This window comes from Sinohyriopsis cumingii, unplaced genomic scaffold (genome assembly GCF_028554795.1).
Source record: "Sinohyriopsis cumingii isolate HCF-2022 unplaced genomic scaffold, ASM2855479v2 utg000198l, whole genome shotgun sequence".
NCBI classification, from domain to species: Eukaryota; Metazoa; Mollusca; class Bivalvia; order Unionida; family Unionidae; genus Sinohyriopsis; species Sinohyriopsis cumingii.
This window is the reverse complement of record NW_028315875.1, coordinates 1,780,839-1,915,200: the sequence shown is the minus strand read 5'-3', so window position 1 is coordinate 1,915,200 and position 134,362 is coordinate 1,780,839. Positions and strand designations below refer to the sequence as shown.

The 134,362-nt window shown below is 36.8% G+C and overlaps 2 protein-coding genes across 2 annotated transcripts; one reads left to right on the top strand and one right to left on the bottom strand.

Annotated features, from left to right (window-relative positions):
• Positions 1-13,778: 13,778 nt before the first annotated feature.
• LOC149774570 (C-type mannose receptor 2-like) lies at positions 13,779-73,333 on the top strand. The gene is made up of 14 exons (XM_089945049.1): positions 13,779-13,970; positions 20,051-20,223; positions 22,973-23,115; positions 23,495-23,619; positions 25,503-25,684; positions 27,649-27,770; positions 29,061-29,191; positions 39,043-39,197; positions 63,665-63,789; positions 64,652-64,779; positions 65,748-65,935; positions 67,314-67,444; positions 72,193-72,341; positions 72,920-73,333. Exons 1-14 carry the CDS (start codon positions 13,904-13,906, stop codon positions 72,988-72,990), a joined length of 1,890 nt encoding a protein of 629 aa, XP_089801175.1. The 5' UTR covers positions 13,779-13,903; the 3' UTR covers positions 72,991-73,333.
• Positions 73,334-93,610: 20,277 nt separating this feature from the next.
• Positions 93,611-119,910, bottom strand: LOC149774569 (macrophage mannose receptor 1-like). Its single transcript, XM_089945040.1, has 14 exons — positions 119,755-119,910; positions 118,051-118,199; positions 117,413-117,555; positions 115,396-115,526; positions 110,253-110,419; positions 107,974-108,101; positions 105,405-105,532; positions 104,128-104,291; positions 101,728-101,846; positions 99,354-99,481; positions 98,868-99,034; positions 96,731-96,864; positions 94,622-94,764; positions 93,611-93,903 (listed from the first exon to the last, which is right to left on the bottom strand). The coding sequence occupies exons 1-14, from the start codon at positions 119,804-119,806 to the stop codon at positions 93,809-93,811; spliced, it is 1,848 nt and encodes a 615-aa protein (XP_089801166.1). The 5' UTR covers positions 119,807-119,910; the 3' UTR covers positions 93,611-93,808.
• Positions 119,911-134,362: the final 14,452 nt, after the last annotated feature.

The following is a 134,362-nucleotide window of genomic DNA, read 5'->3' as shown; positions in this document are numbered from 1 at the left end:
ATTAATTAATATGTTATCAAAGAAAAATTATGGCGCGGTTATGGGTCACGTGAACGATCCTTCCTTGTAGATTTAGGTGTGCCTGGAGTTTGCTTCGACACGAGTGCAAATACTGTACACTAAATATATTAAGTAATGTAGCTTTCATGCAATATTTCACACCACAGTCGTGTTTCACCTGGACTGTAGAATAGAAATGCGTTTAACTGATATTATATCGAAGTAAATATTAGGATTATTTGTAAGAGTCAGCACTTCTTTTAAAATCGTGTCCAGTATGACAGTAATCAAAGAACTGGACGAGTTACAGCTTTGGACGAGTTATAGCTTTGGACGAGTTATAGCTTAAATTACAAACAGATGAATCACGCACAAATAAATGATGCAATATAACCTTCCTCGCGAAATTTCGTATCGCCATCTTTTTTACCCTAGCTGTAAATGTAATTCTTTTATAATGTAAAGAAATATATTGTAGTGCTGCAAGTGATATAGATTAAGTGTTTCTTCTGCTAAATTACAGGTGTTGACTTAATTATTAGAATTTACGTCATTTGACAAGAAAAGTCCATTCGTTAGTAGCGATTGGAGTGTATGACTGTTACGCCAGATTGATCCACTCGCACGTGGCGTTGGATAGTGAGACAAACCACGCTCAAGCTGTTGATAAACAGTTACAATCATTTTATTTTATGCTAAGCAGTGAATTACTTGATTTTCTAATTAAAATAATATTGATATTTCACTTTAGTGAAAAAATAACAATATTTTTCACTACAGGAGCAACTTTTTGGGGTCAGAACATGCTTACCTCCCTTTGATTTTCTGTCAGTGAACTACTTTTTCCTTATGAACATGTCAGTGTCATTGTTTTCTTATTAATAACCCCTGTCTGTTATCCTTGAAACTTGTAGTTTGTTATTCTGGAAATATCAGTTAATTTTTATCAATCTGATGTGGAACTAATTTTGTGCGCAGGTACACATGGCTCAGCAGAACATGTACGGTAAACAGCTGACATTACCGTAGGAAATCTGCTAATTCACTGTGTCACAAACTTTAGGTAGCCAACGTATGTGAGCATAAAATAAAAAGAATATTTGCTGAAACGAGTGAATAACGGATACATTTCATCTCGTGGGTGAAAAACTCTAGCATTTTCACTCGTGGTGTCGCCACTCGTGAAAATACTGAGTTTTTCATCCACTCGATGAAATATATCCGTTATTCACTCGTTTCAAGCAAATATCCTCTATATTACACATGTATTTAACGATATTAAAGAAATTGTTGCATGAATGTTATACAAACATTATCGGAATTTTAAACGCTGATTCATTTTAATGACAGAGGAGAAATGGAAAACGAAAGATATCTTAAAACATAACAATGATACAGAGGAACACATAAACTATATCATTATTTAAGTACGAAAGTAGCCTTTTATAAATGTTATTAGATTTTTTCTGCTTACTTACAAAGTGTAATGTCAGCAAACTGCGGCTTAGCTAGTGCGACACTGTGATTTATTACGAAGGATGGTGCCGTTTAAGTAGGAGCAATGCTGTTTTAAAAAAAAATTACAAAAAAATAACCTACGTTTGATGGCTTTATGCTGGGCAATATGTTGACAATAACACGAAATGTAAATGTATTATTTTTTTTCATTTGAATTAATCACGAGTGAGGTCATAAACACTGCATTTTCGCGTCTTGCGAAACCGCAAGCCTCGACAATACAAGATATTTCCGCTTTCTGAGTGAAATATTTGCTTATGTCTGCCCAGTAGATTTTTTGTTGCATATTTTTAAGGTAAAATTCGTCGATTTGTATGGATATTCTCCTCCATTCTGAGCCAGTGCAGTTGTTGATGGTAGCATTGCCACATCAATAAAAAGAAGTTCCTAAATTTTCAGATGTGTTCGGAAGGCGACCTTTTACAAATTCGGCTTGTGTATGTAACGAGATTTTTAAATTTTTAACACATTTGTTAAATGATTTATGCTATGATGAGTGTTCTATAGGAAAATTACAGAGCTATCACAACTAACATATTTCTCTGTGTAACATCTTTATGCAAACTATTTTAATGAGTGTGAGTCTACTTGAATAAATTTTGGTTCTTTGCTTTGCATTTTCTGCATTCAACCATGAATATGTGGCATTGACAAGCTTGTAGTCTAGATTGGATACAGATCCTGCACCCAAATATCGCTTGTCACTTAATTTCTGTTTTCAAGCAATACCCATCAATCCCCGATTTTCCCATCGTTCTCAGTCATGATTATGACGGTGGTGAGAGTTAGAATTACTACTTAAACAATGTTATTACTACATTTAACTTAGAGTGTTTCCTAAAAATGTGCCCGTTTATCTTAGGGTGTAAAAGAAATACGATATCGTATGGCATCCGTTTATCTAAGAGTGTAAAAACAATACGATATCGTATGGTGTCCGTTTATCTAAGAGTGTAAAAACAATACGATATCGTATGGTGTCCGTTTATCTAAGAGTGTAAAAACAATACGATATTGTATGGGTAACAGAACATCAAATATCAAGAGTTCTTGTCGCTTTATTCACTAATAATTTTCGAATTAATGTTGCTACTTGAAACTCACTCTTTGTTGTTTGGAGTTTGCTTTTCAGGCATTTACAATGGCGCATCGTTATTGACTAAAGTAATGTATATTAGAGTTTCCACATTCTTGATACATTTTAGGATCTGTTCATTTTCTGTGTGTGCGTGTGTGAGATAGAGAGAGCAGAGAGAGGGAGATAGAGAGAGAGAAAGAAAGAGAGAGAGATAGAGAGAGAAGAAATATAAAACTACAGGTCTGAAATAACAGACATAAAGGCAGATATATTTCCTAAATGGGACAAACAATAGTTTCAAAAGTGGTATTGCCACTCGCCACTCTGGTGATAAAATTGGTATCGCGACTGTGGCGATATGAATTTTATATCAGCTATACATTTCATTAAATCACTATGAAACATACGATAATAGCAATGCATCTCACATGAAAGAATTATTCGTTGGCTCAGCCTCCAACACCATTTACTCTATTAACTTCAACATCTCTACAGGGGCAGTTTGGATCCCCGTCATTGACACCTCCATATTTGTTGGCTACATACCCCATTCTTTCGAGACTAATGGTAATTATCACACGCTGCCGTGGACATTATGTCTCTACCACCTTAAGTCATGCGGCCAGCCGATGGATTTTTAGGAAGGGTTTTACGGTACCACAGAGGATTTGACGGGAGCAGGCACTCCCCAACCAGCTAGGCAATCTACGTCGCTCTTCTCGATGTTTCCACTCCAGGATTTAAATATGACATTTCAGAAGAATTCGTTCCTCCCAAATTGGGTAATGATAAACGAGTATATACTTGCATTGATAATACAGCAAGGACAATGCAGAAAAACTTTTGGTATATTTGCTAAAATTAGATTACATTTTTACCTGTTATATAAATTGACTTAATAATTAGTCAAACTATCATCATTGTTGTAATTGCGTGATTGTAAGCAAATTAAATTAAGAAGGGACGAGAGCAACTGAAATCGATGTCGTTAAATAGAAAGGGGCCCGTACCCTTTGGAATGTGTTCCATAACAGATCCTATGAATATTCAGGTCTTATACTTTCACTTTTATCTGTTTGAAAAACATATTATTAATATGGCATTATATAAAAGATGGATGATGCAGGAAGTACGTTGATGTAAGAATGGATATTTTCTCTCTTGTTTTGTTTCTAAATACTCAGGACGTCATCACGTGACAATAAATCACATGAGTATCTGCGGTTGAATATTCGTAAATGGTTGCTGGAGCATGAAGAAAACGATGAGACAAATTGTATCTCCCGACTACCCTGGGAAAAGTCGTATTAGCACATGCATCTGAAATGTTTGAGAACAACTAACGTCATAAATGTGCAGTCTCTAAATCACCAGGAACAGGCCTGATCCTATGACAAAACGCGAAATCATGTAGTATTCGTTTTATATTCATATTTGACCCCAAAAAAGCAATGAATTTTGAAAGAGATCCGCTTTGGTTTATATATTTTGTTTATCTAGTTAACACATAGTTGGTGTATTTTCTATACAGTGTTTGCGGTTGATTATTTTTTATATTTCGACATATTAATTTATCATTTCCGTGAATCTGATTTGTAAAAACAATATGAAATTTTTGATTGGCTACGACAGTAAAAAATTTCTTCGCTGCACCTATTCGAACTACTATATTGTACAATTATTCAGTATAAAAATTTAGTCGCTTTATATACAGTAGGTACCAGGGTTGACATGGGCAATACAAATTCTATGGTCATAGCAACAGAAGATGGGATGTGGCTTTCTCCTATCATGTAATGTTTAATAGCAACATCAAAGAAGAGATGATTCCAACAAATCTGTTACATAATGGTTCTTATCTGAGGCTGAGTTACGACAGCAGACGCTGATGACAGAAGCGGGTCTTGTTGTCTGCCTTCCACCAAGCAGTCCAACAGGAATACTTTAAGTAAAACCCTTGTGTGATCCAAAGTTGCTAAATGCGTTCTTTTAAAAACATGAGAAACATGATAATAGGGAGATTCCATCAAATTCACCCAATTGAACTACGAAATATCGTGTACAAGTTTGTTCTTGGTCTAAAAATAGCGAAGGGTCAAGGTACAAACTAATCAGGTCTTTTTGTTCAAATTCTGAAAGGCGACTTCCTAAATGCGATTATCCCACTAGATTGCACTCAGGGCTTGAATTTGTTAAATTGCAAAAGTAAACAAATGCGTCTAAAACGTGAAGGAAAGGAGAATTCGCCTAGAAAAGCGGAGCCAATTTCTGAAAAAGAAATTGAAACTTTATGGAAATCTGGTTTACCTGGAGATGTAACTTATTAACACACTTTGTTTGTTTTTGTTTTTTTCTTCTTCAGATATAACAATTATTTGGTCACACCCTTAAGTAACAGAAAAGAAGCAAAACTAAGAAGTTTTATAAAACTTAACGAACAATTTAGTTATCAGAGTTATAAATGAAAAATGTGAGAAGAACATACATTATTAAGAAGTGAATCCAAACTAGTCCTTATAACAGTCTATGAATGTCATAAATGAAAGAAAAATTCCTTATAAATTCAATACAGAAAATGTACTGGTCCTCTAAGAACTGTGACGCAGTCAAGATAACGTTGTCCAGAATTCCTTTGAATAAGTTCTAGAATAATATTATAGACTAAACAATGAAAATATTCTTTTTCCGCGGAACAGTGCAAACAAATATTTTTCGTCTCGAAAAATATCTAAGTACAACATAAAACACATATGCAAACTTACTATAGGAATATAATAATTGTGAATGACTTAAAAACTCGAAATGAATATGATTTCTTAACATTCTCCTTATATACACCGTATATTGCGACTGTACTTCTCAACAGACTCCACGTGACAGCATAAACTATTGATTTTACATAGAATTATTCACATTGACATAACATAGCACAACGAATGGGAAGTCACATAATTATTCTCGAAACACCGATATTCCATCAGGCAGTAAGAAACTACATCATTGGCGCCATTTTAAATCGTATTATTAAGATCATTATTACTAATTGTCAACACATACGTAAACATCTATTTATAAAACCAATGAAATATTACATTCAAGTCTTTTAGGCCAGACTGAACTAAATATATTCTGTACACATTACAGCCATGAATAAGAATTATTAATATTAGATAAAATCATGTACCAGGAGTTACAAAATATATGGATATACCTAAAAAATACAGTACACATCGGTCTGATAGGGGCGTCAGAACATAGATATATGTGTTGTTGGGTGGGTGGGTGCATGAGGATTTGAGTATGTGTGTGTTTGGTTGTGTCGGCGTGTGTGTGTGTGTGTGTGGGGGGTGTACAACACAAAAAAGACTCAAACCGTCAGACCTACCTTAGATTTTCTGAAAAACAAACTAAAACGAGAGCTGGTCTAAACCTGCGAGATTGGGTTATTAAACCCAAGATATGGTAAAAGAAAGAAAACCCAGCATGGCGCCCTGTAAGGATCTATTGTTTATATAAGGAAAAACGTGCGATGGCCTACCACGATGTAGACTCACTCTTTATATGGCAACTAACACACGATATGGATATTGATATACAGCCCCAGGGCAAGCAAGGTGTTGATATGAATATTGCAACACAGCCCCAGGCCAAGCACGGTTTTAATGACATTCAACGGGAATATGCAAACCCGCCTTGTTCATGAAGAGAATGTCAACAAATACTGGTCTCTCGTCAGACAAGAAATTATCTAACCACAGCCCCGAAAACATTTAATTCGGGAACTGAATGATGATTGCATTCCTGTAATAAAAAAATGCAAATATATAGTCACACAAACGTTAATTCATATAATAACCGCAGCCAAATGAATGCAATTTTGCACCGGCAAATCTCCTCAATTTTCAGCAACATTTCTTCATCCAACACAGTTAATGCATCCTGCAATAATGGCTACAGAGAAATATTGAACAAATTGAATCCTACATCTTTTCTCAAACCCAATAATGCAAATCTTGGTGAATATTCATGGTAGAATCAAGACACTTTCGGCCGAGGGGTTCTAACCAGCCACGTACAAATTTGTGTATATGACCTTGAACTATTCAAGCTATCCAAAACATGTGAACAATGTGACGACACTCAGAAATTTCCAGCATCGGTCCAGTTTCGAAATATTATCCTATTCATGAGTAATGCTCTGTTGATTAGAATGACAGTTGTTTTTTTTCTTCTCATTATTATTTATTAAATAGTATACTTTTCAATAATATTTGTTTTTAGATTGTTCAATACTGCTTCAACTCGCGTATGTCACGTATTTTCACGAGCAAGAATTGAGAGATGCAGAAAATAACTTGTTGATCTATCTTTTTAGTTTTAGTCTGAATAATAATGTGATAAACAGAATCTCAAATGGGTAATGATTTAACACTGAATTTATGAAACTTGTTGAATAATGTCCAGCTTTTATTCGCCACGGCTGGCAAAAGCTAGAAAATATTAACCTGTTTCATACATTCAATATTTAATCATAGTCAATTTGAGATCCTCTATATATTAATTACAACATGGGCCTATAAGTGTTTTATTGTTTAATTTTAAGAATATAGGACAAAACTGTTGGCTTCAAAACTATAGAAGATGCTATTTCTACAGAATGACGAAGTGACTCGAACTGACAGTGCAAAGTCAGTGACTTGAATTGACAGAGTAAAGTCAGTGACTTGAATTGACAGAGTAAAGCCAGTGACTTGAATTGACAGAGTAAAGTCAGTGACTTGAATTGACAGAGTAAAGTTAGTGACTTGAATTGACAGAGTAAAGTCAGTGACTTGAATTGACAGAGTAAAGTCAGTGACTTGAATTGACAGAGTAAAGTTAGTGACGTTTTAAAGATGCCACATTAAATATGGCCGTGTGAAATAAATCAATAACGCATATTGGTGATATTGTGACAGCAAATGAAAAACTGTCTCTCACAGGAATAAAATTTTTATTACAATTGAAATAGTTGAGAGAGAAAAAGAAAAACACTTATGTTGCCTTGGAACCTGCATCTTTCACGCGTTGGTTGTAAACGATAGTCCCAGAAACTAGTTGAATTAACAACGTTCAGTTCTAAAATCGGATAACATTGAAAATTAGATTGTTTTACAAATTATATTTCAAAGAACAACTGTCCTTGCATATCAATTAATATACATTTGACACAGACATGATTTTTTACAATTGTGTTTAGTCTGTGAGTATATCAATGCTACGAGGGTGTCTCTCTGTCTGTCTCTGCCTTTGTCTGTCTCTGTCTCTCTCTCTCTCAGGACCATCGTAGGAAAATACCTGGGAAAATCCGTGGGAAAAAAACGAGCGTGGATAATATATCGGCTGTGTCTTGCGATGATGTCTCTCGACCTATAAATAATGGTAAAATTTACAGTCCGTAGTGAAGGGGGACTATTTACGGACAACGGGAAAATACATGACGACACCCACCCACCCCGGCACGATTACTGACAAGGTTTTAAAAATCACCCTGGGCACGATTACGAACGATGGGAATTTAACATGGAATCTATATATTATGTATATTTGGCCTGTTTACCAACAAGGGAAAGTTGGGTCTGTATAGCGTCTGACGTCACGGTACGGGAGATTGGTAACAATGTTGCAACAATGTAGGAACAGGTGAGGTGATGTCACAGTACTAAAGACTGGTAACAATGTGAGGTGACGTCAATAGGGAGCAAAGAGCGGGTGTACAGGTGTGCACCGGGCTGACCTTAATCGGGAATAAAGAATGGGACTTAGATTTATATAACACATCCAACATACAGTCACAAACACTGATACAACTAACTAAAAAAAAAATTATAGACAAAAACGCAAATCTTTTCGAGGCATATGAGTGGCCCTGAAAAGAGCTTTTGGGTTCTTTTATTTTCTTCATTTGTTCCAACAGCTCCTAACGTTACCAACGATTTCTTTCTTTTTCTTTTCCGTCTCTTGCATCCAGTCAGGATATCCCATAGCTCTAAGTTTTTTCTGTACCTTCATCCAGTTTTGATTCAGTTTGTCAAAGTCCTCTTTCTTCTTTCTGTTGTCTTGTTCCTTTCTCTCCTTTGTCCAGTTATCTTTTATCTTCTTCATCTCTTCTTCCAGCACTTTTCTCATCATTTCCTCTGCATTCTTGAGCTGGTCTAGTCCCCACTTTACATAGGACCACTCTGTCCAATACAATGTGTCTTCTAGAAAGCACCTGACTTTGATTACATTATCAAGTGCCTCCTTCAAGCTTCCCACTCTCACATATTCTGCTATAATCAATTTTCTTAATTTCTTCACTTCCTCCTCTATCATACCTTCTACCAGGTCTTTGGCTACTTTATGGCTGGTCACAAAGTCCAGGCTGCCTGGGAACCTCCATTCCTTATTAAGCTTTCCACCGCATAGGTGACATCCATCATTCAGAAATAACTGTCTCAAATTGTTAAACAAATCTGAGGTTGGTACCATCTTCTTTTTTCGTTATTCAATGTTGAATAGCGCAAATGACGGACGCTTGAGTTTGCATTTGTCAAGCACGTACGTGAAGGAAAACAAACCCAAAATATACTATCCACACAGAGGTGAGAAGGATAAACATTATAACCTATCCACACAGAAAGAAGAAGAAAAAATAACCCAATATACACTATCAACACATAGGGAAGAAGAAGAAAAAACATGATATACTAACCACACAGAGGGAAGAAAAAACCATTATATACTATCAAACAGAGTGAAGAAATAACCCATTATATTAACTATCAACACAGAATGGAGAAGAAAAAGAGTTTTTGAAAGCACTTAAGCCCTCATCTAAAATGACCAACTCTACAAAACACACACACACACACACACACACACACACACACACACACACTCCAAAATCCATTTAACCCATTATTCAATGGCGTCATTTTGTGATTTTAGAACCAATCAAGACACAAAATGATCGATGAACAGACTGATTATATTTTACCCATTTGTTCATGCCTAAAGTGCGTACATGAAAGAAAACACCCCTTCCAGTTTAATTCAAACTAGAAAATGACCCAGAGGGATAGAGAGAGAGGTGAAAGAGCACATATTCATGCAGTGTCAATGAAAAGAAAACATACCATCTTTATTAATAATAGCTCAAGACCATGAGACACGTTTTCTTTCTGGTCCATTCTCTTTTAGAAGTTAGTATGAAATTTCACATCAAGGCCAACGCATCAACTCAAATTGTCAATTTTTCCATTTCCATCTCTTCACTGGTACAAGTTCTTCCTCATCTTCAATTTCTTCTTATTCTGAACCCCTCTTCTCTTTCTCCTCTTGTTTCGGTTTCTTCTCTTTCCTCTTTGGGCACTCTGAAGCCCAGTGTCTTTTCTCCTGACAACGATAACAGGTATCTTGACTTTTGTCTCTTTCTTGAGACAAATACCCATTTACCTTGCAGATATAGCAAACTTCATCAGCACTTAAACACTTTAGAAATGATTCTCAACAAATCAACGACCAGAATTGCAAGTTTTGTTGACACTTTCACCTGTGAATTATGCTTTCTTATGACTCGTAGCAAATCTTTGACCAGCAGGTCGATCTGTGCTGACTCATCCATCAGAGTTGAATGAATACTCTTCTGACTCTAAGATCTCATTCTGTAGGGGATGCAAATGGTTTTGAATATGAGATAATTATATCATCATCAAGATCGCTAGCACAAACCTCTACCAACACATTTTGAAAAGTGGTGTGTGACACTGATCGCCATCGTCGCTAAGTGTCTGCTTACCCCTTGGAAAATATATCGTTTCGTCTTGATTATAAAAATTTAATTTGAATAATTTGTACACTCTACTTGAACTCTTAACATTTCACGTTGTAGGTGTAAGCCGTCATTCTCAATTTTCTGGAAGTTTATTTTTGCGTTTCTCCAATGTGGTAATATTTTTATGGACGGAATGAATTTATTTTGGCGTGAATCAAGACTCTTGGTTTTGTGGCATAAATGGAGAGCGTTGATTCAAGCTCAATTATGTCGTCTTCGAGATCGCTGGCACGGATCTGAGCTAACACTTCAGTTCGTGTGTGAGGCGATACGGCACGTCGTTGCCTCTTATTTTCTCAATGCAATCGTTTCATCTTATTGCAAAATTTCATTTGACTAGGTTTCACACGCAGCAGGTCCCTGTATGTGGGAGAGAGTCTTTGAGTCAGAAGAGTATTCATTCAACTCTCAAAAAAACAACAAGAAGGATAAGTCAGCACAGATCGACCTGCTGGTCAAAGATTTGCTAAGAGTCATAAGAAATCATAATTTGCAGGCGAATGTGGCAACAAAACGTACCTTTCTGGTCGTTAATTTGATGAGAGTCATACGATAGTGTATAAGTGCTGATGAAGTTTGCTATATCTGCAAGGTAAATGGGTATTTGTCTCCAGAATACCTGCTTCGCCCAAGAAAGAGACAAAAGTCAAGATACCTGTTATCGTTGTCAGGAGAAAAGACACTGGGCTTCAGAGTGCCCAAAGAGGAAAGAGAAGAAACCGAAACAAGAGGAGAAAGAGAAGAGGGGTTTTTTCTTCACGTACACACTTTAGGCATGAAAAAAGAAAATGGGTAAAATATAATCAGCCTGTTCATCCATCATTTTGTGTCTTGACTGTTTCTAAAATCACACACTGACGCCATATAATAATGGGTTAAATGGATTTTGGTGTGTGTGTGTGTGTGTGTGTGTGTGTTTGGTAGAGTTAGTTATTGTAGGTGAGGGCTTAAGTGCTTTCAGAAACTCTTTCTCTTCTCCACTCTGTGATGATAGTATATAGTAGGTTATTTTCTTCACTCTGTGTTGACAGTATATATAATGCGTTATTTCTTCACTCTGTGTTGATAGTTTATAATGGTTTTTCTTCCCTCTGTGTGGTTAGTATATTATGTTATATGCTTTCTAGAAGACACATTGTATTGGACAGAGTGGTCCTATGTAAAGTGGGGACTAGACCAGCTCAAGAATGCAGAGGAAATGATGAGAAAAGTGCTGGAAGAAGAGATGAAGAAGATTAAAGATACCTGGACAAAGGAGAGAAAGGAACAAGACAACAGAAAGAAGAAAGAGGACTTTGACAAACTGAATCAAAACTGGATGAAGGTACAGGAAAACTTTAGAATCATGGAATATCCTGACTGGATGCAAGAGACGGAAAAGAAGAAGAAAGAAATCGTTGGGAACGTTAGGAGCTGTTGGAACAAATGGAGAAAATAAAAGAACCCAAAAGCTCTTTTCAGGACCACTCATATGCCTCGAAAAGATTTGCTTTTTTGTCTATAAATTTTTTTTAGTTAGTTGTATCAGTGTTTGTGACTGTATATTGTATGTTGTATATGTTATTTAAATCAAAGGCCCACTCTTTATTCACGACTGAGGTCAGCCCGGTACACACCTGCACACCCACTCTTTGCTCCCTGTTGACGTCACCTCACATCTGTACCAATCTTCAGTACTGTGACGTCACCTCACCTGTTCCTACATTGTTGCAACATTGTTACCAATCTCCCGTACCGTGACGACAGACGCTATACAGACCCAACTTTCCCTTGTCGGTAAACAGGCCCAATATACATAATATATAGATTCCATGTTAAATTCCCATAGTCCGTAATCGTGCCCAGGGTGATTTTTAAAACCTTGTCCGTAATAGGGCCCAGGGGGAGTCCGTAATATATTTTCTCATTTTCCGTAAACAGCCCCCCTTCACTACTAAAGTCACACGGACCAACAGAATGGGAAAAGACGGAAATAGAAGATAGAAAAACCGTACGGTTCGTAGCAATGTTGATTAAATCATAATAATTATTTAGGTCAACTGTAAATACATTTAAATGTTTGAATTACCTCTTGGTCGTTCGTCATTTCGCTTAGTTTATATTTCCCACTTGTTTTAACAGGCTTACCGGTAAGTAAATGGCTGGGCGTTCAGTGTTCAAATAGCTAACCATGTTGTTTTTGTAGTGCTCTATTTTCTTCATTTAAACCATCGCTCATGTTTAAATCATAAAGTGTGTCATATATGTAATTTAATCAATATGAATGAAAATAAAAGTTCAGTAAATAAATGAAAAGCAGCAACTTATAAATTTGGAAGGAGGACTGTGTTTAGCCGCAAAAGGTAAAGAACTACACTTTGTAGCAGACACACTGCTGTATATAATACCTACCTTTAGGAAGTCAGATAACAGATACAGGAAATATTGCTTAATAAGGTTTGATGCAGTATTTCGAGAACAGCAATAAATGGAATCTTTAAAAGTAAAAAAATATTTTCATAATTTCAAACTCTTGCGTTTTCAAAGATTTCTTCTAGTCAACGGTTATCTCGTGTTCACGTTAATAACATTGCTACTTAAGAAGTCGGAAAACTTAAATTGAAGAATTTATTCGTCTTTGATTCACATTGCTACTGTCGTTAATTTGTTGTAAAGAATGTAATTTCTGAAATCTTGTTTTTTGTTCGCTGTTTTACGGATTCATAGTATATATTGTCATCTTGTGGACAGTTTGCATATGTATTAAAGCCACACGATGTGTATTCAAGATCCCAACATAAAAGCCGATACCCCCACCCCCATGTCATATGACCTCATCACCTTTATAATATGTACCCGTCGATATTAAACAACTTCATTATGCAACTTACTGAAGGTGATAATTCAGAACTAGATAATTTCTTTGGTGACGTGTTCATTAAAAAAGAAAATGAATGAATTACTAAGGAAATGCATATGTGATAAAACGTAAATTATCGATCGATTGATCAATCGGTCAATCAATCAATGCATTGGGTAACATGACAATGTTGTATTTGTAATATCATTAGCTATATCTATTTTCTTTCCTTCTTTCATTCTGTTAAGATTAATTATCACAAATTCCAAATTTAATAGTACGTCGAAAGAAATGATGTCTCTATATACATGAAGAGATTGTATCGCAAATTATGTCGGTCAGTCTGCAAGCAAGAAGGATGATACCCTTGTCTTCTGTATCTGCCGACGAGAGCACACGAGCATGTGTACTAGGTTAGTTTAACTAAAGGCTAGCCTAATGCGGTTTTGTAGCTTATCTTCAATCGATAGGAAGATACCCAGTTTATCGTATTGGACGTTGCCTCCCTCACTCAGCTTTACAAATGTACAGAAGATAAATGAAAATACGCCAACCTTTATGTAACAGAGGAAAACAAAACCTAATTAGGTGACTTCTCTTTATAAACACAAAGATGCGAAGCGTTGAAATAGGAATCAGTGTTCAGGTGTGCACGTTAATTTTAATTTTCATCTGTTCAGGTGAGTAACTGTTTGTTTCGCATTTATGAGAGGGGGGAGGGAGGGGGAGGGGCGACGGAAGGAGGTGCTACTGAGTGGCAATAGGAATATACTCATTACAACGTAAAACAGTTATACATGCATACAAGAGATAAATATTTAAATGAATTCAAATCATGTATAAGTAATATTCGCAAATCAGTTTTAACCTTTATCAAGCTCCTAACTAGCAAACCTTCATCCGTATTAAGTATGAAAATGTCCAATGCAGTTAAGTCTCGCAACTGTGCCCATTTATACTATCTTTATTGCAAATACAAATACAGTATGTATATATGCTAAAATAAATACTTTTATGTACCTAAGTTTTAAGTAAATACATTTAGTGACTAAAACGTACAGGGCGTTATGTCCGATATGACAGAAACGAAAATGCCATCTTCTTAACGTTTCCAAATTCATTCGACTTGATTAAGGGGAGACAAACACGGATAGTATTTAATCTTGCACAATATCATGTCCATTAGTCCAAATTTGTCAGATTGGAGACGGCATTAGTAAACAAACAAGGAATTAGGATATCAGTAAAGCTCTAGATTGAAAAGTAAAATAATTATGAAGTAATGTAGTTCTGCTTTTTTTCTGACTCTTAACATGTTATCTTTGAGTCCGAGTTTTAACTTTGGACATGATCTGTTCTGTACTCACTGTACTGCACTCTGTACAGTAGGTCTGTACTCACTGTACTGTACTCTGTACATTAGGTCTCTTCTCACTGTACTGCACTCTGTACATTAGGTCTCTACTGACTGTACTGCACTCTGTACAGTAGGTCTCTACTCACTGTACTGTACTCTGTACAGTAGGTCTCTACTCACTGTACTGCACTCTGTACAGTAGGTCTTTACTCACTGTACTGTACCCTGTACACTACACTAGGTCTGTGCTCACTGCATTAACTATTTTGTATCAATGACCATCTCATATCGTCATTTATTCTCTGCCATCTCATATCGTCATTTATTCTCTACCACCTCGTCTGTGAAAGCCACGTTAGTAGGTTGATCATGATAAAATTTGTATTCCCTGGATAATGTCGTGATCATCTGGCTGCATTACGTCTGATACTCACCCTATTTATGTAATACATTTTAAAACAATTTGTGTCAGCCACTCTGTTTGCATAGTGGTTAGAGCGTCCATCACGGATGCAGGAGTCGTGGGTTCAAACCCCGGCCTAGTTATACCAAAGACTTATAAAACGGTACTAACAGGTCCCTTGCTAGGGTCTCAGTTTTAATAGGTTAGTGTTAGGAGTAGTCGGCTTTGTGCAGGGTAATGTGACGGGGTGGGACATCGTGATACATGTCTGCGGCATGACGCCCCAGTGCTAGACATCACAAGAGACTGCCGCATTGCAGACATCGTAGCGAGATGACTGAAAAAATTGTTAAAACTACGTTAAAAATCCAAATCACACACACATTCTTGTAAAACCTACCAAACGGGGACAAATGACTTTTACCATAAAAAGGGGGACATTTTTATTTCAACAAATTATGAGCAATAAAGATCTATTTTACTACGCATTTGATATATACATGTAATTTCTAACCGATTTGTGGTAGATTTCCAAGAAACACTCTATGAGAATCTTTACCTTCAGAACGGAGATAACATTTCTATACATTTTTGCCAAGATCAGCGAATATTTCCGCACGTACTCAGGTCTGCCGTTGAAGTATATATGCTAAATGTTACAAAATTAGAAATCATTTCGATCAATTTCATACGCTGATGAGAAGACACAGAACAGTTAATTTCCGTATTTCTTACACATAGTTTAGCGACCTTTTCTTAAAAATTGATATCGGTGTAGTATGCACGTTGAACTCTCTAGGATTTATATAAGGAATCAGGTCGTATTACCACCGATAATAAGTCCTGCAAAATTTCAAGGTATACTATTGATAAAAAAACGGATGTACTGAGAAACATGTCTTATCAGGTGCGAAACTTAATTGTAAAATGACATGTCTTATCAGGTGCGAAATTAATTGTAAATGACATGTCTTATCAGGTGCGAAACTTAATTGTAAAATGACAATGTTATTATGGATTTTTGTCCATTTAAAAATCAAGCTTTCTGCCATATACAGTTAGTACATTTTTCGTATTGTGAGTTTAAGCGGTAGAGCTACTGTCTTAACCAAGGTATGCCGGTTAGCTTCGGGTTTTGATATAATTGACGACGTCATACGAGACTGTTTACTCCAATTCAAGAATACAGACTTGTTGCCCTTGTTAAAGTTACATTAAATAATTCTAGCAATAAATTGTCGAAATTTACTCATATATTGACCTTTTTATTGTTAACTGGTGTTTCAGAAAGAAGTACTCGCACAAAATGGATGAAGGAAAGACCTGGTTTGATATGTTAAATATTGCGATTGTTGAACAAAAATAACAATCCCCATAAAACAAAGCCACCAAAATTCGGTAAATTATCACTAGTAGAAATTGACAAATCTGCACTACATAAGGGTGTCTCTAAGAAAAGAATATATACCATACAATTCAAGTTACAAGTAAAAGATTGAAATTAAAACTAGATAGAAATATTATTGGTACAACTGTAGAAAGACGTATCCTTTCAAAACACACATAATATAAAATTGCTATAACTTTTGTATCTCAGTGTTGAAAAGTACAGTAATTTTACAGACAATAGTGCCTTCTGGAGAATGAGTGTTATTCAGATTTTCACACTTCAAATTCTATGAACTGTGTCCGCATTTCGGATTTGTCTCTACTAATAAAAGGATCATACATGATTTTTCTGTATCAACGTTCACCTTGTTGTAAATGCCATAACCTAAAGGGCAATGGTTTCAATACACCCGATGGTTTTTGCGAACCTTGATTAGACAATCAGGCAAACAAAGTAAGAAAGGAACACAAATTAAAACATATCCCCCCCGCAAAAAAAAGAACAAAAACAACAACAACAAACAGACAAGAATGATAGCCCTTCTTACATGCAAAAAATAAATTTTCCGATGCACTTTAAAGATTTCATGGTGTAAATGCCGATCCGGTACGTTGGCCTGTACTTTATTCTCCCGATCAGCTTTTGTGAAACGGTCAATGTATGCTTCCCATTCCTGAATTGGCATTATAGGAGCATCGGACTAGTTCGTACATAAGCTTCCATTGTTGCAGCAGTCAAGTGATTATCAACATGTGTACACGTAAGAGTCTACATATTGTAGTGTTTCCCTGAATTTGACCCCATGCACATGTACATGTATTAGTGTTTGTCTGAATTTGTCTCATGAACGTGTAAATATTGTATTGTTTGTCTGAGTTTGTCTCATGAACGTGTAAATATTGTAATGTTTCTCTGAATGTGTCTCCATGGCACATCGTTAAGAAAATTAAATGCAAATTGTGTACGCTTACTACCTGAAAGCTGTTTCTTTCCCCTTCAATACCCTCTCCACAAATGACCCACATATTTATAACAATAATAGTCCATACATAAAGTATCTCAGCTTTTCTAATCTGCTGCCGGTGCTAAAGTCCAATGTGCTCTGATCACAGGATTCACATACTGATTTGTGAATATGTTAATCTGAACGTACGGGATACATTAAGGGACACCTATTTATTTTCTGTTATTTAATAAGTCAAATATATAGTTTAAAATTTCTATTTTCTATAATATTCATTAATTTGCATCTACCGGACTGTCAGTCTAATAATCAGTTAATTCTATAATGAGGAATTATATTTCTGTCAGTACATCTGTTGTCTCTTTTGTGTAAAAGCGTATGAATCAAATCAATTTTCTTTGATGACATATGGCAGGTAAATTACTGACAATATGCCGCATATAACGTGAAATATAAGTAAATCCTCGATATTTTTTTAAGTTTGACAAAAGTATTCAAAGCTAGGAGAGAGATCTCATTGGATAGTGTAGATACATCCGAAGATGACAAACCATTTTTGTGATAACATTTATTTATAGCGTACTTGTAATAATAATAATAATAATTACTTTTTTTTAAGATGGTAACCCAAATAGCTAAGAACTAATCTACTTGAGGCTCTCATACAAAGGATTTTTTTCTTAATTTAACTGCATATATGAAGCCACTTGATATACCGGGTTTGGAAGAAAGAAATAAAGTGGGCATTTGTGGTTTCAATAGCCTGTAGCACAAAAAAGTGGCGAATATGTTTCGCTGCACAAATTAATACATTTTCTGATATTTGTTGCCTTTCTTTCTGAAAAAAAAAAACATTTAAAAATCATTATTGCTTTTCTTCCTGCTCCCAAAATACAGAGAAGATGGGGTGGTGGTGGGATGGTGGTGAGCACAACCACCTCCAAAAAATAATAATAGGCGGATTACTTTCAACTATCTTCAGTTTTAACGTAGAAAACCGTACAGATTTTGAGCCAGTCTTATAAAGTGTCCGACGTAGTTTTGCCGACGCTCTAAAATCAATGACTGACTAAATAAACAAGGACGCACATGGAGATAAGATAAATCTGTTTGAAGTGAATTATTGTTAGTTTCTTTTTAAAACATGCATTTCGTATTTTAAACTACTCCAATGTCCTCTAATAACTGTCACGTCTCTTAGCAGAATAACTGTAATACGAAGAAGAAAAAAAAAAAACACGTCAAAGAAAAATGAGTTTGAGACGAGGATTACTGATCTAGATTAACTCCTTCTACGCCCATGACTTAGTCAATTGTTCACAGGCTAGTGCATCATGGACGTTTCCCCGTGGATGATAAACGCAGGAAAGCGCGAGTCGGCGGCGAAAGTTTCGTGATCGCCTCTGGCTGAAAGATACACCTTCCAGCCTTGTGTAGAAACCGTCCAGTTTGTGTTGACACCTTTCAGCCTTTTGCAAACACCTTTCAGTATTGTGTATACGCATTTCAGTATTGTATAGACACATTTCAGTATTGTGTAGACACCTTTTAGCCTTGTCAGCAGCAGCACTGGCATTGGTTTAGAACTGTTGTACTGAAAATAATAATTAGAGAAATTCTTTTTCTCTGCGTGACTCAAACTAATTTGGGTGGCTGTACCAATTTAATATTTTTGAGATGTAGAATTGTCATACAAATCTGTGACAATGGGTGCACATGTGCGCACGTATATGATCTCCATAAGTATTTCAAAGAGTCGTTGCTCTCAACACTCTATTGCACTAGATGTAATTACTACACTGGAAAAGTAGCAGATGAGATGATAGTTCTTGTCCGTTGGCCTAATCGCCTTTAGCGCCATACTATTCTTCATTGAGACATTCCAAGTCCGAATTAGGCTCACGGAAAATGATACTTTCCTTTATAATTGAGGATACTTAAATCACAGGTTGAGTTTCACACGAAAATGGAAGTCAAATCTAGGAGGTATGCAAATTTCTTTATTTAGGTGTCCGGTCAGAAACAACATTTGACTGAGCCTTCTAAGATATTGTTTGGCTCACAAGGGGATCACCCATGGCTGCAAATCCAAGCCACCGTAATCGCCATAAATCGATATGTTTCAAAAGTACGAATGGCTCTCCATTTTGCATTCTGCTTCGAAGGATAATTTGCCCCGTCAAACATTGCCTACAGTGCAAAACTTATTCTCTCGCTGTAAAATTTCTCTCCCTATGCCTTTGATGTAAGCGGTGGGAATTTGTTAACTCAAATGGCTATTTTTTCTTCTATTTATGTGCTTTATTGCTGAAATTCTTTTATCAGAATATACAAGAAACAAATAATATATTTAATGTAATGTACAAATGCTGTAGTACATACGAACAATAGTAATCTCTACTAAAAATATAGTATTTGAGTTACAATGAAACAAATTCTAACAATGATAGACGTTATTCAAGGTATACAATTTTGAATCACACGATACAAAAATATAGCAATAATCATCTTTATTAAAATTATACAAGTTTAAACTACAATGCCAAAAATTGTACTTTATGCAAATTCTAAAAAAAATTCATAGTGACATATTTACAAGTGTCACATTTTCAAAGCATTCAATATAGTTTTTATTATCTGTTGCAGACTTCCGTCATGTAGCTGGAGATACAGTTCTGGGATGTGACGTAGGATGGAGCCCGGGCAGTTCATCTTGTTACTATTTTGAGAATATCAAAAGAGTCACGTGGTCTCAGGCGAACGATGAGTGTTCAGTTATGGACGCATATCCCCTTCGATTACGGTCAGGTGATGACTTGGTAAGCAGAGAAAAAATAATTCTGTTTTAATTTGACTCATTTTTGAGAAAAAATTACAAATATTTTAAAACATGAAATATTAAAAAGATTTCGATTAAATTATTTTAAAAACCAGCAATTTAATGTTTTGGGGTAGTGTCAGGACATATTTTTAAAAACAATTTCCTTCGGTCAATAACTGGAAAAATATATTGTTCTGATTTATAGAGAAATAATACCTTATTTTATATTATATCCATTATATTATTTGTATACAAATTACTTACCTTGCGATACAAGAGGATAACATATCTTTACTCAAAAGAAAATCGAAACCCCTTACCACCACCCCACACACACCAAAATTTGAATGCTCAGTAACTTATAGTCGATGAATGGGTGTGTCTATGTTAGTTGTTGCATAATTTGTCCTCTAATAACAGTATCTAAAATGAGCTGTTTTAGCTTACACTATTGTTGAAACCCTGTTAAAGACATTGTTGTGATTTTAGAGGAAGTATTGACACTGAAGTCTACAATTTACTAGTTAATACCATTAGCAGGAAAGCTTGACTGGGATGTCAAAGCCTGGGCAATATATTTTTCAGAGAGGGTCAGTAAACAGTAAGTCCAATATAAAATAGTGGATATTAGGAATTATATATAATTCAAACAAACATAAAATCGTTCTATTGAAAATGTTAGGATGATTAGCAGTCTTACAAAGGAAGGAATAAATGTACTTAACACATTCACATACGCTGGGAAATAACTAAAAAGTGATGTCATTCCCCAAAAGAGGATAAACGAATTTGTCACGAATATCATTCACAGCATTCCATTAGGCCACCACGTTAGTATGAGTGACACATGTCAAACGTGGGATTAAAGGATCATAACTATAATTGAATTAGCATTATTCGAATTAATTTGTGACAAAATACAACAGTTTAATCATGTTGATAAATTCATAACAAAATTAAGGAATTCTTTACTGACGGAAACTACTGATACAGTGAAAAATGACGCACATCCGGAAAACAATATCGCGGTACACAAGATAATGGCAATACCGCGCACTTGTAATGCTAATATAGTTTAAGCAAAGTCTATTCAGTCCTGATGGTTAGATGCTCTGCGCCTTAAGTGTCATCAAAAATCTTCCAGACGAATATAATTGATCGCAATGGACCTATATAACTGTGGCCATGTACTAACTTAGGTGAAGAAAATAGGACATTGGATCTATCATAATCACTAACTGGGTAGTAGAAATATTTTTTAAACACGATGAGCTTTCTTTGTGATAACACAGCGCGACATTCGTTTCAGTTTGAATTGGATCACCCCTTAAGGCTGACATCCTCCTAAAAGTCACACATACTTTAACATCAATCTTGCAGTATGTTTTTTGTCAAGGAGTGTAAATAATGACCTTACAAATAAATATGGATGTATGTGAATATCCAAATAAAGTGAATAATTGCCATTTAAATGTATGTATAATCATATTCTAAAAACTTACACTCAGTACCAAAATAGTATTATCAAACAATTATATGACAATTACATTACATAAATAACATGTACTTTAGAAGTGTACTTATGGCGGTCTTCAATCTTGGGAATTAGCTCTTTCTGTTAGCGTGGCATACTAAACGGTCGTTTTGACGTTTTGACTAAGACAGCCGCCATCTGCACTCTTTTTGTACTTAAGGATTAATAATCTGGCTGAGACACTTGTATACTGATTTGATATATTTTGGACTTATCGTAAATGTAAAAGAAAACATATTTAAATCCACTATAATCCACTTGAAGCTTCAATAATATATAATCAAAATTTAAAACTCATTTGCCTTAAAACTTTGAGCAATGCATTATACTTTCATTTCTTGCTTTCTTCCAAAATTTCACTGTCTCTATTACCATATTATATTAATACCTACCTCCATCGTTGTCAAGCTTGCCAATAAAACCTACCTCCATCATCATCGTTGTCATGCTGGCCAATCACATAACAACTTGCTTTATACTGTGAAATGACTTCAACAATTTCTAAAATTTTGGTCTTTGCAATTATGTGTTTATATTGTGGCAGAGAACATTATCTTGTATGCTACTGTGTTTTATTTGTAGATGATTGTAAGTTTCTGTAAAGACATTTAAAAAATTAATTTCCGATAGTGTACATAGTTTCATTCTAACACTGACTGTAGATTTTTATCAATGAGGATGAAGTCTTATATTCAAAGGTTAGACTTGAAGTACAATCGCAGCTTTCTATGGGATTGTATCTACTCACTTTTCGAAACTTTAAGTTAGATTTACGAAGGTCATGCAAACAGTAATTGATTTACAAGCTTTTCTTTCCCTCTTCTTTCCCGTCTCTCACTAATTTGATACTTTGGGGCAGACGATAACGACCTCAAAGTATGAGTAAAGAAATAGTAGCATTTTACTGTTTACCCAGAGTTCAGAGCGAACATTAATAAAATTAATATTTATTTTTTTGAAAATAGATGTTAACACGAAGAAAACAATATAAAAACTGAATTACATCTTTAGAAAGAAAAATCGTGAAACACTTTTTTTCCAGACAATTAGTTAAACAATCCAACATATTGGACTATGTTGTCGGTGTCAAGAAAACACCATTTTCCGCATACTGCATCCTACCTTAACACACACACACACACACACACACACACACACACACACGTCATGGGTAAATACAAAATTCTTTTTTTTTACTGTTGTTGTTTTTCAGAATTGGTACATCACTTCCACTGACAAACTTCCCTCAGATGGTTATTGGACTGCACTCAATGATCTTCCACAAGCTGGAAGTTCCAAAGTTGGAACAGGTTACTGGAAATATGGGTCCAATGAATTTCCTCCGTCTAACGTGGTGTAAGACCTCTCTCTCTCTGTGTCTCCCTCGTTCTGACTCTCTGTATCTCTCAGACACACACACACACACACACACACATATATATATATCGAATATCGAATCACGTATATACTTACGGATCATGGATGATCATGTGATACTTACGGATCAACTCCAATGTCTTTGAATCTTCCAAATACTACAATCCTGAATACTTTTTTTTAACCACAGTTTACATTCATCCATCGTCCAATTTATATATTTATCTATGCATAGATTTATGGTTTATATGCCACTTTTCAGTACAACACATTGCAAATCTAAAACACGGTATGTATATCCCATGCAACTATTCTGCTTTATTATATAATATATAAACAAACTCTTTGTTTTGATTAGAATTTGGAACAACTCCCCCGACAATGACGGTGTTGCAAATTGCGCTGGACTCACATTACAGGGGACACTGGAGGACGTCAGTTGTAACTCCACACAGAGCTATATATGTGAGACGGCACTGACACGTAAGGAACTTTGTTTTTTCTTCTTTTTTGAGGTCAATTTCACCCCATCCTCCTTTTTCTTCCTGCACAAAGATACTGTAAGCTCAAATATTTTTGATAACAAGAACTGTACAAAATTTAAGTAATGACGTAAATCTGTGTCATTTCTTTTCAGCTTCAACTCGCATTTTTCTTGCCTGCCTTAAATTTCATTATTTCAGCAAGGACTCCATTCTGATTGTACATCAATTACCTATATTGGTATCCATGTTGAGAATCGGAGCGTGTTTGCCACTTCTGCTAATTATGACACGCTGCAGATATATCTAAATATTAGGTTAGGGAAGTTTCTTTTAATATGTCATCATTTTCCGACTCTGATAAATAGTTTGACAAGGTACTTCAGATGGTGTCAAAATTCTTCATTCATTATCACAAGGTCGAGAAAATCCAGCTTGAGTCTGCGAACGATTATCAAATCACATAAAACAAACAGTAACAATTTATTTTCCTTCCTATCCTTTAGTGATTATACCCAATACAAAGTAAAGCTTCTAAATATTTTCTTGATTACCCTCATTATCGATTCGTGTTCAAATCACTGTATGTATCTGTGTAAAATGAGTACTGTATGTATCTGTGTAAAATGAGTACTGCATGTATCTGTGTAAAATGAGTACTGTATGTATCTGTGTAAAATGAGTACTGCATGTATCTGTGTAAAATGAGTACTGCATGTATCTGTGTAAAATGAGTACTGTATGTATCTGTGTAAAATGAGTACTGCATGTATCTGTGTAAAATGAGTATTGTATGTATCTGTGTAAAATGAGTACTGCATGTATCTGTGTAAAATGAGTATTGTATGTATCTGTGTAAAATGAGTACTGCATGTATCTGTGTAAAATGAGTATTGTATGTATCTGTGTAAAATGAGAGCACTGCCAGTAATTTAGAACCAGGTTTGCTGTAGTATAAAACGTCAATGGTATTAGTTCTAAATATGTGTGTGTGTGTGTGTGTGTGTGTGTGTGTGTGTGTGTGTGTGATTTGGATTTTTAACGCAGCTTTAACAACTTTTCAGTCATATATCGCTACGATGTCAACAGTGTGGCAGCTTATAGTTATATCTAGCACTGGAGCATCATGTCGCAGACATGTAGCATGATGTCCCACCCATTCACATTATCCTGACACCAGGCCGACCAATCCTAACACTAATCTCTTAATGCTGAGCGCCTAGTGAGGATGATGTTAGTACCATTTTTGTAAGTCTTTGGTATGACTCGGCTGGGGATCGAACCCACAACCTCCCGCATCCGAAACGTAAATATGATTTCATCTGAATGGTGACGTAAAAGCCATAAGTACGGACACGTATATTTAAATGTTCAGGATGGATCGGACTATGATAAAAATTAAACATATATGTTTCTTTCATCATATTACTTATCATAAGCTACACGATCACCAGTCGAACGACTGTATTGGTTCCAAATATGATTTTATCTACATGGTGACATGCAAGCCATAAGCATGGACACCTGTATCTAAATGCTCCGATTGGATCGGGCTGCAATACAAATTAAAATCATATATTTATATTATATTAATGATCATAAGCTCGACTCTCACCAGTCTAGCAAAGTTTAAGGCTGGAATTTACCAAAACCTCAGTAGTAATTCAGAATATTTTGCAGGAGGTTCTCTTACAAAAGAAATATAACCACGGTCGATTTTTTGCAAGTATCATACATATCTTTAGATATAACTTATCAATATTAGCATTAAACTTTGGAAGCTTCAATACATTATTTTGCATATTATTAGTGTCATATCTTGAGTCTTAGAGCAACCTTGTATGATTAACGACGATTCCATGGACTATATAACGTTTGTTTCAGAAGGTGGATGTAAAATGGGATGGCTGAACGGAGATACGTCCTGTTACTGGATTGGCAACTCTACCGATCCCCAAGAGCTCGTTACCTGGGATCAGGCGAGAAAAAGATGCAATGATCTGGCCTATTCAGCAGGATATACTGCTGTTTCAGACCTTTTGGCTATTGACAATGCCAGTGATACTGTAATTGAATAGTTTAACTTATTTGTGCTACGCATTGACTCCAAGGAAACGTCAATGCAGTTTTAGGCCATATATTGCTAGGTTTCTAAGACTTGCAACATATTAAATCTATTCCGGTCAGATAAAGTTTCCATGATAAAAATCAGTGCTCTACATATCTAATACTTACTCCTGCGAAAAAGTTAAAATTTTGCGATACACGTTGTGCTGGCAAAGTTTTCTAGTCACGGTCTGGCTGCCTCTAAACATCAGAACTCCTTCTGCAATAGTTTCTTTGTCACACACACACACACACACACACACACACACACACACACGACAAAAAAGGTAAACCTTTTTAATGAAACCACAAGCTAAAATAGGCTCATGAAAATAAATAAAAAACAAAACAAAAGCTACAACAACAAAAGTAAACAGTAAAGAATAAACAAGGATACCTCCTTTACACGTTCCTTTTACATTACTTGTAAATTCTTCTTCAGATAAGGGGCAGTCTAAAAACAACATTAGGGCATCCGGTATTGCAAAATATTTTAACTACGTAGTAAATTATAGAACCAGAAAAGATTTTTGATCTGGTGTTCGCCCTCGTTTGTATCCTCAAGGATTTTATATATAATATTACCAAACAAATTGAACCAAATCAACGATCCTGTCAGTTTTGTCCAGATCTCGTAGATTCTGAATAAACAAACATTTTATATTGTCATGCTTTATATATAAACCTCTTAGAAAAGCGCTGTTTAGCGTCTTTGTCTCAAAATGTTTCAATTTATGAATAGATAATGATTTTGCCATTTGTTTGATATTTCTGAGGAATCCTAATCCAGAATTAATGTTGTTCCTTAACTCGTATAGTAATCATTCTGTAAACATTGTTATGTATATCTATAATTTTTGTTCATTTTATTCATGACTGGTGTGATTCTTCAGAGCTACATTTTGTTTACGAGTATTTGGTATTTTAAGACTCTAAGACTGACAAAATTGCGGAGGATCTATGAATAACTAAGTTCAAATTACTGATAATAATATTAGTAGTAAACATGTTGACAAGTTTGGGGTAATTTCCCATTGGCTGATGGGGTCAAATGGCTTCTTATAAGAATTAAGTTATTTCCTATTGGATGCGTTAGGTCTGGAGGGGGGTCTTTTACGATTTGGGATATTTTCAAATTGTCACGTAGCAGTAGTAGCAAAACGTGCATCCACTTCGTATACTTATATAAGTACGTGGAGCTGGACAATTTTAGTCAGTCTTATTTCTTACGTTCTTGTTGAGACATCAGTCTCCATAAATATTTAATGATGCGTTTAAATATTTTTGGAGAGGAAGCATTTGTTTAGAATATTCATTGAACTACAAAGTGCTCATTGGACTTAAATTTTATCCTGAGACTATTGTAAATTATTCAAAGAGCTCTGGACAATGCCATTTTGATACAAAGTCACTATTGGCAGACCAGTACATTCAAAGCTCTGAAATTCATTCGGAAAATTGGGTTATTTTGGACTTGAATACAACTTTTTGCATTATTGTGGAATCAGTTCATACTACTATAAATTTCTCTTACTAATTAATTTTATAACATTTATAATTCAATTTTTTGCTAGGTTTTACAAAACGTGATACTTTTAATTCTTTTTGTTACTTAGTTTTTGACCATAGAATCATGGCGACATATGCCGGCCTGTTCTCTGGATCTATATCTTGTCAATTAAGTATCTGCTTGTCACAATAGTTAAAACATAATAATTACATTGCACCTGTGTATTGTTGATATTTCTATCTCTCTATTATTGATGTTTGTACAATAGACTTAATTAAATTTAATGTTCGTCTGATATTAACAAAATGACAGACAACGTGTGTCAACATTTGTTTTAAAAACACGTAACGCCATGATATGAATAAAAATGGGAATTTAAATGCCACATCGTGTTTTCGATCGGTTTTATTCCAGACATTTATCTCCGGAGAGCTTCCGTTCCTGACACAGAATGCCATTCTTCACTGGACAGGACTCAGTTATAAGCAGGGGAGCTGGCAATGGTCCACTGGCGGGAGCCTTGTCCCAAACTTGTTGTAGGTATTCCTGATTGTATCGATAAAAACGTGCCTTCAAAAAACATAAAAAAGAATATTAGTTTTGTTGTCCCAGTGAATCACCAGCACGTGCAGCTTTGCTTACCAAAACAGTCCACGTTACATTTTAGACACTTGAGTAATATCCTAGCTGTTAAAGAAATTTAAGATATTATTGTGGTTTCAGACACTGAAATGGTTATATCAACATCTGTCGATTTAATTCATTTCTTCTTTCTTTAAAAGGCGATATACCTGGTACATTATTTGCTGAATCTTAACAACAAACCACCGCTCCGGTGGCCTAGTGGTTAGAGCGTCCGCCTCGTATGCGGGAGGTCGTGGGTTCGATCCTAGGCCGAGTCATACCATTGACTTATAGACCCAGATGCATATCAGAAAAAAGGAATACATAATTAATGAGTTATGTCTTGAATTTCACAAGAAATCAGTCAGGCAGTATTAATTCGTATAACATCTTGTCATTTCAATCGAATATCAGGACAAAAACGATGTATTAAGGTAGAAACAAGTACAGGAATCATATATTATTTTCTAATGTTAACATTCGCCTAATCACGAGGAATTCATTTCAACTGCAAGGAGAAGGTTTCATGTATTATTGCTATTTTTAAACGCAAATTAAAAAAATGTTTGAAATTTGAAGAAACAAATTCAAACCTTCATATGTTGATGCACCTAGCCTCTACATTGGGCTTTGCTTAATCATATTTCGGGGAGGTAAGCTGGTTATTGTCTCATTGTACATGGACATTTTGGCACTCGATAGATACACCGTGATGATGCAAATACTGATCCAGGGATGGGGACCGAGCGCAAAATAACAAGAACTTTTTCTATAGCAAGTTTCATTTAAGTTTAGACTATGTCCTAGAAACGCTTAAAATGCAGGAGTTTCTAGTGGCTTCGCCTTTTTGCCTCCACCTACGGTTCATCTCAAAGATCCCTTGCCTACAGGTTTACGCCGAGCTCCTACGTGATACTAATCAATATTTCTAGTTCCGCCTTCGTGGTGTCTCAAGAATAAAGCATTCACCTGATGTCGAACAAGTAATTATGTGTAGCCACCAATATGTTGATACATACTTGAGAAAAGATCATCTCGCAATAGTTCTTGCTTTATTTATGATGGCAGAGCAAACGGTTTCAGATTCTTTTTATTCAGGTTGTGCGGTGTTCCCACCCATTGGTCAAACAGACTGCTGGTGCTGCATACGGAATGCTATTCATAACTGTACTTCCATAAATCTACATTTCTTTTTTATGCAGGCAATGGGCAGTGGAACCAGATAATTCGGGTGGACAACAGAATTGCGCCACTATAAGAATGAACGGAAATTTCAGTGACCAGAACTGCGATTCAAAGCATAACTTCATTTGTATGAGGCCACAAGATGTGGGTGAGTGGGAAACAAAAACTATTTACTTTTGAAGTTCTTGCTGCTGTTTTCTTTTGGGTGAGGGTGTATTATATATATATATATATATATATTCAGCCTGTTCTTCTTTTGGACAAACAGCAAAAACCAAGATTTCCTTTCGTGAACGCTTGTTACCAGTGATTACAGTGAAGATCGTACGAGACTTGTAAAAAAGATCCGTAAATTTCTAGTTCCATTGGAGGGGTGGGGAGTATTCTTAAATTAGAATTCAAATTTAAAAAGCAATGTTATAATTCAGGCTTTACCAGTTTCAATGGGTCGAAGACGAAATATCTACGATTATATATTACACCTTATCGTTAACTTAAAAATCTTAGTTTTAATTTTATAAGAGAAGCATCGCTTGTGACGGGAAAATAATAAATAAATAAAAGCCATGACGATTGCAAGTTAGATTTCTGTAAATTGTTTCTGCGTAAGAATCAGCAACGTTAAATTCATGTAGCACGTTCAAAAATGTTCGTCGGTTCGATGTTATGGGTTTAACGCCACTTTTAGTACATGACAGACTATATATGTAGGACATTATATTTGGTAGACGAAGAACCCAGAAAACCCACCGACCCACTGGAAGCCATTGATTTCCTTATACACCCACGTTAAATTAGCCGAGACTAGAATGCACTTGGATAAAGGTGAGATATCAGTGATCTGTAAAGGCGAGCGTCTTAGACGACTCGGCCGCCAAAGGCTCGAAAAGTTCAAAAATGACTTGCTTGGAAAATCCAGGAGCGAAGTTTGCCAGTTGAAAATAGTTTTCTAGATTTAAGTTCTACAACAGTACCGTTTTGCATAAGTATTCACTTTAATACTCTTTTTTATAGTGGCATTGTGTCACTAATAACTTGTTCGTTTTCTTTATTTTCCACCAGTCTCTTTACGATACGTGTATTGTTGTTTTGGGAGCCGTGGTGGCTCAATGGTTAGCGTACCGTACCAGGGATCAGACGCCCTGTTGTATCTTTATGCATTGCTCATTCCTCCAGTTGCCTTGGCACAATATAACATTTCATGTAATAAGTTGACTTAATACTAATCAATACAAGAAACATGTAATATCAAATGTATAATTTAACTTTACGAACAAGGAAATTTAATTTCTCTTCTTGAAATTAGCATTTATTATAATTTACGCTGTATTTGTCATTGAAAGTTTACCAAGCACTGTTTGAATGTTTTAACGTGTAATTAATTGAAACTCGTCACGGCAAGAACAATTTTTTTTTATCCATTAAAGCAACTATTAGTTACAGTGACTCAGTACAAGAATTGCGTCTCTATTTCTCGCACTAATATATATATATATATATATATATATATATATATATATATATATATATATATATATATATATATATAAAGAATACCAATCATATGTATGGCGGAAAACAATCCTCTCTAATGCACTGGATCCAACGAGGGATCACGGGTGTCAGCGATTGGTTAAAACAAATGTAATAAACTGACAACGAAGAGTGCAAAGCTAGTATCTAACTAGCCTGAGCGCTTTCGACTCTTTAATGAGTCTTTTTCATAGGCAACTACAAAACAACTACAAAACAAAGGCAAAATAAATAAATAGACAAACGGTTATGATTGCAAAACAATACATGGCTGTCTTTACAGGAAAAAAACCTTTAACTTTATTATGTTTCGACTAGTTTATTTCAACTTGTTGCTGATACTGTAAAATAGTTATATTGACCTAGAAATCTGTTATTTTATGTAAATGTATGTAAGCGCTTAATATATCCCGGATATTTCATTGTTATAGTAGTCATTATAGGATATTAAGCAAATTTAGAGAATTATTTAAAAGAGAATGTGTCGGCTGCAAAAGATAATTTTATGTGTGCATTGCTGTCTTTGTCTAGTCTTCTTGGTTTAAATTGCTTGGATTCAATGTTCTAAGGCGGCGTATCCAGTAAGATTCGTTTTCTTTCCTGGTTTGGGAACTCCAGTTGGGTTTGTGGGCAATTGCAATAAGTATTATGTCATTGAAAGAGTGGCCAGGGAAGGAGACGAGCTATGCGGCCTGGCTTCTGTGCAGCTTCTTTATCATCCAATCAGATCTATGAAGGTTGGTCCTTTTGTGTAGCTTTTCAGTTTCCCCGACACTGTGCTAGAAAATGCTTTGGTCTTTATCATATGTTGACAGGTTTTGAAAATGTATGCTGCGACTAACCCATATTCAGAAAGCAAAGGAATTGGACCCGAACCAAAAGTTCAATTCCAAATCTAGAATCCTTTATCAAGTCAGTTGAAAACGACAATTTCAGACACATCAACCATACTAACAGATACTTTAATTCGACAAAGGAAGAAACAGATGCCCCACAGTCACTCAAAAGCAGAACTGACATCATAATTAACCCTACAGATAAGGGTTCCATTATGGTCTTTATGAATAGGGAAGACTACATCAGTGAAGCAAGTAGACAACTAAGTGACGGTAAGTTCTACGAAAAACTAGACCATGATCCAACACTGGAATATGCCAAAACATCACTAATATTATTGACGAGGCGTACCAAATCGGGCACAAAGACAAGCAAACAAGAAACTACTTAAGCCCAGAAAACCCAAGGGCATGTAGATTTTATCTCCTACCTAAAATCCACAAACAAGGAAACCCGGGCAGGCATCTAATCTCCGGTAACGTTCATCCAACAGAAAGGATATCAGAATATTTGGATCATTTTATGAGACCACGTGTCCGAAAATTACCATCATATCTTCAGGACACGACAGATTACCTCATAAAAAGCAAAGCAAGCGAACCATTACTGCCAGATACATTGCTTGTTTCCTTAGACGTCACATCTTTGTATACTAACATACCGCACAACGAAGGGATACAGGCGTGTAGAGAAGCATGGGAAATTAGAACTGTAGACAAACCACCCACACACTTCCTAGTCCAACTCCTGGAGCTTGTCCTAAAACTCAATAACTTTGAATTTAATGAAGAAAACTACCAATAAATTAATAGAACCGCAATAGGTACAAACATGGCCCCTTCGTATGCTAATATTTTTATGGGAAAACTGTAGGGTCAACTTATAGCATCGGTTGAACTTACACAACACCAGTGGGTACGCTTTATCGATGATACAGAAATGAAGTAGCAGCATGGAAGAGAAAGTCATGCTAATTTCATATCAAAGGTAAACAACTTCCATCCATCAATAAAATTCACAGCATAAGTGTCCAACCCAAACCACGTTTTCCTAGACACAGCCACCAGACTAATAGAAAACAGACTCCATACAGACATCTACTCGAAACCTATCGACAAACACATGTATCTCCTCCAAGCAGCAGTCATCCACAACACTGCATTAGGAACATCCTATATAGCCAGGCACTGAGGATACGCAGAATTTGCGATGATCCACTAAAATATGGAAAGAAGGAAAAGGCTGATAGGATATCATTTTATCCTGAGCTACCATCCAGAAAACCCTAAATTAGGTAAAATCATTGAGAAAAACTGGCCCATCGTGGAATCGTCGGGCGCACTAAAGTTAATCCTCCCTAACAACGCTGTGGTAGTCTACCGGAGACCAAAACACCACAAGAATATTCTAGTCAGAGCAAAGCTAACGCCAATCACTAATCAAGACCACCCTAGTCAATCTGGCGCTGTGGCGATAAAGGTGCAGCACCTGTCAACATATGATAGAGACCAAGGCATTCTCTAGCACAGTTACTATGGAAATACTAACCATACATGATCCAAACAAAACGTACAAAACAGAGAATGTCAGTTATCTCATCACATGTAAGATCTGCAGTCTTCATTATGTCGGAGAAACTGAAAAGCTTCACAAAAGGGACAACCTTCATAGATCTGATTGGATGACAAAGAAGCTGTACAGAAGCATGGTCGCAGAACACTTTTCCTCCCCTGGCCACACTTTCAGTGATATAACACTTATTACAATTACTCACAACCCCAACTAGAGTTCTCTAACCAGGAACTAAAACGAGTCCTACTGGATATGCCGCCTTAGAACATTGAAACCAAGCGGTTTAAACCAAGAAGACTAGAAGAAAAAAAACAACCATGCACAAATAAAATTATCTTTTGCAGCCGACTCATTTTCTTTAAAATAATTATCTAAAGTTGCTTAATATCCTATAATAACTACTATAACAATGAAATATCCGGGATATAATTTGCGCTTACATAAATTTATATAAATATGTCGCTATGGCTCATCATTTTCTAGGTCAATACAACTACTTTACAGTATCAGCAACAAGTTGAAATAAACTAGTTGAAACAATAAAGTTAAAGGTTTATTTCCTGTTAAAACAACCATATAACGTATCGTAAACATAACCGTTTTTCCGTTTCATTTTTTTGTCTTGTCTATGTTTTGTATTTGCCTTTGTAAAAGACTCATTAGAGAGTCGAAAGCGCTCAAGCTAGTTTGATACTAGTTTTGCACTGTTCCTTGTCAGTTTATTGCATTTGTCTTAACCAATCCCTAACACACGTGATCCCTTGCTGGATCCAGTGCACTGGAAAAGAGTGTTATTCGCCATTTGATTTGTATATATATATATATATATATATATATATATATATATATATATATATATATATATATATATATATATATATATATATATATATATATATATATGTATGTATGTATGTATGTATGTATGTATTCGGTATACGTAGCAACGCAACAAGCGAGACAAATTATCCTCAACGTGCATCCGTCTATCGAGAGTTGACGTTCTAGTTCAGTTTTTTTTAAGGCATAAGCCCCTATTTGCATACATGGATCACTTCCAGGGATTCTTTAGAGATTTGGCCTAAAAGGTTTAAGGTCAAGATCATAGGAAGTAATTGTTCGGCTTTTAAGTGGTTGATCAACGATGAAACGTTTTTGATTTAGCAACACTATCTACTATTGCCAAAACTAGTCATCACATATCAATGCCGGCTATAGTTAGTAACAGTAGACTGTCCTACCTGTGAACGTTGATCCAGATCGGACAGCTAAATATGACTCTCTTTCTCTGTAAATGCCCGTCTGGTGAATCACGCTGTCTATCATTGGTTCATCCCAACACCACAAACATCAAACTTTGAAGGCAAACGGGAGGAGGTATGTGGACAGCGCAGAGCATCAACTCATTTGCAGTTTTGTCCTGGTGGACAACTCACGAACAGGTCATCACAACATATCTTCACCGGATATCTTCTAGTCCTTTGGCGATGGACGAGAGGCAAAGCATCATGTTTGTATTCACTAGAAGACCTGGACACAGGCGGCTCTGGTCATAAGATCGCTTTTGGCTGAACTAAAGTATCACATGAATTGTACGACAGTCCTACGGGAAACTGAGCAGTCGATCTAGAAGCACAGTGATTACTTGTATAGCACGAAGAGGATGCTTGAACGAGGTGCTATAAACATTGACTTCTTCAACACTCATGATCAGAATACCGCATCTGAAATCCACAACAAGAGACGGTGATGGTACTCATTTTCTCAGCATAGGGTGTGCGAACACTATCGAACAGTACATCAAAAGACATACCAGAGCCAAGCACAATGCAGGTTGGTAGAAAAGTGGACATATTCGTCATGCAGATAGCTGCCCTCTTTGAAACTTGCCTAGCTGAGAAAGGATGTCATTAAAGTAGGAGCATTCATCGTCACCTGTGCAAGCAGAAAGACAACGGACAATGCTGCGACAACCACCGGGGCATATTTTGTGGTGTCAATAACCGGCACAGTCCTTGACAGAAGGATTTTAAATCGCCTTAACACATCGATAAAGACTTACTGTTTGAGAATGGGCGTGGCTTACGGAGAGAATGAGGGATCATACAGTGTTATTTTAACTCGACAACTCCAAGAAATAAGACTAAAACGGAACTGGATCCTATGCACGGCTTGCCAAAGCTTTTGTCACAGTCAGTCGCGGTGATCTTTGGAACATGTTAACAAAATTTGATCACTCGAGAAATTAACTGTAATGGTTCAGCGATTGCATTATGACATGCTCACTCGCGTCGCGGAGGATGGTGAGTCATTTGAATCATTATCATTGACCAATGGAGTTAAGAAGGCTGCATGTTGGCACCAATCCTTTTCAGTATGATTTCGATCTTTAACATAGCTTTAACAATTTGTCAATCATATCGCTACGATATCTGCAGTGTGGCAGTTTATAGTGATGTCTAGCACTGGGGCATCACGTTTCAGACATGTAGCATGATGTCCCACCCAGTCACATTATCCTGGCACCAGGCCGACCAGTCCTAACACTAACCTCTTAGTGCTGAGCGCCAAGCGAGGCACCCGTTAGTACCGTTATTGTAAGTCTTTGTTATGACTTGACCGGGGATCTAACCACTAGGCCACCGGAGCGGTATCTTCAGTACGATGTTCTCTGATAACACTGGTCAACAGTGAAATCATTACTGACTTGAAAAGGCCCTAATCTGTAGTATTTTGGTGTGCCGAACACGAATATAACCGTGAAAAATTTGTATTGGCTCTCGTTTTGAAGATATTCATATACCTCATTTTCTATGTTTCACTGTGTAAATTTCTCCAGTAGGACTGCAGCAACATCCGGAATAATGATGTAACATTGCATAATACCATCATGCTCACATCATCCACAGTTGATTGCATCATTTTCTGATGCAATGCAATACTAATGCCATGCGGCTGCTGAAGTAAGTTGACGTCAGCAGTGTACTATACATGTGTAGGCCTATTATACTAATGCCAGGCGGCTGCTGAAGCTGACGTAAGCAGTGTACTATATAAAGCCCAATCAGATAGGTTCAGCATTTAAAATATTTTAGACGTTGTGCGAGACAGTTCAAGCTACTGTTACATAAAACTTATTATTTTATCCATTTACGTACAATAAAGAACAGTAATGCCTCGAAAGTGTGTTAATACCGCGGACAATTTTTGCTATATTTGTGGGGAAGTGACATTTGCCAACCAGAAGAAAAGTATCAATTCTCAAGTGAAGAAGGCATATCATCTTTACTTCGGATGCAAGGTTGGTGACCAAGACAAGCCTTGGGCTCCGCATATATGCTGTGCTACATGTACAACACAGCTTTCACAGTGGTTGAATTGCAAAAGGTCATCAATGCCGTTTGCAGTCCCAATGGTGTGGAGAGAGCCCAGCAACCACCTAAATGACTGTTACTTCTGCTTGGTTCCTCCTCTTTCCGGCGGAATAACGAAGCGAAAGAAGTCGAGAATAGTCTACCCAAACATTCCGTCTGCATTGAGACCAGTTCCACATGGTGAGGGACTTCCTATTCCAGAACCTCCAGCAGAATATTCTCTTGATTCATCTGACGAAGACAAAGGTGAGTCGACCTGTTCTTCTCCTGGTCCATCAGCATGCAGTGATCCAGATTTTCACTGTGGTGCATCATCAACCCCACACAGAATAACACAGGAAGAACTAAATGACCTGATTCGTGATTTGGACTTATCAAAGAACAAGGCAGAATTGCTAGGATCAAGACTCCAACAATGGAATCTTCTAGAAGAAGATGTCACAATTACTGCATATCGAAAGCGCCACCAGCAATTGGAGCCTTTCTTCAGAAAGGAAAGTAATCTGATATTCTGTTCCGATATTGAGGGCCTCATGAATGCTTTAAAAATCACTCATGACCCACAAGAATGGAGACTATTTGTGGACTCTTCGAAACTGAGTCTCAAGGCTGTGCTTTTGCACAATGGAAACATTCTTCCATCTATTCCAGTAGCGTATGCTGTCCACATGAAAGAGACATACGATAACTTAAGGCAGCTACTGAATTCCATTGAGTATAACAAGTACAGCTGGCACCTCTGTGGTGATTTGAAGGTAGTTGCCCTTTTAATGGGACTGCAGCAAGGATATACAAAATACATGTGTTTCTTATGCGAGTGGGATAGCCGAGCAAGGGAAATGCACTACATGAGGAAGGAATGGACTCACAGGCAGAATGTAGCCATTGGAGAGAAGAATATCCAACACCCAGCTCTGGTTGAGGCTCAGAAAATCTTGCTACCACCCCTTCACATCAAACTAGGTTTGATGAAGAACTTCGTGAAAGCCATGACCGGACTTTGCCAGCATTCCGATACCTGCATGAAAAATTCCCTCGACTCAGCGAAGCAAAGATTAAAGAGGGAGTTTTTGTGGGTCCTCAGATTCGAGAGCTTTTCAAAGATGACCGGTTCAACAACTTGCTGGAAGGTGACGCGAAACAAGCATGGAATGCTTTTCGCCTAGTTTCTACAAACTTCCTCGGAAATGTTAGGGCAGAAAACTATAAGGAACTAGTAGAAGACATGTTGATGAAGTATAAGAAACTTGGCTGCAATATGTCTCTAAAGATTCACTTCCTTCATTCCCATTTGGATTTCTTTCCTAGCAACTGTGGTATTGTTAGTGATGAACACGGCGAACGTTTTCATCAAGATATCGCAACAATGGAACAAAGATACCAGGGAAAATGGTCCACTACAATGCTGGCTGACTACTGCTGGACACTCCTCAGAGATGCTCCCGAACAGCTGTACAAGAGACAGGCGAAGAAATCTAAGATGTAGTCAATGACTTGATTTTTTATAGGTAGGCTATTACAGTTGACCTTTTACTATTGGAATGCATTTCGTTATGTAAACATTAATTTCTTGCAGATTACAAAAAAACTAGAGCCAATTTTGCAATTTGACTGTCATATTCGTGTTCAGCACATAAAAATTGATAAGAATTGACTAATTTTATTTCAGTAACATGACTTTTGTAAAAATTTGTTGTCCAGTGATAATAGATGCCTTCCGTGACTTTGTCATTGGGATCGACATATCGATACCGGACCTTTATCAATCTGAGGAGGCTACGTTGCAGGAAGTGACTATACGTAAACTTCTATTTACTGACAACTGTTCCATTAATGACAAATCTGGGCCTGACATGATGCAAAGGACTGTGCACAATTTCCCTTCAGCTTGTGACAATGTCTCACAATCAGCATCAAGAAGACAGATATGAGGCATAAACCTGCACCAGAAAAGCCTTACGTGTAGCCTACCGTCCCTGTGAACATTCAAAACTTCCACAGAGTTCCCCTACTTTGGCAGTACACTATCACATCTTCCGTCAATCACGTAACCCCAAGCGGCATTTCCTGTCCAATGTGTTACTGACAGTACATTGCACATATTGGTATGATTAGCCACTCTAGTCACCACATAAACCAAACCATCTTTGAACTAAAAGGGCGAGCAATATTGTTGCTATGATACACTGTCGTCATTCATAGTACAAATGTTTACCATAGGATCTATCATGTGAGAAATGATGTTGATATCAAAAGGTCAAGCTCGCATTGTAAATTGTTTGTTGAGCCTTTGGTGTAGCTAACGTTTAAAACCTCCTTAAATGGACTACATGCTTTGTTTCCAAAGCAGTATTATTATCAGATTGAAGCATATTATTGCAGTAATGGAATTAAGTGTTTACACCTTAAGAATTGAAGGTACCAGTTTTTTTTTTTAATTGTGCGTTGCTAATGCCAAGGCTAGAAAATACATGCATATATTTTTGTTTTAATTAATAAGTTTATTAACAGGATGTTTTCACACATGTTCAACTCGCGTAAAAGGATATAATTGCGTGGCAGGCTCTCAAAAATATTATCTGCATCATAAAGCAGTCATTTACGTGATAAATTAGAATGACTTTTTAAAATTGTTTCATCTCAGACATCATTAATATATAGCCTTTTTTAAAACCATACAAAGCAAGCGACATGGGCATGGGCTGTGGTGAATGGGACAGGGCAGGGCATAAATGCTACATGTTTTACACCGGTCCTGTAAGCACATGGGCAGATGCCAGAAAGAAATGCTTGTCGATTGGGGCCGACCTGCTCAAAGTACAGACCAAAGACGAAAAGGTAAGAGAGTCAGTTTTTGGACCATAGTTTAAACTTAGAATAAACAGATATAATATACGAAGGATTACCACAACTGTCTGCAAAGACGTAACCGGTATGTTAAAGCCTCACAGATGATGGCAAATTACCCAAAGGGAGAATGTGGGGGACTTTTGGTGTACATTGTTCATGCAGAAATGTGCATTGCGGCAGGCGTAATAAAAATGTTCATATTCATACATATGCCCCTTAAACCAAATTTATGATGTATACATATTTGTTTCCATTAGAAGTAACAAAAGGCAAATATTAATAGATTTCATTACCAAAACAGTTTATCCATCGCAAATCATGTTGTATCCATTCTTTGAATCTCTCTTTTTTTATCAAAGAGCAGGAATATTTGAAGTAGCCTTAAACTTGTTTTACAAATTTAGGAACTAATGTTTAGCGCATCCTCGCTATGCCTATATAATATTGTACAGTTTACATGCCTATATAATATTGTACAGTTTACATGCCTAAATAATATTGTACAGTTTATATACCTATATAATATTTTATAGGGGACTCATATTGATTTACATGTACTCCCTTTGTTCATGAGATCGAATGGCAGACTTCTTGTTTGTTATCTTGCATGTTTTTGTTCTCATCTTCTAAATATTTGCCATACGGAATTAATGCCGACGATGTATTTTAATTGTTTATTTATTTTCAACCGAGAGCCTCCAAAACATAAGCATAAAAGGTGAAAGGTTGGTGCGCAATATAGATATAATTCAACCCCAGATAAATTTTCCAATTTTATTTCGATCCTAATACTATGCTTGGGACAGTTGACTAAACAGTAAATAATAGTTGTTATATTATATGTGAAGCCGTAGTGTATTCATCGACTACTGTTATGATGCTGTTAACCATTATAGGAAATTCACTTAACCAGGGAGAAACTGCTTGTTTCCGCCATGAAAATGTGTCCCAATATGTTTATAAAGACAGGTGTGTTAAAGAAGTTCAAATCTACGTTTTACACACTATTTTTGGTATTAATTGTTATTTTTGTCACCATGTTTATTATAATAAAACCGTTTAGTCTGAGCAAAAAGTTTAGAACGAGTATACTGTTACAAACCAGGGGTCTTTACTTGATACAGCGGTGTCAAACCCTGGCGCGATTCCCGCTATAAGTCATAAGTTTACCCCGAATTTCCAATGACTTTTATACGAGTTCAGTTGTAAATTAGAAAGCCCGAGGTATCCATTCTATACATACAGTTTACTCTTATCAATGCAAGACCACAGATTTCACAACCTGCCAAGTATCCACCAACCGCACATCTGCAGGGTTTCTCTTCGTTAGGTTTCCGTACCGCCAGCAATTCTCGCCGTAGAAACTAAGCAACTGTCCCTTAACACAGGAAACTATTTTACCTACGCCACCTTAGGTCAATCAAACTATGGTTTCCAGGCTCTTTTCGCCAGTACAGCTGCATCACCTTTGCCACCATGGCGACATAAACGGTATCTGCCGAGTCCCTTCTTATTGATTCCATTGTATAATTTACCGGTTTCCTACCTACATACTGCCACTGCAGTCAGACCACCAATGTACACCACCAGGTTTTAATGGGGACTATGGTAAGACAGGGACATTCATTCGATTTTGACCTGAATTCACTACTAGTGAACCACGTCATGATGGAAACTCACTAACACTTTACTCCGTGACGTTTGCTCCTAATAATTGGCTAATTATTTCGGGCAAAGGAATATTTATATTGCACGCAATTCTAATAATCAAACAAGCAATTTAAAAAATCTAAGAATTCCTTCAAACGGGGCGCTATAACCAAATGCGCATACTCCAGATTTATTACAATACACTGGCAAGTTGCCTAAAAGTATTATTCGATTCCGACAATGGTAAGCCACACTAAAATCGTTCAAGTGAAACTAAGTAAATAAGCTTCCACCAGTCCGCAGCTTCTAGAATAGTCCAAACTGATACTAGTTGGAATAAGAGAGTTATCCGAGTTTAGTAGCTTTCTCTTCAATTTTAAACTTTTTCTTCCCGGTTATTTAATGTCAGTATTATTGAATTGATAATGTGCTTCTTAATCGATTGACGAGACACTTGACCATTTTTGTTTTGGCTGAAGTAAACAGTTTGCGAACTTCTTTATCTGAATTGTTGCATCTAAGGAAAGGTGCAAGTAGTGTATGGGGATACCCTACGTACAATGGGAATTAGCATTAAAAACACCCCTGGGACACTCTACGTACAATGGAAATTTAACATGGCGAAAAATCGTGGGACACTCTACGTACAAGGGGAATTTAACATGGCAATAAATCGTGGGTCACTCTACGTACAAGGGAAATTTAACATGGGGAATAGAGTTTGGGTTTGTCTAGGGACAAGGGAAATTGAATATGGGATTTTTTTTTTTTTTTTAAAAAAAATTTTAAAAAGGGGTAGGCAATTGAAAAGTCATTCTCTTTTCGAGAAATATGCGTGGCCCTGAAAAGGGCCTTTGGGTTTATGTTAATGTATCCATTAACATAAAGGGCACCGCATTGGTCTTCTTCTTGTCCTTAGGCTGCGTCTCACTGTTGGCCCGTAAATCAGCACTCTTTTGAGGCAACCTTGTCTTTCTACGTAGATCCTACGTATCCACAGGCTGGTGTTTGTCCTGTGGACAACGGTCCACTTGGATCGGACATACATGAGCATGTCCGTCCTAAACATCATGGAAGACACAAGGGTGGATGACTCAACTGTGGTCCACATCTTGAAGCGACGAGAACAGGTGAATCAATGCAGTGAACTGCGCTTATTTATAGGTAGAGGTAGGATTGAAACGGATTGAGTTCATTCACCAATCCGAATACGCGTTACAAAATTCAGTCAGCCCGCATCCAATCCGAAGAGAGCAGTCTGTGACGTCACGTAGTCTATATAGATTCGCTAGCGCTTGTGTACAGTCAATCTATGCGACAGTGATTCAACATGACGGAAATTCAGAAAACGATCCATTGGGGTGCACCAGCAGGGGAGACTGCCCAAGGGAACCCGGACTTACTTTCAGAAGAGGTGAATTGGGATTTTGTGGATTTTCTCTCCTCGCAAGAATTTGTTCCGGAACCTTCGTTACCTTCTTCATTACCGCAAGTGGAGAATTTTAGACAGAGACAGAAAGAAGAATTGGAGAAATTTATACAACGACAAAAGGAAGCGGAACAAGCTTTTCTCTTACAGCAACAGCAGCAAGAAGAAGAGGTAAGAAAAAAACAACAGCAACAACAGCAAGTAGCAGCAAAGAAACAAGAGGGTGAAAATCAAACGGTCACGGTACTGTTGGACATTTTAGCGGAGTTAAGAAGTCTGAAACAAATGTATCAGACTTCTTTATCACGACCGAAGAGAATACGACCTTCCCGAGCTAAACACGTCAACCCTGTGACTAAGCCTACCGTACCACCCTTAGTGATTTCAACCCAATCATCATCATCATCATCAACATTACGCAGTCCAGAAGTAGGCCTTGGCCGTGGCAAAGGCTTAAGGCAGTTAAAGTTGATTGCTTAAACTCACCCCTACACCAAAATAAAAAGGCCCTTTTCAGGGCCACCCACGTCTCTCGAAAAGAAATACAATTTCAATTTGCCAATAACTCAAATAAAAAAAACAGCCGATTTTACCCCCTATAGTACGTGCCTGTGTATGAGTGCGTGAGTGTACGTTCTTATTTTAAAATCAAAACTCAAAGACACTTACCTTATATCATTAATTTATTCTTTTATCCATTGTTACAATCCAATTCACAATTCACAACATAACACTTTAATTAAAAGTTCATTGACTTCTTCTCTCCTTGTTTAGTCTCTCTGTTTTTTGAATTTCTTCACCGTCACACTTTTCCTCTTCTTCTTCCTCCTCGCTTTCTTCCCTTCTTCTTTTCTTCTCATGTTTCTTTTTCTTCACCTGTCTTCTTTCTTCCTCAGAAGAATCCCTCTCTTCCTCTGAAGAATCCCTCTCTTCCTCTGAAGAATCCCTCTCTTCTTCTGAAGAATTCCTCTTTTCTTCTGATTCCTCTTGTTTCTTTTTTGGGCAATCTGGAGACCAATGTCCTTTTTCTTTACAATAATAACAGGTATCTTGACTTTTGTCTTTTTTAGCCCCTGTTTTTTTTTCTTTTTTGACGGTCTGGACACTCTGAAGACCAATGCCCTTTCTTCTGACAGATATAGCAAGTATCTTGACTTTATCTCGAAAGGAAGGAGAGTAGTCCGTGGGCTGGTCTGAAGAGAATTTTCTAATGACCCCTCGCAAAGCTCTGACGAAACGTTCGATTTGGTTAGTCTCTTCCATCGTTGTGCTCGGCTTGAGAGTGAAATGAATAGTGAAAGGATAAGACACACACCCTTTTTATATACGCTGGTCTGCCATGACTATAAATTAGTCTATGGTGTTTAAACTTGAGTCATTTGACGTTTTTCACTCAAGATGAAACGATCATATTCATTTGAGAAGAGAGAAGAAGAAAGTAAGAGGCAGAAACGTGATCTATCGCCTCGTACCAGGGCTGAAGTCTTGGCACAAATTCATGCCAGTGATTTTGAAGAGGACATGAGTGAACCAGAATCCAAACCCTCTAAACAAAGTTCACCACCCTTAGACAACCCTGAAAAATACTATTCCTTTCGAGAGACTGAAAAGCGCTCCTCTAGAAAATTTAGAACCACGGCTTACAAATACACAGTGAAGTTTAAAGATTTCAAGGCTGAAGTACCGTTAGAGAAAGCAGAAGTGTTCATCACTGGGGTGTGGGATTCTTTGCTCACTGCACTCAAGCGACAATGTCAACCCAAAGAAGACGATCGCTTGAGACTTTCCATACACCATGACGGTTTGAAATCCCCTGTTTGGATCGAGTTTAGCACCCCTGCAGAATTGACCGCTTCCAAAGTCATGGACAAGATTCAACACGTGCAACAATCTAATGACCAGTTTGACATCACCGATGGAAAAGCCACACTGGACATGACCCACGTCTCTCCTCCTCAAGGGACCGGACGCAAAAATATCTTATTGGTGGACGACCATCGCAACAACAAAACAAGTCTCGTCCGAATTAACAACGCTCAAGACCAGATGTGTTTAGCCCGTGCCATCGTGGTGGGACGAACCTATGCCAACAAGAACGACACGTTAGAATGGAAAAGAACCTGGAACACTATTCAACGATCCGATCGAGCCAAACAACGAAACGAAGCAGAACTCCTGTTACAACAAGCCGGACTGTCCAAAGACACACCCTGTGGCATTCCTGAGATGCAAAAATTGCAAGATGCCCTAGCTCCACGCTACACCTTGAAAGTGCACCCTCAAGAAATGCGTGGGCCTCAGTTGTTTCGAGGCCAAGACTTTAAGGACGGAAAATACATTCACCTTTATTATCACGATGAACATTTCGATACCATTATCAGTATCACTGCATTCCTGGGATACGGTTATTACTGTGAGAAATGTGACTATGGTTATAATAATCGAGAGCAACACAAGCATTGTGGATGGAAATGCCCAGGATGTTTGGCCTCTCCACCCTGTCTGAGCGAAGGACCAGTGCCTTGTTCAACTTGTTTGCGCACGTTTGTCAGCCCTACCTGTTACCAACAACATCTGAAAACACAAGGTTCACAGAAGAAATGTGCTTGTCAACTGCTGAGAATGTGCCCTACCTGTGGACAAGGCATACGTACCAATAGTACCAAGGCACACGTATGTTCAGGAAAGAAAAAATGTCACATTTGTCACCACATCGTGGACTTGGAACACCAATGCTACGTGCAAAAATACCAACCCCCACCAGAGAAAGAGGATGGTCACAAGAAGAAAGGCAATTTCATCTTTTTCGATTTCGAATGCATGCAAGAGACCGGCATTCACATTCCTAATTTCTGCGTGGCTCATCGAGCGTGCGAGAAGTGCATTCAAGAACCTATTTTCAGTCATTGCCCTCACTGCAGCAAGATTCCTGGAGGGCGTGAAAAAATCTTTCGGGGACCGAACACGTTAGCCGATTTTGCCCAATGGGTCTTAGACCCCATCGACAAGACGTGGAGCCAAGAGGACATCGAACGTTACGGAGATTGTCATCGTCATGCCACGGTGATGGCTCACAATTTCTCCGGATACGATGGACAGTTTCTTTTGAGGTATTATACGGAACAAGGCACCGAACGACCTAAAGTGACTTTAAACGGAGCCAAAATTATTTCCATGCAAGTGGGACAAGTACAGTTTAAAGATTCCATGAGTTACTTGGCAATGCCTTTGAGTCGAATGCCCAAAACATTTGGAATGACAGAAATGGCTAAAGGGTACTTTCCACACTTTTTCAATACGGAAGCCAATCAACACGCCGTTCTACCCCATTTACCTGAAGCTCACGATTACGACCTCGACAACATGCGTACCGAACAACGAGAAGCTTTCTACGCTTGGTACCAGGCTCACGCCTCGGACCCTTTCGACTTTCAGGAAGAAATGCTAAAGTATTGTCGTTCCGACGTGGACATATTACGGCGTTGCTGTGGAAAATTTCGAGAACTGTTCATGGAACACGGAGGGGTCGATCCTTTGAAAGAAGCTTGCACCATTGCCAAAGCGTGTTCCTTAGTGTATCGACAACGATTCATGCCTGAAAACACCGTGGCTGTCATCAGCCCTCAAACGACCCACTTTGTCAAACGTCAATACTCGGTCAAAGCCCTACGTTGGTTACATTACTTGTGCGACAAGGAAGACAAGTGGATTCAGCATGCCCGCAACGGAGGAGGCGAAAAGACCATCGGAACGTATTCGGTCGATGGCTGGGACTTAGAAAACCCTAAGATCATGTACGAGTTTAACGGTTGCTTATTTCACGGATGTCCCGTCTGCTACCCTGACCGTGGCACTAAAAATCAGTTTTTGCAACGAACCATGGAAGACTTGTACCAGGACACTTGTCAGCGACGCCTAAAGTTAGAACAGCAAGGATACCAAGTGGTGGAAATGTGGGAACACGAGTACGATCACCGTATGAAAACCGACCCGAGTTTAAACGCCTCGTGGAAAGTTACCAGTTCATGGACCCGCTGAACCCGAGGGATAGTTTGTACGGAGGAAGGACCAATGCCACCTGTTTGCTGTACCAAGCCGACGAAGAGAAAGGAGAAGAAATCAAATACTTGGACGTGTGTTCGTTGTATCCCTACGTGTGCAAATATTGTCCCTTTCCTGTAGGGCACCCGCAATTGTTAACGGAACACATCGACCTGGTCAACATTCGACAATACGAAGGCTTGATCAAGTGCAAAGTTTTGCCTCCCACGAACCTATACCATCCCGTCTTACCTCACCATTGTCAAGGCAAACTGATGTTTCCCTTGTGCCGTACTTGTGCCGAAACGTGCAACCAAGATCAGCCTTGTCAGCACACCCAGGAAGAACGGGCCTTGACGGGAACCTGGGTCAGCGTAGAATTGTTCAAAGCTCTGGACATGGGATACCAACTGTTAGAAGTGTACGAAATTTGCCACTTTCCCAAGACACAACAATACCACAAGGGTAATCCCAGTCAGAAAGGTATTTTCGCCGACTACGTGGATGCCTTTTTGAAACTGAAACAAGAAGCCAGCGGCTATCCTTCCTGGTGTCACACTCCCGAAGACCAAATACAATTCAAAGAGAAATACTATGAACAAGAAGGCATCACTTTAGACCACATCGAGAAAAACGAAGGCAGGCGATCGTTTGCCAAAGTGATGTTAAATTGCTTGTGGGGTAAAATGGCACAACGACCGTGTTTACCCAAGACGGAATATTTGACAGAACCTTCCCGCTACTTCCAGATGATTCACGACAAAATCAAATACATGAAACACGTGGACGTCGTTCGCGAGGATTTGATCTTGGTCAATTACGAAGAAGATCTGGACTTTGTACAAGACGACCCTTTTGGAAATGTCATCATTGCGGCTTACGTGACAGCTCATGCTCGCTTAAAATTGTACGAAGCATTAGAACTGTTAGGGGAACGCGTCCTGTACTTTGACACGGACAGTTGCATTTACATCCATCACCCGAGTCAACAGCACCCTGACATCGAAGGAGACCGTTTAGGAGCCTGGACAGACGAGCATCCCGACGACAAGATTCTAAGTTTCGTCAGTGGCGGTCCCAAAAATTACGGCTACCAATACCGGGACAAACAAGGAGAAGTGCACACGACGTGCAAAGTGAAAGGACTGACTCTGAATTATCGTACCAGTCGAGTGGTCAACTTTGGGGTATTGAAAGAAGCCTTGCAATCGGGAGAGGATGGAAACTTTAAAGTGACCACTTACCAACCGAACAAGATTGTACGTTTACCCACTCATCACATCGTCAGTCGGCCCTTGGAAAAAGTCTTTCAAATCGTGTACCAGAAGCGAGTGCGACTTCCCAATCATTTCACCTTACCGTATGGACACGTTGGTATAAAACATTGGTTGCAAGAGGATAGTCACCTGTTAGAAGGATGACTTCGCCACAGCAAGAATCGAGTGAGAAACCCGATGAGAACTCCAAGTTGAAACCCTACCATTTTCCAGTCTTCTTACCTGACTATTGTGATTGTGCCCGTCGATTGGACACGTTTCAGAAATGGCCTACGGATAGGGAAGGATTACCTTCTTCGCATGTTTTAGCTAGAACAGGATTTGTCTACTTGGGACCTGAGTCAGGATTGGGATACGAGGTACAGTGTTTCGCTTGCGGACTGAAGTTACGAATGGATCTATGTATCTATAAAGATTCAGCTATTCTGGAACATACTCGATGGTCTCCGCACTGCCCTTACCTTTCTATGGCCTTTCCACCCATCACACTACGGTACAATGTTGACGGTACCTTAGAGACGGTACCTTCCAGAACAGGACATAAAAAACGTAAAAAAGGAAAGATGTACAAGCTGGAGACTGCATTGAGACTAGTATAAAAAGGGGGCTATGGTCAAGATCGATAGTTCATTGTGACTACCAAGACCGAGCGAACAAGATGAATACTTTCAGAGAAACACAAAACAAGTTGTTTAGAAAGGCACAATTCAAGTGTGAGGCTTCGGAAGTGGAATGCGATTGTGAGCCTTACGATGGGTACGATGCTGTACGTTGTGACCTGAGCGATGCCGTAAAGCATCATGGGAACTTTGTTCTCACTGCCCCTATCATGAAAAGGGATGCTGTGCGTGTCAAACCTGAGGGATGCGAAAGTGATGCCGCTCGTCCTCTTGGACATTTTACTGGGTTTAAAGGGGAATGTTCACCTTCACGTCTACCCCCCCTACGGATGTCATCCAGCCCTGAGCAAACTCTTGCCCATGTCACTCAACCCTCATCGAAACGAACCTGTGAAAGACGAATATTCGTTCCCTGTGCGTTTGTCGGAATACTGCGACTTTGAAAATCGTCTTCAATCGTTCAAAGGAAAATGGCCTAAGTATCTGGGAGGACCGACCCCCGAAGAATTAGCCAGAGCCGGATTTTTCTATTTGGGCGAAGGAGATAAAGTCAAGTGCTTCAGTTGCGGTGTGTCACTTCACCACTGGGAACCGCAAGATTCGGCCTACGTAGAACATGCTCGATGGTCACCGAATTGTCATTACTTACCCTTAGTGGGACCGAGATATTGAAGTAACTTACCATAATCTGTTCATGGATACTTTACAAGAGAACATTCGTGCTTTGCCTGTGGAGTTGAGAGAACGCATTTACCGAGAGCTGGTCAAAATACAAGTGAAACGTAAAGAACAATTGCATCCGTTACGTCACCGGTGTTTGAACCACTGGTACCTGAAGGCTATACAAGGATTGATTCAATTGAAAGTGTTCTATTGGACAGACATTGATCAACGATCCCCTGGTTTTAAAAAGGATTGGTTTGTTATGGACGATTCTATCTACTACATCATTGTAAACTTGCTGCATCGAATTCCAGAGGAAGAGTTAACGAATTACCAAAATCTTGAACACAATGTCAACTTAGTGAAAGAGGAAACTTCTGAACGAATTGTAATGTGTAGATTAGTGACTAAATGATTTAAATTCGACACTGAAGTAAAACCATGTTTGTGCGAAGAGTACATTTCTTGTGTCAGACCAAAGAGGATTTAGTATGACCTATTCATGGATACTTTGCTAGAGAACATTCGTGCTTTGCCTGTGGAGTTGAGAGAACGCATTTACCGAGAACTGATCAAAATACAAGTGAAACGCAAACTCAAAGTGATTCATCCGTTTTTAAATTATGCTCTGTTCCAAAGTACAAGAAGACTGATTATGAGTGGATATTACATCAGGCACAAAGTTAAACGAGGCTATTGGCCACCACCCAACGATTCCAAAAACAGTGTATATACTTATGGATACTTTACAAGAGAACATTTTGGGCTTGCCTGAGGAGTTGAGAGAAAGGATTTACCGAGAGCTGTATTGCTTCCGAAACAAAGAGACTATAAAATTAGGCTGCCATGCCACGGCTTATGTCACAAGTGATTGAACAGATTCCGTGGAAGGAACTCAATGACCATATTCAAACGGTAGATCATTACCATCGATTATTACAAGAACTGTATCCATTCAATTTGGGACGACAAGTGGTGTGTGTCTTAGTGACTTGTTTTCTGGGATTTCGTTTACCAGCCGATTCTTTGTGGACTCTTTACGATCAGTACTTACCACCTCAATGGCCTTAAATGGTCACGAAAAACTCCTTTTGCTCAAAGCCTTGCGTTTTCTTCTGGATACTTCTCGACCTCTACGGGAAAAAAAGATTCGTCAACTTTTAGCTATCCAAGACGTGTATGACGATGTGTGTGTAGCTTGTGACTTACATCCCCACTGGACAGATGTCCGTGCCTGGAAAGAATGGGATTTTGAGGCTTGGACCCAAGAAGTGGCCCAGTATGCACGAGAGTTGTTCAAGGAAAAAAGTTACTTTTCAACCTGTGTTAGTGACGGTGCCAGAAGAACCCGTCACCCAGGACGGGACTGTCGTGGACAGGACTGAAAGATCCTTTCGGGAGGACACTTGTGTGACCTTACCCCCTACTATAGAACTGGTTAGAACATTACCCAGAACATGTTGTTGTACAGACACTTGTGTTTATTCCACGTTAATGGTTATCATGTGCCTTTTATTCTTGTACTTAAGCGTTTGGCTTTTATGTATTTTTGTTTTTCGTATTCATGTTTGAAAAAAAAACATTCAATAAACGTGTTCTGAAAAAGTATATAAACTCTTGTCTTGTTTGTTTTCGAGTCACAAGTGACATTTCTCACACTATGGCTACCTCTGCTGTCTCTGCACCCTCTTCCTCTACTGTCAAAGTCATCGACGAACACTTAGATCGTGCCAGTTGGGAGGCTTTGTATCTTCGCCATCCCTTTAACATGCTCATTGCTGGACCTAGCGGTTCAGGCAAAACCGAATTCGTCAAACGTTTGATCGAACATAAACATCATTTGATCGATCGGCCACCTCAACGGATCGTGTGGTGTTACAAAGAGTGGCAATCGGCGTACAGCCTCTTGCGAGAAAGTCAAGGCGATTCCATCGTGTTCGTGGAAGGCATTCCTAAAGAAGACGACGGCATCGTCTCTGACTCCCGTCTAACCCATTTGGTCATTTTTGACGACATGTTAGGAGAAGACGAAGAAGAAATTAAACTGTGGTTCACGCGCAAAGGGCATCACCGTAATGCCAGTGTCGTTTACATCACCCAAAATTTGTTTCAACAAAGTAAAGCCCATCGCACCATCAGTCTCAATGCGCATTACGTGGTCTTGTTTAAAAGCCCTCGAGATAAATCGCAAGTGCAAGTCTTAGCCAAACAGTTAGGAACGCCTTGGCTGACTCAAGCGTACGACGATGCCACTCAAACGCCACACGCCTATTTACTCGTCGATTTGAAACCTACCACCCCCGAGGATTTGCGATTTCGTACCCACTTGTTTCACCACTGGTGCCAAGACGGAGGGCCTGTCCTGTACACGTCTCCGTCCTCGACTTAATTTCACTCCACATAAAAAAATCTATAAAAACCTCAGACCTTTTTTCGTCTGTCTCACACAACGTCAACATGACGTCCCTTCAGTCGCATCTTCCCGTCAAATTGATTCGTGCCTTGTATGGCATCAGTCGAGAAAAAAATCCACAAACACGAGCTCGTGTCTTAGAAGCTAGTCTCAAAGAAGTCTTACGATGGTTCACGGTGACGGCACGTCAAATACTTCAAGGAATCATTCAGATTCCTCATCAAACCAAACGCTTTTTCGATCGAAACAAAGTCGCTTTGGTCCAACTGGCCGATCCCCGCATCGACACTCAAACCAAAAAACAAATCATTTTGAAACCTGGAGGGAGCGGTACTCTAGGAGGGGTCATCATTCGCTCTCTCTTAAGATGGGATCCTAATGCCCCCAAAGTTATACCCAAGAAAAAAGTCCAACGAAGCCCCAAGAAGAAAAAGAAAAAGACCAGGTCCCCAAGAAGAACTTCTCCAGTGGCGGGACCCTCCTCTGATCAGACACCACCACCCCGAAAAAAGAAAAGAAGCCCCCAGAAAAAGAAACAGAAAAAAAGTCCCCAGAAAAAGAAAAGCCCACAGAAGAAAACTAGTCGCAAGAGAGGCACGTCGGCCAGGACGCAACCTTACACTCGCAAACCACGATCTGCCACGGCAGTGACTGCGTCTCCGGCATCCTCACGTTCATCCACTTCTCCGCTGATGACACCAAGAACTGAAGAGTACTTGGAGACGTTGATTACACCAAGAACTTCTCCGGTGATGACCCCCAAAAGAACTTCCCCATTGGCAGGACCCTCCAATTTAGTGGCAGTGGCTGCTGCTCACAAAGTACCTTCTCCCAAAATCAAAGTCCAAGAAAGATCGGGCATGTTACAAAGTTTACTGGATTTGTCCAAGCAAGAACTGGCTCGATTTAGTCCGTTACGTACCCCTGCACGACGTGTCATGCCTGTCCTCAAACTAATACGACGTAAAGACAATCAGTGGCGACGCGTTCCAGTATAAAAAAGGCCTGTGACCAAGTCGGGGTATCAGTGTTTTTTGGTGCTCCTGAAGACTCAAAGATGTCACCCTCCAGAAAACCCCAAGGAAAGAAAAGGAAAGGACTACCACCACGTTTAGTCAAACATGGGGACATGTTATCTATCCTGTCCAAAGCTTCTCCACCTCTACGAAAAAAACTCATTCATTCGGCCTCCAAAGAGGTCATCGATACCGTGTGCGAATGTTGTTTAAACGTTTTGAAAGGCACGATCCCTTTGTCCAAACACCAGAAACAATGCTTAGGCAAACATCGTCACGTTCTTCGCCAAATGGTTCGAAAGAAAATTCCCATTCGTCAAAAAAAGATGTTTGTCCAACGTGGAGGTATTTTACCTCTCTTGTTAGGCCCCATACTGAAAGGAGTCTTGGGAACCATGTTGGGAGGACTGGTGGGAGCAAGATAAAAAGGCCCTCTGGAGACCCAAGATCTCAGAATCGACCCCTGACAACCCCATGGAAGGACGAAAACTAGCTTTAGTGCCTTACAAACGATGGATGGAATACCATCGGTGGTAAGAACAACGCACCCCGCATTTACCTCCCAATCCCAATTTGAGCGAGATGTCCCAGTTACAACACGAATTGCAGTCCTTGATGGATCGCCAAGATTTGTCCGAAACAGAAAAATCGCAAAAGTACGGTCAACTCTTGCAACGACTGCAACTCTTTCACCAGAAAGCTTTAGACGAAACAGCTCTACCCACTTTGAAAGATTTTAAGACCTTGATGAAAAGTCCAGTACCATCACCAGTACCAGTACCAGTACCACCACTACCAGTGACCAAGACAGAAAAAAGAGAAGAAGAAGGGTTTCAAACTCCACCAGAAAAAGTACGCAAGTTAACAACACCACCTACCTCCAGAATTGGATGGATTAAAAAGATGATGGCCACCCCTTCTTCATCACAAGAGAAAAAGAAAGTGAAGACAGAAGTGAAACAAGAACCGATATCCCCCGCTCAGACATCCTCCTCTTCGACACCTATTGCCGGTCGCACACGCAAAGCATTGCAATCCAAGAAAATACCCCAAGAGAAAAAGAGTAGCATCCTCCAAGAGTGGGTGTCTTATTAACACACCAACCAACACCAAAAAAAATAAAAAAATGGAAAAAGTCTTAGCAAGCATTTACTACAATCCCTCCCATCCTGCAGGTTACGCAGAAGTTCAAAAATTGTATCGTGCTGCCAAAAGTCGACTGAAAAGTCTCCGTTTACCTCAAGTGCAACGATGGTTACAAGAACAAGCTACCCACACTTTACACAAACCCATTCGACGCAAGTTTGCCAGAAGTTGCACCCGAGTGGAAGGCATCGATCATCAATGGCAAGCCGATTTAGCCGATGTCTCTCATTTGGCCAGCTACAATCGTGGCTACAAATATTTGTTTTGTGTCATCGACGTCTTTTCCAAATTTGCCTGGGTCGTACCCTTGACTTCCAAATCCAGCAGCGAGTTAGTGCGAGCTCTGCAACGGGTGTTGAAACAAAGCGGTCGTCACCCTCTTCGATGGCAAACGGACAAAGGTACCGAATTTCTGAACCAAGCTTTCCAAAAAGAATTAAAGAAACGTGACATTCATTTTTTTACCACCGAGAATCCCGAAACCAAAGCCAGCATCGTGGAACGTTTTCAACGCACTTTGAAAGAACGCATGTGGAAATATTTTACGCATCACCACACTCTGAAGTACATCGACATCTTACTGCACCTGGTGCAAGCGTACAACCAATCTTACCATCGAAGCATCGGACGTGCCCCGCAAGACGTGACTCCCGAGAACGAAGTGTTGGTGTTTGAGCACCTGTTTGGTACGTCCCCGACGAGGGCTGTCCCCAAGAAAAGTGGAGACTTGGTCGTAGGAGATTGGGTGCGCATTGGCAAAACCAAACGCACTTTCGACAAAGGTTACTTACCTAACTGGACAACCGAATTGTTTCGCGTCACTGGACGAGTGCATGGCCGTCATCCTACCGTCTATAAATTGGAAGACATGAACGGAGAAGTTCTCAAAGGAACGTTTTATTTACCCGAGTTACAACGTGTCACCAAAAAAGAAGACGACGTGTACGACATCGAAAGCATTCTCGAACGCAGAACCCGTAAAGTGGGCAAACGACGTGTCAAAGAAGTCAAAGTACGTTGGAAAGGATATCCACCCAGTTTTGATTCTTGGATCGACGCTTCGCAAGTCATCGACTATAAAAAGAAGTGACCATCATGCCCTTTCACACAGCAGACGCAGCTACGTCGACCACTCCTCCTTCACCTAGTTCTTCTGTGCAAGATTTACAAAAACAACCCTTGTGGGTGTGGTGTGGAGAACGTGTGCCTAAAACGCAAATCGTCTTTTTCTGCCAAATCTTCGTGGTGTATTGTGTCATTGGGGCAGCCATCGCCAATTTGAGTTTGCAACAAGGAGACAAACAATTGTGGACCATTTTATTGAGCAGTTGCATCGGTTACCTGCTTCCCAATCCCTCCCTGAAATTCTCCTCGAACGGGAACCTTGTGTCCAGTGCCAGTGTCAGTCACCACTCCAACAACAACAATCAGAACCCCATTTTAGACGGAGACACGCCTCTGACGTCCAGTAACCCCTCGGACAGCCACAGAACTCTGGAATTATGAGTCACCAAAACCAATTTTACTTAATCTTACCCAGTGACAGTTCCATGGAGGTGTTTCCCCACAACACGTTGTGCTGTTAGACAGCCAAATTACCTCAGGCCATCCCCTTAGATCACGAAGCCCATTGGGAAGTGGCTTTAGTAGAAATGATTCACCCGACCCAAGTCCTCAATGTCCTTCCCAATCAAAATTATTTTCATGTGGAAGTTAATGACGAGCAATTGCAACAGGAATTGAATAAGAGAGCCATATCGGACATTAAAACCTATAATGACAAAACTCAAAAGTGGACCTACCACTTGCCCATTCTCCCAGGCTATTATTTCAGTGGTCAACATTTGGTCAACACCATAGCTGCCAAGTTTAATGGTGTGTTTGGGAAAGCTTTGTAGCAAGTCAACAACAAAAGTACCACCATGGAGTACCACAAAGTAGCTCGTCGCTTCTCGATCAAATTTGAGCGGAGTAAAATCGTGTCCATTTTATTTTGTCCTGAATTGTTTGACATGTTGGGCGGAGACATGAACATGAGAACGACCATAATGAACAACAACGAATTACCCATCGTTTACGACAACGAGTCTTTTAGCAAGTTATTTCGTACCCCAGTAGAACTGAACCAGGGACTGAATTTGATGTTCGTGTATTCCGATGTGGTGGAATACAACGTGGTGGGACACACCTCCGTACCGTTACTGCGTGTCATTCCTTTCAAAGTGGATTCTGCCGCGAACGCTGACGAGGAAGGTGGAAACACTTACCACGTCCACCGCGAATTTGTCCATCCTCACTATTTGCCGGTCAGCAAGTCGTATTTGGACACGGTCAACATTACTATAAAAGGAGATTTGGGACAAAATATTCCATTCAGCAATGGAAAAGTCACGGTGAAACTCCATTTTCGAAAACGGTTTTCTCACGATTCGTAAGTAAGTCATGTATCCAGTGTACCGAGGGGTTGCTTGACAGCGAGGACACGGTTTAAGAGATATGCTGAAATCGGCCTTTCGTTCGGTGGCCCCGGTGTTGAAACCGATGGTGACACGCGGATTGCACACCTTGAAAGATGCAGCACTGACGCAAGGCAAAGAATTTCTCGAAAATGTCATCATCGACAAACAAAACCCTAAAGAAGCCTTCATGAGGGCAGGCAAAAATGTCTTGCTACAAACGGGTAAAGACATTTTAGGCCTACGAGACACACCTATAAATGCCCTGCACGCTACCGAGTCAGGCATTCAGCAAGGACAAGGCAGAAAGAGACGACGAAGAAAACACCCTTTCACCAGACTTCAAGCTAGAAAGGCCAAGAAAAGAAGAACCGTTCGAGACTTAGACGTTTTCGATTATTGAGAAAGAACAGAACAAAATGATGCACCGAGAGTCTTGCGCTTGTTCCAAGACGGAACTGGACCTGTTTGCCATGCCCCCTCCATGATGACGATGCAAGAATCCCAATGGGTGGAATTTCACCCCGTCTCCTCATTGACCGATTCCGCACCCATCGAGTTTGAAATCAAAGGACAGCCCGAAGATTACATCGATCTGAATAGCAGTTACTTGTACTTGAAAGTCCAAGTTCTAGATAAGGATAATGATAAAGTAGATGACACTGAGAATATAGCTCCCGTCAACAATTTCATGCATTCCTTGTTCAGCTCAGTGGATTTGTACTTGAATAACAAACTAGTCAGCAGCAGCATGGATACTTACCCTTACCGTGCCTACCTGGAAAATCTCTTGAAGTACGGAATAGATGCCAAGGATACTCATCTCAATGCCTGTGTGCTGTGGGAACCTGACGAAGCGACCAAGTTCGACGCATTGGATGGAACCGCCAATCCCGGCTTTGAGCAAAGAGAAAGCAAAATCTTAAATAAGAAGAGTTTAGAACTGATGGATCGTTTGCATTTGGACATGTGGTTGCAAGAGAAATATTTGCTGAACGGGGTCAATGTCCGCTTGAGACTGAATCGCAGCAGTACCGCTTTCCATTTGTTGGCTGATCCTGCTAAGGCTCCTAAAAGCAAAATCGAAGAGGCCAAACTCTACGTACGACGCGTGGAAGTGCTACCTAAAGTGGGAAACGACATCAGTCAAACGTTGAGCAGAACGACCGCCAAGTATCCCATCCGACGTGTGGAAGTGAAAACGTTCACCATTCCCGCTAACCATCATTCCATGATCGAAGATCATCTGTTTCAAGGACAGTTACCCAAACGTTTAATCCTTGGCATGGTCGAGAATGAAGCCTTCAACGGAGCCTTCGCTAAAAATCCTTTCAAATTTCAACACTTCAACGTGAAGAAAATCGAAGTCAGTCGCGATGGCAAGACCTTGTGTACCCGACCTTTCGAACCTGACTTTACCAACAAAAATTACTTGAGATCGTACTTGTCCCTGTACGAAGCCACCGGCCAGTTAGGAACCAACACCAGTCACGGCATTACGCACGACGATTACGCAGGAGGTTATGCTTTGTGGGCTTTCGATTTCACTCCAGACCAAGGCAGCGACGAGGGACATTTCCACCCTATAAAATCAGGCCAGATTCGTGTGGAACTTTAGTTTGCAAAGCCACTGGATGAGACAGTGAACGTCATCCTGTATGCAGAATTCGATAATACGATAGAAATCAACAGTTTGAGAGAAGTCATTCTAGATTATTAGAAGCCATGGAAGACTGTTATCCCTCTTTACCTAGTGGAGAAGCTTTAAAGATGGAATGTGAGGAGACCGTGGAAAAAGAAGAAGAAGTGATCATGATGAAATCGAGATGGCCAGAACAAGAAGCCCATTTAGTCTCCTGTTTTGCCAAACACTTGGTCGAAAAAATGACGGAATTGATCAAGAAAAATTGTTATGGATGTCAAAACGATCACCCCAGTCAAATTCAACACGATAAATGCCTGATGTTGAGTCAAGAAGAATAATTGGACGAGTATCTGGACGAAGCTTGGAGTCTCATCTCGAACAAAGACGTGTTGCACCAGTGGTATAAAGATTTGCGTGAACATTCTTGTCCACCATTAACCACTCAAGAGATCCATCGTATCGAAGCTCTCCTGAATCAGAGTGAGGAGACGAAACGAAGAAACGGTTATTTGTCAGACATTTTCAAGCAAAAAGTCAGGATCGAATTGACGACTTATTATTATCTGTGAAGAAGAAAACAACACACAAATCAATGGATACCTGGGAACTTTATTACCTTTTGAACCACAGTTCGTATACGTCTTCTTGGAATCCTGTCGTCTGTGCTAAAGATGAACTCCCTCATCGCAAACCTAAAGACCATCTAGCTTACGTGATCAACACGGACGACAGTCATCTCCCAGGAACCCACTGGGTAGCCGTCTACTTTCCTCAAGAAGGATGTGTGGAATATTTCGATTCGTACGGATTGCCCCCTTTGGAAGACGATATCATCGACTTTATGAGAAGAAATGCTCAAACCACCCGATTCAATAATGTGAAATTACAAGGCACAGATTCCTTGGTGTGTGGACAGTACTGTGTGTATTTTCTGCATCATCGCAGCCTGGGCTATTCCTTAGAACATTTAGTGACTCATTTTGATCCTCGTCATTCTTCTAGAAACGATGTGAAAGTAGATCGATGGTTTTGTGACCATTATGCTTATCTTTTGTCTCAAGCTAGGAAACGTAGTGTCCATCAATGGCCTAATGATTTCCAACAGTGGAAATCACAATTTCATTTACAACGTTGTCAGCCCTGTTTAAAGTAGAGTGTGAATTAAGAAAAAATGTTTGATGTTATAATGTTGGATTATTGTTAAAAAATGTTAGAGTTGTTGTTTAGTGTTAAGTGATTATAGAATAAAAAATGTTGTGTTTTGAAAAAAATGCCTTTGTGGTTTGTTTAGCTATAAGAATGTTTGATTGATGCTCTTTTATTTCTTACTATCCCTCTCATGACACTCACTGAACGTTGCGACTCGAAAACCGTGAAGGGGATGTTTTCCTTCACGTCCGCGCTTTGACTTTAAGAACCGGGTTGTTTCCAGTCTAACCATAATCCAACTAAGAAACACGAGTGTGTGGTGTGACTATTCCCACTCATGTCTATTAGCCTTTCAGTCAGGTTGTTAAGGACTAGTTAGTCCTACACCTGAGTGGCTAAATTAAAAAGTACTCTTTGAGTACATAAAAGCCTGGGGGATGAGGCTCCTTTTCCTTCCCCCAGGAGTAATTAAAAATCACGCAGTGCGTGAATAAAAAAGTGGTACATGTTCAAAAGAACGAAAACCACTATAATCCAAATAACTAACTAACTAGTCTAACCATCCATTGTCGACTCATCCTCCTACGAAGATGTGCTCCAAACTAGCTAAGCTCAACGAAGCCTACGTGAATTTGCATAGGGTCAGACACAGTCTGATACCGAAGCCAGAAGAGATAGAGAATGTGAGAATACTAAAAGTCACTGAAGACCTGATAGAAGAGCTCTTCAGAGAAGAGGTGAACAGGGAAAAAGAAGAATGGACAGAGAAATACAGACTTCAGAGACAGCAGCAGCAACAGCAGCAGCAACAACAACAACAACAACAACAACAACAGCAGCAGCAACCTGAACCTGACAGAGGCTTTGTCGATTGTCGTATCGACACCAAAGAGTTCTTCTTCTCTTTCCGAAGAAGCAGACCTATCGCCAGAAAGTCTATCTTCAGAGGACATCGCATTCTTAGAAACTAAAAAGATTGCCATAGCAAACAAAAAAACCCAAAAAAAACAGCCCTTTTAAGGGCTACCCAATACTCTAGAAAAGAAATAACCATCACTTTGCCAATGTGTGTAGGTAGAGTAGTGTGAATATAAACACTAACTCTTTTTTAAAAAAATGTGAGGGTATGTGTTTGTGTGTTTGTGTTTGTAAGTGCTAAAGTAACTTGGTGAGGATAGTAGATTAAAATAATGTTTTTTTGGTGTTTGGGTTAGATTGGATTGCTTTGCGTATGTAAATAGTCTATTGAAGTGATTTATAAAAAATTTTAAAATAGTGATGGGTAGCATTAAAAATTGAGTGAGTGTTTCTTTTAGGTCCGCGCATTGTTTTTTGGTCATGATCTAGGTAAGATCAATTTTATGTTTTTAGGGGGATGTTTTCCTTCACGTCCGCGCTTTCACTATAAATTGAAACTCGTTCGGCAGTCTAACTACCCTTGTTGATTGATCAACACCAAAAATGAACACGAGATTGGCGAAACTGTTGGAACTTCATGTGCATCTGGAATATGCCAGGCGCCTGTTGAACGAACTGGCCGCGGAGGCCATTGTGGAAGAAGGAAGGATGAGAGAGGAGGAGGAAAGAAGAAACAAAGAAGAGGAGGAGAGAAGATATAAAGAAGAGGAGGAAAAAAGATACAAAGAGGAGGAGAGAAGATATAAAGAAGAGGAGGAGGAGGAAAAGGAGAGAAGAAGAAATTTCAGAATCCCAGAAACCGAAAATTGGGATTCTGAAGCCACATATCCGGCCTCTGCTCTCTCCCCCAAAAAAGTAAAAAGTAACTGGGGAACAAGATGTGTATGTGGCGCCAGGCCTGGAAGGTGCCACCATTAACCAGGTGTCCATGAAGTTCCAAAAAAAAAAACAGCCCTTTTCAGGGCTACCCAATACTCAAGAAAAGAAATAACCATCCATTTGCCAATGTGTGTAGGTAGAGTAGTGTGAATATAAACACTAACTCTTTTTTAAATAATGCGAGTGTATGTGTTTGTGTGTTAGTGATTGTGCTTGTAACTGCTCAAGTAAGTTCGTGTGAATAGTAGATTATGGGTTTCTTTATTGTTTCTTAGCGTATGTGGAGAGTATAGTTTGGGTTATATTATATGAAATGAGAAAAGTGGGGGATGTTTTCCTTCACGTCCGCGCGTTGTTTGGTCATGATCTAGGTAAGATCAATTATATGTTTTTAAGGGATGTTTTCCATCACGTCCGCACTTTCACTATAAGAACCCACTACGTTCGTCGTTCGAACCATTCTACGGAATAATAAAAACGAAGATGGTGGTTGCAAGTGACTTGTTCAACAATTTGGTACATATATACAACTGGATAATAGATGGTATCTATGTAGTGGAGAGACTAGAAAAAGAATGGAAGATAGCAGAGTACCTGGACTACGCTAAATGTCTAAACATAGCAAAAGAAATGATAGCAGGAATGATTGAAGAGGAGGAAAAGAGATTGAGAGGTATGATAAATCCCACCTATGTCAGAGTGGGAAGCCTAAAGGAAGCACTTGACAATGCAAGCAAAGGCAGGTGCTTTCTTGAAAAAATGTCACATGGGTCAGAGTGCTCTTATGTGGAGAGAGGTCAGGAAAGACTGAGGAAAGGAGAGGAGTTGATGAGAAAAGTGATGGAGGTAGAGGTAAAGAAGATTAAAGAGAGATGGTATAAAGAAAGAAAAGATCAGGAAAACAAAAAGAAACAGGCTGATTTTGAAAGGCAAAATCAAAATTGGATCAAAGTCCAGGAAAAGTTTAGAGCCTTGGGCCATCCAGACTGGATGCCAGAAAAGGAGAAAAAGAAGACAGGAATAGTGACAAAAGTGAGAAGATGGTTGAAGAAGTGGAAGTGTTAGAAGAAGAAACCCAAAGGCCCTTTTCAGGGCCACGCATATTTCTCGAAAAGAGAATGACTTTTCAATTGCCTACCCCTTTTTAAAAAATTTTTTTTTAAAAAAAAATCCCATATTCAATTTCCCTTGTCCCTAGACAAACCCAAACTCTATTCCCCATGTTAAATTCCCCTTGTACGTAGAGTGACCCACGATTTATTGCCATGTTAAATTCCCCTTGTACGTAGAGTGTCCCACGATTTTTTGCCATGTTAAATTTCCATTGTACGTAGAGTGTCCCAGGGGTGTTTTTAATGCTAATTCCCATTGTACGTAGGGTATCCCCATACAGTACTGGTGCAATTCGTCCAAATAACATGTATCATAGTTTGAATGTTAACAATTTATGTAAAGTGATTCACAGAGGTCTGTCCAAAACAGCTGAACAAACTGGCTGGTCCAACGACCGCCCCATCCGAGCTGGGAAGCATTTGTGGTAACTGTGATTAAATATCGTGCAAGGAAGGAAAAAAAAAACATTGGCCCTTCAGAATGTGAACTTTGATTAATCAAGCATCTCATTCGGAATCGACGAGACAGTTTGCAGTAGCTATCAACGGTTTGTGTCATTGCTAAAATTGCATTTGAATAGGTCTCTAAAACAGACTAGCATTGACCATTAAATCTATGAGCGACATCATAATCTCCAGGTGATTGAAATAATTTCTAGCAGTATTATAATCAATCTATATCTTGTTTATAACATTTTTAAGGTCATGGTCATATCTTGAGTTGGATACTGAATACCATACTCCGATAAAAAATAATCTTGCAATGCATAGTTTAGACTGAACGGACACGAATTTTAGGGATTCCTTTTCTTTGTGATGAAACCTAGCCTAACAAGGAGATATTGTGGTGTTAGTCTATTAGCAAAAATCTATTGTTTTGATTTGCAAGACAGCAAGCTAGACAACTGTTCTAAAGTCTCTACGCATACGAGTTGGCTTAGCACACTTGATGCTGATGTTGGAACGAACAAGGAGCTACAGAATGGTAACATTTATTTTGAGCGCATACAGAGTATATTTCAGGTGCATGATAAAAATTGGAACTTGCAAATATGGCAATAAGCCCTTGCCTAGTCATTCGATTCTAGCAAATATGAGACATATTATATACGTATCGAGTATTCTGTGATGCATTTTATTAATCAGGATTCTGACTCTTTACATTTGATAGCAGTCCAAGGGCTTGGTGTATGCATTAGCCACAACCCCCGTTCATTCAGCTTACCAACCCAAAATACAGATATCTCATGACGGACCGTTAGTAAACGATGCTTTATTTCGTTCAGTGTCGAAAGTCGTAACCAAGATTCCATGCTCAGGTCAATATGTCATTCGTTATTAGAAGCTTCGTCCAAAGCTGGTAATCGTCCTAGATATTTTGCAATGCCAGGTTGAATTTACAATAACAACCTTGAAAGACTCATTGTTTGATTGGCTATAATACGATACTTCCGAGTCCAAAAATTTCGTTTGTCTACCTTTGGTCGAAAACTATAGATATTTTATCATCATCAATGACAGTGGGTGGGTGAGATTGCCACTGGTCTAAATTGGGTGCATTAATATTTCATTACTCGTATTTCATCTGTATTTTCTTTTCTTTACCGTTCACACTTTGCACACATACGGTAGTTGTGGCACGTGTACTGGGAGAGTTAAGTCCGTCATTTTTGTTCATCTCTGATTCTCTGCGAGAGAAACGAAGTGCTGCTTTGGCAATAGTAAATTAAACAAAAATAATATCGAAAAGTGAATATCAAATTGATTTACTTAATTATGAGTGCTGAAATACGCAGTGATGCTGATAAACAAAACTAGAACAAACAAGAGTAGTATTTATGGAAGCTCACCGAAAAGTAATCTATGTGGAGACAGGAGATGTTGCTACTGATATAAATAGTTTACGACATGCTGAAATGTCGTAAAAGATGTGTAACCGAAACATATCCTAAGTGTGATACGCTAGGTAGGTATACTGAATGAAATAAAATTATATAGGTTTCTTTCTATATGTACGATTTACGTTCTCTCTGTCATACAGTGGTGGATAGAGTCGCAGATGATGTCAGGCATACATCCCAAAACTTACTGGACTGGACTAAATGACCAGAGACAGGAGGGTACCTTTGTTTGGGCCGATGGTGCCCAATCCTCACCATCTCTCATGTGAGTGTTTGTAAGATGGATATATTTGTCTTTTGACTATATATGTACCAAATTTACATTAAAGACAGATTTGATCCAATATATTGGTGGACTGGTAAATACAAGGAAGCATGATTACTTTCCATTTTCGATACAGTCGCAAATCTGGAATCTTTCCGCAAGTGGAGACACATCCCAACTGTAAATACGGTAGGACATCGCAGACCTTTGCCATGAACCTATATGTTCCGTGGAGTACAGTGATATTGAAATCATATGCTTTTGACAATTACAATATGGTTATTAATGCATTACATTCGATATGTTTTTCCATTCGCGGAAAGATCCGAAATGTTGTAAATGCTGTTAACTCTTGTTTCTAAATGATAAACTTATTGACCCCTTGCTACTATTTATATCGTATAAATAGTTAAAATTGAAAGAACTCGTATCTATATGGTCACAAAAAATAAAATAGTATCACATGTGCCTAAAGGGTCTCGTGTAACTACTTGTTGGATGTAAGCAAATATGGATAACCCAGCCTAATACAAGCATACATGATTGTCTGAACTGTTGCTTCTACACATGCCCTCATGTTAACAGCATAAATCCTAATGTTCGTCCCTTTATGCGAAGGCAGATCAGAGCCTGCTCTATTTGCACTTGATGTGTTGTTTTTGTTTTCACTTAATGGTACTTTTATCACTATTTGCTATATCATGCCATGTAAATAAGAGCTATGTGCCTTTCACAAGGACACACTAAGGCCACCGACGGGGTAAGCACTCATTATACACAAGAAAATATAGCACATACACATGAATATTGCTTTTCAACCTTTCAGAAAAATGCAATTTTCCCGGGTAAATATTCTTTTCAGTGTATGGAACCAAGAACCAAATAACCAAATGGGTCAGGAAGACTGTGCTGCCATATACAACAATGGAGTTTACAACGACAAATCCTGCATATCCAAGAGCGCAGCCGCATGCGAATTACCCAATCAAAGTATGTGTACCTATTTGTGTACTCCGTCATGAACATGCGCAAAACTAAACTCGCTTGCTTTATATGCGCCAAAAAATCAGAGCCTAAGATGTACACAAATAAAAAGAACAATGTAGTCTCTGCTCTGAAGGTGCATTGTACGACGACTGGTCATGGTCTATGGTTTTTGCATTTGAAATTATTGGACAGAGATCAATGCAGTTAATTATTATATATTTGTATATGAATTTTAGTGCTTGTGTTCGTGACCTCCATTTGAAATACGGAATGGAACCTTAAAGAACAAAAGGTTTTCACCTGAATAATCAAGCTAAATCGAAAAGGCAGCTTCAGTTTCAATGATTCGCCTATTCAGTAGCAACACTTCATTAAGGTATTAAGCAGAAAAGAATATATTTCAACAAAATTAAATTTAATTGCCCAACTATTTTGAAAATATACCATCATACAATTTCATTTATATGCGTTTTGTTTAGAATAATGTTTACCCTAACAAAAAGTCATGCTTACTGATGGGTAGTAATAAAGTCAAAATATGATATGACCATTCGTAACTTGCAAAACGAATTTAGCAGCATCTAATTCAGTTTGTATGCGTAGAAATTAGTACACTATTTAATATTTTCCAAGGGAGACAACTACTACATGAACAAATATGCTGTTTCATTTGTGCTTGTTTGGATCGTTGTGAAGAAGCACTAGATGGTCTAAACCATATTTAATGCACATTTGCAAGCGGTGTCATTTATTAACTTGGATGGAGTGCCTACTTTGTACATGAATATAATTTATTTATCTGAAATGTTTGATGCAAGATAATCTATTAAACATTGCTTACTTTGCACCAACGTTTTCAAGAGGACTTCTGTAGTGTTTGAGCCTGGGATAGTTAAGAATTAATTTCTTAGCTCAGATAACGTTCACGAAATAATCACTCTAAATTGCTAGGCTGCTTTCTCTTACACCAGCTCAATGTCCAAACAGCAACTGGGCGGCTCGTTCGATTGGGAGTTCTGTGACCTGCTACCTACTGACGGACTTTCAACCGGCATCTAAGCTGCTAACGTGGTCTGAAGCAATAGATTACTGCGCTTCTTTGGCTCCAGATAGGAACAATATACCACTTCTCCTTTATGTAAATGATGCAGATGAAAAGGTGTTGTTTAAATTTTAATCACATTCGTATAAATCCATTGTTTAAAAACAAATTTCAACACTCTTTGGCTAGAAAACGTTTGTGACTTTATAATTGTGTCCATGTGATTGTTTTGTCAGATATGATTGATAATTATTCTTCGAGGTGCTAAGCGATCTTAGAATTTCATAGGGTTTATGATGTAGGAACATGGAATTAGGCAAGAAAAGTCTTGTGATGATTCTGTTTTTGCTATAAACTTTAATTTACATTAACGACACGTTTCTCAGATAGTTAGGAAACTATTGATCTTTTATGATGTTCTGAATTTGGATGCTCGCCTTATATTTTAAATCTGACTGACGATCACACACAAAATCAAAGTATCATACATGTCCATTTAACAAATTCAAGCCTTAAAGTCTGCTCTCATTTAATTTTTGGTAGCTTAGTATTATTAAAAATTGGTATGTTTGAACTTAGGGATCTTAAATTTGCTTCCACTACTTCCTATTTGAATTTCAATGATTTAGATTTACTTCACGATGCAAGACTGATTAAAAGGTTTGAGTTTTAGCTCAAGGCTTTTTCTACAAAGTTTCGAACATACAAGGCTGAGTGGTGGGGATTCATACAAGGCTGAGTGGTGGGGATTCAGACAAGGCTGAGTGGTGGGAATGAGAGCTAACATTCTGAGCATAAGAAGCCTATTGTGTGGCTTAGGGCTTTATTTTGAGCTATGCACAGAAACACTTCAAGGAAACGAGGCCTAATTGTGTGGACAAATGTCTAACTTTGTGATCGATGCTAACATGTTAGGAAAATATAAAATCCCCCAAATGTTTCGATTCTTGGAAGCAAATCCAATATCAGGAATTCTCGTTTACCAATTTGCATCCTGGTTTACAGGAGCCTTTGTCCTTTCAAATATCCCATCTGACAGTCTTACATAGCAATGAAGACTAATCAAGGACGCCCACCCACCCCGCACTCCCCATCTGACAATTTTACTTAGCTATGCAGACCAATCAAGGAAAAACACCCACCCTGCACTCCATATCGCACGATTTTAATATAACGTTTTGTATTGCTTACATTGTAAGGGGTGAAAAGTGGATCTTTCTAGGTTTGCGGACGCTTCAAATAATCCTTTTTGCCACCTTCGTTTCTCGCTGGCAATGATTTCGGATTTTAGAGCATACCGATGGTGCTCAGCGCAAACAATCAGATCAAAAGAAAACAGAAATACTGTCTCGGGCGAGTGAAAGTGAAATAATGAGATATCATTCATTATATTTACGTTAAATTCATAAAGTCACGTAATAACTTAAGATTGCATACAACACAAAACCATATTCACGTTTTCACCCTTGCATATTGAAATTTACCTCTTTGTTAGGCCTTCATTGAACACATGCTTGGTGGAATTGGTTTCAATATATTTGGATTCTGGACCGGTTTGACGGACAGAGGACATGAAGGAGTTTGGGCATTTTATAACCAGAACATGGCAGCCGACCCATCGCTTATGTAAGTAGATAATATAATCATATGTATGAGCAAACTGTTCTTTATTAACTCAAGATCTAAATGTCCAATCCCATAATCTGATTATCATCCTAATAGTAGCTAGTAATTTTTCATAATGTTATTTTCATAGCCACCTCATAACAACCCCCGATCCTTCTTGTGTCTGGTTGAATTATTTTTAGTGATATTACCCCTTTGAATAAGATGTTTCATGTGCCTATCGTGTTCTCTCTCTGTGTGTGTGTGTGTGTGTGTGTGTTTTCAGGATGCTACCGCCTCTGGTAATTTTTATGTAGGTGACATAATTGTATATTTACAGGATTCTAAAGCCCCTGGTTAGTTTCGGTAGTGTACTGTTTCAAGTTGCCATGCATTATCATAGTGATGTACTTTCAAAAAAGACATTCATGTAACCCCGCGTTCAAGTTCGAATATAATATGTCCAAATCTGAGACATAAAGCGCTGACAGATCATAATTAAGGTCTAAAGCCAAAATGTTTCCAAAACAAATTTAGTCAAATTTTACTAATTCTGCGTCACGAGAACGAAAATGTTGCTTAAAAGTGTAGACTGGCTCTAGATATGATACTCGGTCAGTATCTACAGTTTTTGACTTGGGGATAGCGGAGTATAAGTCAGTTATAAAATGAAATGATTTCAGTTTAAACCAGAAAAGACTAAAATACATCTTTGACTGGATCTATGAATAAATCTATGACTGTTTTTGGACCATAATTGCTTTATAGCTAAGCCAATGAATGATGCGGTCTGAAGGTGTATTACGTCATACATGATATCAATGTCATCATGTTTTTCCTCTAAGTTATGGATGATGCAATCATAACTATGCTTACATCAATCTGCAAATCAAATTGCCATATATCAGTTCTAGAAATCATAGTGTGTTGTGCTTTCTTATTTGGCAGTGTTTGATTTTGCAAAGGGACGCATTTCTGTTGAACGAAAGTTAGCAGAAATGTCTCCTACTTGTGTGAACAATGCTAATAATTTCTGCTATTTTGGTGGTGAAGTGACCCTTGCATCACAAAAGTGAAGTATAATCACGATGGCTAAGAAAGCCTTTCACCTTTATTTTGGCTACAAAAGTGGAGATCAAGACAAGAGGTGGTTTTCATGTTCCATGACCGGCAAAAGAATATTGTCCCCTTTTTGTCATGTAGCTTGCAACATTGATGGTGTGATGGTAACCTTCAACATCGTTCATGGTCCTGATTAGTAGAGACTTTTCATTGATTCATCAAAGACGAGTCTTACATCTGCTTGCTGCATAATGGCAATTTTTTTACATCAATTCCAGTTGGTGATGCAGTCCATATGAAGGAAACATATGAAAACATGAAACAACTATTCAGGTCCATAAATTATCACTAATATCAAAGGCAGCTTTGTAGCGATTTGAATGTTCTTGCTATCTTGTTTGGTCTGCAGATTGCATACACAAATTACTTCTGTTTTCTCTGCGAATGGGATAGTCGGGCGAGAGAGTCCCACTACATCAAAAGAAATTGACCACTCCAACAGTCACTGGAGCCTGGGAGGAAAAGTGTTTATCATCAACCACTTGTTGAATTAAGGAAGTTTTTGTTACCACCCTTGCACATCAAGCTGGGTCTGATGAACAATTTTATCAAAGCCATGGACAAAACAAAAACAGCTTTCAAGTACCTCCGTGGACAATTTCCAAGATTAAGTGAAGCTAAGATAAAGAAAGGTGTCTTTTTTGGTCCACAGATTCGTGAGCTTCTTCGAGATGATGCATTTGACTGTGCACTGCGTGCAAAGAAAAGACGGCCTGGAAACCATCCAGCTAGTGGCAACAAATTTTCATTGAAACAACAAGGCAGACGACTACAGGGAATTGATGGGAGACCTCCTCAAGGCATACAAAAGCCTTGGTTGCAGCATGTCACTAAATATACGTTTTCACTCGCATATAGATTTGTGTCCGCATAACTGCGCAGAGTGAGCGACGAGCGAGCACGGCGAGCAATTTTACCACGACATTGCAACAATAGAGAAACGCTATCAGGGCAAATGAATGCTTGCAGACTATTGATTGACAGTGACAAGAGATGCTCCATTTAATGAATACAAGAGATGCTCCATTTAATGAATACAAGAGACAAGCCAAGATGCGCCGAGTAGACACTAATTATAATGACTGTGATTTGTCAGTGCTGAAAGGTACAAAGTACTGTCAACAAATCGCAACAAATCTGATACTAAGGGTGTGACTTGCCAGTGTTAAATTGTGCTAATTATCGTCAACAAATCACAACACATATGATACTAAGACTATGATTGATGTATGGTTTATGTCCCCAAAAGAGGCTAAACATCCTGACGTTGGTTTCAACAGACAGATAATGGAATCTCAGACAATAATTAAACTTAGAGTATTTTTGGTGGTGGTGGTGGTGGGGTATTGTTTTATATCCAGACTGCACGTATGATCAGGATAAGTCTCTATATTACGTCTTGACTTAGGACATTTCTGATATCTATTTTAAGTCTGGCAAATGTCAGTCAATCACACCACTGGAATATAGATTTAAATTTAAGTCTAGACTAAGTTTTGTTTGTGAAATCTTGACCAATTTAAGTCTCTGCCTTAAGAAGCTGTCACGTCATTAACAGGATAGCAGGGTTAAATTTACAAAGAATTTTCTTGCAACCTGAAATTCATTTGTGGCTTTCAATAGTCAAATGTGGAGTAAAATGGTTAATTTTGTATTGTGTAATACGTATGTGGGATTCAAGTTTTCGAACGGTTCAGATTTCCTTTGAAGAATTAAAAAACCAATAGTAATATTCATACAGAGCCATTCTATCAGAAGTTGTAGATTTCCATTCAATATTAAAAATCAGTAGTCATACTGGTACAGAGCCACAAGATATTGCAAATAAGCTTCAATCGGTTTGTACAATTAACTTCAGTACTTGGAAAACATTCTTCCATATCACACAATTTTGGACTCCGTATAGATTCTGTAGAGTCGAAAGTCTCATCTCGCATGTAATTCTAGATTCCTTACATGTCTTATGAATGTTTTTAAAAAATGATGGCATCAAAGCAACAGAACTAGACGAAATCTCGCTTAAATACTCCAAACATGAAATTAAGATAGATTGATTAAAACAGATATAAAACAAAACAACAACATATAGGGTAAAACCAATATTTAACTAGCCTAATCTTTTTCTTGTCTTTGTCGAATGCAACTACAACCAAAAACTAAACAAGACAAACATATAACACAGAAAAATGAGTTTAACTTGCAGAAAATTACTTTATTTTATTTTGCATAAATTTGACGTAGTCTTGGTTTATTTTTTGTAATGTCTTCGACAAAATCACAAACGAAACAGTAAACAAAATGCCAAGCAAAACTCCTAACTCCTAACTGTTTGATTGACTGTCAATATACAAAGGATACGAAATAGAAAAAAGACACAATGAAAACTATTGACAAATACTAGTAGTCGGGTAAACCATATATAGTTGTTTTATGCAACCCGTCAGTCCAACAAAATTGCATTAAAAAAATCAAAAATGGTATCATCGTGTCTGTCACGCACAAAACAAACATGTTTTGACCGAATTCAAGGCTTGAGAATTAAAGTCCGCTCTCGTCAACATTCATTTCAAACCGTTTACTTGAGCATCAGTCAGTAACGGCTTTATTCTAATGAGGCTGACCTAAATGTAGGTCAGTAATGGGTTGAATCCAATGATGGCTGACCTGAATGCCGATCAGTAATGACTTTAATCTTAGATGGCTGACGTGCCATTGGAGTTCTGGTGAAGAAAGTTCTTTTTGTATTGTTGGAAAGGTTTGTTTGTTGTCAGGATGAACCCCAGTTCCAGACAAGGCAGATTAGGCCTGGATCCCATACTGCCATCTAAATTTTGAATAGGGATTTATACACAAATTCATGAAACAACTGAAACCAGATGTACTTCGAGATGGTATATGTGCAACGGTAACGAATTTCATGTGAAACGCACATATTTTCAACTCTTGCCTTGCTTAAAAATAAAATAGATAATTATACTAGCGGCAAATATCAGCTTGGAAATATCTAAAGATTATGTATATACGCTATATCTGTTTACAGCAGAGTAGCCTGCAAGAATTTGACAGGGTATTTTGTTCTATGTACGTACCAAAGTTCTCATAACTCTTTGAATTCATATATCTATTTGGTGCATTGGCTCAAAATATGAATTGTCTTATTGTTTCTCCAATGGAGGTTGCTATTGTGTCCATTTTCAACAAGATTGTGAGGAACTAAATGTACTGATAAGAAAAATATGTATGCATAAGGATCGTTTTTCTTACAAGGGCAACAGAAGTAGAGTGACCGTATACATTTTCTTGATCCGTTGATTGATTGCTAGGTAAAAAGGTGGCAAAATAGACCGATAGATAAATATGGTCGTGGGCTGCCCAGTCGTTACCTATATAGACAGTTTACACATGTCAGACACTAATTTAGGTTCCCATTCCACTCTCATAACAGCTGAAGCTGGCCTGATGACCAAGGTAAAGAAAAATAGACAAAAGCAGAGCACTGTAAGGCTGTCTGATACTGTAGATAGATAGATAGATAGATAGATAGATAGATAGATAGATAGATAGATAGATAGATAGATAGATAGAGAGATAGATAGACTAAAAAATTCATATTAGAATTTAATATCATGCAACATTTCCTCTTTAAGCAACTGGGACGGCGAACCAGATTCGAAATTTGGTAATGAGGACTGTGTTGTCATTTCTTGGGGTGGTCGGTACTCGGACTGGAAATGTGAACTTACTACTGGATTCATCTGCGAAAGACCCGCTCCCGGCTATCGCAACAGAGCAGCAGGTAACGAGAAGAACAATGATTGTATTTGTCCATTTTGTTACATTTTAACAATTTTAATCGCAAAATTTTAAAGTTGATTGCATCATCGCTTACAATAACTTCTATGTACCTTCTACAGATGACGTTTTGGCTTTGTTTTTTATATATAATTTTCTTTTAGATTAAGAAGAAGCTTTATCTTTAATTTGAAAAGATTGATTTAATGTTGTTGAAGCGTATATGGAGAAAACCATATGCCATTTATGAATGAATGATAGACCTTTAAATGCGGTTTAGGGGAAGACAACAACGTCCGCGTTTGTCAGGTAAAAGTTTAAATGTATCAGATGACGTTAGTTTGCATTTTTTGCGTCCATTTGCACTTACAAACTCAATTTATTTTAAATACGAGAAGAAATTCGAATGTACGTGTGTAAACAATTAGTCTCTTTTTTGCAAACTATTGCCCTTATAAATATATGAATTTTGATTTGTACAAATTTGCTTTTAAGTGTTATATGTTATTCTTACTCCTTTTATTATTATTATTATTATTATTATTATTATTATTATTATTATTATCATTATTGTTATTACAGGCATGCAATCAGGGATACAGATGAAGGTCTTGGCAGTTGCTCTTAGTCTAATAGCTTTTAGGTTGCATTAATTACTCACGTGACTCAAATGCATATATGCATGATATTAGATGTTAGTACTGAATATATGTATGTATGGTACTTTATGACAGCTAACGTTTAGCATAATAAATATAATGCCGTAAACAGAACCACAGGTCTGTTGAAAACAGAATATAACTCTTTGAATATCATTTTTACAAGTACGCTATAGAAGCAATTAATTTGCTATAATATTAAAAAGGGATTGATGGAAATTGATCCATTGAATACATTTTAATTGCGAAAAGGCATTATGAAATATTGAAAAATGCTATCATTTCGTATGTTCTTCTCGTATGAACATTTGAAATAAAATATATCCAAAGTGTTCAATCGAAAGTATTGTGATTTGAAATATTCCATGTTTCATATGTGTGGTTAAAAGCAGAGACAGTTTAACCTAGATTTTAATGAGAAGAAATTATTATTTAATTCATACAGATAAACATGGCTACCTGTTCATGCTTAATGTTATAAAGCGTACCTTGCTGGCACACTTTTCAATCCTGGAGGAACAATTATGTTTCAAGCGAAAACAAAGCAAGAAATAAAACAAGCATAAAGTAATCCATGGGGATTTTTTGAAATCGATTAGAATTACTAAACCAGTCTCACTGGAGCACTGGAATTAATATATCGTCTGCTAACATTTACATGTAAATAAATATTCCAGAGTTTCCAAGGTTCAGTGCCAGTTACAGCAGGACTTTTTAAGAGTTCGTTATAGTTGGTTATAGAATATTCATAACGCTACTAAATGCATTTTTGATTGTGTTGAAGTAACAATTACAGTTTTATCGGAAAATCCTTTAGTCTTGCCTCTTTGAACATAAAAAAGTAATCGGACTTGTTTCTTACAATTCGTGGATACTAATGGAATCAAAGTATATTATATCAATGCTGTTTGCTAATATATTCTAAGCATTTAGGATTGGATTTCTGAACTATTGTTCGTTCTTACACGAGAAGAAAATTTCATACGCGTAAATTGAGGGCAGTTCTTTTCTCTGGTCGATTAATATGTTTAAAAATTATTACGACACTATGGTCTTAAAAGAAGTGTAACGTTGTCTTCTATGGTATGTTTGTTAATATCGTAGGAGGACGTACAATTTAAAATTAGTAAATAGATGGATATATAGCTTCGAGCCCCCGCTCAGCAATGCCGACGGTCTAGGTGGATAATATGCAAAGCAAAATTTGAGAAACAACAATTTAATAACAGATCTAAATATTCAAACAACACGAGTAAATTTCCACAATTTAATCTGCCAATTGCATCATCTGATGTGCAACGTGAGTGTGTTTCCACATGTCCCTGCTACTTTACTCATCTGTATTATTTCCTTTTTCTTGACTGATACTCCTGTACTCCTTACGTCCCTCGACTACGTCATTCACTCTTCCACTTCCATTCTCCGGTTTGCCTTCAAACATGTGCATCCGTTATTCTATCTGGTCCCAACCCAAGCACTCCAAAACAGCACCGAAAGCTTCACTGTAAGTAGTAAGGGACGTATAGTCTAGTCTCCTTTTCGACCTAGACAATCTCACATCCTCACGCAACCTTTCATCAGTATAATGGCGGTTAAAATCATTAAATCACACATACACTCACATCGAAATATTCCTTACACTTTTGTACGATAAAATAAGGGTAATAATACAACAATGGTATTAACTACTCCTGAGATATACATCAACAACTTCCGTGACGTGAATATACATTTTTAATTCTCAATATAGTAACTACCAATATCATAACAATCAGTCGCATTCCTTAACTTACAAATCATACACACAATGTTCGAATACAAATATACATATACTTCCCAATATATTCACGAGACCAATATGTCTGACTCTGTACAGTTCAAAACTATGTATTCAAATTCAAAATTAAAACAAGTATAAGTTTTAACATAACTCATTATTAAATGCAATAATTCAATACGATGCACGCAGCAACAAATTACACAATTAATTCGGATCACAGGCTAGCAATCTACGTAATTAAATCTTGTACACTATTATTGTCTCTACCGAACGTTACGATAGGTAAGTAACGCAAATACGTAAGTGAAATTAACTCTAATAAAGGTAACTTGTACATGCCAACATAAATTTAGTAATCAATTTATACATACTACAAATAAACCTACAACTCTCATTTAGTAATGTCCAACAAATTCGGGAGAAGAATTCTTACCTTTAAGAAGCTTTTCAAGTCTGAATTCCCGCTCTCAGTTTTACGAATGACGTGCATTCGGAAAACGCCATTTGAATTCAATCCCAAACTTACTAGACATCTGCGATGGTCCAAATCCTAGCGAGTACTGAAGTGATTGCCTGCTTCGGACAGGTGCCCCGCTCATATTTCCCTAACTCAACCCTGATTTGATACTGGGGTCTTATTGAAATGTTTTATGCCTAGTTTCTGGCGCTCATGTCAAAATTCTTTCTCCCGCGGCTAGGTCGTGGCTTGAGTGTGAATACAAAATCTCTTCCGGTTTAACCAGTTACCGGTACTTCGTCCCTTTGAGATCGCTGCCCCTTTGTTCCCCCAAGAGTCGATTCAAGCCGCAGTCTTACGGAACAAAGGTCAGTCGCCAATGTCGCGGAGACATTATCCACCCCAGGTAAGTTGTGTACATGAGGTCTGTCTTCACAACGGGACAACAAGTATTAGAAAAAGAGTGTGAAGCAGCAAGCTTTGCAAAACTCAAGAAATAATTTTAAAAAATTGTAATACCAAGTGAAAATGTAAATCTAATGTACGGTATTGTGAATAATCCTAGAACTAATAACATAATTCGTAATGAATAAAGTTCTGAAAAAACATTACTGGTATTCTAAATAATTTCCAGCACTGAAGGAATTAATGTGACCGAAGCGACTGCTAGTCTTTAATGCACTAATGTACCAATGTTTTAAATTGTAATGATGAGCCAACAGTCTTTTGTTGAATCACGTTAATATAATCATAGGTTTTCTTGTTTGAATTCACTATAATTCCAAGTAAATATCTCTTTCCAAAAAGAGTAGTATCAGATTTGAGTGATCGTCTGCGATACGAATTTCTAAAATATTTCAGAGAAATTAAACTTATTTTGAATTTTAAATTCATATTCTTTCAGAATGTTTTTAGTCCCTGGCCTTTTATTTCACAAAATGAAAAGCAAACTTTTGCTATGTCATATAAAGTGGAGAACTTGATTTCAAATCCTACTAGGAAGGGTTAGAGTCCATAAAAAGACAAGTGGCTTTAGCTTCTAAGATAATACTCTAAGATAATATTCTATTTTGAAGTCAAATCATATGACTAGTAAATCTCTGCCTTGTTCTAAAATAAAATGAAAAGAATTGCAACAAAAAAAAAAACCCAGATGGAAATAGAGTCAAGAAAGCTTCACCTTCAAAATAAATTATATCAATCCAAAGTCAGAAAGAGGAAAGAGAAAGATAAAAGCACAGTAAGAAGGAAGATAGAGAAACATGAATGCAATATAAGAAGCTAGAAAGAGAAGAGGGGCAATGCAAAGCAAAAAGAAAAAGTAAAAGAGAATTGCAAATGCAGATACAACTGAATATAAAGAAAGAAGAGATATAACAAATTCAGAGAGAGAGAGAGAGAGAGAGAGAGAGAGAGAGAGAGAGAGAGAGGGGAGGGAGAGAGGGAGAAAGAGAACGAGAACAATAAGAAAGGGAAATGCAAATTAAATTATCAGTAAGTCGTTCTCTCAGTAGGCTTCGGGCAAACAAACCAAGTCAGCCTCATCCGATTACTTAGAAATCTCAATTTGGCACAACTTTTAGGAATCAAACTTCTGATAAGACTGATATGAAATCCTTACCTCTTCCGATGTGCACTTATTGCAAGACAATAGGGTACCATGTTTCTAAGTTCTATAAACGTATAAATAAACAGCCAAATAAAGACAGAGCTATTAAAAATGCTCTTATTTCTATGAGGTCAATGTCATGATCCTATACTGGAAACATTACATTTGTTGTTTCAAACGAACCCCAGTCCGATTTTATTATGGAGAATTATGAAATATTCATGTCCAAAGATTCAACATCACTTGTTGGTGATTCTGTCAATCATATCCCTATTAAAATATTCAGAGACACATGAGCTTCTAGGAGTCTTTATGATCAAGTAGTTTTACCTTTATCTAATCCCCCTGCGGGTCCGGGGTTGTAGAATTGGCCCGACGTGCCTCGCTACGTGTCGTAAAAGGCGACTAAGTAGAGGCAACCTGTTTGCCGTGGGTTGCGTCCCGTGTCGGAGGAGGAAAGGATCCTGGTAGTTGAGCAGAGACTTTCCCTGCAACACACTACTTTGGCCTCTACTTCTCTTAGACGGGTGGTCGGGATGGGCCCGGTTCCGACAAATCGGCTGGTCACGCCGAGCCCTAGGAGGTCTTTATTTACTCTCTCACCTTCTTTATCTGTCTCCTTGTATCTCTCTTGATACCACCGTTGCCCCTAAATTCTCTTCCTTTATCTTTCCCTTTTCCAAGTCTTAGAAGACTTGCTAGAAGGCGGTGGCTTAACGGGTCAATCGGGGGGGGGGGGGGGTAATTTTACCGACCTTAGAAATTGGCGACTTCAGGGTCATTCAAAGGTAATTTTATCAACTGAGTATGGCATCTGTGTATCCCTGACACTTGAAAAGTGTCCCCTTGTTGGGCTCCTTGGTGGGTGGGGAGCACGGGTGCTGAATTTTTAATCTAGCCAAAATGGATATTTCCAAAAAAAATCAAAATAAACGTACCAAAACTTTATCTGACTCGGACGACGAACCATGTAGTGTGGACACATTTCCACGCTTCATGGTAATACAATCTAAAGATGCCGCAAAATCCCTTGCTTCACTCTCTCCGTTTGTGATCGAGAAAACAATTACAGGTTTGATTGGTACGCCAAAGAGCGTCAAAAAAATGAAATCGGGCTGCCTTCTCGTGGAATGTGAGCGACGAGGTCAGTCAGACAATATCGGGAAAATAAAAACTTTCTTCGATATTCCAGTGACCTCATTCGCTCACACCACACTGAATACGTCCAAAGGCGTGATTCGCTGTCGTGACTTGGCTGGAGTCACCGACGCAGATATCATCGAAGGAATGAAAAGTGAAGGTGTCACTGCAGTCCGTCGAATACGTATCAAACGTAATAATAACCTGCAGGACACCAACACCATTGTACTCACCTTCAACAAGCCAACTGTACCCAAAGTGGTCAAAGTTGGCTTCTTGCAAGTGAAGGTTGACATCTACATTCCAAACCCCCTTCGATGTTACAAATGTCAAAAATACGGCCATCACGAAGACCGCTGCTCTAAAACCCAAATATGTGGCCGATGCGGAGAAAATTCTCATCAGGAAGCTGACTGTAGAGCAACTCCGCATTGTGTCAACTGTGGAAAAGAGCACCACGCAAATTCCAAGGATTGCGATACCTGGAAACAGGAGAAGGAAATTCAGAGGGTAAAATACACAAATAATATTCCCTATCCAAAAGCCAGAAAACTTGTACAGGCGAAAACAGCCCATCCTGGCCCATCCTTCTCCACTGTAGTGAAGAGCAATCCTAAAACAACGAAGGACGCTCAAACACAAACAGAAGCACCCGATTCAACACCAAGCTCAAACACCCCTCATTACCAATCACAGAGAAACACGGCATCTACACAAACTACATTCAGCAATACCCAACAAACTAAATCACCAAAAAACAAAAATAAATCTCATGGAAACAGGCAACAAAAGGGGTCAGATGACCCAATCAAACTTTATAACAGGTTTGGAGACATCGAGAGCATGGATGCAGAAGAATCTGCTCCATGCGCTCAAGGGAACTCCAGACCTACAAACAAAAAATTCACCCCCGTACTTCCTCCAGAGAAATAACAAAACAAATTCCCTCTGCGAAAGGTCTAACCTAGCTCCACAATCTTTAATTTAAATTTATAATGAAAAACACTATCATACAATGGAATTGTCGAGGACTTAAAGCAAATTACAATGATCTTCTCCTGCTTTTAAACGAACATGATTCTGCGGTACTATGCCTTCAAGAAACCTTCTTGAAAGATACGGACAACATCACATTTAAAAACTACTCCCTGTTTAACACCTGCTCTCCAAATGTTGATAGGGCATCAGGAGGAGTTTCTGTTATTGTGAATAACAGAGCTCCTCATAGTTTCATTCCTTTAAACACCAATTTACAAGCCATTGCTGTAAGCGTCACTCTACATCGAGTGATTACATTTTGCTCTATTTATTTACCACCAAACACTAACCTAGTACCAAACGAACTCGATAATCTTGTTCAACAGCTTCCCGCACCCTTTGTTTTACTCGGGGATTTTAATGCCCATAACATTTTATGGGGATCGAATCATGTAAGTGACAGAGGTCACAAAGTTGAAGACTTTATTTCTAGACACGATCTGTGTCTATATAATACCAAAACACCTACATATTTACACCCAGGCACGGGTACATACACATGCATCGATTTGACAATTTGTTCTCCTTCGCTGCTTTTGGACTATGAATGGAAGGTCGCTGATGACCTTCACAGCAGCGATCACTTTCCAATCTCCCTTGTAAATCATAACTCTACAATTGATGAAGTAATTCCACAATGGAATTTAAAGAAGGCCGACTGGGCCAAATTCGAAACACTCTGTAAAACCAGGCTGAATGAGGATACAGTTTTCAATGTTAACGACCCCATTCAGCATTTTACATCTATTTTAACCGACATTGCAGAAGAATCTATCCCCAAGTCCTCAGCAAACTGTAAAAGAACCCTAAAACCTTGGCTCACTAAGGAATGTAAGGAAGCCATACGGCAACGCCGAGAAGCCTTGAAAAAATTTAACAATCATCCGACGCCCGAGAATTTAAGTAAATATCGTATTCTCCGGGCCAAAGCTCGCCGCACAATCAAAGAAAGTAAACGAGCATCATGGATGAAATATGTTTCCTCTTTAAACTCTCGTTCCTCAATTAAGAAAGTTTGGGACACGATCCGAAAAATAAACGGAAAGAGAAAATACAATTCTTTCCGACATCTAAAAGTGAACAATAACAATCTTAGCTCCAAACGTGACATAGCAAATGTTCTTGCTGATACATTCTCTAAAAATTCGTCATCATCTAATTATTCCGAAGCCTTCCAAAAATTGAAAACTCAAAAAGAAAAGTCACGTTTAAAATTCACATCCAACAACTCGGAAAGCTACAACCAGCTGTTTTCACTGTCAGAACTTATGGAGGCTTTAGACAAGGCCCATGATACTTCCGCTGGGCCTGACAAAATACATTACCAGTTTTTAAAACATCTTCCAGAATCATCTTTAACATCTCTTTTAAAACTCTTCAATGATTTATGGATTACTGGTAACCTACCTAAAATATGGAAAGAAGCAACAGTAATACCAGTTCCCAAACCCGGTAAAGATAGTGAAGATCCTACCAACTATCGACCTATTGCACTCACAAGCTGCATGTGCAAAACAATGGAACGAATGATCAATTCTCGGCTTGTATGGTACCTGTAAACTAACAATTTAATATCTCCTTTCCAAAGTGGCTTTCGTTATGGACGGAGCACCAACGATCATCTGGTTAGACTAGAAACATTCATTCGCGATGCATTTATCAAGAAAGAACATTTAGTAGCGGTTTTCTTTGATTTAGAAAAGGCCTATGACACAACCTGGAAGTACGGGATACTAAAAGACCTGCACGATCTAGGTCTAAAAGGCCGTCTGCCCTCTTTCATATCCAACTTCCTCTCCGACAGAGAATTCAAGGTACGAGTGGGCTGTACTCTCTCAGATTTGCACGAGCAAGAGATGGGTGTGCCCCAGGGCAGTATTTTATCTGTGACACTTTTCAATATCAAAATTAATAACATCACCAAGTGTTTGACTCCTGGTGTGGATTGCTCACTATATGTTGATGATTTTCTCATATGTTATCGGTCAAAGCACGTGCATACAATTGAAAGACAACTACAGCAAAATATCAACAAGATTCAAAATTGGGCTAGTACGAACGGTTTCAAATTCTCGAAATCAAAAACGGTATGTATGCATTTCTGTCAATTACGACGACACCACGATGAACCTAAACTCACGCTGGACGGAACACCTATTCCAGTTGTTGAGGAAACAAAATTTTTGGGTATTATCTTTAACAGAAAACTGAATTTTATTCCACACCTAAAAAACTTGAAAGCCAAATGCTTAAAAGCACTTGACCTACTTAAAGTAGTAGCGCACACTGACTGGGGTGCTGATAGAAAAGTCATCCTGAATTTATATAGAACGTTTATTCGCTCCAAACTAGAATATGGTTGCGGTGTGAAGGATTCTGCCAGAAAATCGTATCTTAAAATGCTTGATCCAATTCATCATCAGGGAATAAGACTGGCTCTGGGAGCATTTAAAACATCCCCGTGTGAAAGCCTTCTAGCTGAGGCGAATGAACCACTGTTATCGCATCGTAGAGAAATGCTTTCCGCACAGTATGCTCTCAAATTAAAATCAAACCCTCTGAATCCTGCTTTTTCGGCTGTTTTTCAACCCAAATACAAAACTTTATACGAAAATAAACCAAACGCCATACCTTCCTTTGGCATTAGAATATCATCCAGCCTTGACACTACAAATATATATCTTTCAAAAATTCAGAAAACATCCATCTCCGAAACACCACCCTGGCTAATTAAACAACCAAAAGTACGTTTTACGCTACACGATGGAAAAAAAATCCGAAACAAACCCTTCTATCTTCCACAACTCTTACCATGAACTCCTCACCGAATTTAAAAACTACACCAGAATTTACACTGATGGATCAAAGGATGAGGAAAAGGCTGCTGCAGCCTTTGTTTGTGGAAATCACACAACCCAAGTTCGCTTACCAAATGGAGCATCAATTTTTACAGCCGAAATCAGAGCAATAGACCTTGCTCTGCAACATATAGAAAAGAACCGTATTTTAAACAGTATCATCTTCTCCGACTCGCTATCAGTACTCCAGTCACTACACAATAGAAAACTGGAGAACCCATTATTGAAAAACATACTCGTAAAAAATACCGATCTGAGTGTCTCCCACAATATAATATACTGTTGGTTACCTAGCCACATTGGTATTAAAGGTAACGAAAAAGCAGATCGCGCTGCTAAAATGACCCTTTCTCAAGAACCATCTGATTTTAAAATACCATATACTGATTTTAAACCTTGTATCAGAAAGTTCTTACGTCAGAAGTGGCAGGCATCATGGAATGATGCTGTAAATAACAAACTTCATGCAATCAAACCAGCTCTAGGAGAATGGACTCCTTCCTACAGAACCATTCGTAGGGAGGAGGTAGTCATTGCAAGAATCCGAACTGGTCATACTTATATCACCCATACCCACATACTAAAAGGTGAAGACCCACCAGAGTGCGTTTCTTGCAATGAACCATTCACTGTCAAGCACTTTATGATAGAGTGCTTTGACCTACAACCTACGCGCGATCGTTATTACGTTGTGCATGACCTGAAAGAACTTTTTGATAATATAAACATCACTCGTATTATCGAGTTCTTGAAAGCCGTAAATATTTACTCTAAACTGTGACTTTTATGCTATCACCTTGTGCAGTTTTATGCAATATATATACCGTCCCATTTTAATACCTATTCATCTTTTTTACATCTCCCGTTGATCGGGAAGCTTTATTTTGCACCGTTACCATCTTACCGTTTTTAATTTCAACCATTTGTTCTTTTATATCGCTGGTCGATATAGAACCTTTTATAAGTTTTAAAAGATTATACAAGTAACACTTTGTATGGCGCTAAATAGCCTAAAAGTGCTGATGCGCCGTTAAAAAACAAACAATCAATCAATCAATCAACCTTTATCTAAAAAGGTTACTTCTGAAAGTGTTCTCATTCAGAGAGTAGAGAGCGGCTTTGCTGAAGCTCCACTTCATAGCCATAACGTAAATTTGACATCAGGTTTAATTTAAAGACTAATTAGTATAGGAGCAGCGACGTTTTACCCATTAGGATTGTTCGTTTATTGTTAAGCAATGACTTCACTGGATATAAAATTGTGGCTAATTCAGATGTAACTGAGTTACAAATTTGATCCTATTGAAAGCAAACTCACTAATTTATACAACACTTGTGATTTAGTACATCTATGGCAAAAAAGGGGCTCTCGATGAAGTTGATCAGGAAATTATTCCTTTGTCTGGGACCGTTATTGGTCAGGATTTCGATGAGTTAAATTTTGTTCCTATTATTGAACAGTGATCATGTTTGTGCTACTAAGTCTGTCATTTCATGTCAAGGGACAAAAGACAATCACTCGTTGTTGAACATTAACAAGATCCTAAATTAGATTCAGAGAGCTATTCTGTTATGTGAGTGTGAGTTCTAGTTTTCAGATGTTTCAACACGAAGAAATAAAATCTACAATGATGTTGAAACTGTAGATTCTATACCTGTGAAACAGGACGAATCTTCTCATGCAGGAATGTTTGTACAAGGAAATTCAATATTTGTTGGAGAACAATTTTATATAACCAAGTAAGATTCATTTCCAATACCAAGAATAGAAAACTGTATTGCCAAAACTGGAAATGCAAAATAAGTCATCAAGTTCGACCTGTTGAGATGATTTTAGCAAATTCCATTTACGGATAAAGCAAACGAAATTTCAGCATTTGCAACTCCGAATGGAATTTTAAATGCAAAGTGATGCCATTTGGTCTGTACAATTCTCTCTCAACTTTCGAGAGTTTAATAAACATAGCAACATATGGTATAGATGACGCTATTATATGCAACGACAGATGGAAAGATCTCCTGGAAATCATCTGGAAATTCTTTGATCGACTACGTCAAGAAAATTTGACAATTAACTTATGTAAAAGCGCGATTTGCTATGCATATGCTACATTTTTATGACATATTGTGGGGCATGGTCAAGTTAAACCTGTAGTCGTTAAAGTTGAGGCTATCTTTGAATTTACAGCAGCTATTAGTAAAAGGCAGCTGATGTGCTAATTGGGTATAGCTGAATATTATCGGAAATTGTGTTGAAATGTTTCCAAAACTGCTGAATCTCTGATTGATTTGTTGAGTGAGAAAACCGTTTTATCGGCCAGACAAATGTCATAAGACTTTCGTTAAATTAAAATCCATAATTAAGAGTGCACCAGTTCTATCAGATCCAAATGTCATCCAGTCATTTAAAATGCATGTTGATACAAGTGATATAGGGATGGGTAGAGTATTATTTCAAGAAGACAAACATGAAATTTATTTTAGATTTTGTTTAAGATGAACTGTTTTTTTTAAGCTTTTGGAATTACAAAGTGCTGTTACGACTAAGGAAACATTTTGGGACTATTGTAAATTTATTCCTTGACTTCTAGACTATTCATTGTGAAATATCAAGACTGTTGTATTTCAACATGTTCAAAGCTGTGGGTACTTGTTTAAACGTTTGATTGAACGTTGGCATATTCAAAGATATCGGTACCTCGGCACAATCAGGGCTCCCTATTCTCTTGTCGTAAGACGTTAGTGATTATTTTGGATTTAGTCATAATACTGAAAGTTCCTCCTAAATTTTTATTTTTGTGACTTAGTGATTTAAATTATTTTGATCAGCTGTACTACTTTTATTGGTTTTGTTTTTTCTTATACTTAGTTTAAGACCATAGAGTTCTAGTACTGTTGCGTTACTTAGTTTGAGACCATGGAGTAGTAATACTGTTGCATTGCTATTCTCCATACATTTCAAAACTGTGCATATTCTTTTGCATGGGGGCCCGCACATGGGAGCGGGGGGAACTTGCTCACCCTCGACGGATTTCAGCTCTAAACATTTTTTGACCTACATCCGTAAATCTTAATAGCTAACCACTACATGTTTGCCCATCCCACCCATCCACTCCGAAAATAATTCTGCTTGCGCCAATGCTACTTTGTTTCTAGCATCTTTAAAGTCTCTTTGAATAGTATTTAATCTTATTAATGTACTTCGCGGAGATTAATGCCACAGGTGAATTAAAATCATTGTCTACCAGCATTGTTTAAATATTTTGGACAAGAAGTATTAATTTAATTTCCAGATAAAAGATCTAATATCATGTAATCAATTCTCAAATGACCTCAAATGACCTCAAGAACCTGGAATAATTACGTGTATATTTCTTTTGTTGCCAGTTGTAAGTCTCTATTTTTTTTATACGCGTGCTGTATAATAATATCGACAGAGTTTAATGTTGCGCAGTAATTTTGTCTGACAATGTTTTTTTTATTTTTCAATCAACCTTGGTTTGTAGGTAAAAACAATGCTAATAATTAGCCAAAAAGTTAAAATATTTAGGTAGGCACATCTAATTTTACGTTTGTTTGTACAAATGCACCATTCCTCTGATTAAAGTTCACATGCAATTAATTAGCCGATTGTGAAAGTGAAAATGGAATGATTAGTTTTATTAATTCTCCAATGCCGATGTTTCATAGAATACATATTGAAATCTTAACAGATTTATGAAATTCAGAATGCAAGCATTTTTAAGAGCAGATGCAATGGTTTTGTCTTGGGATAGTTACTTGTGACAAAGAACCAAAGGTTGTCTCACGTGTTGCTGTAAAGGTTTTCTGTCTCGACACGAATGCACGATGAATCAGTATAAGCTACGAGTAGTCTCATTTTTTCAGCGTATTTATTATATATTTCACTGTGCGATATTGAACTATATCAGAGGGAAGAACTACCTTTTCAAATTTAGGAAATAAATCTGCCCATGTGAATCTTTTTCAATCCTGTATTGACATCTGTAGGAACATTTCATTTCACTACTTCCTCTGCTCCTTCTAGATATAGCATGTCTCGGCTGTAGACCCTCTAATGTACATTGATGCATTCACGAAATGCCTAAAACCAAACTCCAAGCATTAAAAAGTAGACTGCAAGTATTAACGTTTTTATAATTAGTTTTCGACACGATACATGGAAACTGTCAGAGGCTGAACTTACATATCATGTTGATATTTGTAACTCATACAGTGTTGTAATACTCTACAACAAACCGTACTGACTTTTATGAAAAGGAAAACAAAACTAAAAACCTCGTGACTAAATATAATAATACTATTTTTTAAATAGCAATTTTAACTCGCATCACAATTGTGTTTGAAAACGGTGGATAGCTCAGGCGTTGAATAGTATTGATTGCAACAATAATCAAGTGACCATCGAAGATTAAATACAGCTCTGCTACGAACCTGACTGCAAGCTTGCCAAAACCACACAAAAAATTTGTTTGAATGTAGAAATAACCAAAACTACAAACGAATATGGTTACAAATAATATTTATAATCATTCAAATAGTTTGTTTATTAAAGATGTTATGCTTAATATTCTGACATATACAACAGCTCTGTTATGTTTCTGGTTACCTACCTCAACAGTATCAATCAGCGCATGAAATAACAAAACTGAAAGTGTGTTCATTTTTCTACGAATACAGTCATTAAATTAACAATAAAATTTAAAATTAAAAATGAAATTAAATTGACAATATATACAATTTGGAGCATGCTATTTATTTTTAAAAAATAACTGATCCAAAAGTATTGTATAATTTAGGAACTTCCTTTTATCGATGTAATAATTAAACTGATAGTAGCGTGAGCTTTTGGCACTTAAAAGGTTAATACTGAAAAGAAAACGTGCAGCTTTTAGTAAAATACGGAATTATTTCACTTGTAAAGGGGAAACCTTTTGCATCGTCACTCGTGACAATACAATGTTTCCACTTCACTTGTGAAATATTTCCGTGTCTACAGAATAATCGGATATCTTATTATTTTTCAACATGCTGTAGTCACAGTAATTTAACAGCCATTTAGATGAATCTAAAACAGTAAACGACACCAGATATGTTTGACTGATTTGTTTTTATAGTTGATGAATAGCACCAGGTCATTGTCAATAAATCTAATGATTGCAAATGATATATATGTTTAACAGCTGCAAATTGTTCTGCGTATATACATCTAATTCAATTTATTCTTTATCTTGATTTTCCACTTGTTCCTGAATACATAGTTGTTCATAAATTTCAAGTAAGTCTTCCTCCATTTTTTTGTTACAGTTGTTCTCAAGTATGTCCTTAATTCAAAATACAAGTCACGTAAATCTATATGTATTGCTTAGTATCATGCAAACTCCACCCCTTAAACAACTCTAGGCTATCACAAACAAGTCGTAGTCCATCAAAACTCCATGCCATATACCATGTGTATGCAAAGAACGATCAAATACTAAACTAATTGCAGTGTAATGGTACGCAGTGGCCAGAAATAACTGATCATATGTGAATTATAAATTCTTCGAACGTTTCATACAACTTAAACGTATATTGTTTCACGTAATGGATGTAAAGTTCGCAAATTTAACTGTTGAGACCATCGCTTGAAGATCAACATGTCTGACTGTCTATGTCATTTATTATTTCAGGCTTAATGTAGTTTCTCACCATACCACCATCTATCCATTCGTATGCAGAATGTACATTTATAAATATGTCAAATTCAGTTTATTTTTTGCATTTGTATCTATTTTCACAAGACATCTATTAAGTCAATAAATTGTATTGCAATGGTCTATATATAAAACCAAAAGGTGTCTGTGTAAGGTGTATGTAACACAAATGAATTTCAGTGTATGTAAGGTGTCTGTGTAAGGTGTCTGTGTAAGGTGTATGTAATACAGATGAATTTCAGTGTATGTAAGATGTCTGTGTAAGGTGTCTGTGTAAGGTGTATGTGTAAGGCGTATGTGTAAGGTGTCTGTGTAAGGTGTCTGTGTAAGATGAATGCATAAGGTGTCTGTGTAAGGTGTCTGTGTAAAGTGTCTGTGCAAGGTGTATGTAACACAGATGAATATCAGTCTTTTAGTCCAGATTTTTTTATACAAAGTATGCTCCTTTATACGTCTCATTTTTTTCGAGTCCGAACATGTATTTAATGGGTCTATCTTTTTAAAATAATGCCTTGAGAAATGCTGCTCTATGATTTAAGTTTTCATTTACTTTTTTGTAACTGACAATCTTTCAATATTTATATTTACTATTGGCTACTAATTGTTAGATAAAAGAAAGAAAAAAAAACAACCAAAAAAAAAAAAGAAAAAAAAAAGGCCTTATTAAGTACTTAGAGCATCTGCCATATCTGTCCATGGGAGCAATTATAATTTATGCCAGAAAGTCACGACTCACCAGTCTCTGAGAAACCTAAGCTTTTTGCTGAAGGATTTGTTCTGCTGCTTTTCCTACGCTGGAAGATCGAATTTTGCTGGTTTTTTGCTTAAAATAACTCCTTTTTCAGAATCCTCTTATTATCTACCCCATCACTACTACTGGATACAACAAGAATCAGCTAAATGTGTTTCGTTCAGCATATAATTTTACTACGCATAGTACATGAAATAAAGCTCACTATTTTTATCCTATTCATATTTAAATTCACAGTAGGCTACGTTATTGTGATGTGTGAATATGATTTTGTTTCTGTAATAACACAACAGTAATTTTTTAACGGCATGTAATCAAAGCGTTCGATGATTTTTACTTATTCAATATCGAGCCATATCCCTTTGTCTATGGAATCACATAGCAGATCAAATTTTACCATAATTTCAACTGGGACTCAGTGGGGGTGGGCAGGAGGCTAACAATTGCTCGTTCACACTCTCGAGTTTTACATTTTTGATTGGATCTGAAGACAATGTATATCGGTCAAATGCGATAACACCACTTGTTGTCAATACTTATCAAATTATTTCCCAAGGTCTTCCTGACGTAAAATGTAAACGTGATCTTGTTAACACTCAGAAGTATACTTTTTTCTGACGTTGTTACGGCTATTGTCATGAATATTAATTGGTGCTTTTTAAATTGCGTATTTTCACCACTAGCATAAAGTAAATGATAGCGACCTACTTTTCACGCTTAATCGTTTACATTAAACCTTTAATTTATTTCATGTCTCTAAGCTTATGAACTCATAAAACCGACTTGATGATTAATTCTAGAGTACTACTCACAGCCGGTAAAATTAGGTTACTTTACCCAGTATGTTATGATCTAATCATTACATCAAGTTATTTCTCTGATACTTTCATTTACAGTCGTGACACTTTATAGGCTGATTGTCAAAAGTACTACTCAGTACTATAAAAAGTAAATCGCCGTAACCTACACTTCCACGATAATGTACGTTAGCTTCATTTCTCAAACGCGGGTTTAGCCGTGAAACTTTATTGGTGTATTCACTTAAAGGAGCTCAAGTCTCTACCGCAAAAGTAGGTTACATTTACTCCTGCATGAATAACAAACCGGGTTTAGATTTGGTCTATTGCATTGCTCTTTGTGCAGTAAGGAAACTTGATAAATACTTTGATTGTAAAGACGTAATAGTCACCCATGAAAATGTTTGGGTTACAGTGAACTGGTATTATTGCTGTAGTAATCATGCTTTACGTTAGGATTATGCACGAGCGAAAAAGAATGGATACAATTTGATGCATTTTGATGGAATAAGCATATATGGAAATATAACGATGAATGTTGTAGATTAAATATGCTTCATGGTAAAAACTCTCTCTTTGAAACTAACATCTTATAAATTACTCCCATTTCTCTCATTCCACTGGAACTCGGGTTTGCATATTTGGTGCCATTAAATAGACAATAAACGTTTATTTAAAATAAACTTGTTGTTTACATATTTGGGAAAAAGCAAAGCTGGGTTAAAACGACTAATAGATTAATAGATGTTCGTGTACTTGCACCAATGCTCGCCTTCTTTAGAAGCATTGTAAACATTTGCGGATCTGGGAGGAGATCCGTTATATATTTGACCCATCACGACTGTGCGGTGTATAAACATGTGGAATTTAAGGTGGCAGGGTCCAGTTTTGTAAATTGGCCCCAGGCAAATTTCGAAACTTACCGCTATGGTGTGACTTTTTCAGCTATTATTTTTAACTATTTAAAGATATGGATATATTTTTGAGCTAGGTGTTTCGGGTTTGTGTTGTTCTTGAAGTTGATGTCAAGCATGAACACCTTCCATAGTTACTCTGCGGTATTCACTGATAGTGAAACACCAATAGTCGGATAGGTAGAAGAGCTAGCCTCCCATAGCAGTAAACACATGGGTTAGAGGCATGTAGAATATCTCAAAAACGGGTTAGATGACAACAATTTTCAGCCTGCTGAGTACACACTGTTTTGCAGAAATGCCATCTAGGAACAGGGCTTGTGTTTTGCACTGCGAGCATAATATGGTGTCAAAAATGACCTTCGGACATGAAAATTGCAGGTAGAAATTTGCGATTGGGGTGCATAAACTTCTGCTATGAACTGCCATTGACTTCTATGGTCAAGTGGATAATATTCTTATGCATTGTTTTAATGTAGGTATCCAAAAATATGGATTTTTTAAACTCACTTGTGTATTTGACTTTTTTTTTTTATTTTTGTTATACTAGGTCGCTGATATGGGCATTATATTTGTACATAAAAACTGGCCACTGACCCCTAAACAGGAGGCGGATGCTCCAATGACTAAACCCCGTTGACGCAGTGCATGAGCCGATCTATCTGACTTCGATTACAATCAATACGTACGTTAATCTGACTCATCGTTATTATTACAGAAACAAAACGAGTTGAACTAGACTAGATATCGTTTTACGACAACTACATGATTTAGCTAAATCCTCACTGCCGCGGTTTATCATAGATTTCACCATTATTCCAATTTAACAAAAGTTTGGAAGGAATTATATGGTTTCTTTAAAATCTATCTGACATAAACCGTTCTTTGAAATAATTATGATCAGTGTCGGGTTACCAAATAGGCAGAGCAGGCACCTGCCTTGGGGCCCCGCGACAGTGGATCAAAATAATATTGATAAAACCTATCAAGATTTAATATGCAAGAGGGGACCCAAGATTTAGAATACCTAAGGACCTCCACAGGGTTTAATCCGGCACTAATTAAAATGAAAGGCTTAGACGATGTTCAAATATTAAGTTTAGAATAAAGACATGCTACACCTTAATTCAGTCAACGAAGTCGCCTGTAATTACTTTCTTTTTCGGAGATGCTACAATAGAAGCGTGTTGATACATTAGACAAAATCCGTTTGTGATTGATCTAATAACAATAACAAATTGATTCGAGAGGGAATAAAGAGAGTCAAGCTTGCTTATTTAAAGCCGATATGCGAAGAAAAAGCTCTCGATTAAAAATAAGACTCAGGTGAAAATAATTCTGGAAGGACGAACTTGGGCTGAAGACATGCCATCCTAGCGTAGTGTTAACTTCGTGTATGTACAACGTGATGTCATTAAATCTTGTGTTCCAGCTTCCGACTGAAATCGGTTGACCAAAGAATATCGGATTAAATTTGACACATGTGATAAATGTCAGGGTTTCTCAGTTCGAGGAAGAAATTGTATGGCTCCCAATGTAATGAAACATCGATGTTATCTGGTTTAATGAAACCCAACGATGTTTAGGTCCAATATATTTTAAGATTCAGTATTTCTCACGTTGTGGGGAAAATTTGCTGATGATTTATGCTTCATGTATACACATATCTTCTTATAGCTAATTATTCATAGTTAAGAGTACCTGGATCATGTCAGTACGTATTATGTAAGATTACGACTATAGACCCGATTATGGACACAAATAAAATGCCTGTATGTTGCTTAACCATTACGCAACGACCCGTCTTTGGTGAATTCAAAGGGAATTCTGCTACCAGGCCGACTAGGTAGAGATTCCTATGTTTGTCTTGCAATCAGTCAGTGATGTCACGACCGGCTAAGAAGCTATTTCGGACTTTGGGGACCGGAAACCCAAGATTGACAAGTGATAATTACCCCAGTGCAGTCTTGAAAGAGACCAGACTGTATCGAATTAAAAGTGAGAGATTCAAATCTAGGGCGGAGTCTCAAAATGCAATCGCTTATGTTCGGACCAAATCCATTTTTCAATCAGTACATGTGTGAACCTCGCCAGGGGAGGATCATACAGAAGTTGAGAGGTATTAAACTGTACTTTGAGAAGGAATTCAAGTGAAATTCTAGGTTTGGATTTGCGGAGAAATGCACATTTAATTTATTAGAAATGGAATCTTCCATGTATAGGTGAATTATCAACATATCGTAACGTAACGTATTGCGAATTATTTACATGCAAGATGTATGTAGATGTTTCGACTAGAATCGAAGTGGAGTTTGTGATTTGCTTCCATGGTGCATGGTAATGCATAACTGAATTTATTAGAGAATTGGTTTAGAACTTGTACTTGCTTTATCAGTATATGTTTATATAGATTGTGAAGTATGCAGAATTTGTCATTTTTGGACTTATACACACATAATTAGGTATTTGTATAGTTGTATGTGTCATTTTTAATTCGTAGGGTAGGAAATGCATATGAGTGCTATTGATGATGATAGTTACTATAACAAAGGGTTAACAATTAGGGATATGTATGCATGTATTAGAACTCGTTGATAATAATATTATTATTATGGCACAAGTATTACAGAACAAAGCGTGTAAGGAATACTTAGATGTGAATGCGTGAATTGACCTGTTATTTTATTCGCCATTATTCTGATGAAATGTCTCTGAGAGTGTTGTTAATTATCCCGCGGTCAGAGCAGGGAAACAAGAATATAGGTCCCTTCTAATTCCACAGGAAGCTTTCCGGGTGGGTGTGAGAATCGACATACAAGGATCGGAGACGAGGGAAAAAACGTGAAGAGCAAGTGGTTGGCGTTTATTGTAACATCAGCAGTTTGTGTGGAGGCGCAGTGCACGTGATAGAGAGTACCAGAAGTGTTGGAAGGATGGATCCGGAAGTGCCAGGAGAGCACGTTGTCATGGGTACCTGAAGTACCAAAGAGAAACAAGAGGCGGACAGGGACTGACAGATGACTAACGGGACAACACTGAGAGGAAACATTCTCACTGATCACCTTTAATTTCATATGATGAAATAGTAAATGGCAACAGTGAATAGGTCATTGACTGTATTCGTTCAAAAGAAAGTGTGTTTGAGATATTTGTCGATGATATTATTGATTGTGTTCTATATATTTTATGAAATTGTTATATCTTTCATCATGAATTATTTCTACACATAGACCGTTTACACTGCTAACTAGGAACTCTGAGCTACTTGAAATTTTAATTGTCCACCTTCTCCGGTATTAGAAATAATACCGTATTATTATCGTTTTCGTCGTCGCCGTGTTACTGCTGTCGCTTTTGGGTAAGTAGATAATCGTTATCGTTCTAATATTTTTGTGAGACCTACAATGTTTGTGCAATACCGTGTCCCTTTGGACACGCTCTGCTCGGTCTCCAACTGATCTTCAGTACGTGTCTTGAGCGTATTCGCGATTTATCCTCTGGTAATTGGTCACTCTTACATCCTGTCATTTAAACACAAAAAGCCACTTAAGAGTTCGGGAAAAATTTTAACACTTTATATTGTTACAAAAAGAAACGTGTGTAGATCAACGCTAGATAAAACATAAAAACTAAATATCTTGTGAATTGCCGGAAGCTAACGTTGGAGCTTCTGACTAATATAAATTAGTTCTGTAAACATGAGCTTGATAAGGGCTATTTCGAAAGAGTGCAAGTCAAGTTGTGTAACAGGTTAATTATTTAGTTGTTTTCCTAAAAATAAAGTTGACAAAAAAGTCACAAGATACGTAAATCCTCCTCTCCTTGACTCCACTGAACTGCTCAACACTGGAATGAGAAACAGTCAAATTATCTTTGATTTTTGTGATTTTATTATTATTATTATTATTATTATTATTATTATTATTTCAAGTTTATTAGCAAATAATATTGCAAGTAGGTCTCCATACTACAATGCACACTTTATCAGTTAGTAAATAAGCATTTTTTTTAAAAGTCTAAGCTACCAACGACGCTAAAATGTAGTTTGTTCGCGATTCCCCTAGATAATTTGTATAATCCTGAAAAGAGGTGTTTTTGTTATCGGTAAACTGCTTTTCAAGTATTTCCTGCATCTTTCATGGATAATATTTTATGGAATCTTAATATTCTCCGCATGTTGCTGTGGTTATCACTGCATAAATGCGTACAAGTTAGTAATTAATTTTCAAATATGATCAGTACGCCATTATAGCAAAAGACGCTTCTCCGTCTGGTATCATCTAGAGACCAGAGTTGTGTGCATATATTTGAGGGGTATATATATATATATATATATATATATATATATATATATATATATATATATATATATTTGATAATTCGGTAACCCCTCAAACCCAAAGAGTTATCTAGGTTGTACAGATTTGTATGGCTATTACATTTGGAATGAAATATGTTGTACAACATAAAATAAACAGAAGCTAATAGACTGGGGCATTCTTTTGCAAAAAATGTGGGGTTTTTTAATTGAAAAATATGCAGACATACACATAACTAGACTTACCATTTTGACTGGTTAGGATGGCTGGTTTTTCACATATATACGGTATTTGTGCATCACAGTCAATGTTAGTGTATCTGCCGCCGTAAAATACAAGAGCACAGTTCTCCCTGCCGTTGATAAACAGTGGCGATCCCTTCCAATGTCTGCAAGCAATATGGATATGCGTTGACTATGATTTGTTATTTTAGGTGAAAATGTGATCTCATGATCATTCACTAATAATACTGTTACAGCAAGGGATCTCACTACCTGATAATACTGTTACAGCAAGGGATCTCACTACCTGATAATACTGTTACAGCAAGAGATCTCACTACCTGTCTAATGAAACAACTCCTGGCTTTTTCATATTCCATGATTTCACTATTTCAGGGACCTCATGACAACAGCCTTTGTCAACTGAAAGGTTCTTAAACGCGCACACACTACCAATATTCTTTATCTCTAAACACTTAATGACCGTACGTCACAAAACTCTAATAATTTCACAGTTGCGTGATTTTAATTGTTTTACATTTCGAAGCTGAGTATTAGTGAAATTTCTTTAAATTGGCTCATTACTCCTGTCGGGGAATATATTCCATCAATAACACACCCACCCCACCAGCCATCACTAAATAATTTCTGAACTCTATCAAAGATTAAACGGAGGCTTGAATATAAATAGCACATACCTTGGGTTTATTACAATACCATAAAAACTTTATAGTTTTTTTTTTTTTTTTTTTTTACAGATATGTCACACTTTGTTGGGTCTTTCTTTTTGACAATGAAACAAAAAGAGCATTGTCTGATTTTTCCATCTACAACTAGAAATTTACATTAAGTCAAGAGAATGGCATAAGTATTTAAAACAGTGCCAGATGCATGGCCTTTGTTAATGAGGGTATGTGTACTTTTCGGGGCGGAATTTGATCAACATTTTAATTTGTAATGACCATTACATTGTGACATGTTGTTGATTATTATTATTAGTAGTAGTATTAGTATTATAATAGGCCAAATTACAAATATATATTTGGATAATTTTATCTTCTAGCGCTAAATTTATTAGAACTTTTGATTTTGTGGTATATAGGCTATTTCGATCAAAAGCAATAGCGAGTCCGATATCTTATGCAATGTAGACATACTGAATGGTGTCTAATGACACATTAACACATTAAATTTTATATTGTGATGCGGATATATGAGTAAAAATTGTCTTGCTCACATGCACAGCATATCATCCATTTTGACCTGTCTGGGTAGGACATCAACTAACACCCTTTTGGTTGGAGTCTAGCATGCTTATAATTGAACCACACATGTTCCACAATGAAATTTTTAAAAGAAGACATAATTTAACCATGTAATCGATCGCTTCTCTAATAGGATGCAAAACTCAAGCATTGGAAGGTAAACTCATATATCCATTGATCTCCCCCCGCCCCACCCCCAATTAATTTCCGAGTAAAAACTCCATAATGCGATTAGAATTAGATTATGAAAGGGAGTTCATTTCCTGTATTGCACTAAGAGTGTATGGAATCCCCAACAGACGATCCCCTTCCGGTGACCTATAGGATCACTAAATGTAAACGTAGTTTATGCATGTAGTTCACTTTGGGGGGAAAATCGAGTGATCCGTTCCTGCTTATTTATTCCAGCTATTTGAAAGGAAAGAGGGCGGTGCTTAAATAAGCTAGCAGACAAATAATGAAAATAATCTAAACTAATAAATAACTGACATCAAATGAAAGAAAGACACGACGATCAACATGACATCCGTCTTCCAGCACAACAAACATGCCGAGCTTATTTAGACACATGACTCCTGATGATGTTCAGTTTGAAAGCTCTATACCTGACTTGCTATTACCCATTATACAAATGAGACCTAATTTATGTTGATCAGATTTCCATCGCGTGACAACTCAGCATATCTGGCAATCCGAAATTCTGATTTTGTTATCAGACTGTTAAATAGTTATTTCAATGATTGGAGTCTAGACTATATTCAGAGAAACACATCATGAAGCAAGCATTTATTTATTATAAACAAAAAATATATAACTTTATTGCAGCACTTTGAATAAATGATGCTTTTAATGTGTTTTAGTCACTCACATCAGTGTCATATCTGGCGGGTTATTGAATTCCGTGTTATATCTCCACTGCCCTTCCATCTGAATATCGTTGAGTCCCGTGAACCAGACTATACCTGAGGGTATCTGTCCTAAAACCAATTTGTTAATGTAATCCTGAAATTGAGCAAAGAGACACATATCTGAATTGCTTGAAGAAAATAAGGATGACAGAGTTCAAAGTAATAATATTCAATTTTGATTTGACTGTTAAACGTGTAAATGTGACGCTGAGGTTACATGTGGCATCAGTGGACATCATGACTTAATAATATGGCCATTATGGTTGAAGACATTTGTACACGTGTCCTCGTGTACATGCGGAACTTTCCTGATCAATCAACTTATCGTCACTACCTTTTTAACTTTCAAATACTGGTTGTAGAACACATAGCTCATAGGTCGGGTCGTTAGAGGACTCATCCTAACTCCATTCAGCGCTTTTCTTTTTTGCAGCCACACAATATGTTCTAATATTTTGGAACAATATAATGACAGAAGTAAACATTACCCCATATATGATTTAAAATAAAAGTATCACTAAACGTATAGTTAATCACAATAATGTATGGCTTGACATTTAAATATTTTGTTTTATCGCATTTTTAAAGACTTTATTTTACAACTACTGGTAAATTCTGATTTTATATATACTATACGTTGTACTTATTCAGAACTACAGTCAAAATGTATTTGCAAATGATGATATTATTTTTAAATTGGAAAGAAATTATTAGTATTTGTAAACGACTGTTATATAATTTTTGAATGTTATTCTTTTGGTAATGAGCAAAATAAATTGGAAAAAGACCCAAACAATACAATTACTACTTTTGTATGATTACACAGAACTCGTAATACATAGGGCCTTGTAACAATTTCAATACACTCCCCTTTTCGAATAGTATTTTGAATCATTGTATTTTGTTGTTTCTTGCTGTTACTTTTATCAATATTATGAATATGGTAATTATGCTGAATCTGCTGCTTATTATTATTATTATTGTTGTTGTTGTTGTTATATGACCATGCAATACCGTTGCTGACATTTGATTAGATAAAATATTATTTTTCAATTAAACCTCCAATACATCTGCGTTATTATGTTGATGATGTACTTGCGCTTATCTGTTTGCCCTTTATACAGTCAACAGATCAATAAATTTCACTTGAGAAGATGTTTTCAAAAATTAGTAGTATTATTAATTTATAAATATGTCATTTTAGCCAGTATTAGCTTTGGAGTTTATGTCAAACACTGTTTTGAAACAAATGTGGGTGTTTAGGACAAGCTTCAAAACACTTTTTGCGTGTTTTCAATGTATATGGGTGTTCTCAAAATCCTATTCTGGTATTGTTTATACAAAATCAAGTAATGTTAGGCGAAATGAATGTTATGCTTTTAGATCAGTCTTGTACGTGGGAACGTGTGTTAGCATTAATTTACTCTCTTCTGAAAATTTTCGTTTTGTCAGGTACATATCATGATACAACAAGTATGTGTCTCGTGATATCCTACAATTCCCAAATGCACAAGAAAATCGGGATTATTAAAATTTACAAAAGGAAATCGCCCCGAAAAGCCTAATAGGACGTTAAGTAACATAATATTTCGATGTGCTAACAAGTCTAACAGGTCGTTACGAAACACAGTTCAATGACACGCTTGAAATGCCTAACAGGTAGTTGCATAATAAAGTTCCTCGACACGCACGAAATGCCTAACAGGTCGTTACATAACACGGCTCATCGACACGTTTGAAATGCCTATCAGGTCGTAAAACAGTTAATCGACACGCTTATCAGGTCGTTCAGTAATATAGTACTTCGACATACTTGAAATGCCAAGCAGCTCGTTACGTAACATAGTTCATCGTCACGCTTGAAATGCCTAACAGGTCGTCACATAACACAGTTCGTCAACACGCTTGAAATGCCTATCAGTTCGTTACGTAACACAGCTCATCGACACGCTTGAAATGCCTATCAGGTCGTAAAACAGTTCATCGACACGCTTATCAGGTCGTTCAGTAACATAGTACTTCGACATACTTGAAATGCCAAGCAGGTTGTTACGTAACATACTGCTTCGCCATGCTTAAAATGTCTAATATACGTACAAGTTCATCTTGTGAATTTATAGCCAGAAGATATGAATCAATAGGGAAACTCAGATGGCTACATTCTGCACTTGCTTCATTCCAGTCTGCAGTATAGTTACTAATGAAATAGCACGTGTTTTGGTCTTCGTCAGACTGGGTTTGCCAGTTTGCGGGACATCCCATATCTGAAGAGAAAGAAAATATAGTTTCACCCAAAACCATCATTTATTATGCAGAATAGACTGCGCTAAAAGCATCTTCAATATTATTATATGTTACGCGTAAATTACAATCATTATCTGAAAGAAGAAAACAATTAGACCACCGTCTAGCTCTTTTGATGAATTGTTTCCTCTTGTTTTCTTGTCGTTTGATTTTTGTTGCTGCGTCTTGCATTGCTACATACAACTACTTTGGATTCTTTTACATATCATGCAGGATAAAGAAGAGGAAGATTCGGAAAGAGCAAATATTCAACAAAAGATGATTTGATTTTTAATTCACCTTCTGTTTGTGCTTCACATATGAACCCGTTTGGTTTGTTACAGGGATCATCATTGAATGTCAAACCTTGAGATATGGTAGCACAATCTTCACCTGAAGAATAGTCATTGGGTTCCTGATTCCAGTTTCTGAAAAATATTGCGAATAGTGACCTTCATTTTACAGGGACTAAAGCAGTGAAATTAGTCTATAACTGACTTCAGAACCTTTCACAATTGCACACTTTGCAATTTTAAAAAAGAATAGGAAGAAAATTTAAATTCGATGAAAATTACAGTAGCAGCAAAACAGCAATATTTAATAGATTTAGTTCAGTCATTTTGATGCAAATTTTAATCCTGGTTGTATTATAAGGCCTGGCTTATAAGAGGGACTGAGTGAGCATGTCTGTTTAAACGATTTGCATTACTAAAGTGCTTATTTTGAACATTTCCTTTAAAAAATAATTCATCATTATTTTCCTGCTGTTCGAGATAGAGTGGGACAATGACATAGATTACAAATATATCTTTGGAAAGTAAATACAACTCTTGCTAATTAGATTTAAATAAAAAATTGTCATAATGAGAAAAGAAACCAGTAGTAGAAAACAATTCACTTATTTTTAAAGCGAACAAAGAACGTATTTGTGTAATATGGATTGTCGAGCAATGCTTTAACATTGTTCTGAATGTTTCTTATTTTAGAAAGTAATCGTCTTTCATAGTGTAGTCTATTATAGCATGGTATAGCATACGATAGTCTAGCCAATATATGGGGTGGTGGGATAGGACGTCCGCTGTGTGGGTTGTTGTGTATTCAGGATGCAAGTTGAATACTGTTGAAGACTCATAACTTGAAAATACTTCTTACACGTACACAAACAACACACAGTAGCTTAGGTCATGCATCACCTACTACAGTAAGTAACTATAGACGGTAATATATGCGGCTGTTGACGAGGAGTAGATTTCATGGTCCCTGTGGTAAGTCCTCTCTGGTGATCAGACGGCCTAGCAGATATGCTCATTTCCTGACCGTGAAGGCAGACAACGTGAGCTGTGTGGACAGTTTAGTGTATCGGCTCAGATGCTGAGGAATTGATGACCATCCAATACATCAATACATACGGTTCTGTATCCAGACATTTCGACACTGTCGACCACTGGACTCAAACAGGCCTGACGAGAGAGTAAGGGCGACTGCGCAACTTTCCCTTATTTAAATCCAGCTCACGCGCTAGTCATGACACTACTCCCCCACCAAATGTTTCCTTCAAGTTATGTGGTCATCCGTAATGGAGCTACAGTCTTTGAACGGAAGAGAATATTCGGAGACAGTGTAGAAGAGCGAGCAACGCTAAGCTCATAACCGCAGTATTTCCTCTATTGATCTAGCAAACATCTCCTGTCAAATGTGCAATAAACAGTTTGGAACATAAATTGACCCCATCAGCCATTCACAGAAACCAAACCAGTTACTAATAGTATGGTTATAATCGAAGGATGAACAGCAACAATAACAATACACACAAAGACACATACACAGATACACAACTAGGACTAAATATACTTGAGTCTTAGTGTCCTGAATCCTCTTCGTGAAACTTTCTATCATCTATCTAAAATTTTTAAACACCCACATTTGTATATGTGTTTCGGCTACCAAACAAGATCTCTCGAGTTCGAAACACGCAGCGGGATCCCAATTTCCTTTTATGTTTATGTAAATTTATGTTAAATCTTTCTTTTAATCTCGCTTATCCCAATTTTATTTCCGTTCTAGTACGAGCAATTAACATAGTCTTTTATGTAAATACCTACATTTGTCTGTGTCCCAGCTGCCACACAAGAAGTCGCGAGTTCGAAAGTCGCGGCGGCATCCCAAATTTTCTAATACTTCCTTTGTATTGTTATTTGCAAACTTTTTTTGAAACTCACTCATCCCAATTTTTTAAACCTTTGTTTTGTTCCCGTCCTAGGACGGGCAACACACCTAGTGACTAGATATTGTTTACTGAAAATACTGAGTCTGTCTAATCGAATTTTTAAAGCTGTCCCCGATAATCATTACAAATTGGTACTTATCTCCGTCCGTCACAAGCTTTTCTGGTTAATATCTTCAGAAACCCTGGAGATATATTCATGAAACGTGATATTATTCGCGTTATGATAAGATTTGTGCCCTATCAAAGATTCAACTTTGTCAAAGTCATATTCTTAACATTTTATTTTCCTTAGTGTCCTTCCGTCACACTCTTATTCTGATAATATCCCCTGATCCTTTCGAGATATCAACAATCAATCTGGAATGCATTTGTAATATGACATTGATTGGTTTTGAGGTTTTGAGGGGTATTTCATAAGCTTCCCTTACGGACAGATCTTTTTCTTACAATAGAGAGTCATCTGGCGTGCTTTGATCTGCCCATATCCAAACTTTTCGTTGCTGGTTGTAATTCAGTCCTGTCCAGTGGCCTTTGTTCCAATATTTTGTCTGCACTTCCAACCATTTCTGTAATACAAGTTAAAGTCATTAGTCACGGTACATTATCGATCCAAAATATGTTGTTTGCATTTTTTGTGTATAATTGAGTTTAGAATAAAACACATTAGAAATATCTACAACTCTTATCAATTATCTATCTATTCGTGTACCTGCTTAACTGCATGCAAAAACTACATGCATAAACTTTGCATACATAAAACTACATACATGAACTTTGCATACATAAAACTACATACATAAAATCTGCATAGATAACTATCTGTTGACCAATATGAAATTAAACACATTCGTAACTTTCTTTCTGTCTACCTGTTTAAAAGTGAAAAGTTATCAATCTTTAACTGAAGCTGTATTTCGTTTTCTTATATAAAAAAGTATGCTATTTACTAAAGAAACCAAATAATTTCTAAATCACAGAGAGAGAGAGAGAGAGAGAGAGAGAGAGAGAGAGAGAGAGAGAGAGAAAGAGAGAGAGGAAGAGAGAGAGAGAGAGAGAGAGAGAGTTCATAGCAAACATAAGGAAAAGTTTCAGTCTCATATTATCGGTTTCAGGTATACACACGCTATGAAGCACTACATTGTCTTTTCTTGTATAAAAATTTCATCGTCTTTGTTGCGTTTACACCACTACACATTTCGTATTAAATTTAATATCAAGTTATCCAGAACTCTCATGTTCTGTGCTACACAGCCCTCATGTTTACGAGTATAGTAAATGAACAAACTAGGAACTAGTGATGAAACAAATGATAGAATATATAAATGTTGAACGATTCACTGAAAGCATGTATTGAAAAAGAAAGAATACCAAAAGGACATTATCTTGTGTATCTGTTATTCCTCTGTGTACCTTAACTATTTGGATACCTCTTGCTAGCTGTGTCATTGGGTGTAGGTGTACCTTAACTGTTTGGAACCATCTTGTCAGCTGTGTTCTTGAGTGTACCTTAATTATTTAGAAACATCTTGCTAACTGCGTCCTTGAGGGTACGTTGACTATTTGGAGACTTCTTGCTAGCTTTGTCCTTGGGTGTGCCTTAACTATTTGGATACATATTGCTAGCTGTGTCCTTGGTAGTACCTTAACTATTTGGATACCTCTTGCTAGTGGTCTCCTTGCTTGTACCGTAACTATTTGGAAACTTCTTGCTAGCTGTGTCCTTGGGTAACCAAAGCTTTTATTTCTTTTCTCCAATTCATGTATATTTATCAGACATGTTGTAGGGCACAGCATTGCAAGTGAACTTTAAGTAAAGAACAACAACGAAGCAGCTATTTGCAAAGCTAATTCGCGAAACGGTGGAGTCCACTTATAAAACATGCGGAAATTTAGTGAAAAATATTCTGTATCAAGTGGTTCATAAATCTTTTGTTCTGTATTACTGACTTGTGGCACAATTTGAGCTCATTACATATGAAACTAGAAAATTATTGTTCTCTAAGATGTAATATACTTAGCAATCGATGTGAATTTCAGAAGAACGAGTACAAGTAGCAGTGGATAAAGACGATACAGAACACGACGTTAATTCGATACTTATTTTCTGGGAAAAACGGCTTGTGACAAGATCATTCAGGAATAACTCGAGTAGTTTTGCAATCCTAGTAAAAAATTCCGATCGCTAACCTTGTAGAGCATGAAATATGGCTGGCATTAAAATTGATATAAATTTGTATTCAGCATGCGTTCGAATTAATTCATAAGCAAAGGAAATATTAAAAGAAACGTCCGAGTAAAGCAGAATATTGAAAGCTGTAGAAATACGAATTGTTCTCTTCGTGCTTGTATAGGACAATACGGTGAATATTTCTATTTCATCCGTCTGCTTATATTCGTTGACTCGCGTATTTCTCATGAATCAAATATATGTGTTCATTAGGTTTATTTATCATTTTGGAAGAAAACGTTTCTCCAGGAGTGACCAGCAATTTAATTAGTCCTTTTTGGAGATGACCTTTGAACGGGTGACATGTTTATCATTGTTGTTTTTAATCAATTTCAGAAGAACGGGTACAAGTAGCAGTCGATAAAGGCGACACATAACACGACGTTTATTCGATATTTATTTTCTGGGAAATGTATTACGCTTTCTTCTGCATTTGTAACGATATACAGACAAAAAGAAACTGTAAATATTATTGAAAATGTTTAGAGATATGTACATCGTTTTAACTATTTTGAATCATCATTTAAGGGTTTGTCTACTGGGGAAGATTGGTTGTGGTGGGGTGGCGATAAAGTACTAGAAAATGCGCAGCCTTGTTCTAGAATTTGATTTGTACTCACCTTTTCGTCTTTTGAATCAACTTTCAAAATGTTGGCCCCATAATTACTACAATCAGTTACTGCATCGGACCATTTCTTCACTTTTTGACTTATTAGGTAACAAGATCTGCCGGCACGTGTCCAACCTGACGGGCAACCTAACCTATTGGTAACAGGTGCGGTCACTGAAATGTAATTGACAGCAACTAAAAATTCATAAATGCATGAAATAGTTGAGCTATGTTTTAACAATAAATTAATTTGATGGCAAATATTCAGATTCAAACTTTGACCAAACAGTTCATTAAAATATTTGGAATATATAGCGTGTGTCAAATAATTATGAATTCTTGAATTAAATTTGTAATCTATATTTTCTTAGGTCAAAGCTTATGAATAATTCGAAATTCGTTTAAAAATGAATACATTAATTAATAATGGTATCCGCTGAAAAAAAGTTCAGACTGAATTTCCGTTTTCGAAATATAAGCTTTTTTAAAGAATAAAAGATCATATCCTTTCAGTTCAACAACTAAATAACCTTTTATAATGTATCCAGTTTGTATAAAAATTGTCAGTTCCCGTAGACGAACTAGGGATTATATTTAAAGGATGAAGAAAGAAAAGATCAGCATTATAAATATAATTGCAACGTGAGTTTATGTGCATGTATATTCCGCTGTGTTCTTTTTACCGGTGTTATACACTGCGTATATTTTCGCTGTGCTGAATTTCGGTAGTTTTCGTCAGTAAAGAATGTACGGAAATTAGCGGGTAATCTTGTTACGAACTGAATGGTATTGACAGTAAGTTTTCATTTTTCGTGACAAAATAATAATAATAATAATAATAATAATAATAATAATAATAATAATAATTATTATCATTATTATTATTATTATTATTATTATTATTATTATTATTATTATTATTATTTTAAAAAATTAATTTCGAATATTGCAAATACAATTATATTTATGAACCTTAACTCACAAGATTAACACGTGTCACGTATGCCAGCATGGCAGCCGAATGAAATATTTGGAAAGACATTCCAGCCAAATATAGCTTTCAACAAAAATTTGCAAGGAATAAAAAGAAGAAGAAAAAAATTTCCTTATTCTTAATCATATAGCACAGTCGACACCACATAATCTCATTCTAATCAAAGTTACATGACGTCAAAGTTTTCAGACTTTGAGATTGAGCTCAAGTTTCGTGAGAAAGAAGTATGGAGAATACGGGGCCAATGGTGATACCATTGGTACATGAATTTCGAATACATTACATATACTTACAACTTTTGTCCTTCATGCATATGTATTTTTCCGCTTGTGTACAATTCAGATCTGCAAATCTTCCATTTCGGTATATGACCGCACAGAGCTCTCCGCCACCTAAATTGTTAGGCTCATTTGCCCAGGGTCTACGTCAAAAAGAAGATTAAGTGTTCGCTTAAGTTTGCTTACGCAAAGCATCGCCCGATATTGGTAGTTAAGTTGAAACGAAAATCCGAAAATTCGATTTTGTATAATTTGTTTCTGAATATTCGAATAAGCAAGTGGTATTGGATTAATCAGGTGTTTACTATAAGAGTGTTTCAGCATTTTCTAAAATAGGCACACAAGGTACAATGTAAAATATACAACCTTGAAATTAGTTTACAAGACAACAGCTTAAAAACTTCTAAATCGCTTGGAATTCAAACCCAGACTGGAAAGGTAATTATGGTTTATAAACTCCATATAGTCACATTGCTCATAACATTGCCATGAGTATTCATTATGCTCTAAAAAATGTTGATTTTAATAGAGCATCTTGATAAAGAACATGATGCAGAACATGGGTCGTATCAAAGTAAAGAATGGCTTTATGTATCATTCAGGCAGAGATACGAATGTGTGATCAGTTTTCGGACACTCATTCTGTAAGGAACACTCCAATATAGATTTGGTCTTTTATGAAAGTTTTGAACTCATTAGACCGCTGTGGAATTACACATATACCTAACATCTGCACTATTCTTTATTTTACTTTCTTTAAAGTCAATAATGCAGATGTCAGCTTTGCATCAATAAGATATACACGGGCACTCTGACATGACTTTGGAAGAGAATGATGCAGGTTGTTTGGGTAATGACTTTGGAAGATAATCTTGAAGATTGTTTAGGTAATGAGTTTGGAAGAGAATCATGAAGGCTGTTGGGGTAAGGTCTTTGGAAGAGAATCATGGAGGTTGTTGGGGTAATGACTTTGGAAGAGAATCTTGAAGATTGTTGGGGTAACGACTTTGGAAGAGAATCATGCAGGTTGTTGGGGTAAGGTCTTTGGGAGAGAATCTTGAAGATTGCTGGGGTAAGGACTTTGAAAGATAATCTTGAAGATTGTTGGGGTAAGGACTTTGGAAGATAATCTTGAAGATTGTTGGGGTAATGACTTTGGAAAAGAATCACGGAGGCTGTTGGGGTAACATCTTTGGAAGCGAATCTTGAAGATTGTTGGGGTAAGGACTCTGGAAGAGAATCTTGAAGACTGTTGGGGTAAGGACTTTGGAAGAGAATCATGGACGCTATTGGGGTAGGGTCTTTGGAAGACAATCATTAAGGTTGTTGGGGTAAGTGCTTTTTAAGAGAATCATGAATATTGTTGGGGATAAGGACTTTGGAAGAGAATCATGAAGGTTGTTTGGGTAAGGACTTTGGAAGAAATAGTTTTTCAAAGAGTCAGTCCTGTTAAACTTAATTGGCCACATCTCAGTGTGATTTTGATTGTGTAAACGTACTTAGCAGAGAAGTTGTTTAGATGGTCCCCGCATTAAACTGGGCAGAAAATGGAGTTTTTGCAGCAATACAGAAACGTTCTTGTCTGTTCTGAGTTTGAAGATGGTCAGGTAAATGAATAAATATTTCTTTGAAAGTTCGCTTCTGTCCTCAAGCATTTATTAAATATCCCTACAATCTGATTTAGTTAAATTTAGATGACTTAGTTCACAGTGTTTTCAATGCGGCTTTTCTGGCAATCCGGGTGTCAATAAACACCACAGTTACAAAAAGTATGATGGATTTGCTAACTTTATTAATATTCAAATCCATAATTCTCAAAAGTACCTCTGTGATCCTCCCCAAAATGTCGTTGAAAATATGTCCAAAGAACATTTTAATACACATTACAATATATTTCCTAGAAAAGGTTTGTTATGTTTTGAACGTTCTGCGACCGAAAGCGATGTAGAGAAAGGAAGGCTTATCTTTTATTTAAAAGACCAAGTTGTATTTCATGCATATATAAAAAACCTAGCAGATACTTCACAATGATGTTTACAAATAAGACAATTTGGAGTTTTTGTACTTGATAACTCATTTGGAAAAAGAAAAGAAAGTGACTGATGTAATTGTTACCTACCATATTACCTGTTTGCCGTCCGATCTACATACCTACCAAGCTATTTACCTACTATTCTCTCTTTACACAAATGCATAATTACAATCGTCCATACAATCATACACATTTCCATATAAGAACCGATGAACTTATGTTGTTAGGTTGGTAGGTAGTTAGAACGATTCTTGTATTTTTTTCTTTCATTCTGCTCTGCTTCTCTAACTTTTCTCTTATAAATAAAAGGGCAATCGTTTAGATTAGCTTAACTGCGAAATTGACAATAATTGTGCGGTAAACTTCGAAATCATGGATCCCGGCGGTGGGGGGGGGAGAGTCTGATCATGTATTCTTGTCTAAGAAATGTAACCATTTTGTGGGAATCTTATATTCTTGGTTAAGAACAGAAGCTTTTGAACCAAGTTATGAGATATTCTAAATCTTTCACAATTTTCTTGCAATTAAAAGTATGACTTCATTTTGACGTACAATGTATTAGTTTGTGCTGCCGATCCATCTGTCCAAACAAATCTACTTTCTTTCTGGATGTCGTTCAGACCAATCCACCATAGTTGCGAGGACAATACTTGTACTGGAAGAATTCTTCTGAGAAAGACCTGAAAAATATCATACAACCAGACATCATGTATAATTTAGATGGATTCTTCCGGGAAAGTCTTTAAAATTATAACATAACTGCATATCATTTGGAAGAATATTTCTGAGGAAGGTTTGAAAACTAAATCACAACAACACATTACGCAGCATCAGGAAGAATTCTTCCGACGGAGGCCTGAAAAATACGATACATCCACACAACATGCTGAATTGGAAAGAATTCTCCTGAAGAATGCCTGAAAATGCGACACAACCACCACATTTCATGTATAATATTTGGACGAATTCTTCCAAGGAAGGTCTAAAAGATGCAGAACAACCGCATATCATGTAGGCTTTGGAAGACTTTTAGGAATGCATGAAAAATACAACGTCTAATTGGTGATGGTATTTCAATCACGTACATTTTCTTCTAACCAACTAACCATATCATCTTCTTGCAATTACAATGTTTTAAGTTTCTTTTGTTACAACCATGGCCTCTGCCCCACTTTCCTTCCCCTCCTCTGCACATGAGAAAATTCCTTTTAAGTCTTAATTTTCTTGAACTCAAACACCAAATTATAACATACTGGGGTATTCCTTTCTGCCAAACATGTTTCTTTTGCATTGCATTTACTTCAGTAGCGGCGTCTTATTGCCGAGCAAGAAACTATCTATACCGTAACGAACAACAGCTAGAGAAGAAAAAGAAAAATGAAAATAGAAAGAAGGAAAAAATAGTTTTTATTTTTATGGCACAGAAGCACAACTAGACTAGCTGGTGACTTGGCAACCTGAGCAAGATGCCTTGCCAAATAAACACCATCGAAAGCCGACCCGAGTTAACCTGACGTGTGGATACGAAACTGGACCCTTTCGGTCTCAAGTCTGGCACTCTAGCCACTGAACAGCCTCTCCTCCAAAGAAAGGAAGGAAGGAAGGAAGGAAGGAAAGAAGAGAGAAAAGAAGGAAGAAGTAAAGAATGACGAATTAGAAAGGAGGCACTGATGTACAAGTTGTACGATATGTACAGTATGGATAACAGAGTGACCGACACGCCACCCTGTAAATCTTAATACATGAGCCGCGTGGCTATGTTGTGGATAATGTGTCGGGCTCAGGACCCAAAGTGTTTGGATTCGAATCCTTCAAGCTAATCAGTCGCACTCGGTTACTGTTGCGTAATTTGGTCAAACTACTTCACTCCAGTTTCCTCGGCACTATTTGCATTTCTGTGTTGCAAAACACGAACCCATATATTCGAACCAATGGGAAATTCACGAACATTTTTTCTAATGTTAACTATATCACATCAAGCAATAAAACTGTTCATTAACATGCTTAATAAAAAGTGTTCATTAACATTTCACTTGTATTAGGCAGTAGTTTAACTGTTTTCCAAGTATATTATATAAAAGCATCTAATAACAACAATATTCCAAACTCAGGTCGTGATGAGCCAAGTCTGAAAATTGCATTTTCATTAAATTTGTGATTTCATTTTGAGAAACACTTCTCTCAGTTCTGAAGATAACTAGACTTAGTACTTAGTACTTTACACGAGAGTGGTATGCACCTGTAATATTTGCTGATTCAGTGTATGGTATAAAAAACAGTGCAGGGTAAAAAGAAGTATAGAGTAAAAAGACATTATAAGGTAAAAAAGGACAACTTTTTGTAGAAGGACAGTAAATACTTATAATGTTCGCTAAAATAATTTACAAATGCGTTCAAGATTCAAAAGTAGTAGAGCTTCAATAAAAAAGATAAAGTGCCATTTATATAAATGTAATGTTTCCATGGCAACTGTTTTATTTTCACAATCGAAACGAATATCGTGTAATAAGGGACGTTTATGTTTGTATAGTGACTTGCTCCAGATCCTATACAAATTACTATGGTGAAGCTCCCATAATGTGGCAAAACATTTCTCATCAAAGCAGTTTAAAATTAATGTACATTAAATTTTGATTCTATTGGCAAATAATTTTAGGATATAATATAAAATATAGTGGATTAATTTTGAAATGTAACTGTGTTGGCAAACTAAACTCATCGTTCAGTAACGTTTAAGAAGAAACAATTCATTCTCGTGCTCTTTCTTTCTCAGGAAGTTGTTTGCACCCAAATACCCACAACATGTAAGAAAATATAAATCTTGAACTAACTATTTCATCGGCTGTTTCAAGATTCAGAAGGTGTGAGGACGTTCCTCCTTGTATACAGGATTGTTTAGCAGCATCATACCACGAAGTCAATGACCAAGGGTCGGTGACGTCGCTTACTTGATAGCAGCTGTTATTGTATTTCTGCCATCCATAACTGCAGTCGACACCTGTGTTTGAATTTGAGAGAAATTATTCGATGAATGATTTCCTTACAACTGTAGCACAAATGTAAAATGACGTATATAGTTTTTGCACGTGCAAAAAGAACAACGAACTCTAACAAGGTAAACCCTATACACCAGCGCTTTAAACGAAGACAGATTCAGGTGGACCCAGTTAGCAGTTCGATGTATATTTTACACGGGTAAAGACAGTATACATAGTAATGGATATTAGAATCTTTAATTATTATATAATCATATTCCCATATTTGAAACACATGCAAAACAAGTGCATGTTTTTCGATTGTGTCAAGACTGGAATACTGATTGATAGCGACATGATCTCCTTTAAAATTTATAACACAGCTTTTGTATCCTGCCTAGCCAGCAATTGAGTTGCTCTGAAATATACGAAAAGATATTTTCATACACCAGTTACAGCTTTACATTTTAGTATCTAAACGGTTGAAAGTGTTTTTATTTTACCATCTGAAGATATCGGACTCTTTATCGTATTTGTGTTACCTGCAAGCTTCGATTTATATTTATATTTTTAGGGACTTTTTATCCTATCAGCGGTACCTGTAAGCTTCGTTTCATTTAATTATTTTACGGACTCCTTAGTCTATCAGCGTTACATGTAAGCTTACGTTCATTTTAATATTTTTTTACGGACTCTTTATCCTATCAGTGTTACCTGTAAGCTTCCGTTCATTTTAATATTTTACGGACTTTTTAGTCTATCAGCGTTACCTGTAAGCTTCCGTTCATTTTAATATTTTACGAATTCTTTAGTCTATCAGCGATACCTGGAAGCTTCCGTTCATTTTAATATTTTAAGGACTCTTTATCCTTTCAGCGTTACCTGTAAGCTTCCGTTCATTTTAATATTTCACGGACTCTTTAGTCTATAATTGTTATCTGTAAACTTCCGTTCATTTTAATATTTTTACGGACTCTTTATCCTATCAGCGTTACCTGTAAGCTTCCGTTCATTTTAATATTTTTACGGACTCTATCATATCAGCATTACCTGTAAGCTTCCGTTCATTTTAATATTTCACGGACTCTTTAGTCTATCAGTGTTACCTGTTAGCTTCCGTTCATTTTAATATTTTTTACGGACTCTATCCTATCAGCGTTACCTGTAAGCTTCCGTTCATTTTAATATTTTTACGGACTCTTTATCCTATCAGCGTTACCTGTAAGTTCCGTTCATTTTAATATTTTTTACGGACTCTATCATATCAGCGTTACCTGTAAGCTTCCGTTTATTTTAATATTTCACGGACTCTTTAGTTTATCAGTGTTACCTGTTAGCTTCCGTTCCTTTTAATATTTCAGCTCATAAATGCCTCTTGTAGGTCTTGTATACTTACAATAACAACGACTGAATCAGCTGTATAAAAAATATGAATATCTTCAGATATAGAACAACTTCATTTCTATATTAATAACATCATATTATATAACTTCGATGCCATTTTATATTGAAATTTCCTTCAGATGCACAATGGAAAAATAAATGGGGAGATATTCACACCTGTCTGGCACCAATAGGACAAGGACGTTTCCGACTAAGAGTAATTTCGACATAGTTGTGATTTGATCTATAAGCACGCGTTGCGAATCACTCCATAACACTTACCATTTATGTCATTTAATTAGTTTGCCATAAACCTGCTGTATGTACTCATACGATAAAAAGTTTGCATTTAAGTCATTTGGGGTTTTAAGGATTTATTTTTAGTTCTTTATTCCCGTGTCTGTACTAAAAGAAGGGTACATGCATCTACTTTCTCCATTCATAAATCAAGGTTATTGCCAAGTTCACGTTAACTACTAATTTTGTCAACGTTTGACAAACAAGTAGTTGAATGGAGGTCATGTCGATATCACGTGATAACAGAAGTATACGCCATGTTTGCTGATTGGTTTAATAATAAAAAGTCAAATGCTGACCGCTAGAGATTTCACAATGCAGAAATTTAAATACCAGGAATCTTCTCTTGTGATTCAGAATTGTTGATTCGAGGCCCATATAGTTGCCGTATAAAGAAATTAAATGCACAGCGTTTCATTCTTCGTTCATATTTCAGTCTTGAGGAAATGTTATTCATTTGTAATTTGTTCATTGAAATTACAGCCCTTGGAACTATTTATTCTAAGCGAACTATACCTTTGTTGAATATTTAATTTAATTTAATTAATAAATTCGTTGATTACGTGAAACATTCAAGGACTTTTGTGACATTTTCAGTGAATTTACCTTGAAGTAAATCATTTGGATAATAGAACAGTATTTCTTCACTGGTGTAGCACATAAGCAAATTAGAACCTTCATTTGGAATACCTTTGGATAGTTTCCTGATTACTGTGAAATTGATACATTTAGGTAATATTATAGGAATTCATATCATGCTGTTATTTTTAATTCTTTCAATTTGTTTCATTTGGGAAAAAAATTTATAATTTGTAAAATCGATTGCTTGTTGGGTTCTACTTTGTCTTGTTAGATAATTTAAACCCTAGGACGTAACAATGTTGTACCAAGCACTTACTTGAAGTGTGTATGTCTGCGTGTGTGTGTGCGTGTTAATGTGCGTGTGTGTGTGTTTTGGAATTTTAACGTGATATCGCTACGATGTCGTCAGTGTGGCAGTTGATATTGATGTCTAGCACTGAAGCATCATGCTGCAGATAAGGTGGCATAATGTCCCACCCAGTCACATTATCCTGACACCTGGTCGACCAGTCCTAACACTAGCCTCTAAACGCTGAGCGCCAAACAAGGCAGCTGCTAGTACCATTTTTATAACTCTTTGGCATGACTCGGCAGGGATTCGAACCCGCGACTTCCCGCATCCGCGGCGGACGCTCTAACCACTTAGGTAGCCGGAGCGGCCCTTTCTGGAAGTAAATAAAGGCGGAGATTTTTTGTTGTTTTGTCTGTTTCTTGAACTTCATGTCAATCTATGAATTATAGCTTTATTGTCTAGCATCCTTGTCTGAGACAACTCTGACATTCGTTCATCAAATGTATATCTTCGGCATATCTTGTTAACATGTTGTTCAATCGAGATGCCAATAATTTCCATACACATATGTTATAGGTCTATAACTTTCAAGAAATTTATGAATTTTGCTGCTTTTTTAAGAGAGGCACTATAATTCTAATGAGCCAGCTCAGGTAACACACCTGTATCGAGTATAAAGTTTAATAATTTTAACACAAAGTGACATCATCATTGATTCGTCGCTTTTATATGTACATTGAAGATATTGTCCTCAGCAGCTGATTTGACATGTTGTTTATATGTGTATAATTGAAGTATAAATGTCTTCCTTCATAATTTGTGAAATTAATATCATCGTTTGAAGCTATGCTTGTAAGGCCCAAAAGAGTAATCAGATCGTCAAATAGTATGATAAGCTATTTTATAATAGTATGTATCCTGTGTATAGGTAGGGGTTTGTGGAGTCGATCTGATGTTAATTAGTATCCAGTGGGATAGTCTGTCAGACTTTTTAAGTGTTTTCAGTCTATATATTATGTGTCTTTTACATTCTTCCAATTATTACGCCATGTCTGTTTTCGCTACTAAACGCCAATTTTCAAAACACATTTTGTTTGCTTAAGTTTTAACGGTATTATCCAAACCACTTCCATTACGAAATGCCATGCGTGCTACCTTTGCTCTTGAGATCAAACCATAAACCGCTGGCCCTGTCTTACACTTGATTCTTTGTTCTAAAGTAGCACAAAGGCCTTCCAAGAATTAATTTTGACATTAATCAACAATCTATAATTTCGCCTATTTGAATTGTTCTCTATGCGGTAAAGGTTCCAAATGACCAATAAGAGGCTTTATCATATTTTGAATATAATTTATTTAAAAAATACCGACGTTATGATTGTCCCACAGCCACTGTTACGTCTGTCCCACAATTACTTTTTTGTCTGTCTCACTACCACTTTAACTCTGTTCCATAACTACTTTTGCGTCAGTCTCGCAATCATTTTTTTGTCTGTCCCACTACCACTTTTAAGCTATCCCAGAAGCACTTTTATTTTTGCTCTCAATTACTTTTATATCTGTCCCACAACCACTTTTATGCCTGTCCCATAATCACTTTTATGGCTGTCCCACAACCATTTTTACGTGTACTACTACATCATTTACGTTTATCCAGCTACCAATTTTATGTCTGTCCCATGCCCATTCTGATGTCTGATCCATGCCCACTTTTATGCCTGTCCTACATCCACTTGTATGCATGTCCAACAACCACTTGTATGTATGCACCACACCAACTGTTATGTCTATCCCATAACCACTTTTATAAATGTTCCATGACCACTTTATGTCTGTCCCACAGCAACTTTTATGTGTTTTACACAACTAATTTATGTCTCTTCCACTATAGTTCCTTTAGCACTTTACTAGCTACTTTCGAGTTTGTTGGTACATCTATTTTTTTCTTTGACAACAATCTTAGAGCAACCAAATAACGAGCATTAGAGAAAATTTCAGTGCACTAATTTACAGTTCGGTTTTGAACTATGGAAATCACATGCAAAATACTGGAATATAGTGGTCGTCGATGCAAATATATTTTAAGGTGCATTACAAATTTGACTATTGTCACCAATGGGTCCATTTAGCATATGCAAATTATTTGGTATAAGATATTTAACTGGTCTTTAGGATCCGAGAGAAATGTCTTTGATTATGATTGACCCAGTGACCTCTAATACCGTCCCGAACATATCAATTTGGTTTCTTGAGGTTCATGTTATGGAGGTTTATACTGCCACAATTTTATATGTTCGTAGTATTCTCATATACAAGCGGATAAATTGATTCCATATATTGCCTTGTTATGGCAACAACAGGTTGATGACTAATCAATACAACACGGTCTTGCATAATATATAATCAATACAACACGGTCTTGTTTAATATATTAGCGATACAAACCTTGTGGCATAAGCTGTTCACAAATAAATCCATGTTTTTCAGAACATCTCTCGTCACTGATGGCTCCCTGAATATTTACTGCACCGCAGTTTTCTAGGTGAGATGTGTCATCTGGTTCTGTGTTCCAGATTCTGGAAATTTGGAAAGGTGGTGAGAGAGAGACAGATAGACAGAGAGAGACACAAAGAGATAGCGACAGACAGACACAGACAGAGACAGACTGAGACAGACAGAGATACACAAATAAAATTTTATACGTCTTTCAGTCTTTGTTGGCGTAAAGAACTAGTTTGATATTGTATAATTACGTCGAGATGATAAGACCAGTCGTGTTCATCTGCCATACATTAATACAGTGTATGTTGGGGTTTCCACCGAGACAAGGGAATCGCAGTCAAGGGGTTATATTTGTCTCCTCACGATAATGAGTACACGGTTCAAACTAAGTTTATAGTGACTGTAGTGTTTTCTAATTCATGATTTGCTTGGAAATTGACGTTTTTTGCTCTGAAAATATGACAAGTGTTACTATTACATGCGCAATAATACGCCACATGGAAATATTTTTGTGAAAGAGCGCGTGGACTGATGACTGTGCAACTGTGATTGGTAGGTGCATTAGTTTTCATTTGCAACTACATTTTAATGGTAAGTGAATGGGTTTTCATTTGCAACTACATTATAATGTTCGGTTCAACTGGGGCAGATTGGATTTGTTTGACTAAGTTTGAAGAACGCAGATCTGATAAAACACATTTCTTGTTCATGCCGTTTTTGAGGTCGAGTTTGAATTTTTGTAGCCGGTGATATTCATTGCCAGTATATCTGGAACAGAGTTTCCTGTTTCAGTTCGTTCAACACAGCATCGCTATTTTTCTGCTATAGGTAAATCAGCCAATTCTCAGGTCAGCGTCTTTAAATCTACCTAATTCGTTTCACACGAAGTAATAAAAACAAATTAGGTACTTGTACCTACATTTAATTACTCTGACCTCAACATTTCACTGAGTTACATATAAAATAAATTCGTCATGTTGTGTGGAACGAACTATAGTGTATAGCATAACACCAAATAATTCTACTTCTTGTACATGTGTCTGTTTCTCTCAAAATAAATTGCATGGAGTGCTGTTGTTTGATTTTATAACAATTCCGACAGGCACTGAAGCAGACAACAAGGGTTCCATCCTTCTAAAGTAGTTCCTAACGCGTGGACACCATGACTGAGACGAGCGGACTGAGGTAAGAAAAATAATGTTAGCAAAACAGCTATATTTCTCTGTTGCATGGATGAGAAATGCCGAATAAAAGTCGAACTATCACCTTGTCAAAGTAGATATCTACTACAAGAATTATCATAATTTTATTTTTTATTATAACGGAATTTCCTGATATTTGTGTATCTGATTGTTTGTTGACAGTTGTTTTTTTATTATAAAAAATTGAACCGAATAGTTCGTCCCGTTGTTACCATAGCTCTATATATTTACCCTAATACAACAGAATGATTCTTTGTTTTGAAATCTTAATGACAAAATTTCAGGTTCTTGTGTCTTGAAAACAATTAAATATAAATGTAATTTCCGTTAATGTACATACGAATATTTACTTGGCAGGTCAACGAATGTCTATTGCTACAAGTTTCCAATGGCTGACTTATTTCTGTATCATGTTATTTACTGCTACTGGCACGCGTGTGTACGTCTCTGCTTTCATATACAGAATAAATATATATATTGTATGTAGTCGTATATAAATGATTTGTAGAACAATGATTACGTATTAAGATGGCGATACAAAGCAACTGACACATTTTTCATTGAACTATGATCATCATAAATAAACTTAAAAAGACAAACACATTACTGGCGATTTAAATATTTGTATAATACCTTCAACTTTGAGATTTTGTATAGAAAGAAAATTTATATAGCTCTGCAATAATCACTGCCTGAGTACACACAATGTTTTGGGATTTTTATTGTCATTAGCTTTTGTAATCATTATATGCACTCACACTACAGAGTTTTGACCATTAAGTCCAGCAGTATCAGCCAGTGAGCCCGTCCCCCATTTCCACGCCCCGTCATTCAAAACATTGTTCAGATCTGTCCACCATCTTGTTTCCTGTGTACTTCTACTCGCATTGAGAAACGAATTCTGCATACCAGAAAATGAGAGAGTATAACAAACATCTTTTGATTTTTGTACTTTTAATTTAAATAAAAAGTTGTTAATTGTGACGTTGAAATTTCTTCATCAGAAAAGTATTGCTAAAATTACCAGAAAAAAGCAGGATTTAGAAGATAAGCAGCAGCAAATGTAGCAGTAGTACTAGCAGTGGTAGTGGTGGCTGTGGTGTGGTGCGATGGTTTAATACGTTCGCTTCTATGCCTTCAACTATTAGTGTTTCGGTACTTGTAGATGTAGTATTAATAAAACAAAAGAAAAAGAAAAGAAAGTGAATAACAACAGCAGCATCGTAGTGGTTCCAATAACGATTAATACTATATTAATGAAATTGGCGATATAAGTGAAAGCACTGGAGAAAAATAAATAACGGGCGTTGTGGTTGTATGTTGACACTTTATTAAACAATGTTCATGTTCAAATTATTCACTGAAAGGACGGGGGTTGGGTCAGGGCAAGTTTTACCTTATCGTCTTGACTATACAGTTTCAAAAGTACGGAATCCAAGTTACGGCATTCATTAACGGCGTCGCTCCACGGCAGCTTCACATTGCTGAATCGGAAACAAAACGAACCGGATTCCACCCATCCTGGGTCACAGTTATCTGTTGATGCTGAAAATTTATAATATCAATAATTAGTCTCAGCATGCCCATATTATAAAGTCTTTCATGTTATTTTAATTTCCACGAATCGCAAACTTTTTTTCTTCATGTTCCCAGCGAGTTAAAAGCCATTGAGGTTTTATATCATATGGGTTTTCGAAATTAGAACAAGCTATAGATGCTTATAGACTTGATTTTAGAGAAAGACACAATATATGTTTATCTTTTTCTCGGCTCCAAAAGCAAATAACAGTGAGAACAAAATGAACGGCGTCAGTGATATTGAAGAAATGAAAACGTATATAACACAAAACAAAAGAGTTATGTTTGTTGCCTCGTCTTTAGAGTTTTTGTACTATATTTAACTTCTATAAGAAATGTTTCTTAACTAAATAAAGCCAAGAGATCAGTAAAAGTTAATGACAAATTATTACGCTTTTGAACATCAGTTGCAATGGTCTTGAATTAATTCTTGATGCAAATAAAATAACGTCTACAGCTTGAAAATGAAACATATCCAACTATGAAAAGTATATTAGGATATATGCATCTACGTTTTTAAATTATGCCATCTCATCTGTCTCATTTCATTATTGTAAATGAAAAACGGGTTTGTTCATCGCAGATCCAGGGTCGAGAATCCCGTTTCCTCCACCCCGAAAACCACGTGAAACGAAACTCCAAGTCATTGCGAGCGTGTTCATTAACCTGTTGTGTAATCCTCGTAAAACCGAGTAAAATAAATAAACAATATGAGGAAATTTAAATAAAATATCAACTGTATTACCCAAACTTATTAGAAACTATTCGCTTTGAAATTATGTCATGTTTATATTCCTATGCCAAAAAATCAAGGATTGTGTGTAGAAAACACCACAAACTGACATGACTATTTCTAGATATAAAAAATACTCTCTCTCTCTCTCTCTCTCTCTCTCTCTCACACACACACACACACACACACACCTTCATTGAAATATCTTCCATCTGCTTATCATATCTACCTTTCAAACGATATTTAGTCATATATGAAATCGGTAACATTACCGTCTGGACTCGCTTATAAGTCGAGCCAAACCGCAAACAACAAAGAATACAAAATCATGATTAACTCAATTCAATTCTCTTTCTAGCTTTCGCGTTTAGGATATATCTTCAAACATTTGTAATAAGGTAATAAGAAGAAACAGTCATATTGTACAATAGAAAACAATAACAATTTAGTTGTTGTTGTTGTAGGATTTAACGCCATTTTTCAGCATACGATAGGCTATACATGGCGGCCAGTATTAATGGTGGAGGAAGAACCCGGAAAATCCCTGGAAAGAACCACCGACCCTCGAGAAGCTAATGGCAAGCTTTCTCACATACCCACATTGGCCGATTAACAATTTAGTACGTTAAATATATCGCTGGGTCTCATGTTTGGAAATAAACTAATTTATTTTATGAACTGCCTTATATCCTTGATATAAAAGTTATATGTTTACGCATTTTAACCATATTTCGGTGAAGGAAATACAAAGAGTATGTAGCGATAAATGAGAAAAGGAACACTACTTACCGTAAGAGAATATATAACAAATCAACAAAATTATACATAAGCTAACCGCCATTTGTAAATACTGTATCAAGCAATTACTTGAAATAATCTAATGGGACTTTATCAGAGTTTGAACCGTACAAGTCGCCCATCATTTTTCAGTCCGCGAGGAGTGGATTCAAGTACACGTAGAGATATCAACATACCACTCAGAACTTTGCTCCAGATCAAAGTACTGGTTATACTCATGAATTTTGTGGCTACACCTTCATCCTTAATCAAGGCTTGAGGTGATCAATGCCTGTCCCATTTTGAGCTTCTTCCTTGCGGTGCTGGGAATGTAATATAATCCTGATGTTCCATTTTGAATATTATCAAAGATAAATATTAGAGATAAAATATTTGCTATTTGATGTGTCCCGTCATGATAATAAAAAGAAGACGCTTTAAAAGAGCATGTTATGTTTTTGTACTTTTTAATATAACATAATGAGTTAGTGCTTTTACCGTGTTTGATTTTTATCATTGTTTTGTATACATTTTTTGACACCTTCACTTAATCGACACTACCTAGCCATGATGGTGTTGATGTGCCCTTAAACCCAATGCTAAACATAAATAAATACATAAATACAGTCCTGAGCTAAGCTTTTACAAAACAAGGTATTTTTTATCAACGATCGATGAAGAGAGATGCAAAAATGTATTTATAAATTATTTACAGTCTAACTTGGTTAGAATGCATTTTGAGCCTAGCTCCGTAAACCATCTGTCTTATATATATTTAAAAAAATATATAGAAAATCAATTTGTTTCGTAAATCTGCATCTGAATCACCGAGCCATAATAATTTTAATAGGATCCGAAATTAATAAAAACCATGGCACGAACGAAACAAACTGAACACAAGTTCACTGGAAGAAAACAACACAAAACTACAAAAACTACGACTACAACTCAACAAAAGAAAAACGTGTTGCTCGCGCAAGATGGCGTACTGCAAAGGCCTCACATAATTGAAAATTACTTCAAAACAAGAACTGAGACAGCAGAATGATCGTTCCTAGAATGCGCTTTACAGAGGGCGCCCAAGAAATAGACCTATCAGGGATTCTTTTAGAAACAGGACCTTTAATGATAACAATAATGACAACTCTTAAAGGGGTAAATAAAAACTTAACCAAATTAATTAACGCGCTAAATAGAAAGGGAGCAACAGGCTATAGTTTAAGACAACTGGGAAACCAATCGATAAACTCTTACGGAGAAATGGAGATTGGAGGGAAAACAGAATCCATGAGAGAACCATAACCAATATTAAGAGAAAAAAAGAACGGGAGAACTACATTTATCAGACCTACCGCTGGAAATACCCCTGCAGGCAACATTAGAAAGATTTGAAAAGAAATTCCAACTAAAAGTCACAAGTGTTAGAATGCATACATATCCCTATAATCCAATAAAAAAGCCGGGATAAGGATTCTGGAAATCGAGAAAGCAGAAATGAAGAATATGAAACCAGTCTTCTTCATGCACGGGTCTCCAGTAAAATCATGGTACAAGGGATGTATATACCACCGGAAATGCAGGATTTGCGGGAAGATAGGACACAAGAAAAAAAATGCGCAATGACTATAGAGAAATAAGAAATACCTTTTGCTACAGAAATGACAATCTTCCCCGTTCAAAAGAAGAAGAAACAAGGCAGATTAAAAGAAATGAAACAACTAACGAACGCAGCAACGGAAAAAGTCCAACAGCAACAACAACAACAAAAGCAAAAACAACAACAGACTCCGAAAGCTAAAGGGAAGTCATTATAACAAAATGAGAAACAGCAGCAGCAACAACATCACCATATCCAACAACATCGATATGAAAGTCAAGAAAAAAAGAATAACTTAAACGAATTGTAGAAGGTCAAGAACTGCAATAACAACAACAGCAACAAGAGCAGAGAGAGAGAGAGAGAGAGAGAGAGAGAGAGAGAATAAAATGGGAGAAGGAACCTGAAGACGAAAGAAAAACAAGACAAAACTAGGGAGAGATCTGAGAATCAAAACAGTGGAGAGAAGAAGAAAAAAAAGAAAAAAGGATAAACAAGAGAATAATAGAAAACACTACTACTAACTAAATTATGACGAAGATCTAGAAGAGAGAGTCTACGACAGCTGAAAGATGTGCTATATTTCTGAATTTGTAATGAAATGAAATAATTACCCCCCCCCCCAAAAAAAAATACCACTCATAAATATACCTCAACAAAAATATAATATTAAAAAACCCCACCAATTTTACATTAATAAACGATAACACCTTCGGGTAACAATACCATTTTTAAAAAAAGACTGAAAAATTTTAGGACAATAAAATGGGGGGGGGGGAGGGCATCCTAACTAGTCTGAAATGATCAGAGTAAAGCCTCTCCCTACCCCCAAGTAAGTTCAAAAGACAGGTGTGAAAATAGTTTATAAGAATTCGGTGCAAATATGCAGGAATAAAATGTCAGATGTACATAAACATATAGAATATTTAAACTAAACTTTGTAGGAAAATAGAAAATTGTGATCGTGCTGCACGTGCGAAAAAGAAAATAGGGAAAAACAAAGAATTGTCGGAGATAGAAAAGTATTTTCAAGCTAAAAATATAGAGACAAGTGAAGGACTGCTTTTACAGTGTTCATACAAAAAGGGGATACCGGAGATTGACCTGTCTGGAATACCAAATGGAAAGACAAGGTCAATGGTAATGGTTGCGCTAGATGCAAAATATAGAGACGTTACCAAATTAGCAGAAAGTTGGAATAGGAAATGGTATATCTTGAATCCTAATACCGTACGAGAAAATATCGATAGAAGGAAAAACGGAAATAGATAAAGAGCTAGCACCCATCATGAGAAAAATCAGAAAGATAACAGAAGAACTAGATATAATGAATATACCCTTGGAAATCCCATTGGAAGCCACAGTTGCGCGCTTCGAGAAGTAATTTAAAATCAAAGTTACAATGGCCAGAACGGTAATCCATCCGTTATACCCCCCAATGGAATAAGAATCCTTGAAATAGAAAAAGAAAAGATCAAGACGATGAAAAAAGTATTTTTTCTACATGTCTTTCTGGTAAACAAGTGGTATAAAGGGTGTATACACAGCAGGAAATGCAATAAATGTGGGAATGTAGGACAGACACCTAAGAAATGTCCAACACCACAAGGCAGGACACACTCCTAAGAAATATCCAATAACACGGTGGGACAGACACCTAAGAAATGTCCAACAAGACAAGGTAGGACACACACCTAAGAAATGTCCAACATAACAAAAGCAGGAAATACAACCCACATTAGTGAACTAATGATCTACCTCGGAGTAAACAACAACAGAGACACAGAAGGATAAACAACAGGAAAAGCAAAGGCGACATCAGCAACAAATCCAACAACACAAAATGGACCACAAAAGGGAAACAACAACAACAACAAAAAGAAACACAAGATAAACGACAGAAACAACAACAACAAACGGAAGCTCAAGAAAAACCACAGAAACGACAAGAACAGCAACAACAAAAGGAAACACAAGAGAAACTACAGAAACAAGTCCAACAAAACACTAGTGGTGACAAAGTAGCACAAAAACCAGAAATTATGACTTCATGGAATGGACTCTAGAAAAGAGAAATCTTTGGCCAAAACGAAAAGACAGAATAAATTTTAATAAACAACCGAAAATGAGACCCGAGGAGAGGAGAAATTATTACAACTTGACTTTGACGAAGAGCAAGAGGAAGGAAATATATGCAGCGATGTTCTAACTCTAGAAAAGATCCGTAAAGGAAAAAGCACTTTACGATCATGCGAACACCAGAAGATCGTTAGTCAACTTAACAATAAAAAAAACCCCATCAATGCAACTCCCATGCAAATATATATATATATATATATATATATATATATATATATATATATATATATATATATATATATATATATATATATATATATATATATATATATATATATATATATATATATATATATATTTATATGTGTGTGTGTTTGTATTGAAAACAAACATAAAAAAACAAAAAATCTCAGATAAATACAAAGAAAAACATAAATACATATTCTATATTTTAAATATTCAACAGCATTTATCACATAAAAAATAACACCTTTCGGTACCCATACGATTATATAGAGGGTCTCCCTGTAGTGTTTAGAAACAAATATAAAAAGTAGGAACCCCGACAACCCACCCCGATAAAAAGAAATAAAGAAATCTATATAAACAAATACAATGCGGTCCTTGAAGGAGAAAGGAGTCTGAAAAGCAAAGTAAATAATAAACGGATATATGTAGGAAAAGAAACTTTTTAACCAGATGGATACTTATACTTTCATGACCTTCGATTATTAGAACGCCGGTTTTATCCAAGGTTTCGTTCCAGTCCACCAGACTTCGAATAATCTCGAGTCTACTGTATTTCCGTATACCCTTTTCTGGCCTCAAACCAGTTTTGCATGCCCTTTAATATGTTTTCATCAGCTTTTGGATGCAGTAACCCCAAGATGGACTTTATCTTATCCGTGTTTCTGTCCAATTTGTTTTTAATTAATTTATTTTCCTGTTAACAAAGCTCATTGTGTCCTTAGTGAATAAGACTGCCGTTGTATTAATGGTGCTGATTGTTATGTGTACATCCAGGCAGTTTTGAGTCTAGTACTTTATTCACGTATCACATTTCTAGTTGCGACCAATTTGATACCATCTGGTTTTGCCAACTTGCAATGCATGATATAGACGAGCACTCATCGATCCATGTTCTATATGGATGCCATGGATGAAAGCCCATACAGTATAGACCAAACATTATTTTTCAGACATATCTTGTTTTTAAATCTTCAATGAACAGCTCGGAATTATTTTTGTGTCCTTCCTTATTTGGTACTCTACGTTGTGTTCTCTCTTTTCTCTCATGAAGGAAATCAACTCAATTAGAAAACAAAAGTGGTGACAATAAATTACCTTGGAAGATACCCACTTGGTCTTGATAATCCGCCAGTATATTATTATCTTCTGCACCTGGTGGTGAATCTTCGTTTCTGACTATACTGATAGTAAGTAAGTAAATAATAATAATAATAATAATAATAATAATAATAATAAACAATAGATAAGTGCATAGAATTATGCATCAATAATAAAATGATAATAATGCCTACTTCCGGTAGCATGAAGTGTTAGTTATGGTAATTGATTTCATCATATTTAGTAAATTTATGACACAGTGGCATATCCCAAGGAGCCAGTATACCAAAAATATCCACATAGGCCGTAAATGTCGTGTTTATAGTCCTCTAAATTGTGCCAGGCGTCATTCACTTACTGAGTAACGCGTCAAACACGGAAATACATTATTTACATGGGCGGGTAACTCTTAGCTAACCAGAAGAGTCCAATTCTGGTTGTACTAACTACTCCTTCACATCAACCGATAAGACGCAAGGAGGATATACAAATAATGAAACCTTTACCTAGACAGCCGAAACAATCGATTTAAGTACAATACCTCAATGCTAGAAATAAAAAGAAGGAAGTGAGGAAGCTTATTAACATAATTAGTTCTATTGGGTGTTCTCTCAATCAACCAAAAATGAAAATAAACTACTAACAAATCAAAGTATGGTCCTGTGCAACAAGATTGAGAACATGACTAAAACGTTCACGAAATGGAAATACGATTGCTGTGCCGGGAAATGAACAAAAAGTAGAACAAGAGGAGGTTAGTTGACATAGAGATAATTGGTGCTTTGTGGTGTGTCTGAAAAACGGTGAGAAAAATAGGAGGATACCCAGAAATACATTAAAGTTTATATGAGAGATGTTCTTGGACTGGATTCTGAGAAAAGTTGAAAGAGCCCATCTACTTCGAAAATAAAGAAAACGCAAAAGACCCGTGATCGCCAAATTTCCAGATATAAAGACAAGGAGTAAATGTTGAGACCCTATCGATAAAGAGAGAGAGTAGGTCATGAAGTCGACAGGGACCAGGATGAGAATGATATAGCTGTGGCTGCAGCTTACAGACTGGTTAATGGGTGCATAGCTGTGGAATTTTCATTGAGAGTGAGTAAAGCTCGTGCAAACCTCTACCTGACGTTGATAAAGATGTAGAAGAAGGAAAATGAAGCGTTAAAAATATGAGATTAGAAATGCCGATTCTCTTGCTTACAAAAGCAAGACCGGGGAAGTTTTCATTTTTTTTATTAAGCTGCTTAGTTGGAATATATCAGAATTAATTAGAAATTTTTCAGAAGAAAATAGTCTGATTAACTGTGTTGAATAATTTGAGATGTAAATCTTTGTGGAAATGTGACTAGAATCTATACATACGTTTCATAATAATGCTTATAACACTCTGATATGGATAGAACTAAATCACAACCATCTAAAATAAATTCAGATGGGATAATCGGCGTTTTTTGAATCCCTCGTCAAACAGTTAAATATATTTAAAGAAACTTACATTTAAAAATAGTGTTATTTTTCAATTATGTTATCTATAACACGCACTCAAAAGTGGAACTTAATTTTTGCTTTTGTTTAAGTGTCACCTGAATACCACTAATATGAGTAAAAGAAAAACATACATATAGTTGCACAAAGGGAAAGAACTTACCGAGAACTAAAAATGTTGAATATAAAAAAATCATTGCGGGCGATTTTAATTTTTATACTGAGCCATATTTTATCAGCTATGCTTGTGTTATGGACCTACTTTGTCAATGATATAAAACATGCTCTATGTACTGTCCTGTCTTCCAGTACTGGTTCAAAATTTGTCAACTCTAAGTTAATTTTGAAAAAGTTCTGTTAAATGTTATAGACAGACATGCTCCAAAAAATCATACACAGCCACATCAAAAACTGTTTAACTTATATGAACAGAAAATTAAGAAACGCCATATATGCTAAACATACAGTGTTTACAAAATACACTCGACACAGATCATGCAAAGCCTGGGAACACCATACGAAGCAGAAAAATTTGGTACAGTAATTGAAGAAAAAGTCTCTGAGAGATTATTTTTTAGAAATAGATACAAAAATTGTACACAAAATGAGAGATAAATACGAGAAATTTTTAATGATTTGTATGTAAATAAGGCATTTGACATTGGAAAAGAATGTTTTCTCGTACCCTTTAACTCACCAGAGTTTCAAGGTTATTGAGGATAATAATAACATGGATACAAGTTTTAAATTTAAGCACGTTAACCGCAAAGATGTGTACAGAATGACAAGAAGTTTAAATTAAGAAAATCTAGAGGAAGGGCTTATATGCATGTTAAACTGTTAAATCTAAAAAATCAATTGAGATCCAGTTAGCATCATTTTTTGTGAACAAATTGAACAAACATTTGTGTGCGTTTCGAAAACATAATGGATACCAGACCATTCTGTTACGTTTATTTGAGGACTGGTGGAAAACTCTTGATGAAAACAATAGGTAACTTCAGTTCTGATGAATTTATCGAAGGAATTTGACTGTCCCCCTCGTGGTATTCACATTTGCAAGCTCAGGGCTTGTGGCACGTCAATATGACTCGTACTGAGCTTGTTGTCAAATAGAAAGCAGCAAAGTAACATGCAGGGTGTCTACTCTAGCTGGACTGAAATAATTCAAAAAGAATTTTCTCAGCAGTCAATCCTCGAACCATTACTCTCTAATGATTTTTATTTCTTTTGTTATCAGTGATATCTCCTATCTTATTGCATTTGGCTTTTTATATACCTATGCCGATGATAACAATTTGCCATTTTCCTCACCTAACTTTGACACTCTTATTAATACGTTTGAAGCAGAGTCCAACGTTTCGATTGACTGGTTCACTGCGACCAAAATGCAAACCAACGCTCCAAAGTTCTGATTGACTGGTTCACTGCGACCAAAATGCAAGCCAACCCTCGAAAGTGTTGATGGACTGGTTCACTGCGAACAAAATGCAAGCCAAACCTCCAACGTTTCAAACACTAGCTGTAGGTAAAGAGACATTCAGTATTAACTTTGAAAACATTTTTAACTGCTAGGGACTAACATCGAATATCAGCTGCAATTCGATTCACATGTTAAAAAATCCATAGGAAAGCTTCAACATAACTATCTCTCTTGAAACTTATTGGTAAGAAGTTAGACTCTGCGCAGTGTCAGTCGTATGCACATTTATCCTTTCCAACTTCAATTTCTGTCCATTAGCCTTTGTATTTCTGCAGTGACAGAGACATTACTAAACTAAAAAGATACAAAAGTGTGTTGTGAGATTGGTGAATGGTGACTACACAAGCCATAAAGTCTTACTTACGGCAACAAATCTAGCCCTAAATGTGAGTCGACTTCCGGTTAGGGCTCTAGAGACTATCAAAATTCTGAATCAGCGTACTCCTAACTGTTTGGATGATTTAATGTTTTAAACACAATAATACAGTTTTAAATATTTAAATATTTCAGATGTCTAAAAATTTAAAGCCTTAATATTTGTCATACAATGTTTTAGATACGAAGCTGAATTCTATGGAATGAGCTAACAACAAACCACTAGATACAGTAATCAAATTTTAATTCATTTCATCATTAGTTCTGCCCTGGAATGCAGATGTAATAATAATATCTGCAAATAATACATCCTCCTGCAATGATGACGACTGTTAATGGTTGTGTTACCTTTTTAATTAGCTGTCCTTGTCTTTCGTACAATCAAGTGCCCTGCTATAAACTTTTTATATTAATAGGTAAGGCATAAGCTGCATTGAAGCACGATTCTAGTCCTAATTTGGTGCTTCCGCATTTGTTTTAAATTTCTATTTTTAATTATTGATAGCATCCTAAAAGAGATTTTAATTGTATCCAGATACTAAATTCACCTTTAATCACATCGGTTTTAAATGTTTTGCTTGCTCGTGTTTCAAGTTATGAGCTGTGCATGTTGTTGAATTGTATCTACGTATTATGTTGTGATTGTCTGTCTCGCATTTCATATATGCTTTAGTGACTATTTATGTTATGTAATATCGGTAGAAACTTCATTATTGCTGTAACAAATGGGGGGGGGGTATGGGCTAACTTGTGTAAATGTATCAATAAATTTCAAGAAAGCTCAAAGTCAGGACCTTTTTATTTTGACTATGAAATTGTGAGAAGATGCTTAATACAAGTAATATGACTAAAACATGAATGTATGTGTCTGATTACGTGTAACATATGCAATACACAAATGTTATAATAAGCTGGCCTTCATAATCATAGCGTAATCATTCAGCAAGAATGGACGACCCACAGAGTAAGTATTTTGAAAGTTAACCCTAAATTCTTAGTGTGGCGGCAGATAGCTGCTTATTTATGTGGTACAATATTACTTTTATATTAAGCTTGAATCAAAGCAGTGAATTGAATTTGTTTGAATTGAATTGATTCCTATTGTTGTACTATCTATATGTAATTCCAGTCTATTTTTGAGAATAAAGAAATTTAAATTTTTTGTAGTCTTGTCTTATTTTTCTAAGTATCCATGAGCTTTTTAATGCCATCCAATCAAGTTGCAATTATAACTACCTCAATACAGTGCTCCTTTATTTGGTGGATAGATGTTGATAGAAGCGCTAATGTTGACAGCTATCTGCCAAATTTCGTCATGTGACGTAAATTTAACAAATCATTGCTTGCTCGGGACTCCGAACAGATCTGATGGTGTCGAACAGATACTCTACAACCAGCGACACAAAACGAGGGTTAATATACAATTTAACTATCATCATTTGTCCGTTTACTCTCTGTCATTAGCAAATATATAAACATTACGTATTATGTCATGTCCGTCAAACGTCAACGTACTTGAAGTCGTAACCAAGACAGTTAAGCTTGGGTGAATAGTACACAACTGCCGATGAACGCTGATAACATTAAAAATAAATTGACCAGCATACAAATGAAGAATACACCATGAAATATTCAAAACATACTTACACTTGTATAAAAGAAGGTCAGCATTTACAATCAACAAGTGAAATTTAATCAAAATGTAAACTTGACAAATTTACTGTGTGGAACCTGTCATGTGATCTAGTGTCGGCCATCTTGTGCTCTTCAAATAATAATTTGGATGGGAATTTAAGTTTGATAAACATATTTCTGGGTGTGACAAATTCATATAAAATCCAGCAATCACACTAGATATACCAGATGATCGCGACTTACCTTGATATATGTATGTTGTATGTCAAGTGTGACTGCCGGTCATAATAATACCATTATCCTTATTATTATATTCTTGAAGTAAAACAAGATATGATAACAATTATTTTTAAGGTCGGCATGGTTTAAAACAACTGTTCAGCATAAGTTAAGTAATAGACTTATGGGCTCTAAAGCTGTAATATGATGGATGGGGAGGGTGTTTCTTCTGTCACAAATTTAACATGTTGGTCATTCCAATGAATGTATAAACTGCTGAGACAGTTCGGAATGCAAGGCACTACAGAATCATTTAAAGATTACACCTTATCTAGAAGTATGTGTAAACATCTTAAAAGAGGCAAGCGGAAGCCATTTGCGTTAGGAAAAAAGCAAATAGCCTTTTTTTCTTTTTTAAAAAAAAGAATTTATATCCATAATATCAACAGTTGTCAATTTACATGTTCAAAAAATAATAATTGCTCAGTTTTCAAAACCAACAACAACAAAAATGCACTATTTGAAAATCATTTTATTTTTATGTCGTGCAAGGTGACATTTTTTTTCTTCAATACGTTATTCATCTAAAATGGAACAATACAAGGGTGGCCAATCATGTCTGCATCATAAAATAATGGTATTGGAACCAGTGTTGTGAAGTGGTTATTCTTCCATAATTAGATAGTTTAACTTTCATCAAAGTTTATTTATATTTAATTATTTCATATTGAATTTTTATTACATATTCTGGTACATTCGTTCAGATGAAGAACAAATGACCTTACGCCAGAAGGTAGATAGCTCCGTCTACCGAACACGTGACTTGACAACGTCTTAACCTCCGACAAACATTCTGTGAAAATGGCGTGCGTGATAACATTAGAAGATATACCAGACGATATTGGTGAGCAATATTTGCCATATGAAACAACATTGAGACAGAAACAGAAAGCGAGAGCATTTATCCATCGCTTGCACTTTTCTAAGTTACGTCGGTATGGGGAGAACTCGCCCCCACGTATCTGGAGAAGTAGCCCCAGAGTGGTTGGAAAAGTCGCCCAATTGGTTGGAGAAGTCATCCCAAAACTTGTCACCCAAATAACCTTTTTATAACAGAATTAAGTCATCTTTTACGTGATTCATATTTATATGTTTATATATACGCGATCACAAAAGAGATATTAACTAAATTAAAGCAATATCATAGTAATATTTATAAGGACGAAATTAAGTCCGTATATAATCTAATGAATGACGACAGTATAGTGACTAAAAAGGATGATAAGTCAAACACTATTATTATTGTGAATCAAGATGATTATGTTAAAGAAGCTGAACGTCAGTTAGAAATTAAATAAAAAATTTCAATATGCAATAATGAGATCGCTAAAAATAATAATTCCGTATGTGAGGAATTTGATACTTTCCCATTCAACATACGTACACCTCAAAAATAATAATTCCGTACACGAGGAATTTGATACCTTCCCTCTTAACATACCTATACCTCAATTCTACATATTACCCAAAACTCATACAAATCCTGACCATAATTTACCTTTAAATTTTCCAAGACGACCAATTCTACCAGGTTGTAGTTCATATACTGAAAACCTGTCCAAATTAATTGATAGTGTTTTACAACCTTTAATGAAATCACTTCCTTCATACATTAAAGATACAACTACTTGCATTAAAAAGTTGAACTCTATTCCACAGCTATCTGATAATTTCAGTCCTGGTATCATTAGATGTAACATCACTATATACCAACATTCCGCATGTAAATGGTATTGAAGCGTGCAAATATTTTCTTGATAACAATCCTAATAATAGCACACTATCTAGCGAAGATATTTGCAAAATAATGAAAACTTATCTTGGAAAATAATTATTTTCAAGTTAATAATATGAAGTACATACAGATAATGGGTATTAATATGGCTCCTATACACTCTTCCCTTTCATGGATGAATTAGAAAAGGATTTTATTCAAAACGAAAAGTTTAATCCATCTCTTTGGTTCAGATTTTTAGATGACATATTTATGATCTGGAAGCATTCAAGAGAATAAATGAAAAATATATTGATCGCCTAAATCATTTTCACCCGACGATTAAATTTACTTTTACTGCATCTAGTACGCATGTTTCATTTTTAGATGTAAATGTAATAAAAAATATTGATAACACTATCTCTACAAATATTATTAAAATGCATCTAATGATTTGAAGAGCAGAGCAAAAGGGACAGATAAAACTTATTTTTTGTAAGTACAGAAGCGGAGTTGATCAAATGAAAAAGTTGAAAAATTGCAAATTTGATAAATTTAATATGTTATTAAGTTGAAGAAAAACAACACTAAATAAAGCCTTAACCATGTGGCTATATCTCAGAATTACTATATATGATCCTTGGGGCGACTTCCCCAGACGAAGTGGGGCGACTTTTCCGAACCGTTGCGAAATTTGTAAATGTATAAAATAGCCGAGTTGATATCGACAGAAGCAGCTTGTGGGAGGAAAATGGCGGACGTAAACAGTGCCTGGTGGAGTGTATAATAGCGCTCGCTGATTGGTCAATCGAGCAGAATGATTGACAACTGGCGATAGGTCAATTGGTTTTAGACCGACAACCATTTTAAACTTGCTTACTACATCAGCGATGTTTCTAAGAATTACTGAAATTAGAAACCATTTCCAAACAGTGGGAACCATGTCCACAGTCGCGATGGAGGCTAAGAAACTGAATTGCCTTATGATATTTTAATTGAAAATATTATTTGCATTACTTCTACGCCAAAAAAAAGTAATTATTTGAGCCTCAATCATTTGCAGATCATTTTATTTTTATGTTCCTAAAGTGTAAGATTTTTATTAGCATGGTATTCATCTAAAAAGAAACCATAGGAGAGTGGCCAAATATCTTTGCATCAGAAAATGATTGTCGTGGAACCAATGTTGTGAAGCGATTATTTTTCCATAGTAATATAGTACAATATTTTTTATGCTTGTTTGTTGAGGCTACAAATTTTAAGAATTTATATTTTATCACATTTTCCTAATCACTCCATCAAACCACGAAAAACTGGCTTTGGACTGACATACATTTTTACTTGCCTACTAAATTTTTCAAACAATTACTGAAATTATAAATTACACATTTTGTTTCCAAACAGTTGGAATCATGAGTAACAAAACTGGTTTATGGGTTGTTAATTGAAAAGGATAATGGTATTATTCCTACCCCATAAACAGCAAAAATAAAAATAAACAAAACGAGTTTGTTCAATCTATTTATCTAAATACTGCATATATATATATATATATATATATATATATATATATATATATATATATATATATATATATATATATATATATATATATATATATATATTACAATATCATATTTTCTTTATTTCATTAAATGATAACCTCATAACCTGATACACTCACTGATTATAACAACAGATAATCATAAATATAGTAACATTTACAAATGTAAATCTTTTATTCAAATTACGTCCTGGTTGAATATAAGTACCAATACTATGAATACTATTATTATTAAACATACTACTACTACTATTAAAATACTACAACTAATAATAATTATAATTATAATAACGGCATTTATAATAATACTGAAAGAATATCCATCTATGTTTTCTAGTGGAAACAAACACGGGGTGGGGGGAGTTGGCAATAACCATGAAACATATCAAGCATACAACATATTCAGACCAAAACTATTCTTAAATGAAGAAATTTGGGATTTAACAGGGCATAATGGATGACACAAGAATTTATTATATAAAACAAGAATTATGATAATTAATACATAATAAGTCAAGTTGTTTTTTTTTTATAGATACTGTTCATAAAATCAGATTCTGGCTTCATCCCTACAAGAACTGATTTTATGGAATTCCTAGGCTCCCTGTATCATTATAGACTAAATATGACTGTCAAAGCTATTACTTGCAAATATACAAAAAGCATCCAACAAATGAGACTTTATGCCAGATGTGACAATTTGGTGAATGGTCTAAAACACTTTAAATGATGCCATAAAATGCCCACAACCAATTCAACTTCAAATTTCATCGACATCAAAATCTCACAGACATTCTGTTTATGTAAACGACCACATGGGCATCAAAATCATCTTGTTAATGTCCCAATGTGTGCCATAACCCAGTCTTTTGCAGTGTGTATTATTTTTATAAAGTCAAATAGTGGATGCTGCAAATTCCTGTTGGAAATCTCATTGTTCTCTTATGAATTCCTGCGATATATCACTGCGACAAAAGAGTTTGAAAAATTTTCAAGAACAGATATTAAGTCACTTTTACAAAATCTGCGCAAGTTAATTAAAACAAAGTCATATCTAAA

Excerpts from the sequence above, each read along its gene's own strand:
- LOC149774570 (XM_089945049.1), top strand. The coding sequence starts at position 13,904 with ATGCGAAGCGTTGAAATAGGAATCAGTGTTCAGGTGTGCACGTTAATT. Across the intron at positions 29,192-39,042 it reads TATGAGGCCACAAGATGTGG|CAAGCGACATGGGCATGGGC; the intron begins GTGAGTGGGAAA and ends AACCATACAAAG. Across the intron at positions 63,790-64,651 it reads CAATCCTCACCATCTCTCAT|TGTATGGAACCAAGAACCAA; the intron begins GTGAGTGTTTGT and ends TATTCTTTTCAG.
- LOC149774569 (XM_089945040.1), bottom strand. The coding sequence starts at position 119,806 with ATGGCGGTTAGCTTATGTATAATTTTGTTGATTTGTTATATATTCTCT. Across the intron at positions 104,292-105,404 it reads ATGCATGAAGGACAAAAGTT|TGACCGCACCTGTTACCAAT; the intron begins GTAAGTATATGT and ends ATTACATTTCAG. Across the intron at positions 99,482-101,727 it reads ACGCCAGATGACTCTCTATT|AAACTGGAATCAGGAACCCA; the intron begins GTAAGAAAAAGA and ends AATATTTTTCAG.